Genomic DNA, 144179 nt, shown 5'->3' on the forward strand with positions numbered 1-144179 from the left:
TTATGGCTAAACAACATAATGTATTTAGCTGAAGGCAATATATCATATTAATTCAAATGTATAAAATATAAAGGTTTTGGTATTTAAAAACTAGTGGCTGTATGAGCTACTGACATTTTTACATTTGAACTTTGAAGGCATTCCTTAAACCTTAATCATCTTTATTCTACAATCAATTCTGACTATGTACGTACTCTATATTGAACATATTCGAGGTTGGCTACTGGACTAAAACATATCTTTTGTTTGTTTTCCCCAGATTGATCGTCATGAAGACATTCAATTTGTAGGTGTCATGACTTAATTCTGGGTGTCCGCCGTGTACCCACTCTCTTGGCCACTTGGCCTACAGCTATGTGCATTGTTACATGGCCACGATCTTTCTCTTCTCCTGCTTTCCATCTGTCAAATAGCTTAAACGGAGCATTTGCCACAGGTTGGCTTTGCATGTTTCTGGTTAATCTGGTCCTCTTTTGTTAAATTTGTCGAACTGCTGAACGAGTGATTTGAACGAATGAGGTGCGTGATTGATGCAGTGTATGAAGTTCTCTCTTGTCTGAAAGATGCCGAGAGTGTGTGAGAGACTTTGACTGACGTTAACCTGACCTTTCGACCAAGACAAGACTAACAGGTTGAGATTCTGTTCAGCAGTTCACGTTAAAGTAGATATGTTGTAAAGATAGCTTGTGAACACTAACATTTCCTTTTTTAGGTTCCGTCAACAAGTGGTGAGTCCATATTTTCTTCTTTGGGGAGCTACCTTGTTGGCCTCCATGTGTGGTAGGGTTTGCAGAGTAGGGAAATGTAGGTTTTGTTGTTTTTCATACCTTGTGGCCAAAGCACTTTCTCTCCAACTTTCGGACTTTCCGTCAAAGTAAGTAACACCAGGCCTACGGGCTCATCGCTCTTCCGGCCGCCGTGCCGATCTGTCGTGTCCTGGCCCTCTTGCTCATTTTAATGAAAATGTTTCTAAAAATAATGTAATTTGAGGGATAGTGATGGAGGACCAGATCTTAAATTAGGTTTGAGTAGATAGTTTAATGTAAAATAAATTAATGTTTTCCCTTGTACACTATGTCACAGGGTTTAGGCTTCTTGGCCACTGTGCCTTTTTTATTCTTATTTTCCATCGTGGCCATTAATCAACTGTTAGCCCTAGTACGCACAAATAAATCCTTGTGATCTACAAACATAGTCTGCCGTCCCGCAATACAAGTCGGCAATGACGGCCGTCTACCCTCACGGCCCATTTGTATTATTGGACTGGCTTTGCGCGTTTAGGGACTTTACATGCCAAGCGCATCCATGTTGGTAAGTAACTAACCCTAACCCTAACATACTTTCCTTTGTCAGCGCATCTAGAAGAGGAGCACCGACATCCGTGAATGTCCAACTTAATTAGATAGCGTTTTAGTTTAGTTAAAACTTGGTGGTAAGAGCAGTTTGTCTTTTTGCTTGGCTGCTGTGCCAATACTATACCTCCTCTGATCTTTTTCACAGCTGTCTATTGATTCTTCATGGCCATGAAATCTGTACTGTCATGACTGTATTTGCCAGTTTCTCATCTGTTTGTTTCCTACTATGTTTTCCTGGTTACTGGATGGAGTGTGAGTGATGACTAACTTGGACTGATGTTAATCTGACCTTTGAACCAAGACCAACACTCTTAATTGACTTTACTGGACTGACTTTGTCTGTCTCTCGTCTGTCTGTCCCTCTCCCTCACTTGTCTCTCTCTCCCTCACTTGTCTCTCTGGTCTCATGTCTGTCCTCCATCTGATTGTCTCATGTGTCCTGTTTGGCTGTCTGTCTTGTTTCTGTCTTATCGTCTTGTGTCTGTTTTGTCCTGTGTTTAGTCAGGGTCTCCACTTAAACGCCTGGTTGTAAAGTTGATTTAAGAGTTGATTATGAAGCTAAACTTTGATTTATATGCAAGTGTAGTCACATTAGATTTTAGGTGTTATCAGCCCATGGATAATGTTATGAAATACTTTAAGTCCGGCTCTTGTTGGCACACTTTTGTTGTCAGTTTTTTAGTTTTAAACTTGCACTGCCGTCAGCCTTTGTAGTCACTTACTGATAATACTAATAATTAATTTTATTTATAAAGCTGTTTACATTTCTCTTAAAAGAATCTCAAAGTGCAACTAAACTATAATCAATATTGATGCTGACTTGTCTCACTGTCGGGTTTATTTCCTTCTAAAGTCTGGGGTTGAACCTTTCTGTGTTCAGTCTTTTTGCGCGTTATGTTGGGAGGCCTCCCAGCAGGGATTTATGTTCCCCTGCAAAAGCATCCGTTACTCGTCTTAGGGATGCAGGCCTATCCTGCATAGTTTATTTCTAAAATGGGATTGTAGGGTTGCAGGTTTAGAGCGCGTTTCATTTCTTTAGAAGGACACAAGCCTGGCAGCGAGACAACTCAGATTATTTAACTGAAGGATATGCCAAATATCTTTTGCTATTACAAATTGTAATAAAACATTGTATTATGTGGGCTGAATTCCAGGAGTCATGTTTAGAGAATCAGACGGAATTAAGTGTACCCTCTTACTGCTCCAGGATTGAGCAGCTGCAGCTTCTAAAATTTGTTTTTCATTGATTTGTTTCTATGATTGACTTGGTGTCTGGAGCTTTTTGGTTAACCCTGATGTAAACACAAGTGGTCTATTGCCTCTTATTTGCACAGCTGGTGATGGGACTTTATGGCTTGCCCAACGTGGGGGTTTTAATGGAACATAGGGTTAACTTACTAGCTTGTAGAGTCATTAGGACAATGCTTAATTCTCATGTCTTGGTTGGTTGCAAGAGAAACTGCCATCTCCACTGTCGGTGTAGAACAGGAAAGGCAGGTATAGTTTAGGGAGGGCATCCATAGGTGGACCCTGACTGGATGTGAGGACCTGTCGCACTTGACCAGGTGAGCTACCTGAAAATTTTGTCTTTTTTTTTTTTTTTTTCTCTTGTGACTTATCAAATTCTGCCTTGTTTTGTAGAGATGATGAAGGCTGCCCCAGATGAGCCAACCCTTTTATGACGAGGGCTCTTTTCCACAGGATGTCTTCAGGTACGTTTTTTCAGATAGTACTCGAGTTGTTTAATCCATTTTTTTCTTGTGACTTATCAAATTCTGCCTCGCTTTGTAGAGATGATGAAGGCTGCAGCAGATTTCTGGATCGTGGGACTCCATGGTGGACACCACGACCTGGAGAAGTCTCATCCTGGATCGCTGCATTGAGGACTTCGCCCCAGATGAGCGAGACCCTTCTACGATGACGCCTCTTTTCCACAGCATGTCTTCAGGTATATTTTTTCAGATGGTTCTAAATTTGTTTAATCCATATTTACTTAATACTAAAGTGTGCCGACTCCCTTTTATTTATTTTTAGATATTGGACCAAACTGAACACATGACTCAATGGCTGCTACATCACTCTGCCCAACAGGACATGGACACTGAGATGTTTTTTTCCTTTTATTTCAATGGACTTTACCATCTAAAGCCAGAAACCCTGTGCAATTGAAGTCTTAAACTTTATGCACTGCCATCAGCCTTTGAAGTCGCTAACTAAATTGTAATTCAATGTTAATTGAATTACTGACTTGTCTCACTGTCGAGTTTATTTCCCTCTAAAGACTGGAGTTGAACCTTTCTGTGTTCATAGTCTTTTTGCGCGTTATGTTGGGAGGCCTCCCAGCAGGGGATTTATGTTCCCCTGCAAAACCATCCGTTGCTCGTCTTAGGGATGCAGGCCTATCCTGCATAGTTTATTTCTAAAATGGGATTGTAGGTTGCAGGATTAGAGCGCGTTTAGTTTCTTTAGGAGGACACAAACCTGGCAGAGAGACAACTCCGATTATTCAACTGAATGTTATGCCAAATGTTACAACTTTAACCTTTTGACATGACAAATTGAAATAAAACCTTTTTATTCTTATGGCTGAATTCCAGGAGTCATGTTTACAAAATCATACAGAATGTGTTAAAGTGTTGAGACTTTTGTGCAAGTAATCTCTTGTAGCTGGAGAGAGCAGCTACAAACTGAAAACAAATTTAAAAAAAATTACGAAAATTATTTGGTTTGAATGGTTTGTTTATAAGAAATTTAAAAATAAAATATCACAAGAAGCTGAAAAAACAGATTACTAAAGATTATCAAAATAGTTGGTGATTAAATTTGGTAAATGGTACAGCCCTGATTAGGAAATGACTAACAAAGTTATGTTGAAAATTGTTACCTCCTGAGATGTTAACCAGGGGATGAGGGGAGCAAATAAAATATTTCCCAGGAAAAAGGAAACGACATGGAGGTTGATCAATGTGTATAAAATAATATTTATTGAATGAAACTAAAGTTGTCCCAAACTGACAACACTGGTCAAACTAAACTCCACGGACCAGGTCAACGCCACTCTCTGGGGAGAATAAGCCACAGTTAATTAACTTACAAGAAAAAAACCGCACCTTGGGGTGAGAGAAACCAATAACTGTTAACAAAAAAACTGGAGTCTCGCTGGAGTTGCCATGGACGCTGGAGGCGCCCTGGTCGCTGGAGTCTCGCTGGAGGCGCCCTGGTCACTGGAGTCTCGCTGGAGGCGCCCTGGTCACTGGAGGTGCCGTGGTCGCTGGTTTCTCGTTGGAGGCGCCCTGGTCGCTGGAGTCTCACTGGAGTCTCGACCAATGACTTTTGTGCAAAAGCCACAGTGACGACTGCTGTGCATACAGTCAAGGTGGCATTTGTAGACACTGTACCCTAAAAGACAAAAGTGATTGGGAAGTTTCAAGAAACAAATCAATATATATATATTTATATATATATTTTTTAATCTTTCTGAGAGGTTCGAAGAACAATCATTATCACATTAACCCATTAAGGCCTGAAGCGCCTGGAAAAATGCCTCTAAAACCTGAGCTTCAATGCCTACTAAATGACTGATTTCTCAGCCTCTGTAGCAGATATAGCAACACATTTCTAAAGGTGTTTGATAGCTTACATGTGTGGCTTTCCTGTGAAATTGAAAAAAAATTAAAGTGAATAACTATTTTCAATTAAAAAAACGGTAAGAAAATAAAGTAATATCAGCACGGGTCAGTGCCTTGATTTAGTCCTGATAGAGTGTGAAGAACAAGAACGGCATGTCATGACTGTAACAGTCTGCTTCACATGTGAAGGTGATGGTGCTTACAGCACTGTGGCATCTGCAGGTAAATCCACTGTCACCCCTGGTGTGCGGTTGTAAACACTCTGTCGATTACGGTGGTATTTATCGTCATTATCGCCGACCTCGTCGTCTTCAAACATAATTATGTCTTAACCATAAATCGCGGTTAACTTGTTCAGCGCGTTCGAAGTTATCAGCGATGAAGAGAAACTCCTCAAAATCACTGCCTTCAGAAATCTCTCCATGTCTCTCTTGCTTGAGCGTGAATAAGAAAACCCTTAATTAAATAATAAAAACATTCAATAATTATTAGGCATTTAAAGATGTATATTATTACATTTCTGTATTTTGCCCTGTGACAACAATACAATACTTCCATAGATGTTGATCCATTTGAGACAGGTAAGTTTTCTTTGTATTTCAGATGACCTGTCATGAGCCAGTTTACATACCATACATACATCTCAGCATATTTGCATACCAAATCATACAGGGTTATAGGCTATAAGACAAAACATAATAAATCCCTGGGTGGGTGCGGGCGCCACCATTTGGCTAAACATCGACACTGAAGTCATCATAACTTAATCACGAGTTTTAATTTTCAAATGATTATTAATACTATTCTTGGAATTTTAAGCCATGTCTGTCTTGACTGCGGGTGATGGCGACCTCTGCTGGTGACATTAGATGCTCTTTATTTCGGCAGTGTAAACGTTTTCTACAATATCCATTCACACACTCAGCTAAAATAATAGTTATAGCCTATATGTCCTTCTCCCAAACAACCAGCTGTTATAGTTTAACCTTTCACAAAAATAAATGTACTACATTACAGTGTATAAAGAGAATGGTATATAATCTGTATGAAAATAAATTAGCAGGCTTTTGTTTTGAAGTTTTTACACTTCACTTCCGCTTCCGGTCTGTCAATTTATATGTATGTTTGTACGTCAGTCTCCGTCTCGAGAATTTATAAACGAAAAACAAAAAAGGGAATTAAAAAAAATTGAATACGAAAAAAGGGGCACTGTTTCCGTTTTTTCATATTTTGGCTCAATACGAAACAAGGAACTGATATTAAAACACTAGACACGCGTATAATATATTACTGAAAAATAATTACATTTTACTATAAAAAATATCAAAATCTAAAGTCTTACTCTACGCAGACCCTTTTGCTAAAGAGCAGCACTGCAGGGCCCCCTGTCGGCCGCAGGGTGAAGAGCTCACAGCAGAGACCGTGTTGACTTGATTCCGGGGGCCTGGCATCATGTAGTTATCCTGGCGGTTCTCTGGACATCTCGTTGTTGTGACACTCACCAGTAATTCATCTAATTTTCTAGACACGAGTCATTATTTTATTGACCAGGTTGTCAACACTGCTCGGTTATCGACAAATTATTCATTCAAATAAGTTACCAGCCGCACTGCTAAGTGCTGCTCTGTGTGTGTTCACTTAGCCTGTTAGCTCACAGTTCTCTTAGCGAAACCGAGTCTTCCAGCTAATGTCTCGTCTTTGAACGGCTGTCAACTCCATCAACGGGACCACGGGCATCTTCCCCCCCGGCCGTCTGATGGAAGGCTGAGGGGAATGATGCTCACATTCCTCCGCGTCCTCTTCACAGGTGAGCTAATAGCCGCTAGCATCGGTGTGAGGCAGGAGCTGCTAGGTACTGTAGCATGTGTGATTATGCAACAGGATAAATACAGTTAACTACATCATCATAATAGTGTCAGTCAGTCTCAAAACTTCTAATTAAGTTGACGTTACGATGTCTTATTGAAAACATTAATGTTGGGTATAAGAAACACTCTGTTTCTGAAGACCGATTGTCTTAAATTTGTGGATTTGTTTAGTTAAGTTTAGTACTGCTCAAATAGTGAACAAAGCAAAGAATCAACGATTTCCTGATCATCTAAATGTATTTATTGACAGATAAGGTCGGTATAACTTAAAGTATAGCAATGATTTGAAGAGCGTTTCATTTTGTGCGAACACTTTGTGGAACAGTTTGGATAATTGATATCAAAGGAAGCAGACCTAGTATACAGTTTAAGAAAATGCTTAAAACTACTATATTATGGAGTTGTTGAGTTTATTTTGGTCATATGGTACGATTTGGTCTAGTTTTGTATATAAAATCCTTGTGACCTGATTTTAAGTTAACTTTACAAAGAAAAATAAGAGTTTAGGAGTAAGGACTGTGTGTGCTTTGCCCTACTTTCTGAAAAAATATGTTTTGTTGCATAAGTGTTTCATTTGTTTTTGTTATGATGTTCTAAAGAAACATTCATTCATTCATTCACTCAGTTATCTGAATTACAGACTACTGTAAAGTGCCATTTTATTGTGAGACTATAACACTGAGTCAGCACTGTTTGTCAGTTATAACCAACTGTCAGAAGGAGACATTCACCGTTGCATTGTTGTGTTAGATAGGATTTATCTGGCTACTGTTAGGTCTTCCAGATATATAACAGCCAAATATACAACCGTAGCTTCTGTTGTTGACATTTTAATGCCTATGAATTAGTTTTTTTTGTTTTATCCCCCCCACAGGCCTGTTAGGTGTACTATGGGATAGAGCTAATGCCTTTGGTAAGTGCAGTATTAACTTAAACCAGCAGCATCAGCCAGTCACACACTTCCTGTCCTGAAGTAACCTTTCCCACTGATACACAGGTGGGATCAGACTAGTAGATGGGGAGAACAAGTGTTCTGGGAGAGTTGAGGTTCTCCACCGTGACGAGTGGGGCACAGTTTGTGACCATGGCTGGGACCTACGGGATGCTGACGTGGTCTGCTTACAGCTGGGATGTGGCTTAGCTGAAACTGCCTTTAATGGTGCAGCATTTGGTGTTGGCAAAGGAGAGATCTGGTTGCACCATGTCCAGTGCACTGGACAAGAGTCCAGTTTGACACGCTGTGCTATTGCCCTTCACAGTAATTCGTACTGCACCCACGAGAATGATGCAGGAGTGAAATGCTCAGGTGAGACTCTAGTATGATAAATGTAGTTAGTAGTAAGTATTTGGAATAGTGTATGTTAGGGGTGGGTCAAAATATTGATTTGGTGATATGTCGTCCTTCCTTGTGCAATACGATAATTGATATGCCTGGCCAAATATCTATATAATAATTAAGAAATTATGGCAGTCCCTGCCAGCTTCACTCACCGGGCGTTGCTACCTGATGTCTCCACATGGTGGCGCTGTTCAATTGAATGCGGGAAACTTGGCTGGAAGTTACCTTGCCAAGGACCAGGGAGTTTACAGCAGGAAAAAGGCATATAATCTACATTCAATACATAGACTGTGGACTTCTCTGTGTTGTGAATAAATAGAGAAATCCTGCACTTTTAACTCTTCACAGTTGTTTTGTTTTCTTCAGTTAGATATTGTGATGTATCGCTATATGGTTGTCTTACAATGTATTGATTATCACAGATAGCAATATTATTATTATTGTTATTCGCAATATATCGTGGACCATGTATCACTTATCTTATCGTATCAAGATTCCAAAGTGTGTTGCTCATTTTTGTTGATGAACTTATCTCACACTCCCAGGTACTCTTTTAAGACCCTCTCTCACCCTGCTGTCGCCTCACACTGTGTTCTCACCTGGGGAGACTGTTCGCTTTGCCTGCAGTGTTCTGCTGGGTCATCACTTAAGTGACTTCCACCTATACAAGCACGGAGTGTCCACACCCCTGGTTACACAGAGGGTAGAGCAGACCCACACCAGTGTGGAGCTCACACTGCCCGACATCGAGATATTCCACCAGGGCAGCTACAGCTGTCGTTACAGGATCAAAGGTCACTTCCCTTTTCAGCTGCTCAACTCTCCACCCAGCAACTCCATCAACATCACATTGGGTGAGTCATTGTTTGTTTTACAATTAAAAACAAATGATTTTACTGTGTGACTGCAACATTGGGACAGTATTTAGAATAGTGTGCCTGAACGCATGGTCACAGATTTGGAAAAACTTTTTTCACTCACAGGTGCTCTGCTGACACCCATCCTCACCCTGCTGTCTCCTCACACTGTGTTCTCACCTGGGGAGGCTGTTCGTTTTGGCTGCAATGTTCAGCTGGGTCACCACCTCAGTGACTTCCACCTGTACAAACACGGAGTGTCCACGCCACTGGTTACACAGAGGGCAGACCACACCCAGAGCAGAGTGGAGCTCACACTGTCCGATGTAGAGACTTTTCACCAGGGCAGCTACAGCTGTCGTTACAGGATCAAAGGTGGCTTATCTTCTGAGCTGCTCAGCTCTCCACCCAGCAACGCCATCAACATCACAGTGGGTGAGTCACAACCACCTCGTCTAATCCACAATAACCACTGCATATTTTGCTTTTGCACAACTTTGATTAGATATTATAACATATAAATTGTCAGCTCATCATCGAGCTCTGCAGGAGCCTGATAACGAGCTGTTCATCTGAATCATGTGTTGAAGCAGAGCAACATCTAAAACATGCAGGGCAGGGGTCCCTGAGGACCAGGTTTGGGAAACACTGCTCTAGTTTTTGGGTTTTCTACACTTGTGTTTATTTATTTGTTGAATTTCCCTTAAAGCCGAAATATATAACATTTGGCTTAAACTTGTCTTTATTATTGTATGGTGTAATGGTGATGGAGAACCAACACCATCCTTACTCATCACTCATGTTTTTCTCTGGGCCACCGGGACATTCCTTTTGTGGCAAACCTGCAGATAAATGTATGACTCAAAGAAACTGCAGTATTCACAACAATGAAGGGGTGTTAAAGATGACACCTGTGGTGAGGAAAACTACTCATGTCCTCACCAGTGTTTTGCTACTGTTGCATCTTTATGACTGTGAAGTTTTCTGTTGCCACTTTAAAAGTACGGTGGGTAATTTATTGGTGAAGTTGCAGCTTTCTATCCCCTCACCTCACCTGTCTCCATGCAGCCTTTAGTTGGCATCAAAACTCAAATGTTTCGTTATTGTTGTGGGTTATTATAACAGGGTTATAATCAATGTATCTAAAATGAAGGCCTTCAAATGTCTTAAATTCATTGAAAATGTTATATGCTGGTCTTAAATACATTACTCAAAGGTCTTACATTTTTCGGGGCAGGACTATTTAATGTTATATATTTTCTTCTTTTTCTTGTGGGACTTCAAGGAGATGTAGAGACTAAATGTACTGCATTTATTGTACCTGTCTGTCTTGAATGCGGGTGATGGCGACCTCTGCTGGTGACATTAATACATGTTGTGCTTGGGTTGTAATACAGCGGGATCCCCCAACTATCGCCTATATTTGTAGTGTTTCGGTCTTAAATTTAATTCAAGGTGGCATTAACAGGTCTTAAAAAGTCTTAAATTTGACTTGCTAAAACCTGCAGATACCCTGTATAAAAACATGGTGGTGTGAGTGAGTGCTCAGCTGTACACTTATAATCATAACATTGACATTTCTGCCAAAATAAAGATCATTTTGTCCATACTTGGGCTGAACAATGACATATTTTGACTATTTGAACTGCAATGTGCATTTTTAAGTTAAATTTCAGCTCAATATTTACTGTGTTATAGATTCAAAACAAGAAAATCAGCTCCGCATGAAATATCATCTAAATATTAACTCCTGTACTCTGCAAGCATGAAAATGTAATGATTTTAACACGCATTTACAGTTAAAAGTGGAAAAGATAAATTACATGAAGCCTTTGCAGTTTGCTGATTTCATTGTTATCTATTTGAAAATGATGAACTGTTCAGCTCTGATTAAATTGTGTTTTTCATTTGATCACAGTGGAACTCTTGACTCCCCAACACTGGTACAACACGTCATCGGATGCTCCGGCTGGTTCTGTCATGAAAGGCCACGGTTTTAACATCACCTGCTCCACCCAGCAACAGTATCCCGGAGGCTCCTTTCAGCTGCGCCTCATTCAGCCCAATGGCACAGTGCGTCAGTCGCTGCCTGCTCTAACCCCGTCTGTCACTTTCACCTTTCCCAACGCACAGAGCTCCAACGAGGGCTACTACTACTGTTTGTATCGGGTCCAACTGGGTGGACGCACTTTTGTCTCCAGAGAAAGCCAACCGCTGCCTATAGCCATCAGAGGTGAAACTGATTATATTACAGAGAAATACGTTTTCTGTATGGTGTGTGCTCAAAGTCTGAGTGCACAGGTTTTGTTTCCTCTTGTTTTACAAGTGTCTTTTAGCTTGACAGACTGAGCCTCATATGAAAACATATGTTGAATATATAACTTACTGGTGACTCTTCTGATCCTCAGATCCAGATCCACTACTGAGTCCAATGGTGATCAGCTGGCTTGTGTCTGGCCTGACATTTGTTGTCGCTGTCATTGTGATAATCATTGTGGCGAAGGTACTATGTAACAAGGAGAAGAATCCGTCTGAGCTTGAGCGAGAGACCAGAACCTGTAAGTTCCTCTCTTTCTGAATGAGGCTTATATATACTTCTGATATATGAGTATATGATTCCCAGAAACATCCTGTCTGTGTATATACACTTATACCTGTGCTCCTTTCTTTCTTTTTTTTACAGGTGTGGACAACACTTATGTTGCCTTATCAATTAACAAGCTATGACGGGGAACATGTGCATCAGAACAACTTGAGGTACTTAAGGTCAGAATTCTTACATTGTTAACATGATTATTTATAATTTTTTTGTATTTCTTTATTTATTTTTTCCTTGGCTCTGTGCAACAATGCAATTTATAGTTGTTATTTATTAACAAATACTTAAAGGTGCATTGTGTAATAAATCTAAAGCAACTGGCCATAAAATCCTTCTAATATGTCTCAGAGACTCAGGAATAACGTTCATATAACAAACTGAACTCACCATCAACAACAGTACAGCCAAAATATTTGCATTAAAAAAATCTTTTGCAGACTGCAAATCATGTTTGTTTTGAAATCATGTTTTGGCATGTGGTGCCACCTACCGCCATCTACCAGTTCGCAGTCAGTAGAATCTCAGCTGCCGAGCAACCACGGGTTGCCAGTTACGTCAAAAAACAAAACCTAAAAGACCTCGGTATTTTAATTTTAATTTAGTAACCGTTTTTGGCCACATTCTTACATATTGCACCTTTAATATCCATTATTTTTGCTTTATTCATAAACATTTACACACTCAAATCAGCTTTTTATAGGCTCAATATTTTACTTCCATTTTCTGTGTCTGTGTTGTTAATTGTGCATCATTTTGTGTTCTTTTTAAAACAGAATCATTGGCGAAAGGAAGGTCAGGAGGGTCAAACAGGGTCCTACGTTGATTTGGACAGCATGTAACAGAGAAACAAACGACTCGGCCGGTCGTTCACTGCACTTTCGACAAAGGAATGACACGGACCCAGTTGAGTACAGTCCGGATGAGGTAGTTTTCACTTCACACCAACATAGACCTATGACTGTACAACCATTTTCTTTCATGACAAACGTCAGGCCTTGTGTTCAAATGCATGTGATTCTCAAGGGTTGCATTATGGTGAGATGTAAATTAAAGGCCACAAAAGACTGACGAAGAGTGTAAACCAGTACAAAGGTTCAGGTCAGGGTTTCAATGTCACTCAGACTTGGCTACTGCCACGACCTCAGACGTGACAAGTGGGAAACTGCCTCTTAGAGCTAAATCGGGGGAAACTGTGACATGGGTTCCTCAGGTGTGTGCATAACATTTTGTATTTATTATCAGATAGAACTAATGACATACTCGGCTAGCTTATCATGTATTTACTTTCACAGATCAATGATCCTTAAGGATTAGGAAATGTTTTGGTATTTTAACTCTAACCCTCCTATTCATCATGTCATTAATGTGCACATTTCTGCTCTTTTAGAGTGAACATAGAAACTAGTCTCTTAAAATGCTGCTGTTGAAGCTTTTTTTTCCACAGATAGTTTTTTAGTAGCTATTACTGCATGTATTATATAATACAACATCAGATCAAACTACATAAAAGGCAACAGCTTTAATCAAAAATGCATTATACTTTATTTTTTATACCATCTGTGATCTAAACATTTCAAATTTGTTTTTGTTCCTGAATAAATGACACTTGTTTACTTACTGTGTACAAGCAAGCTCCTTTTTGTATTTAGAATTATGAAACAAAACAAACATATAATCAAACCACTGGCTGTAAATGCTGGGTTATGTCTTTGTTTTGTTTGTATATCATAATCAATTTGAGGGAAACAAAGCGTAAAAATTAAGTTGCCTCCCAATAAACCACTCCCAATAAACTATACAATATAATGAAACACTGAAGTAACATTAATGCTTATCCCAGTTGTTTCAATATAGCTGAGGCACTTGAAATACAGTCTGAAAATTGTCCTGTTTTTTTAATGTGTTTTTTTCCTGAAAACCCACAAAAAGAAGTACCCTAAAAAGTATGCGATAACCGTTTAGTCACACAGCTATATGCACTAATAGATATTCATATGAACTGACAATCGAACCGTTTATACAAACTATGGCACAACTTGTGGTTTTTAAGATATAAATACAGAAATAAACAATTTTCTTTCAATCTTGGCATCTAAAATTGATACAATGGTCCCTTGATGAGAAATTCAGTTATTGCATAACTTTTATGAATTGTATAAAGACAAAATGTTTGATTTTCTCTTTAGTTTGATCCACTGAGTTGCTGAAGCTCACCCCAAATCAAACGTTTGTGGTGCTTACTGCTCAGTGAACCAAACATTCACTTACTGACCCTAAATTACATCAACATTTGCAATAAATTTAGTTTTTCAACACATCAAGTTCAAAATATCGCTGAGTACATCGCCTCCTGCTATGAGTTTTCGATCATCATCAACTGCATCCACATGGTAAACTGACAGCTGACAGCTAGTGTATGAGAAAGGATTTTGTTTTTTTGTGTCATTATAGTCTGGTCATTCCTATATAATGAAGCTCAATGACTCAGATTATTTTACCTTTAAGCACAAGCAAGCTAATAAACCGCATTGAAAACACACAGATTGCATAAAACACAAATTCAGCAATGTCTAAAATAAAGGCATTAACCAAAATACAATCTTTGAGTTAAAATACACAAAGTATTTAAAGCCCTGTAAATGGGGCTTGAATAAAAGAGTGACTCATTCGATCCCTTCGAGGGATTCATTTGACTCCATGTTGGCAAAAACGACGTATAGGAAGACTGCCACGGCCAAGAAGAACACAAACTGAACCCACAGTGGGATGAGGCGAGGCTTTGCCTGTGGCGCCTTTGGAGCATCTTGACCAGATTTCATGGGCGTCGACGTCGAGGAGGAGTTTCTGTAAGAGGACGTCTTGTCGTACAAGTCGGGTCTGGAAAGGAGACAGAGGAATTATGCAACATCCATCCATCATCATCTACCGCTTTATCCTCCATGAGAGGGTCGCTGTGCCTATATTAGCTGACATAGGGCGATAGGACAGTTCCCCAGTCCATCGCAGGGCCACATATAGACAGACGACCACTCACTCACACTCTCACACCTACGGCCAATTCACCAAATCCCCAAATCTGCATGTTTTTGGATTGTGGGAGGAAACCGGAGAACATGCAAACTCCATGTAGAAAGGCCCTTGTTCCAACCGGGGCCTGAACCCGGGTTTTCTTGCTGCAAAGGCAAGAGCGCTAACCACTATGCCAACCATGTGGCCCCCCCATCTGTGTATGAAAACACTTACTCTTCAACAAATTCCCTTCCTCTGTATTCAGATCTTGGCCTTGCGTAGGTTGAGTATGACGTCCTGTAGAGTGGGGAAAAAAAAAGAAATAAACCCTCAGTAAATCAACCGGGGCTGACATTCAGTATATCTGTCTGGAACTTACTCCTGTTGAAGTTCCCTCTCATTCCAAATTGGTCTTGAGCTCATGTACGATCCACTAGACAAATAAGAGAGAGTCATGTTATTTAGCCTTATTTGTCTCTGCATGCTTACACACATGATAAAAACAGAAGAAAGGCACTCAGTGTTAAAACATAATACAAGTGCAAAGGTAAAAGAACTGACCTGTCTCTATAATCTCCTGCACCTTCACTTCTGACCTGCAACAATGGAATCAGAGACATCAGAACTGCATTGATGTAGAATATTGACAGCGCTTATCAACACCACAGCTTTAATGTATGAAAGCACCCTTACATAACTTTATAAGAAACTCCATCATGGCATGAGGTACACAAACTAGTAAACATACTACACTACAACAGCCAACATGGAATTTAGCTTCATGCTGGATCATCCACTTGTAAGATTCTTAGTTGGTATTTGCAAGTTTCCTATAAATTACAGTGACTGACATTCACACATGTACAGTATCTTCCTGTGACATGAGTATGTCTATTCACATCATGTATGTAAGCACTTACCGGTGTCCTGTAAACATAGGTGACTTCATCCTCTAGAACAGAAAACACAACAAATGTCATGCTAAATATCAAGGATTTGTACATTTTATGAACACCGTTACTGCACATTTACAATTCATTCCCTCACTAACTGATGCTTGAAATTTCAGGTTCAAGCAAATCTTCATTAATATATTTAAGTTGGGTCCGATTAGAAATCAATCAGCTGATACACATCCATTGGTATTTTTTATTGTGTATCCAAGTGTTTTATTGTAAACATTTTCACATTTAAGAACCTGAAATAAACTCAAACCAATGATTAAACTATCAAAATGTCGGCAATTCAGTTATTAATAATTAATTGAGCTGCAGCATGTGGATGAAAGACCAGATTAGATAAAGTTCATTGCCAGTTACCCTCTTCTCTGTAGTAGGTCTTGTCAGGTAGTGGCTCATACTTTTTCCCTTTGGCCATGGCCTCTTTCAGCTTCCTCTCGTACAGACTTCTGGTGGAGTCTGGGGGAGAAAAGATCATGTCTGAAGAACAGTGTAGAAGGACTGAAGTCACACAGGCAGGAAGAGGCCTGTACACTTTACTGGGATTAAGGTCTATTAAAAAAAACACACTGAGTAAACAATCGGAGCTTCTCACCGACCACAGGTCCGTGCTTTATCCCATATTCGTCCAACAGCTCGCTGATTTGCTGCGCGGTTTTCTGACTTAGCAAAGCCATTGTTTATACTCGAGTTACTAACTTTAACTGCGGGGTTTGGATACTTCTACTATCGTTTCAACTAAGCTATGCTTTCTGTTACCAAAAACAGACGACGACCGTGACTCCGCCCACAGAAAAATGAGCGGGAGCTCGTTTTGTGCCAGCGCGTAGCCCGGACCAGACCAGGGTACTGGATCCTCTCGTTTGCCTACGTCGACTACGTCGAATAGTGTCCAGTTTAATCCCCGCCTTCTTTTGTCGAGGTAGGTCTTAAAAACACTCGTACCTCCCCTCAAGTTCTACGTCATTTCCTGTTAACAAATTCTTCTCCTTCTTTCTTTCCTTTAAAATTGTGGTTCCTTTTGAGAAATGGAGCAGCGTCACCAACAGGCCTATATTAATATAGACTTTAGAAACCCTCTTTCCTTGTTTTATTCTTTAATTATATATGTATATATATGTATATATATGTATATATATGTATATATATATACATATATATATATATTATTAATAATATTTTATATTATTTTATGTATATATGTTATAACTCAACAAATAGGTGATTGTTTTTTTCCATTAAAAAAAACCCTAAACATTTAATTCAGGTAAACAAGAAGAACTTGTTTGAGTACACAGTTCACTTCATCAATCATCAAAGTCACAATTTCATCACAAAAACATTCGTCAGTAGTTCGTTTGGTTTCCTCCCAACAATGTCTTTGTTTGTTACCTGCATGAGTCACTGTGCTAAAGCTCCACCCGGTGTAGCTGTAGCACACCGGGTGGATGTGCATGTGTGCAACAAACTGCACACTCACAAAGGCAGTGGCGTGCACAGATATTTGGAAGGGCCGGGGTGACAATTAAAAGGGCACCTACTGCAAAAAAATGGAAAAGGCGCCACTAGTACACTTAAGGCAGGCATGTCTAAAGTGTGACCTGGGGACTGAATGTCATGTGGACCTTTATATGAACCTCCACACACTATTGTATAATCAAGCTAGTTTGTGTGTTTTGTATCAATGTTTGTGACCTTTTAAAGTGCTGTGTCTTTGAAGATAGGCAAAAAAAAGCCTTGATATGTTATTGATGTGTTAAGGTCTTATTTGTCACAGTACATAAAATTGTATATTGCACATCTACTGAGGATCAATGTGATTGTTTTATTTATTTATTTTTTAAACCCTGACTTGTGACTCAAGAGGGCGCTATAGTGTTTTTGTCCATTAAAGGGCTCAGTGAGACGATGAGGTGAAGGTAATTTGTGTTTTCAGTTCAAATCTGTCTTTGTTGTGACCGTTATTTTCTGGTTAGAGCTGCAACAATTGCTAAATTCATTTAAAATCAAACTAAATTAAAACTATTATATTTGATTAAACTGCAGTAGGGTTGCAAATGTGTGGACAACTCTTTCCAGAAACTCTCCATGGCAACTTTAGGAAACAATACAAATTGTAAAATTTCCATGGGAATGTATGGGAATTGATAAAGAAAATATTAAAAATATTTTACACCTGAAAAAACTGTCCAGCAGGAGGCAGAAGAGACGGCATCATAGTTGCTTATTAAACTTAAACACCATGGATCAAATATTTATCATCAAAACATACTTGACTTCATGTATAGGGGGCATCAACTTAAACAAATGGTAAAGCAAAAACGTTTATTTAAAAACAACAACATTGCATATCACAGTTCCTAATATCTAGCCTTTTGCACTATATATATTTTTTTAATATATATATATACATTAATATTGTCACTTTGCCTTGCTCTTTTACCATTTGTAAGCACATTAAGTTATACAGAACTTGTTTGAATGGCAAAATACTGGCTTTAGTGCTTATAGAAAGAAGCTTGGCTGAGCCACTCTGGTTGATCAGTGGCCAACCAGAACATCAGCAGTCCCATGGCTACCACCACACCCATCTTCAGCATCAACTTCAGCACGCTGAGACACTGTAGGAAGAAAAGCGGCAACAATTAACAACAATAAACGCACAAAGTAAATGTTGACGAACAGTACACACCTTGTGCTTCCTGTTACAGATTTGTGTGTCGCTGTGATCGTTCTCTGGCGAGCTCTCTGGCGGCTGTGTATTTGGAAGATCGCAACCCGGCGTTATTTGTGCGGTTTTGTCAGGCTCCTCGACTTCCTGCACAGACAAAGAATATAAACACTTGATCACATCTGCACATGTCAGAGTGTGTTCTCATTTGAGACCGTGTACTCTCACCTCAGATGTGTCTGCAGAGCTCAGGTCCTCCTCCTTGTCTGTGGAGCTGCTGAGTGAATCTACATCGCTGCTAAGCAAAGACAAGGAAAACACAGTTTTTGATTGGCTCTGCCAAACGATTGTTCAAGAAACAACGCTTCATGTCAACATGCTCACCTTTCAATTTCATAGTGGATGATCCGAGACAGTGATTCTGTACAAAAGTGGACTTTTGTCTGCCTCTCTAAAACATGCAGAAAATGGAAACTGATGAATCAGAAAGTTTGACAGTGTCCAAAGAAAAGTCTTGGTATCCATGTCATCTACACTCACCTTCTCTTTCATTCTCCCCTTCACTGTCGTCGTCAAACTGGTAGAAAGCATTGGCTATCTCCTGTTCATGTTCCCAACTCCTCTTCTCGTCAGGTCTATCATTTCCCAATGTTCCCAGCTCAGAGATCTCAAGTTCCCTGTTGAAGAAGAAGAAGCTGTCGTCCAAGGATCCACGGTAAGAAGGGCTTATGGCTTTGTTGTCACCTTTCTGCACCAGCGAGTAGCTGTTGATGTCGTCTGCAGGACACGGATCTGAACAAGTTGTCTCTGCTTCGTCTGCGTCTTCTGTGGTTAACAGCTTTTCAGACAAGAAGGAAGCAGTTTTTGACACATCCAAATCCCAGTCCACGCTGAAATCAACAGAGTCCTCCCTGTTGTTTTTCATGTCACCGTCATTAGAAATGCTCCACATGGAGAACGCTGGGGTCTCGTCGTTTTCAAGATCTTGTGGATAGTCGTTGTCTAAGAGTTCCTCATCTCTCCTCCTTGCCTGGACCTCATCATCAGTGGAGCTGTCGGAGTCTGCCTCGCCCGTTTCGCCTGCATCGTCGCTGCCATCCACAAATGCATCGGCCAACACGTTCTGAACAATCTCTGTTCCTCTCCCTTCATTTTCTCCAACTGCCACATGGAAACTCACAAGCGCATCAGCGTCCATCTCCAAATCTCTACTGTACAGATACCCGTCTCCCTGCTCGTCAGTGTCCTCATCTGCTCCCAGCCATGTTACAACCGCTGTGTTTGACCGGGAATGACTTTCTTGGTTTTTGAGTACGTCTTCTACATATTCGCACGAAGAAAAGTCTGAGGGATAATCTGCAAAACTTTCACCGGCCTCTTCATGCTCCTCGCCTGAGAATTCCTTCACTTTCTCGACATATTCCTCGCTGTCAACGTCAACAATGAGACCTTGCACTGACATTGCTGCAAACTCCAAACTTCCTGTCTCGCCTTCGTAGAGAATTTCAACCTGAGCAAGAACGTTTTCATCCCGTTCAACAGGATCCGGCGTGTCCTCTTTCTCGTCTTCATCCCTCTCTTGCTCACCCTCTTCAATCCCATCAGTATTTATCATCATCTCGTTGCTGTGTTCAGGGACTCTCCCAAAGCAGGACTCCTCCTCAATGCCCATGTTCTCACCGTGTTCCTTGTTTCTAAGTTGAGTGTTTTCAGCGTCCTCTGGTGCCACAGGTTGTTGTGCCTCAGCAGAGATCACGTCCTCTTTGTTGCCAGAGCAGAACTCAATGTCGAAAGACTCGCACATCCACAATTCTCCAGGTTTCACCGCTGTGGCCGTATCCTCTTCCTCATCTACTTCATCTTCTCCAGAGATAGAACCGTCTTGCTCTGAATCTCCATCTGAGCTTGTGTCGTCCTCCTCTTGTGTTTGAAAATCCTCTTGATCATTTTCTTCATCGGGCTGGTCTCTCCCAGGTTTCTCCACTGTGGCTTTATCATCTTCGTCATCTACTTCATCTTCTCCAGAGATAGAACCGTCTTGCTCTGAATCTCCATCTGAGCTTGTGTCGTCCTCCCCTCGTTTTTGAGAGTCCTCTTTATCATTTTCTTCATCAGGCTGGTCTTCAGCGACATTTTCAGTCATGTATGTATCTTTAGTTTCTATGCTGCACAGAACAGCAGCCTCAGCAGTTCCTTCCTGGTTGAGAGCTTTGTCTTCGTTTCCGCGAGAGACGTCTGTCTCGTCTCCCTCGCACTTTCCATCACAATTCTCAAAGTCTAAATCTGGAAAAGACGTCTCTGCAATAACATCATTTCGTTTCAATCGTTTCACAATTACAAAATCATACAAATAAATAAATGCTTACAATTGTTAAAAAAGTTTGTTTCTTACCCAGTGCATCGCTGAGGAGATCAGACAGACTTTTTTCCATCTTTGCAAATAAACAAATCAGACGATTACAACCAGGAGTTATATCAACACGAGAATCCTCTTCTCTCAGAAAGCGAGAGAGCGCAAACTAGACCTCATTTGTTGTTGCTGCAAGTGGCTTCCTGTCAAACAGCTGCTGCATATATTACACATTAAAGCTAAAAACACATTTGGCTAAATAGACAGTATGACAATATATATCGATGTTAATGTAAACCGACAATAACTGAGAATGACTTCTCTCTGAAAAGTGAAGTAACAACAGCTATGTTTTGTGTGAGAGCTCGGTCTTACCTTCAGGAGCTCGCAGAATGATGTTACCTTTGATGTGGTTTTGGTTTCATATGCAAGTGAACACGTAGTTCCGTCACACTGAGGCAGCTCATGTTTGGGTGTGCATTTGTCAGTCATCACAAAGGAATTGTACAGTGAATATATTCTATGTGCCACTTTGCTTTATTGTGACAGTTAAAATCATGTAAAGCTACAGTCATAATTTAAGTGGATTGCTAATGGTTTGTCCTAAGTGGTTCAGAGCTCATGGCGGAGGAGGTAGCGATGGTTGGGCTTCAGGTCGACTTCTACAGGAAAGTGATCACTCACCTCAAGAGCCTGTGGAGGATAGATGTTCATGTAAAGCAGTGGTCTCAAACTTGCGGCCCCCAAATCAATTGCATGTGGCCCACCACTTAATATCAACTTATAATGAGTTTAGAGCTGAAGCGATTAATCGATTAGTAAATTAACCGTCAACTATTTTGATAATCGATAATCAACTTGAAGCTTTTTTCATTATTAAAACAAGATTTTTGATCGTTTTAGCTTCGTAAATGTGAATATTTTCTTTGTTTCTTTGCTCCACATAACAAAGAAATCATCAAAACTGAATCCTTTTCTGACATTCTATGGACCAAACAATCAATTGATTAATCGAGAAATTGGATGGATAAATCGATTACGAAAATATTCATTAGTTCCAGCTCTAAATGAGTTATTTCTGTTTTGTATTACTGTAATAAATTTGCATCACAAATACGTTTATATAGTCAACATTTTTTTTCGTTCCATAACAAAACAATCACGTTTAATGTGAAATTATGTGAAATAATATTAATATTATTATTTCCATGTCTTTTTCTCAAAAAGTTGGCCTTTTTTTTTTTTTTACTTCACCGGTCAGTTTGAGACCCCTGATGTAAAGTCTCAAATTGAACGGATAAAAGGCAAAATCTACAAGGCAACAGGTTTACCTCCTCCTCTGTGAGATGGAAATTCTCTGTAAAGTTGAACGGCTGAGCTGAGCCTGGCTCTACACTGGAAATCATTTCACGTCCATGGACAATAATCCTGTTTGACAATGTGGAAAGACCATTGTGAGAAATAATGTTCGCTAACATTAGTTCTGCCTTTGTTTTTAGTCTGATTTTCAGTAGTCACTGGCTGACCTGTCGTAGGCGCAGTGCGTCTTCTTCCGGACGGTCGTGTCATGTTCATCTCCAATTAGCCACACAAACTTGGGGTCACTCCTCAAACGTATGCCTTTCCAGCCCCTGATGGTGACGTAGTTGCAGGCAGCGTTCAGGTCCCCCAGGATCATCACATTCTGCAAAAAAAAAACTCATCCATTTTGTATTTTAACAAAGGGATCCAGATACAGCTTCAAAAGAAAACATTAGATGACCTACATCTGTCTTCCACTTCTTGTAAACGTCTTTAAAGACCGTGTACAGCTCGTCCATCTCCTTCATGGCAGTTTTTGGACTGGTGTGCTGGCCAATCAAGACAAAATCCTTCACCACTGGGGGAAAAAAAGAAAATACATCAATTAGTATGTGATGGCATTAAAGGAAATGCATTTATTATGGTTGTCATACTCACGACGTGCTGTTCACATCCAACACAGGAGACAGACATGGCCATTGTTACTCCTGCACATTCATCCCTGCTTATATTTCTTTCATAATCCAGGTTTCTGACTGTCAGCACAAAAGTAGGTTTTGTTCTTAATTGGTGAAATCTGTTAATTCCACACAAACCGATGAACCTAGTTTGATTTTTGTCATTCTAAACTCTGCTGGTTTAACACAATAATGGTATCATTTATCCTATGATTCCTGGATAAATCATGGCTCCTCATGTCCAACCAGACGCCTTCTTCACACACAAAACGTCACAATTACGGTCAATTAAGTCATGTTATGCAAATAAAATAAAATAGAATTGAATATAATTTTCCTGTACAACTGAAATCTTACATGTTGTGGGAGAGTGAAAGCGAACAATGAAAGGCTCTCGAGAGAAAACGTCACTTTCATTTGTCCCTTTGTCCAGTTTAGGATACTGATAATGCTCTTTGACCTTCAACACATTGTTCCTGGGGATGAAAAAGGAGGAGACAAAGGATGTCACATTAAACCGTCCATAAACAGTAAAGATGATGATGAGGCATCTGCATAAACAGTTACCTGTAAACGTAGACGTACTGTTCCTTATAGGTTTTCTTCCCCAGCCTTTCACTCTCCACATAAGAGTACGAGTTGGATTTGTCAAATCTGTAGAAAACAACATGACATTAAAGTTCAGACAGTTCACCTTTCATTTTCACAATATTAAACCTGTAAAAGTACCTGTTAAGATCTTTAACCAAAGTTTGTATTGCTTCTCCTTTGGAATCTCGAACCTCCTGAATAAGACACAAGTCACACCGGGACAGGGTCTTGGGAGGACAAAAAAAGAACTTCTGTGTTACACTTTTGTTCGATTGCTGCTGTAATTGTCGTGCACTCACAGTATACAGCGTTACCTTCAGTAAAATCCCCATAACCTTCTTGTTGTTCGCCTTTGCTTCTCCAAAGCTCTGGATGTTGAAAGCGCAGATTTTGAATGACGACGCCACGGTCAACGCACACAAGCCCACAACAAGCAGCTGCAGAACCCCAGTCCTCATCTTGAGGATTGTCACTCTGCAATTAAAAAGAGAATTTAGCGAGATCCTCCATCCCTTTGTCACATTGAGAAAATATGTTACAAGAACTTTAAGCCACAGGTGCGTCCACCACAGCCTCTAACCTTCAGCCCCAGTTACACCAGACGATTGACCTCAGCCCAGCATGGATCCATCTCTTCAGTGAGCAGCGTTGTATTTTTGGGGAACATGCTACGGTGGATGTGCTGCGTCAGTGCCTGATGAGAATGGCACTTTATCTGGAACAGTTTAAAACCACAGCACGCTTCACAATAGCTCCATCCAGAGCTCCGGGTGTGTTTTGTCTCCATATGTTTGAGTGTAATCAGACAATAGACGGGGGGCTGTGTGTCATGCCTGTTATAGTTCTATGAACATTTTGGTAGAATATGCCACAGCTGGTAGATACCACACAGTGCCATCGCATCACTTCGTTTTAAGTGATTTCCCCGCTCCTTTAACAGCTAACAATACTGTGTCCTCTAAACGTCTGAAATGCACCTGATTCATTGTTTGTTGAGGCGAATGTCACATTTTCCAATCAAATATGGCAACTGAGTGCATTTAGACAATTAGTCATGGTCAAGACAGTCGGATACTTTTTAAACTGAGCATCAGAATAGGGAAAAGAGGTGATTTAAGTGAATTTGAATGTGGCATTTTAGAACTTCATAAACTGCTGATCAACTGAGACAGAGAATTTTCTGAAAAACACACCCAGTGATCAGCATTGCTTTGGGAGAAAATGCCATGTTGATGCCAGAGGTCAAAGGTCAATGACCAGGCTGCTTTGAAATAATAGATAGGGAACAGTTACAACGGCTAACTCAAAAAAATAACCACTTGTTACAGACAGAGTATGCAGAAGATCATCTCTGAGGTGTCCTGTTACCCTGATTAAGTGTCAGTGAGTGTATTTGTTTTTTTGTTTTTTTTTACTTCCTGTTGAACCTTGCGGTTATTTCTAGATGTAAATGTGAGTTACATTTGTGAGAGTATGTTTCTTATTATAAAACAGCTCTTTCATTGTTTCCTCAGTACCTCTTGATTTATATATCATTCTTAATTTGTATGTTTATATTGATATTTGCCTTTTTCGACTTGGTTATACACTGCAAATATGTCATATTGTTCTACCTTTAATGACTCATTGATGAGCTCTATTCTTTATTCTTTCAGAAGCCATTGACGCCATCAGCGCCCTGCGATGGACATCCAAGAATCACATCAACGATAATATACTATTTGTTTGTTTTTGCTATTTTTAATACTGCATGTGTATTTTGAGCAGCCTGCACACCAGGGTCCAGGGTTTACTCAGTCTATCGCCGTCTGTCAGCTGAGATTGGCACAGCTCCCCCTGCAACCGTCATGTGGAGGATAAAGCTGTGGAAGATTGATGGAATAAACGATGCCATACATAAAAGGTAAAGAAGGTCACTATTTATTTTACATAGTGTATGATATGACATTTTTTTTTTTTTTTAAATAATACAAATGGAAAAATGTCACGGCATATGCATCAACGCAGATGAAAAGTCCTTAAAAAGACAATAAGGTCGCGTGATAATTAAGTTCCAAAATACATCCAATAAAAACTCTATTTTAAAACAACAACAACATCAACTACAACAACATCATCATATTGGTCTAAAACAGCATGAGTTTTCAGGAGTGGCCATTTCCAAGAGGTAGTCTTGGACCCGTGTCTCTATATCAGAGTACAGGTCTTCCACTTGCTCCCTGAAGGGAGGATGCCACATCCACAACATGACGAGCCCTGCCACAGCGAGGAGGAGGAGGAGGAGGAGGAACACACAGACGGTCCCCCAGGAGCCACATGGCATCTGCACAGACAAGGAAAGACAGGGATTTATAATCATATTGTTTTAATGACTGATTATTATGTCTCTGTCTCATTAGGACTGGGTTTATGGGCTTCATGGAGGCTACAGAAAAGATCCTCAAGAGGACACTTATTTAATATAAGTAAGTACACACACACACACACTCACCAGTGCCTTGCGGCGGTGGCTGATTTGCCGGAGTTCTTCCCTGCACTGCGACAGTCGGGCCTGGCTGGACTGACACTCCTGCTCTACGGCATGCAGTTCTGTCTGCAGCTCCTCACACTGCACACACACACACACACACGTAAATTAGATTTGGCTGTAATACACTTTTATACACTATTGAGAATTCATGTCGCCGCTCTGAATCTAACAAATAGGTTTGGTTGAGTATACTGTGATATCCCAACCATACCTCTCTCTCCTTGAGCCGTAGTTTCTCCTGAGTGTGACGAAGCTGTTCTCCCATCTGAGAGTTCTTCCTCAGTTGCGTCTCGGTTTCCTCTGACGTCAGACGATCCTGCATCTCCTGGCTCTCGCGTTCACCATCTAGGAAACGGGGGAAACATGTTTTGTCGTTTGAGCATCAGAAAAAAAACGTACCCAGGACACAAAAACGCAGCTCTGATTTTCTCACCTCTAAGATTCTGGATTTCCTCCTTTGAAAGAAGGTTATCCTCCTCCAGCAGACTTATGTTGTACTGCAGCTCCGTGTTCACTTGTCTCAATGACACCACTTCATCCCTCAGCTCATCCTCTCTGGCTCTGAACAGCTGCACGACAGTCACACACACACACACATTTATCACCCACTACAAACTTCTCACCTTGCACATTGCCACGTTACTCTGCCCTAACCTCCACTTGGCTGAGTAGCTGCTGCAGCTGTTCACTGCTGAGGTGCTGGTTCTCCCTGAGTTGTTCACAGCTCAACTTCAGCTCCTCGTACAAGCTCTGCCACTTTAGTGCCGCTGCCTTTGCTGATATAAGCAGTTCCTGGTGAAAAATGCAAAAGTATATTCAATATTCAACTGCAAAACTATACTTTTTTTTATGGATGAGCAGAGCAAATATCACCATGAAAACTCAGTAACCTGCAGTGTCTCAGCCTTGCTGAGTGCCTCAGTTTTCTCCTGCGTGGCCCTCTGAAGAGCAACGAGTGCTTTCTCTTCGTATATCAGTTTCTGCTTCTCCATCTGTACCATCAGCTTCTTCACTCCATCTTTTGGAATCTTTTGCAAGGACACAATAGACTCAGTCAGACTGAATGTTTGGCTTGCCGCAGATAAAGAAACAGCGAGTGCCTGAGTGGGTTTCTTCTTCGCCAGCTGCTGTTCTTCTTACCTTCAGACAAACTTGCAGCTGTGCCTCCAGAGCCCTGATCTTGTTTCTCAGCAGGTCTTCACTGCAGCGAGCCTGTGTGGGTTAGAGAGGAAATGACTGACTTTTGCACTGGAACCTGCAGATAGAAGATGAATGGTTTTTGCGTGTTCTTGTGATCGCCTGCACTCACTCGTGCATGAAAGCTTGCAGCATCAGTGAGCTACAGACAGGGTCGTAATGTGCTGCAAGTGTACATTTTTACACAGTACTAAGAAAATTATTATTATTATCCTTTCCTTCGTTAGAGCTAGATAAGCCTTTAAAAAAAGTCTATTATCACATATAACAGTGACAGACTGTCACACCCTTCCTGTATAAGAATGACAGCTTACACTACACCTACACAGTATAGACTCGAGTGGAAGCAGGAAGCTCCAAACCACAGGCTGCGTATGTCTTCCTGAGGCAAAAGCAGCCTCTCGACACCACTGTCACATAGAAAAGTGCAGTGTAATATCAAAGGGATTAAACAGCAACACTCTATGACCCTTTATATATAAAAGAATGATGTTTGAGTTGACATACGGTCCATATTTTGTTGGAGGAGTTCATGAGGTCTGACATGCTCTCCTGGAGACCAGCCAGCTTCTTCTTCATGGCCTCCTCTCTCCACAGGGCCTCCTGATAGACAAACAACAACAACACTATCATAAATACCATTATGTCCCTGAGTGATGCTCACGATTGAACAAACGATGGCCCTAAAACGGTTGTCAACTGATGAAAAGTAAAGCCCATAATCTGTGTTCATTTATGGTTCTTCAGAGTTTTATTTTGCTGACTCTCCAGTGAGCAGCCGCTGCAGCTAAAACGATGTCATAAACAGCACAAAATGGCGAATGCAGTTGAGCAGTGACTCAATAAGAGAAGACAATCAATGACTTCATCTAAGATTGGCTGATATTAATATTAACGACTTGGGCTGATGTTGGGAACACATTTGGTTGATTTACCTGCAAGTACTCAGCTAGCTGCTGGACATCCTGATATTAGAAAAAGAAGAAGAAGACAGAAATAGTTACAGATAACCAGAGTTTGCAGTTCATATCAACAACCCCCCAGTGAATAAAGCCACAGATTTAAACTCACTGATTCCTTGACGGTGACGAGGCCAGACCTGTGCACGTCATGGGAATTTAGAACACAGATTTAGGACACCGAATTATATGGAAGTTTCAGGGAAATGTTAAAGTCTCACTCACACTGTCTGCACACCCGCGTCCCGGAGAGGGTTTTTTGGTGGAAGGTTTTTGGTTTGATTTGCAAACTTTTGGTGAAGGCTTTCTGTTTGAATTATTGTTGTGATGCTGGTCTTTTGAACTTGAAAGAGAAGAATAAGAAAGCTGGTGAAAGATTAAAGATAGTGGTAAACAGTCGCTGGTTAAAACACATTGTAATTGCCAAGACGTTTACCTTTAACACTGTTCTCTCTTTTCTTCGTGTGCCGGCTCGATTCCTTTATCTCTGGTGTGGAGGTAGATGCTTGTTTCTTTGAATGATCGTTCTCTTGCCTCACCGGTGTTACCGGCTCTGGCCATAATGAGGCCTGAGGAAGTGAGAGGAGATGAAGGGAAGATGCAGGTGTTATGCTCTCTGGAGCAGGACAGGGGAGGAAACATCTGGTGATACATTACATATAATGTGAAAGGATCTTTTATTTACCCATGTACTTGAGCTTGGAGCATCAGTTATGCTGCTGTTAGATGATACAATGGTCTTTTTATGTCCGTTAGAGGGAATTTTGTGTCTGTTTGTATTCGTCTGATATTTTAAACTATGATGTTTCATTGTCTTTGGTGACGTGTTCGTCCTTGTAGACTTTAAGCCACACAGCTCTGGGCTCACTGATCTCCTCCTCAGATATTCCAGCTGCCTTTTTTCTTTCAGGTCATTTTTGATCAGTTTTGTGTCAAACTCTATCCTGGGGCTGCGACACGAGGTCACATTGTTACGTCCTCGCATGTGTTCGCGTCTCTCCGCTCTCATCTCCACCCATTGGTCAAAGTCTTTCACTGGGGAGAGCTGGAGCTCAGCCAGGGCGTCCATCACAGCTTCACGGGCTGTTACAGTACCTCGAGCCTTCAAGGACAGCAGAGATATCATTTAAATGTTTATAATACAAAACAACAACATTAACAATGTGGTTGAATTTACTGATATCATTATATACTGTGTGTATGTGTATGTGTATATATATATATACAGTTCTGTGCAGACGTCTTAGACTAACATTAGGTTTGTTGTTTTGGCAGTGCTATAACGACTATAATTATTTCAATTTGATGTTACTGGAACACATCCAGAAAATATGCATGCAATTTATGTTGTTTAAAAAAAAAAAAAAAGAAGCATGATCTACCCTTACACTTGAACAGGTAAATCCTGTGTTTGTCCTACTATTTCATTTAAAGAAATATCTGCTGTAAAAAACGTCTATTACGCCAGGTTTATTCAAGACATGCTTGAGCATTACATACACATACACATACACATACACATACACATACACATACACATACACATACACATACACATACACATACACATACACATACACATACACATACACATTATTGCTTGAGTTAAACTCATTGACAGCTCGCTATAAGACCAGCTTCAAGTCGCATCACTTCATTCCAAATTCCAATGATCACATAATTTGACAAACAAAAAAACAACAGAGCTGGTGGTGCCTGAAACTTGTGACTTGGGGTCACTTAGAAATGTCCTTATTTTTGAAGGAAAAGCACTTTTTTTCAATGAATATAACATTAAATGAATCATAAATACACTCTTTACATTGTGGTAAACGACTACTCGAGCTGCAAATGTCTGGTTTTTAATGGAATGAAATGTACATAGGTGTATAGAGGCCCATTTCCAGTGTTCTAATGGTACATTGTGTTTGCTAATCGCGTTTGGATGATTAGAAAACATTTGTGCAATTATGTTAGCACAGCTTTATTTTGCAACTCTTTTGATGAATAAAAGTGTGACTTTTAATGGAAAACTGAAAAGAAAATTGTGTAGATGACCCCAAACTTTTGAATGTAGTGTGTGTAGAAATATATATATATATATATATATATATATATGAATGCGTGACCGCTCGGGTCTTTCTGACGCACAGTGAGCAAAATGAACATGGGAGTCTATGAGGAAGACAGGCTGACAGGTGGCACTGTGAGAAAAGGAATGTCTGACAGCAACAACAAGGACACTGTGTGGACATTTTGCCACAAAACAATGAATTGTGTGTAACACTTGTGTTGAAAGATGCCTTAGCTGAACGAGAAGAAAACGGAAAGTTGTAAAAAGGTTAATAGTGAGTGCCCATGCTGCTGCCTTAGGATGCATGTGTTCCATCAGCTTTTGCCTAACTTTGAACTGTCCTCTAAGTTTATTTCCCATGGGAGATGGTAGGAACATTATATAGAAATAAAGCTTTCTTTTTCGATTGTATGCTGTTCTAAAAAAGTTAAATATTTAAAAAATGAAAATCCAGAATATGTCAAACATTTAGTTGTATGCAGTACTCTCTCAGACCTTTTAAAACGACTGATTATTGATTACACTGAAAGAGTTTGGAATGGACTGCTCCTGTGCCATCGTTCGTGCTTGAAATGTGTATATGCATTAAATAAAAAGTAAAGTATAGGTTGCTCAGCAAGTGTTTGTAACACATGTGGGTGTGTTGGAGTTGAAGCAAGTGCACTAGTGGCTTTAAAACTTGCAATAAAAGTAGGACTAGTAAAGTAGTAGTAGCAGGAGTAAAGTAAAATAAAATACTATAATAAAAGGTCTATCCTGCAATGGCGGCTGTTTTCAGAAAGATTTTATCAGGGTGCCATATCACAGAGAGACAAGGCCCTGACAACAGTCGACTGAAGCAGTGGAGGGAAAATGTTGATAATGCAAGCCACAAATATAACATAAAAAAATGTACTTAATAAGAAGACATGGAAAGTCTTACCCACTACGCCATGTCACTCTGTAGTTAAAACTCATCATGAGGTGAAAGAGTTAGTTATCCATTTTGTCACTCTTCTGTAAGAAATAATGTCCCGGGGCTTTGTCTGCATTTCACATGTAGCTGCTGTTTCTGTAGAGCATAATTTTTTTTTTTACAGGAAGTAAAGAGAACCACAGCGTCATATGTTCCTCTATCTCAGCAGCCACTCACACCAAACTGATGCCACGCACGGCTGGGCCCCAAGATTACAGACAGACCCACTCTGTCCCTCCTGCATGTGTTCTGGATGGGATGGAGTTCAGCACCTGAGACACACACATACACCATGACCCTGGTTCAAAAACTGTGTGTGTGCATGCATAAGTGCACGTATGTGTGATTGTGTGTGTGCATGCATAAGTGCACACACGTGTGATTGTGTGTGTGAGTGTGTGTGTACGTTTGTGTGTGCAACAGGTTTGTCTGCTGGTGTAAATTGTTGTTTATGATTATGCCTGTTAGTTTAATTATTTTTGAAATTTCCACATATACAAATGAATGACTAAACAATGGATTTGTGAAATGATAGATAGATAGATAGATAGATAGATAGATAGATAGATAGATAGATAGATAGATAGATAGATAGATAGATAGATAGATAGATAGATAGATAGATAGATAGATAGATAGATAGATAGATAGATAGATAGATCAAATTATCTCAATTAACTCAGTTGCAGCGCCCACTCGCGGTCGCTTGCCCTTTACAACTGTGAAAACAGGGAGCTCCTCTGTACTCTCGCGATATTTCCGAGGGACTTCTCGTGTGTCCGCCATCCTCACGGCTTTTTGCAGAAGGGCACAGAGAGGCTGAAACAAGGCAGCCCAGTGGAGCAGGAACTTGGCACTTTCGTCCTTCAAACATGCTGTCCAGGCTCGTTTTTGTTTCAGGTATGCGCTCATGCAGCTCTTCGTTTAACGCAGGAGTCCATTCGGCTGTGGAATAGTCAAACAGTGTGACCGGTAGAAGTCACACTTTTAACTGAATGTGAAGGGTAAAGTGAAGGCCGCACAATGAATGAGAGGAATGCTAATGCTAGTTGTGTGTTTATAAGTGCGGCGTGTGTTCTAAAACTGCAGCCGTTTTAAAGACAGTGCTGTCTTTTTATAATTTCACCTGCTGACATCACGACAAGTCAAGCTTAGTTTGTTTGAGGTTGGTAAATGTAGCAAACAGAAGCTACGCTGGCTAACGTTAGCCCTACACGCTTGCTAATGTCACCTCATTGACAGCTAAGGGCAGCTTCACGTCTCCAGTGATAAAAACGGTGACTTCAGAATGTAAACGTGGTTAGTTTTTAATTAAATACTCTCACAAGCGGTTCGTTTTAAGCTCGACATTCATTTGCCGTTGTCTTGTTGGTATTTGCACTACCTACCCTGTTATGGTGAGTCTGCAATCATCAGTAAAGTTATAACCCGTTACTTTAATGTTAAGAAAAAGGTTATAATACGTATACAGATAATAAAGAGCATTCTCCGTTTACATGTGCTCGTTGATATTTGATATGCAAACATTTATGTCTTGTGTAAAAACGGATGTTTTATAATAGTTCGTTAGATTTGTCAGAATGTTTGACTTATTCCAACTCCCTCTCAGACATAAGATAATATTAAGTTTTGCATGTGGTGTTCTTGTTTTAGCGTGTTCAGAATAAAACGTATCAAGAGGATGGGCAACAAATTAAACATTAATGAACTTTGTGTTTTGTTGTCTGCAGCAAGTGCCCTGAAAAGCAGTGGCCCCCTTGGAGCTGGGTATGTGTTCAGCATGACGATAAACATTTAAGATTAGGAAAAAATAAATAAATCAGTGAGCACTGTATTTTTGAAAACTAACACTGTTTTCCCTCACAGTCTCGTCCAGGCGTCTCGCTCCCTGCACACGTCATCCCAGAGTCTGGCCCCATTGCCTGCTTTGCCAGAGAAGGGAGGCAAAGTCCGCCATGGCATCTTCCCAGAGGAGCTCTTCCAGCTCCTGTACCCCAAAACTGGCGTAACAGGTCTGTAGTCTTCCAATCATTTTAGGGCACTGAAATAATCTCTAATTGTCTTGAACATATTGACGGTAATGATGCTTTGAGGAACATTTGACACCACCCCATTATGCTACAGTGGAATGTTACATCGGTAACATTTGTAGCATGAAAACAATAGAGAAAAAAAACACATTCATCATAATGAAAATTTCCATGAAATTATTTAGATTATTTGGATTTTGAGTGACTTGCATGAGCAATAACAAATTATAGTGACTAGTGCTGATAAAGACAGAAAGTCTAAGACAAATTGCTGTGAATTTAGATACCTCTGCATTCCGGTGGTCACATTAAACATTGTGGTTGCATCAATTTTACTAGTAGCTAGTAGCTTCTTAGAATAATGGCCTTGCAGCTTTGTGAGTTAATGTGTAGTGTAAATAATGCTAGGTTACTCATGAGACACCAGAATGTCAACTGGTTATTAATGTTAAATTTAAAGGGGGGACAACAATGGAATTCTCTCCAAACGTTACAAGGACAGAGACGGCTGTGTTTGATCATTGTTGAACAATGATTATTGACTCATAATCGCCTTTTTCATCAGGACCTTACATGCTGGGCACTGGCCTCCTTGTCTACCTGCTTTCCAAGGAAATCTACGTCATCAACCATGAGACCCTTGTTGTCGCCTCAATGGGAGCCATCATTGTCTATGGTGTCAAGAAATTTGGTCCAAGTGTTGCAGCTTTTGCTGACAAACTCAATGAGGTAATGGGTTCTTTTAATAGATTTAACATATTAGATTTGGGGAAGACCTGGGAATTTACTTTGCACATTGTCTCTGAATAGTGAAGAAGTGCTCTGTAATCCTGATGTTTGTTTTATGACATCAGGACAAAGTGGCCAAGGCTCAGGAGGTGAAGGACCTTGCTATGTCCAGCCTGACTCAGGCCATTGAGGATGAGAAGAAGGAACAGTGGAGAGTAGAGGGAAGATCAGTGCTCTTCGATGCCAAGAGGGTGAGCAGCAGTGGTGTTTGCATTCCTTATTCTATAACATCTCCACTTTTTTTGCAATGCAGTTCTTCATATTTTTTACACAAGACAAAGCCCAGTTTCCACCAACTGGAAATGTTGTTCAGTTTGTTTTGTTAAGCTGTTATTTGTTTCTTTTGTAAATGTATTGCTATGGATTATTGTCGAAATCTGAAACAAGCTGTTCTTTGTTGCTTAAATTACAATCCAACAAAGAAGGAATTTAATAATTGAATTAAATAAGTATTTAGTTTCTCTGTATTGAATCGACTAACTCCACTCTTCAGAACAACGTGGCTATGCTGTTGGAGACCAACTACAGGGAGAGGATACACATGGTGACCAATGAGGTGAAGAGACGCATGGACTACCAGATCGCTCTGCAGCACCTCCACCGTCGTATGGAGCAGGAGCACATGGTCAGCTGGGTAGAGAAGAACGTCGTCGGAAGCATTACTCCCCAGCAGGTCAGTGTAGTTGTAGCTCATCCTTCATTCCATAAAGTCTCATTATGATCTTTTCTACAGATTTCGAAATAAAATAAAACATAGAAGAGTTAATGCACTGTAGGGCATGTCTAACATACCTATTTGCACGGTATTGCACTGAAGACAATGACGCATCATTCTGTGCATCATTATTGTTCATTTGTCTTTTGAATCACATATCATTTGCAGCTTTGTATGGTACCATATTACAAATTAGATTAGTACATTCTCAAGTGATAGTGGTTCAGACATGGTGGACGCAGCAGGACATGAGTGAGAGGCATTCACAACAGCTGGAGAATCTCTGGAGAATTCTTCAGAGTGATGTCAAATTGACCTCTGTGGACATTTGTATTCACATATACAGCCTCAACATACAATTTCCACACAATCGCTGGTGTTCAGTGCATGTCTGAAACAGCTTAAGTGTGACTCATTTACCCAATTCCATTGATTTCTGTATTAGATATGTATTAATGTCTTCTTACAAGAAGTCCAGTCGTCAGTGTTTTGCCGAGATACTATTTATCAAAGCAGTTAGGTTTGTCGTTGAGCTTTAAGACAGGCACTATAAACGGAGCCTGGCGACATGACTGTGTACAACCAATTATGCAGAATCTGACACATCTTTTTCAAATTGGAAAAGTTTTGTAAGAAGTAAAAGTCATTTATTCACAATAAATATAGGTGATATTTATTTAATAAATAGTGAGATTAATGATTAAATGCCCATAATAGTAAATTATTATTATTATTATATATTATTATTGCTCTTCAATACCATGGTATCACTTTACCCCACGGAGTGAAGTATTGTTTTTAGTGGCCCTGTGTCTGTTGTTGACTTGCACCTGCCAATACGACCAGTAGAGGGCGCCAGAGGCTTGTTGCTTGAATGGTGTGATGTTGTGCCATCACTGATTGCCTTGTACTTCCTGTTTTCCTGTTTTTGAACTTCTCATCATGTTTTTGTTTTGTTGTTTTTTTCCCCCCAGGAGAAAGAGAGCATCGCCAAGTGCATCACAGACCTGAAGTCTCTTGCTCTGGCCACTCAGGCCAAGGCTACAGTCTAAACTATCCAGTCTTCAGAGAAGGCTGTTTAAATCCCCCCCAACTCATTGTCCCAGGACGAGATGTTCACTTTTCTTTACAGTATAAACTATTTCTCTTTAAGATGATCTCTGTCAATAGAATGGGTGTGTACAGTATTTACACGTCATCTGATCATAAAATAAATGGTTCTGTAACTCGGCTTCGTCTGGAAGATTGTTTTTTCCACTTGAGTGTTTTTTTCTTTTGTACTTTAAACACGTAGGTTAGCATTTGCTATTATGATTTCTCAGTTATGTAACATTTTATATCCAGGATTAGATTGAAGTAGAAGTGCTCTGGCACTTAAGACCTTTGAACACTGAAGGAGATGTGAAGCATGTTTAAAACCTTTGGACTCATAATGAGCCACAGAATTGTTGCCTCCCTCTTGATCCGTCACACCCATGCGATGATCAAGTTGTTGCTCTTTGAACCTTATTCCTTTTGCGCAGGAAGTCAAGAGCAAGCATTTTCTATCATGAGGTGTTGGTAGAAAATCGGTTTGAGGGAAAGGAACTATGACATTGGAGCAGAGCTGACGCTGAAAGGTAATAGCTGTCGAGATGATTCATGTGATTTGATTAAAATGTTTAACATGGGATTAACATGGGTTGACGTTGACATAATTTAATTAAGAATTTATTCTGGCAGTTTTTATGTTTAATATTGAGCATAACATCTGGGGAACTGGGACAGTTTAATCAACCTCTTAATACACAAGGGATCGGCTAAAAATGTTTATGAAATTGCGTTCAGGAAGAAAAGTAATCATGACGGTTGTTGAAAACGGGTTAAAATAACCTCATTTGTTAGCAACAAATCAGTTATGAAGCACAATTATCTGAACTTTTAGCAAATAACAGTTATAATGGTCTAATGTAATTTCAATGACAAAAACATATGTGTAACTAACAGGTAGGCAGCTCACCTACTAATATTTGGATTGCATAACATCTTAAGTTTGCTATCTTGAACCACCCTACTGGCTACAACCCAACTCTGACTGAAGTAGATAATCCCTGAGATTGTAGAATACAGAATTGAAGAATTCTATTTGTGAAAGGATAACTGTGTTTTATTAAGATACACAGGCATGTGGCCTGAATCTGTAATTATTCAAACTGGATGTTAATATTCTCTCTGTGTGATGTTAACAGTGTATCTATGCAATAATATCACCTGGTTCAAGTGGAAACGAGTAAATTTTTCCTGCCACACTGTCAGGTTGAAAAAAACACAGCGTTCTATCCCAGCTGGTGTGAGCAATCTGAAGATTTAACTCTCCTGGAAAAGACTGGTTTGAAAATGTTTGGAAACGCTGCCCCCTTCTCCTACTCCCCAAGGTCAGTAACACTTCATTTTTTCACTTTCCGGTTCGCTGGTCTGGTTTTTATTCAATCATTTTAGTGCTATATTTAGATATTTACAACACTCCGCACATCTGTTCACACCCTTTTATAATAAAACACCACTGTGGTGTGGTAACTACAGCTCGTTTCATTTACGGAATGTTTTATCTCAGGGTTGCTGGGGCGGCCGGTGACGTGTACGGTTTAATCTCTTGTATCTCAAACACGCACAATTATACAAACTTGTACTTCTACCTTCATGTGGACACTCATTTGAAAAAGGCATTCCTTTTCTAAATGCTTAACCACCAGTTTCCTACATGTCTAACATTGATGTACTGTATATGCTGCTGTGTCTTGAGCTTGGATGCTTGAATGTCCTGCAGGATAAGTGCCTACCTGCCTAAATTCTAATCATCTAGCTGTGAAAACCAAATTGTAGATGGGCCCTGTGTGTCCAGTCTGATGAGTTATGTTTTGATCTTCTTCAGGGGGTTTTCACCAGAGGACTTCCCTCAACAGAGGCGTGCTTTCCCACCAGACGACCTGAAAGCTGCACCCCTGCAGAGAAACGGCCTGTCTAGACCCAGTGGAAAATTCATATACAGTATGATAAGATATAGGAAAAGAACACCTTGCACTCCGCTCTGAATTTTTATTTAATTTAACTGTTTTAATGAAACCATTCTTTACATTAGGGCAGAGGAAAGAGTACTCTGAGACGCTGAATAGACAGTCGGACAACCTGCACGTCAGAGTGGAGGTAAATGAGGAATCTGCGCTCTGGCATGAGATATACACTACCGTTCAAAAGTGTGGGGTCACTGAGAAATGTCCTTATTTTTAAATGAAAAGCGCTTTCTTTTCAATGAATATAACATTAAATGAATCAGGAATACACTCTATACATTGTTAATGTGGTAAACAACTATTTTAGCTGCAAACTTCTGGTTTTTAATGGAATATGTACATATGTGTATAGAGGCCCATTTCCAGCAACCATCTCTCCAGTGTTCTAATGGTACATTGTGTTTGCTAATCGCGTTAGAAGGCTATTGGATGATTAGAAAACCCTTGAAAACCCTTGAAAATCCATCCATCCATCATCTACCGCTTTATCCTCCACCGGAGGGTTGCGGGGGGTGCTGTGCCTATCTCAGCTGACATTGGACAGTTCGCCAGTCCATCTCAGGGCCACATATAGAGACAAACAACCATTCACTCACACTCTCACACCTACGGTCAATTTGGAGTGACCAATTTACCTAATCCCACCATTGAAAATCTATCCATCCATCCATCCATTATCTACCGCTTTATCCTCCACCAGAGGGTCGCGGGGGGTGCTGTGCCTATCTCAGCAGACATTGGGCGATAGGCGGGGTACACCCTGGACAGTTCGCCAGTCCATCTCAGGGCCACATATAGAGACAAGCAACCATTCACTCACACTCTCACACCTACGGTCAATTTGGAGTGACCAATTCACCTAATCCCACCATTGAAAATCTAATTTCTAATCTTGTCAATGTCTTGACTATATTTTCTATTCATTTTGCAACTCTTTGATGAATAAAAGTGTGACATTTAATGGAAAACGACAAAAAGATTGCGTAGGTGACCCCAAACTTTTGAACGGTCAACCATTAACTAACTGTTAATTCATGACTCCTACTCGGCAGCATCTATTCACTTGTGAGATTGACGGCCAGGTGATGAAGAAACTGGAGGACTGTGTGGCCAAGCTCAAGAGGCTGGACACCAAAGGTCGTCTGTGGCCACAGGAGATGATCATGGAGGTTCAGGGAGGATATCTCCTGCTCAACGACATCGAATCCAAGGTTGGAAGAAGAGTTATTTGTTTTCTTGCAAGAGCCTCATTTGTAATGTAGAATAAAAGGTTTGAGTGACAACGGGTATTTTATGTGGTCCAAGAATGTGCATTAATTTGCTGCAATAACAACCTCCAATCCTCTGAAGACCTTCGCTGTAGGGATTTGCTCCATTCCAGCCATGAAAGCTTTAGTGAATCTCTGTTGTTAATGTGCAATCATGCCTCACTTCTCCCAGTCCTTCCCAAAAGAGTTTGCGGTCAGGGATCTGGCAGGTTTTTTCACGTCACACTAACAATCACTTTCCTTCTGGGGCCTCGTCTTGTTGAAACAGGACAGAAAATAAATTAAAGAATAAAACTGGAAGTTGAATTAGGCTCTGATTAAGGAAACGGCTGCAGGCCAAGTTTGGCTGTGAGTGATGAATTAAGCAGAATCTTTCTAATTATGGTTTACTATAATTCAAAATGACAATGTAAACGTGTTATGTGAGGAATGTCTTCATTGCTTTATTTCTTATAACCTTGTATTTTCGTATATGACTTCTTTATGTCAATAGTTTCCACATCAATCGTCATTTCATTTGTCATATTCTCTTTTCATAACTGTTTCTTCTGTCAAATTCAAAGATCGAGCTGGAGTCGCTGCCTTTGAGTAACATCACACAGACCAAGGCGACGCTGGACAGCTGCTCCTACAACTCTCTGCTGATAATAACAGTGCAGGAGCACAAGAAACGCTTCCCCCAGGTCTACATGTTCCAGTGTGAGGAGATCAAGGTGAGTCAGCTGTGGCCTCCTGAGGAGGGAGGATGTGTTAGTCATGCTATACGACCTCTGAAATCATTAACACTCATTCTCTAGTGCCACTATCAGTATTTCATAACACCTTGGCTGCAGCTGCTTTGTAGTTAGATTCTTATCTGGTCTCTTTTGCCAGGCGGACGTCCTCAAGAGTGATCTGGATAAAGTGATCCAGAAGAAAGGTGGTGAAGTGGAACCTCGCCTGGACCAGTTGGACATCAGGTACCACCAGGTGTCATGTCTCTGAGTGCACTTCTAAAGTATGTGTAGAAACCAAAGGGCTGAATTGGTGAGCTGCCACGCGTCCATCGTTTCAGGAGTGATCCTGAAAATACCGTCGGACGACATTCTCCAGGAGGTTTCCAGCAGCCTGAGCCTCGTGCTGTTGAGCGAGAGATTATTCTGCCACCACCGGACCACCTACCACGCTCACAGTGGGATAACAGAGAGCCAGGTATATCATCATAGAAAAAGCAACATTTTTATAGATGTCAATAAACAACCCTCTACCCACCATTACGCAGCATTGTTTCAACGTTCTCATGCATAGCAGTCATATCAATATTTACCTACAAATATTTTTTTTAAGTCTCCTACTACTCGTCAGTGGATGAAATGATGCGCCGCCCTGATCCTCGTGACTTTCAGAGTAGCCCAGAGCCTTCTCCTTTGGTACTTGAGTTGCAGGCAAGCACGGTCAGTGATTTTATTTAACCTTTATTCAACCAGATAAAAGACCCATTGAGATCAAGATTTCGCAAGCGATGCTAAAACCTTCTACATCAGGGATCTCAAACTGAAATGACCTGGGGGCCAATGCACATCTATTGCCGTCAAGAGGGGGCCGGCCTACAGAACAAAAAGTTGGGGAAAAAAACAACCGTTCACACTATCACACATATACTTAATAATACTATTTATGATGCAAAATGAATGTATTCATATCAAAAACAGATATTTATTTTAAATTACATAAATAATAGTGTGGACAACTGTAATTAAAATTCGTACCAGGAGCCATTTCGGCCACTGCCATTCGTGGCTCGGGCCCTAACAAGTGTATTTATATATGTAATTGAATGTTGTATATGATACATTTAATAATGGGATAATTATGACCAAATATCTTATTATTACAGTTAAAAAAAACATTGCTAGGAAACACATATTATATTCTATCACCTCGCTGGCAGCTGTGCCTCAGCTACACACTATGTTTATAAGATGGTGAAGTCGTGGGCCATGTTTTTATTATAACATGATATTAAGTGGGGGGCCGCATGTAATCGATTGGGGGGCTGCATGCGGCCCCCGGGCCGCCAGTTTGAGACCCCTGTTCTGCATATGTATGGAGTATATTAGTAAGGAATAATCATGAACTCCCATTTATTCACCATTTTCCTGTGAAGGATATCATGCTCGTGTGGTCGTCATTGCAAAGGTTTTATTTCTCGATTTCCTTCCCATTCCACAGGACATTTTAAACCATGTCATAGGAGATGTCGAGATCTTCGTAGGCAAAGTTGCTGCACAAGGAAAAGCACTTCCATCACAAAAGGAAAAGAAGGAAAAGAAGAAAAAAGACAAGAAAAAAGACAAGAAAAAGGATACATGTAATGTCATTTATGTCATTCGTGTAGACAATAGCTCGTGTATAGATAATGATGAACATTGTATTTATTATGGTGTCATCTATCCTGCAGCATCATCTGATAATCTGCCGCCCTGGCAGGAATATATGTCCTGTCTCCAGAAAATCAAATATGGATTCAATCTGCTGGTGAACTCTTCTTCTGATGTTTATATGTCAACACAGATTATCTGTAGTGGTTTTAGGGAAATGTGTGATTACATACACAACCTCCTTATATTACAGGCTCAGCTGAACGGGGTGCTGCTCAACCCATCTGCTCAGGACTTCGTCCACATCTTCTTCACTTGTTTAAGCTTGGTGAGATTTTTCAGCATCAGGTTGAAAGTTCTTTCTGTTGTGGTTCGATATTCCTCTTCATCACAACATCTCTTGCCCCGTTTTTTCCACAGTTGGTGCCTCGGTATCCTGCAGACCTGCCAACCACAGTGATCTCGCCACAGCTGTCAGAGTCAGCCATGTGGCTGCTCAGTGACGTCGTCACCCCGGAGGAGGACCAACTGTGGAAGTCCCTGGGAGAGCCGTGGAACGTTCCCAGGTAGGACGACATTTGCAGCTCCACACAGCTTGTCCACAGCTTGTTTCTCTCTCGTATACAACACTCTGATGATAGTCCATGAAAACCTATAGGTAAACCTGCCCTAACACTCCCTAAAGTTAATGTTGCAGACATGGAATATGGAAATTATATGGAAATTACACTGTTTAAATTAATTTTCAGCTCATTTTTGTTTCAGCACAACAATATCATCGTAATTTGTTGATCTATAATCAACTAATAAAACCCATAAAGCAATTCAAAGAAAAGCGTATAATTGCCAGGTTGATTAATCCGTTTATTTATTTTTATAACATTTTATAATAATAATAATTATAATAACAATAACATTATGAAACAAGAATGTGTTTCCCCCTGTAACTTTCTTTTATTCTGTTAAATTAAGCTAAGCTAAGCTAAGCTAACCAGCTTCAGGCTGTAGCTTAGTGTTATAAATGAAGCAAACATGAGTGCTAATGTTTTCTTATCTCTTGGAAGTGAGATAATATTTTGTATTCTAATTATTTAATTTAAACAATATTTTAAAGATGACAAAACATATTTTAAATACCCAACCTTCTGTTAGTGTCTTTCATGTTTTTAGCCAAAATTCAAAAGAGACACTGAAGGATTATTTTTGGACGAATGGATATTGTTTTAAATGAGGTAGTAAGATTTTTAATTTTTTATCTATTTCACAGGTCTAGATGGGCACGCAATGATGTTCCACCTTACATTCCTCAGTTCTATGATGGCTGGCAGCCGCCTCCCCCCTCACACGTACCCCCAATGAGCCGGAGCAACAGCCCGCGTTACCCATCTGATGGACCAAACAGAAGCGTACAAGTAAAATCATACCCAGATTTCAGGGGTTTCATCTTTAGCCGCTTGCTTTTAAGATTGGTTTCTCATTTGACAGATTACAGTATGAGCATTATCACCCTGCTTGATATTTTGAAAGTATTTGGTAATACTACCACTTAAATTGAAAGGGATTTCCAAGTATGTCATACTAACAATAATGATTTAAAAAAATAAAAAATAAAAAAAACTTGCTAATTACTGTTTTCAAGTTATATAAATTATTTTATATTCATTCAGTTTCAACACAGTGTGTTTTATTACTGTTACAGTCTGCGAACAACAGTGCACGGACTTCACCACTAAACAGGTCAGTGTCATTCATTTACAGGCATATTTTCTTCTGGATTACAACAGGATTATTCTGGATTATTTCTTGAATTCCTGCTCAGTGGGCATTGATGTGTTCGTACTGTATGTGTGAAAGTGTATGTGTGTCTGCTGTGGTTTCAGCGTCAGTGAGCCGCCTCTGTCGATGCGTGTCATTTACACCTTCATGGCCAGAAACAGCCAAGAGCTGAGTGTAATGAAGGATGACGTGGTTCAGGTGAGATGAAATGATCTTTCAGCAGCTTTCCGTGATTGAAAACTTGCTTTTTAATATCATGGATGAACGTTAAAGGGGACATATTATGCAAAATCAACTTTTTGATCATTTAAATCCTTATATTTGGGACTCTTGGAGGACCTACCAGTCGCCAACGTGTGAAATAAGATGACTCACTCATGTTTTTGTGGTCCTCCTCAGTCCAAGTACAGGAGATAAAACATGCAATGTTGACTTCCACGCTCATTGGGACGTCACAATCATTGGGACGTCACAATTGTCTCGCGGAGCTCCGTTTTGTCCGTAAAACACGCGAGAGTGCTGGCGAGGGCAACGGTATCCGAAAACCGGAAGTCCGCGAAAAGTTCTATTCTTGGTTCCACAGTGCAGCACAGAGTCCTACACAAACTTCCAGCCTCAGAGGATTTATCTGTCCAATGAATAAATGTTATATATGACGGCAATATGCCTGCTAGAGCCGGCAAATGATCACTTTTACAAATGCTGTTAGCTCCCAGTAGCTTTTTAAGGTGGACCTAAAGACATACTACTGAACAGAGCGTTCTGAACAGATGTTTTGGCAGGGTGATTAAACTGCTGTATGTCACAGACATGTTCATTAGGACACCAGGGAACTAGGTTAACTTAAATAAGAAATAGGGTATAATATGTCCCCTTTAAATCTTCTGTATGTTCATACATGTTTCATACCACTGTGTCCTGTTAGGAAAATGTAAATTAACCAATGCCAGCCAGTGTCAATGTGCCCAAAATTTACAACCACTGGGTTTGGGATTAATTTTTTTTATAAGATTATAGGTTCATTTTTAAGAAAACAAAACAGAGGCTTAATTACTCCAGCAGAATAAAAAGGACAACGCATATTTTAGCCAAAATTATTATTATTGCCATAGAAATGTGTTTCCTGTTTTGTAATAAATTAATTATTGTCAGGATATACAATCGCTAGTTCATTCAAAGGCAATGGAAAACAAAAAACAATCATATATATATATATACAATGTGTGTATATATATATATATATATATATATATATATATATATGTATATTTTACAGGTGATTCAGAAATCCAAGCAGTGGTGGCTTGTTCGCAACAACCGGGGACAAGAAGGCAGCGTTCCTCAGAATGTTTTGGAGCCGATGAGGAACACCAGGCTCCCTGAAGACATGTTGGTGAGTTAAGTACAGGCTGCTCTGCTGGGTAATCTACGTATTTAGATAGACTTTTTTTAAAAATAGAAATCACTTATTATTCCCTGTACACACACAACAGGATTCTCGTGGTCCAGTGACTCTGGACACGTCCTCATCAGCTGCAGAAGTGAGAGCCTGGCTGCAGTACAAAGGTTTCTCAAAAATGTGAGTGACATGAGATCCACAGTGGGAGTGGGAATTTACTGTAAATATATAAGTGATGTTTTCATATTTTAGTGTGATATTTGACGTGTTTTATGCTTTTACACGAACAGCACCGTGTCCAGCCTCGGGGTGCTGACTGGTAAACTGCTTCTGGGATTGACCAAGGAGGAGATGAGGACCGTGTGTCCAGAGGAAGGAGGCAAGGTCTTCTTCCAACTTCAGGGAGTCAAGTCAGCCATTGCAGTAAGTAATCTGTCACACACACAAACTTGATTTTATATCTTCATCATTGAGGGTATTTTTGTGTGATCGAACCAAAAAAAAAACTTCAATCAACAAATGGGTCATGCAATCAAAATAGTGATATAAAACAAATTGATTACTCTAAATGAATGTAGTGAATATTCTGTCTAATGTACATCAGGGGGTTTCAATTTTACTTTGACAGGCTGAAAATGCACAAAATTATACATACATCCCTTTACTTAACCATCACAACATTTTTCTCCCAAAAAAATTGCCAAATTTTGGACAACATAGTATAACATTTTGGTCAAATTTTGGACCAAAAAATGTTTATTCAAATAATTTTTACATTTTGGTCGACATAGTGTAGTATGACGTTTTGGTCCAATTTTGGACTAAAGATTTTTTTACATAGTACCGTGTGACATTTTAGTCACAAAAAGAATTCTACAAATTTTCTTTCACATTTTGGACGACATAGTATAGTATGACGTTCAATTGTGGACCAAAGTTTTTTTTTTACGTTTTTGTCATGTTTTGGACCAAAACATTTTTCGCCAGAAAATGGTCAAATTTTGGACGACATAGTACAGTATGACATTTTTTTACATTTATTTATTTATTTATTTTTAATGTGTCATATTTTTTGGTCTTCAAAAAGATGTAAATGCATACATTATATATCATGTGTACATATATATATATATATATCCCACTGCAACACATCAGTACTGTTTTATCTTGTCTTCTACAGCTGGCCAGTACGTCAAACCTGTATGACGTCCGCTACTAACAACCAAACCTCACTGCTTCTATCTCCTGAATTTTCACGTGCAGATCAATGTCTTGAACAAATTTTGTCCTCATGTCATTTCTCTGTGGAGGCCTACTCATGAATTAAACACAACATAAAACATTTATCTAAGTAAAGTAAAGTGCTTTTAATGATTGAAACGTCCCTGTATATGTGTTATATATATTATGTGTCGTGAAGGTTCAGCTACAGTTAATTAACTGTGAGCGTGAGGTAATACTTTTGCATTTAGTTATTTAATTTTCCACTAAATACTGTTGCTCTCTTTATATAACTTAAAAAAACATTTAAGATTAAGCTGCATTAACTTATACCCATACTACTGTGTCATTAAAAACGTTGTTTTAATCGAGATTTCTTGAGCTGTAATGAGTTCACCATCAAATGTAAGAAAGTAATTAAGTATTTTAAATGAAATGACAAGTTCTGCTTACAAAACTGTGATTCATGTATATATTTTGTAAAGGATAACGTGATTATACGCCGTGATATAATTAGTACATAATAATTAAAAGCTAATAAAAAGACAAATTCAAGTATTGTATATTGCTTTACTAATAATGAGTTCACACACACACACACACACACACACACACACACACACACTGTAGACATCACTTTGTGTACGTTTTCTGTTTCACAAGACATTTATTCTTTTTCTGAGACGTGCAAACTGAACGGAGGCAAGTGCTCCAACAACATTTTTCCCCATCGTCGACACAAATACCAATAAATAATATTTAACGAACAGCACATTAGAATTGTCTGATAGCATGTGTTTTTCCTGCATGGGTGTTGCACAAGCATAGTTCTCAGTGCTTCATTCATGGCTTTGGCACACGTCGAGCTTGTGCAAGTGTAGGAAGAACTGAGAGCACAGATCGTCATGTACGCCATCACTCGGCGAGCAGTTACAGCAGAGACAAAGTCACAGAAGTATAATCAGACGCTTACAGGCTCGCCGCACACCGGAAAAACAAATATTGACGTGCTTTCATGCAACACCCATCACAATCACTGTGAATAAAAAACAACAAAAACGAAAGGACAGCAAGAATATTACAGGGAGAAAGGAGATTTGGAATGATGTGATCAGCAGAGATAATGAAGAGGTGGAGTTTTCTACCGGTATTAAATACAACATGAGGTATTTATCATGTGAATAATTACAGCATCAAAACAAAAACATATTGTTTCAAGTCTGTTTAGTTAGTAAATCAGGTCCCTTACTTACTAACTAGACAAATGTAAACCCAGGACTGTATGAATACTGAGATCACATGATAAAGTCTGCCCTACCTACTGCCCGACTCCAGTCTTTTGCAAGTTTAAATTAAGCAATTCCTTCAGGTTCCGGAATTATTATTATTAACTACTGAATTAAACTTTACTTTTGCTCGCTAAACGTAAAGTTTCAACATCAATGCACAGAAGACTTCAGCAGAATGCAAATAACACAGATCTAAATAAATGTAACCTTTCCACGGTTTCTATTAATTTATTCAATTTATTACCAGGATCTAAAAAAAAATATAGGAAATGTGTCGGGAAATTATACAAGGTTGTTCACTTTTATCTTCTAAAATGATTTATTCTCTAAATGAAAGCCTCCCCCACACTATAAGTATGTTTATTTTGTTGTGTTTTTATGTGAAGGATATAAACTCCCTGCGGTCACTAGATGCCTCAGTAAAGACGGCACAAATATGGCCTCAGTGTTTCCAGTGTTTGCTACAGCCCTGAACATTATAATAAGGCATTTTACCTTCAAAGTAGTTGACTTTTTTCTTCAGTCAGTGGATTAAATGTTTCCTTTTTAAAAAAAAAGAAATGTAGATGTTGTACAGAGACCGACTATAAAAGTGTTAACTTAAATTAAATTAAATTAAATTAAATTAAATTAAATTAAATAGGAGAAACATTGCAAAATCACCAAACTAAACAAAGAATGATTCAAAGAAACTAAAGGGTTCCGACTCCTCGGGTACACAGATTGTAGGTCCTCTCCCTTATAGCTACAGTAGCAACTCACACAGTCTCATAACACATCTCTTTTCAAAGGGGTGATATGTTTATGTGCAGATTTATACAAAGTCCTGATATGAAAACGGGGAATGTGATGAGATTTTTTTGATTTTTTTTGCTTGTGTTGCCGTGTACGTTCACTGCCCTGCGCGCTGCACAGCTCCCATACACAGACCGCCTTCCTCCACGATGGTCTCCAGCTCATCCGTGCGGATGGCCTGTGTGATCAAATTCAACTCCTCACACATAGTCTCGTAACGGTATGCCACGCGGATGTCGGGAACGTTGGTTTGTCTGATGTCGTTACCCTCCTGTCCCTCCATGTAGTACTTTGGGCCAAGCCAGTAGCTCTTTGCCTTAAAGAGGAAACGTCAGAGTGAAAATACACTGTGAGAAAGGAAGGGGCAAAGTAGATAATGTGTAATGTGCTGTAAATAAATCATATAATTGATACCTCATGAGAGAATCCGCTCATTAGCACACTGTTTCTGGCCAGTTCACACATGTCACAGGAGCTCAGCTTCCACACCTGAGCCGCAATGCTGTACTCCTCCATCAGGGGCTCCTACACCAAGCAAAACGGCTCATTTAGACTCATTTTTGGAAAGAATTTTAAAGGTTTATAAGCAGACATTGAATATACTACCCATACGTTTGCCTATAGAGGTGTGAAACTGTTTTGTGTAGTCTTAGAATAAACCTTTCATCTATAAGTTGGCCAAAGATGTGGAAGAATCACTCCACCCACATAAACCTGATGTATACACACAAATTAAAAAAGGAGGAGGAAGTGGTAAAGTGGGGAAGTAGAAAACGGGAGAGTTGTGAAAGAGTGAGTGTTTATATCCTTTCTGGTATGCGTAGGCCACCGTTGCTCCCAGACACGTGGAGAGTGGAGGAGTCGCTCTGCAATCTCACCATTAGATGTCACTAACTTTAATTTTTTTCAGTTTAAACAATTTTCCTCTCATTTTCGAGTGCGGTAAATTCATAACTTACGAAAATGTAGTGTGTTTCTGATTAAATCAAAAATAAGTTGTTTACAAAATCATGCACGCTGACCTTGGTGAAGTGAAACTGCAGAGGGTCGTCTGTGGACAGAGACACCACGAGGCCTCTGGACAGATACTCTGGCAGAGGGTTACGATGGTAGCTGAGGAATAGGCTGTTGTTACTGAGAGGAGACATGGCGATGCCGATCTGAGCTAAGTAGTACAGGTACTGCAGCACTGGAGCCTGGAGGGACATAAGGCGTAATGTTCTCAATAAGCAATATACCAAAATTTCATGACAAGCACTGAAAGAAGCATCATTATGACAACAATGCAGGTGCTCTCCATGAATTCACAAGCATGTGGAAGGTCAAACTGTCTGATGAGTGTGAAAAATGAAGTACATATTGCAATATTAAGGTCCCACCTTCCTGAGCAGCAGTCCATGGGAGATGCTCTCTGACAGCATGAACCCAGACACCAGGTGATGGATCGGCCCGGCCTCTCCACAGTGAGGACGCAGGACAAATGTGTTGAACTCCCGCTGCCTGGTAAGAAAAGACACATGTTTAAGTTGACATTAGCTCATTTAGAAGCTCATGTAAATTAATGTGCAAGTGTGTAGGCACGCACACACATGCAAATGCCTGTTTTGGAGGCTTCTGCTGAAATTTTGAAAAACGTCACAGTTCAAAGTTTGCTTGGCTTGTATTTTGTGCCTTTTACAAAATGATGGCTAGTCCTGGTTTTAAACAAAATATGCTATTTAAAATGAATCATAACTTTGACTCAACAACACATAAGAAGATGAAAAAACTGCATTTTGTAAATCCTGAGGATGTCCATATAAGAAGTTGTGTATTATTCCCACTACAATTTACCAAAGGTGCACCTGCGGGCGGCACAGATCTGTGCCGTGTGAGCACTTAGGGTTAAAGAGAGTGGGGTCATATAATTGCCCTGTAATTAGGTTATTTTTCATCACATATCAAAGTATGCGCATGGCATAAATACCAACAAAATACAATCAGGGACAATTGGCTTTAAACAAAAATCAGATATTAGTGATCAGCTGAACATAGGTGTGGTTACATACCTGCGCAGGTGATTCAGCACAGTCATGTTTGCATACATATAGTAGAGGTAGTAGGAATAGGGTGGGTTGTCCACCTCTGTCCAGTTGGCTGGCAGCGGACTGTCCAGGTTGAAGATATGTTGCTCTGGTTTTGACTCATCGTCCACACTGTCGAAACCCACCACCTGTACGAGGGACACAGAACAAACCCAATGAACCCTCAAGAGGATTGACTACAATGAATCTAAAGTCATGAGAAAGGAAGGGTTTCTTACGTGTTGAAGGAAGAGGTGCAGATGTGGGTGGCTGCCCGGATTGACTGTGACCTCAAACAGAGGCATGAAGATGTTCTCCAGCATCTCTTGGAAGTTACACAGTTGGTGCTTTGTGTGGTAGACGTCACTTTAAAGGCACAAGGAATGTGGAATAAGAAAGTGATGTGGTGCATAATAATGGATGCATTGACTGAACATTACATTTGTTTACTTCAATGGAGGAAGAAATTCCAATTTAAACGTCATAATTTCATAAACTGCTTGCATGTATAACCTGGTTAAAAAAAATGTGTTAAATCTTGAATATAAAACTTTATCATAAATCATTTTACATCTTCTGTTATCCAGTTAACAAAATAATTAATTAAGTTTTGTAGTAAATAATATTTGTTATACGGAGATAATGAACTAAATTAATCACAAGAAAACAATAAGTTGCATATAAATAAGTAAAATGCATGGCAGTTCTCGGCTTCTGTAGTGAGCATACAGTTTATAATAAATAATTAAAGGAACTCAAGGCAGGTTAAGTGTATTTGGTAAGAGACACTTAATAATAAATTACTTTAAACTTATTATATCGTCTTTCAAGACTTGAAACCTTTTAGGATTTATGTTCTTTGGCGCACAGGAAGATGTTTCCTGGTGCTGGAATAGAAACCAGTCCACCAAAGAAACCAGCATGCAGAGTGATTGTAATGGAAAAGCCAGTAGTGGTGCATTTAGTGACTTTTCGCTGTGTTACTTACAAGAGTCGTGGCACTTGAACAAGCCAGCGCACATTATCGGAGTAGACCTGGTGCGTGACGGCCCACGTGGCCAGTTTGTCCCACTCGTCCCTGGAGCGACCATATATTGACAACCTGAGCTCCACGTTCTGGTACTTGCTCTCCTCCAGGTCAGCCATTACCTCCTGAGAAGCAGTGACACAGACAGTCAGCAGAGGGCATCAGTTACCACTTACTTACACTTGTATGTAACAGTCATTCTGCAGTGGCACAGTCAAATACAGTATAATGCATTCACCTTAACGATGTGACCAAAGTATTTCCCTTCAATGTGGTTGTCTGTTTTGATGAAGATCTCTCTCAGGATGGACTCGCCAATGGGATTATATTTAGCGTTGAACTTATCAAAGCGATGGAAAGTGTTTCGGTCCTGCAGCAAAAGTTGAAATGCTACGTCACATTTTTAATTTGCTGAAACTGCCACCTAGTTGAATCACCGTTTGTCATTTTAACACAAAGCTCTAGTATATTATGGGCGTCACTCACTGCGTGCATGTCCAGTGTGTCCACACTCAGGTCAAAGGCCGTCAGGTTCATGGTTTCAAACACCTCCATGAGCGTCTGACCTTTCCCTCTCTCCACGTGAACTATCTCTTTAGGATACTTCTTCATGGCTCTTTTGATGAAGCGCAGCAGGTGCTTCTGATTCATGCAGGACGAGGCGTGGATATGTGTGTCAACCTGTACGGACAAACGGTTACGAAACACACATATTTGGAGCCTGGTTCTGGATTACAGCGAGTAATTGTGCTTGGTAAAAGTAGGGAACAGCTATCAGGTTCACCTTACGGATATTGTAAAAGTCTCGATGTGGGACTTTCTTCTGTGCCGCCAGCTCTTTCATCTCATTCAGTAGGATGTGCATCTGGAACTTGGAGCTCAGATACTGCAGGCGACGGTAGCAGAAGGATTTACTGTGGCAACAGGAACAAACAAATGGTTTGTTTTGTGTTTTCTTACTGGCATCTTATTTTTCTATGAAATTGCTCAACAGCAGACAAGAAAATGCCTGGTGAAATGCCAAATATGATATCTTGTATATCTACTTCAGGGAAGGACCTTGCTTCATTGTGCCACTGTGTTACTGCAGCAGCTCAAATGGACAAACAAGGCAAACAAGTATGTATTTTATATTTTGAAGCTGAAGCTTACGACACAAATGTAGAAGACTAACATCCTTTTTGCCACGAGCAGGCCACCATAGTTGGAAAGAGTTATGGAGGAGTCGTCTGATACAATCTGTTAACTAATTCTTACATATAGAAAGTTTAAATTTAACATGTATTGTATAAACATAATGTGTTTTCTCCAGTTTCATGTAGATTTGGGGATTAGGCAAACCTAAATTGCCTTTCACCCTATGTCAGCTAGGATTGGCACCAGCGCCCCTTATGTGGAGGATAAAGCGGTAGAAGATGAGTGAGTGCGTGCGTTTATAAACATAAACTCACACTGGGCCGTTGATAATGAGGGCCATCATGACGTTCATATCAGCGATGTATTCGTGCAGGTCTGGATATGGCAGGTCCAGCTCTGTGCGCCTGTTGGCAACATAAAAAAAAACCACTTGTAAGCTGAAAAATCTGCCGCCTACAAAGTTTGTGAGCTCCTTCCAAACTGAGGACTACAACACAAAGCATGTGTGGAACGAACGATTCATCACAAATATCTCACTTTTCCATAGTGCTCCTTGTTGTGTACACGTGCATGACTCCGTCCACCATCTTGCAGCCGTAACCAATGTCAGGTGGCATGTTGGACGTATCCTGGTTTTCATACGGGTGCGTTTCAGAGATGGGAGGGTGCACTGTGGCACCTGAGAGGGGACAGAATGTTGTCACTGTGTCACAGCTTTAAGTGAGGTGAAAGAAAATACTCATGCAATGACAGTCTGGTTTTAACAGCATCTACGTTTTTGACAGCATGTTCACGGTTGTGCAGCAGATGGATTGTGAAGTATGTGGGTGTTTCACGTCTTGATGTGAAAATACTGCACGTGACTTGGTCATGGAAAACCTCTTACCAGGGAAGCCATTTTTACATTACAAGTTAATATGGTGGTGATTATTTTTGATTATCCTGATTTATGTACTGTTCTCCGCTTGAGGTTTCTATCCTTTTTGGGAAGTTTTGTGATGTCATGCAGTATATAGCAGACTTGAGGACTGTGGGCTACATTTGGCCCGAAGATACAATTCTTACCGGCCTGCAAAATAATTTTATTGGTCTATTATATAGGTGGTAAATAACACACACCATTCATACTCCCATAATCCCATAATCCCATAATCCCATAATGCACTGGTCTAGATCTGTGAGCACTAACTCCCCCTCCCCCATTTCTTTAATGACACACTCGGTGGTCAGTACTTACTTATTTACGTACTTTTTATGCATTTTTTTTTTCCTGAAATCACACCAGTTTCGTCATATTTGAAATTATTATTTATTGGTTAAATGGTTTTAGTGTACAGTACCTGAAGATGGAAGTGTGTACATGTGTGCATACCTGGTGTGACTGTGTTCTCTAGGATCTCCTCCTCGTATGTATCCAGGAATAAGGGTCTCTCGCTCAGATCTTGCAAGTAGTGAGCGGTGGTTCTGTATAAGCTCTGCAGCGACAGACCCATGTACTTCTGTCTGATGAACAGAGCTTTCACCACACATTTGGCTGCATCCAGCAGATCTGTGAAGGGAACCTTGATGGAAGAGCAACGGGATAAGTGATTAAAGATGAGAGCTAAAGGAAAAACAATAGGACAGAGCTATACTTCCTGTGTGTTAGTTAATGCAGTGACCGATCTGAACTCACCCCACATTTCTCCTCTCCAGATATAGTGACCCTCTGGTACTCTTTCTCTGGGACCAGCTCTCGCTCCTGCAGCTCAGGAGATTGGATCTGCTCCTTCATAAATCTAATAAGAGATCAACAAATACATATTTATTACCTCCAACAAGAAGGTTATAATAGTTTTGGCTGTGTTTATCTGTTTGGGGGAAGCATAAGTTAAAAAAGGAAAGACTTTGATGAAATTTTATGTGGGATTTTGGTGGTTTCTCACATAGGTCTATATTACTGTATCGATTGGTACAAATACAGATCTTGGATCGTAAACAGGGCAAAAACTCACTCCAGGTCAGTGGCACTGTCCGTCTTCATGAAGTCCTGCTTGGCTCGCAGGAGGATGTCAGGCTCAAACCTGAAGACAGAGCACATTTTAGGACCATCAGAACAGAGTCTGATCACAAACACAGTCACATAGGTTTGTATGTTGACCACCTATCTCGTTCCTTTCTCTCACTCACTTGATATCCTGGCTAATCTGTCTCTCAAGGCGATGACGCTTCTCCTCCAGCTGTTCAATGGGGCTATCCTCGGGGAATTCATAGGGGGCGCTGCGCATCTCACTCTCTGCCAGGCTGCGAGTGAACAGCTCCTTCACAGATACACAAACAGGAAACAACATTAATAAAGCTACACACAGCAAATCTCTCTTTTTTTCGGTGAAGTTCTAACCTCGGCAATCTCCTTGTACTTTCCGTCCATGGATGTACGCAGGTCAATGGACTGTTTCAAGGCCACAGGGATACCAGGCAAGGAATGCTGGGAAGTTAGGAGGTGGCGGGGACCACGGAGATCAACTGTGGATAAAGAGCAGGAAAGAGAAGGAAGAAAACATCAAGTAAGGATGGAAAATATGCCCCTCAGCGTGAGTGGTTCAAGCCGTATAGCTGAAGACAAGCAAATTAGACAAAAGCCTAATGGTTCTCTGTGAAGAGACACAACTAATTTCCGTTAAAAAAGATGATGAATCACTTTTCATGAGATAAACTGCAGCTCAGTCAGTCTGGAGAGAGTATTTTTATGCCATCCTATCCTACATAAATACATTCTGCTGAAGCTTGTTGTTCCTGAGCTCAGTGGCTGTTTGTGCCTAGAGAAAATGGTCCTTTTAAAATTAAAACTTGGGATAAGGAGAAAAAGTTGAAGACAAACAGAAGCATTTGTTAGCGAGAAACAGAGCCAGAGATGTGAGACCATTTTATTCACTGCTGTGTTGTTTATATTAAGTGTTCTGTCTGCAATGATATCAATGTACACACCTGCTACTGAAATATTAATTATCCTGCTAAATATTTCATCTTGTGTGCGCTTGAGTGTCAATGTGGTCTATCAGTATTTATAGACCACACATACATAAGCTCACAGGTGTTCTGAATGATACCTGCAGTCTGACAGTGAAACAGCGAGGTCTCATTAACTGGGCCAATGATGACAAAAAGCTTCATTAAATGGTACAAAAGCACACAGAAAAACAAAAAGAGATTGTGTAACTATCTGCACGACCAAAACTCATACCATGTTTTACACCTTCTGCTTAACACTTTCCAATCAACACATCCCACTCTACACACAGGGGAAAAATGCTTGCACTGCAAGATAGCAATATGAAAACATACAGAACAAGAATATCAGACTAAAGTCATTCAGGCAATGACTTCTTATTCATCTGCCTCGTAAAATGAGGTGAATGTAAAGGCACAGTGTGTAGGATTAAGCAACATCTATCGGTGAAGTTGCTCTCACTTCACCCACCTCACGTGGAGAGGACCTGCTCATTGTACACTCTTTGCCAAATGGAAATACTATGTTACACACAAGACATTTAACCTTTTAACAAAACAAGGTTGAACCAGGATCTGTTTGTTTGTTTGATAAATAACTCTGCAATCTCTCCTTTTGTGATTGGAAGGGCATGTCTGTGTAAACTAATGGTCAGCTAAGATGTTATCTCTGCCGTCAGAGGGGCTTATCAATTTGTCGTGATAACAGTGGACGCCGACATGAAGGGCAAGAGGCGACCAGGAGCAAAGACATCATGCTGGGCCGGAGTAAACCGGCGTCGAGTCCAGCCCACTGGACCCTGGAGCTAATCCCCTAATGGCTGCTATATTCGGTAGCATCTATGATTATGTAACAACTCATCCCCCTGCAGTTGGAGAGAAAACCACTCAACCATGTCACTTAAGGCTTTTATGAAGTGAACAGGAGCAGCAGGACAACAACAATAACAACATGAGAAGTTGACATAAGCGTGTGTACAAGATATTTCTCCACACACTGGATGCCTGATATAAAAACAAAGACACACAATCCTGCACAGCCACCACTCCATATTTCCACTGAGCCTTAAAATGGGGCCAAAAAGTATCAGCTTGCCAAGGGACTTTAACCGCATGCATATTTCAGCAGCAATACAGCACACAGAGAGTCCTCGCACCCAGTATAACTCAAACAGAGGTCAGGAGGCATTCTGCACAACTTCTTCTATTACACTGATTACTATTTTTCTCACCTTTCTTACTCGTATATGTACCACCAGTGAGACATAAGCTTAAATACTGTTCTACTGTATAAACCAGGGTATGTGAATTTTGGCTGGAATGCATAAAAAAAATGAAAAACATAATTAAATAATAATTAGAGTCCACTCAACCCTGTGATCCTTGTGTGTAGGATAAAGCGTAAAGGTAGAACATTGAGTACCCTTATCTTTCGCTCCATCTTAATGTAATTTCTCTATACAAGTATATGTGAGGAAGAGGAGGATAATGATGAGAGCAAATTATCTTGTTGGGAAGAAATCTGCCTGTGAAAAGACCAGTTCCTGACCACTGTATTTTAACGTTGGTGATAATGATGGTGTTACTTCAAGAGCTCAATATCTTCTCTTCTCTCTCTGTTTCAGCCACCGGGCAGGGAATACATCATCTACTCCTGTCTACCTGCCACCACAGACTACGCACATTTGCATTTCAGCACACAACCAAAGGCAATACCTTGTAATCTCTGAGGAAAAAAGCCACAGGTGCTCAGGGAACCACACATATCATTCATACTGTCAATTAAACAAAATAAATTCTCACATTATGTGTGAAAGTGAGGATTTGTTTTAAATCAATTTAGAGACTGAGCAAAGAATAAGGCCACAAAACCATCAATCTAAATGAATACTAGTGTGACAGTTTTCAATCGTGTGTGCTCTAGATACAAGGATGACTTCTCAGCCCCAGTTTTTTTTGTGTCAGAATAGGTTGATTGAAAAAGTCTGCTTTCCTCAAGTAAGAGATCCACGTTACTGAGCTGATGCAAAATGCCAGGTCTGTCATGCTCCAGTCTTTTAGAAGAAAATGTTACACACACACACACACACACACACACACACACACACACACACACACACACACACACACACACACACACACACACACACACACACACACACACACACACACACACACACAAACACACACACACATAACCAAAATTACATTTGGCTTTTTTAAGATAAACTCACAAGCAGAGCAGGGAGAAATGAGCAGGTTCTGTCTCTAAATTTCCTCTCCTTCTCTTAAAGGATGCTTCACTCTCCAGGATCTCACGCTGGCTCTGCATCAAACAGCTGAAGTCACTCACAAAAGTCTAATCATGAGTCTTTGGTTCAGTCTTTGCAGCTGCTGCTACTGAATGACTGTTGCCAAGTTTTGGTAAGAAAATATGTTCCTTTGTTTCGTCCGCTGTTCTCAGTCTTGTCAGCTGCACCATCGAGAAAATAAATAGTAAAAATGTAAAGTTCCCTCCAGCCAGCCTGCTTGAAAACAATTAGACCCAACACTTACAGGTGTAGTCAGCACAAATGTTATCTGCTTGTCTTGTGCACAGTTGCACCTTTACTCTATCCTCAAAAAAACCCTGAGAAAGCTTGTTTTGTGGGTCAGTCAATCGACACACACACACACACCAACAGACAGATCGGCTCAGGGCTGTTACACAAAGCCATCAAGGGACAAACAAGAATACTGGGCCAGTGGGTGTGGGGGAGGAAGGAAGGGGGGAAGGTTAAAGGCTGAGTATTGTTTGTGCTTTTTTTTTTTGACGGGGATGGGGGTAGTGGAGCGTACCTGTCTCCTCTGAGCCTGCGTTAACCAGCAGCTACAGCAGGGCAGAGAGAGGAGAGAGGGTTGCCAAACAGCAAATGGCCCAGAATAGAGTGTGCTATCCTCCCAAGATGATGTAAAACAAGATGGGAGAGAAACAAGAAAAACACACTTCAAGCGTTCTGTCAATCAGACATACTACCAGAAACACTTTTCACATCAGCCACACAGTCATCTCCTCTATCCAATCATAGCCTGTCCCTGTCATACATACAAAGAGCTGGTCCAGCAGATCCATGAACTCGCCCTCACTTCGCAGTGTGTGACCCCCCCCTCTGCTCTGTCTGCCTCCTGGATTAGGCCAGCTGTCGCTGCACAAGCAGCCTCTGGAGCTGATCCTCCTCATTTAAATGCCTCTGACATCCATCTGGAATGTACCACAGGAGGTAGAGGAGGCGGGGGGGGAGGCCTTGTGTGTCGTCAGCAGATGTGCATCCTCCTGCTGCCGAGTTTCTCTGACAGCACCCCTCTATTCTACCGCGTTATCATCTGTGCTGTGTTTATGCTGAGGGGACCATGTGTTCACGATGTTTGTGTCGTGTGTGTGTGTGTGTGTGTGTGTGTGTGAGGGAGAGTGTTTGTGTGAGGGAATAAAATGGTGTCTCAGTGATCAGGTTGGTCATGTTGTGGTTTTTGCTCTGCCAGCTGAATAGTGGCAGTCTTGTGGTCGCTGACTCTCCAATAAATGAGACCCTGCCTCCATCTTCTCTCACATGAATGCAATTAAAGGCCCAGCACATTGTGCCTATTATGGATGCAGCAATGTGTGATGCAGTGTGTGTTCTTGTATGGACACACACACACACACACACACACACATATACACACACTCCCCATTATAAACAATGGGGAGTGGGAAAATAAGGACATTTTGGCTGGCAGGAATTTTTGAAGGTTAAGACCTGGTTTTAGGGTTAGGGTTTGAACTCGGTTTAGGTTAGGGTAAAGGTTAGGGCTAGGCACTTGGTTATGGTTAGGGGCTAGGGAATGTGTTGTCTATGAGTGACCTCACTATGAATGTGCAAACGTGTGTTGTGTGTTGACTGAAACAAAACATAAGTGAACTGATGCAACATTTTCACTGTGTGTAATCTACAGTACATTGTGCAATCATATCTGTCTTTATATAAAAACATATCCAAATTAGCTTTTGTTATGCAACAAATGATGCTGATTAAATGTTGTTGTTTTTTCAGCTATGACTTACATCACATAATTTGCTAATAAATTCAATTCTAGGTTTGTGGGAATTGTTTACACAGTCTATCTTATCTGCTCTTACTCAACACTGTCCAGTTGTCTCAAAACCTAAGCTTTCCTCACCATGAGATACTAAATCTAATTTATTTAAGAATGTGTGCTTTGCTGGTGTTGGGGAAGGCATTTTCTCACACTCCTCTGAGAAATGTGGGTGATGATGTTCATTTCAACAAATGTCATGACAAAAATAAACCCAAACCATATTTCAGTCTTTCTTGCACTGTATTACTGTATTTTGTTCAGAAACAAACATAATAATTGTATATTATTAAAGTAGGGCACTGTAGATTTTTAGCAGAACAGTAATAAAATATGTATTTGTAGAGTTTGCACAGTATAGTGCAACGGTATCATCCATTTGGGTCCCTCTGGTAACATACTGTATAAAAAAAATTGAATTGAATTTAATGTTGATATTTTTCGTCTGGCTTTTTAAATGGTTGATATTTCAGTGAGATTTATGTCTTATCACTTGGTGCAGATCAGATAATCAGTCAAAATGAAACCATGAGCTGAAAACATCCTGAACATAACAACATAATCTTCTGTATGGAAGTGTTTCTGCCTCTTGCCACTCTAATGGAAATCAAGGCTTTGAAATTGGATTTCTGTGGTTTAAAAGCTGGATAAGCACACACACACACAGCACTGCAGAGTTAAATGTAATTCAACTGCAAACAAATCGGCACTCTGCCCTTTTTTTCTTTTTCAAAGTACTCAAACCAAAATTGCTTCTAGGAAGAGCAATCAAAATATTCTGGCCCTGAGAGGAACACGGTAAACATAATTTGTTCACTCATTCATTCAGGCCATGGCTCCCTCTGATGGGCAAATGCAGCATCACGCTCAAATTACCACACACCACTTATGATGTAAGCATGAATATGTATCTTACATTTAGGACTGAATTAAACTCTGGATGTAAGAGAAGCATTATTCTACACAACCTGCAATCATCAATAAAACGTTTTAAGACATAAAGAACAAACACTGTGCACACAAACCGCCCCATAGCCATGGATTCAAGATAAACCAGCTCTAATACCAAGTCAACCCCAGAGTTAGACTTTTCCATGAATAGAAGCAGAACTATATGTAACGCCCTTTAGTTACATGCAGTCTAATCCCCATTTTTTTACAATGTTATACTACGGATCCCCGGACATGACATTGTAAAAAAAATTAAATAGTGGCCACAAAATAGTATGTTGTTGTCGTTCCTTGTTTTCGCCAGCAGGGTGCGCATTTTACACACAAGCGCTACTCACGGTCATAGTTCCTTTGTTTTTTCCCGGCTCGGCAGCTTACACCCCCCCCCCCCCCACCACCGATACCGATAAGAACAGATGAGCCGAAAGAGGGCAAGTGAATGTTAATAACTATAGTGGATGAAACATTATAATTTTTTTCTCTGAAAAGTATTTGCACATGTGAGAATATTTTTGCCAGACCTCGCCGGAGAGAAAACTCCTGTGAGTAGTCCTCATTAGTGCGTAGCATAGCATGCTAGCTTGTGCTGACCAGGGGTAATTACTCACTAATTTCATGAATATATCATTAGTATGTGCCGTTATGCCTCCGATAAAATGTTTTAAACCAACCGGAGGTATATAAGAGCGTGTTGAATTTGAGAATGTGGTTCATTTTGTGTTTCTGTGTGGATAATAGTCTGCTAATCAAACTAGCGCTATATGTTAGCAGTTCAACCTGTTACTGATATGACCTGTGCTATTGCTATATGCTAGCTTGTGCTACAAAGCTAAACCAGTTGGTTTTGATAGCTAAAACACATGCAGTTGTGCGCATTTGTGTTATTAAGAGACGTTAATCCAATGAATCATTCTTAAACACGATTGATATGTGATTTAATTCATACTTTGTGTGTACTATGTGGTGGTAAATGTTAAGAACATTTAAAAATATTCCATATACACACTATTTTGTGTGTGTGGGCTGTATAAAATACATTTTATAGCTGTAGATGATACATGTGAATGGTTCACATTCATTGATTTAAGATTGAGAAAAGAGAGGATAAATACTGTACAGTTGATTAAGATAAGATTTTTTTTTTTTGTATGAATCGATTCTGATGGCGAGCCAGAGCCCGGACCAGAGGAATGTGGAGCAGAGCACCGGCTTATGCATGGAGGGTGTGACGTGGGAGGCAGTGTCATTGAGCATCTGGAGAAACTACATCTATCACATCAGACAGATAAGAAACAAAATCACACTCCCCAGGTACATGAACAATTGCACAACTGATTTCGGACGACCTGGGGACAATGACTTATCTGGACAGTTGACTTTATTGGACTTTGCTTTGTTTTTTTTTACTTTGGGCCCGTTTTTTCTATTTTAATTGCACTTTGAACATTATTACTTTTGTTTGTGTAAATTTGTTTATTTTGTTCTGGGTGTCTGAGGGTCTTAAACGGTATTAAAAGTTGATAAATCAATTTTGGGAAAATCAAGGCTGCAATTTCATGAGGTATTAAATTTCGTCCATAGTTTGACTGCAAAAAGTATGCATGAATGTATTTCCCACATTTGTTTGAAACTACGATGCCCAGGCATGCGCGCCCTGCAAGATTGGCCGCGAGCGTACATGTGACGTTACAAATCTTGCGACAGCAAACAACTGGCGCAAAATAATATATGACATTGCACGAAATAAACACCAAAATCGAGTCAAAGCGTTACTTGTTGTTTAATAAACCTTGCCTTTGATTTTATTTATTCTTTCGAGCTTTTGTGCTCTTTAGATTTAGTTACAAACTAAAATTGTTTTGTAAGTTCAATATGTGTTGCTGAGTACAGCTTGAAATGGCGATAAGGTCTTTAAATATTTTGAGAAGGTCTTGAATAATATCCTGTTGTTGTTGTTTATTGTTAATTCTAAGTTGAAGACAGGTTGTTTTTTTAAATATATTGAGAAATATAAATTCAGTCATAGCTGAACAAATTTATTTGTTGAAGAGTGGCTTCCCGACAATAACTTATAATTTTGCTTGTCTATTTGACAACCATGGATGCTGGCGTGTAAACTGATAATATAGTAGTCATAAAAGTCATGAAAAACTAAAAATTACATGACTGTTATCTTACAACTGATTTATACCATATATTGTATATAGTATAAGCTATATGAATTAAAAGCAGCATACACTGTACCTTTCAAAAACACTCTCCACAGGTTAATGTGCTGCAAACCACCGGCATGAGGTTATTCTGTAATATAGTATAGTATATCTACTGACTGACCACATCATGATGAACAACAGAGGGTGGTCCCACCCTGGACCAGAGTCCACGAGAACTCTAACAAGCCAGATGCTCACATGAGTAACAGAAACACACACTGTACAGAGGATGAAGGAGTCACTACTGAGTGACAGATTATCAGATTACGGTGTGTTGCAGTTGGAGTCAATCATTAATAACAACCCCAGCTTTTACTTTTATTGACAGTGGGGAGTGACAGGGCTTAACATTTAACTTACAAGGTATGTCGCCTGTCATCATTTGTTTATGCAGTGATGATGTGTGACATAAGTGAAGGAGACAAGGACATGATGTGGGTGAAGCACAGTCTGTTCAAAGGTCCACATTGACTGTATCAGTGACAATTACCAAATGATCTGATTTGATGGAAATAACGTGTATAATAATAATATCTATATTATTATACACAGTATACTATTACTCTGATTTGTTTTTTTGGGGGGGTTTTATTATGCATTTTTATTCATTATATTTATTACTTCTTAATTAATACATGTATTTGCACGATTTTGTGATATTGTATATTTAAGTGATACTGTAATCTCACTCTGTAAACTTAGCCTGCCAAGTATTTAATATGCTCATTGTTTCTAGTTGATTCGTTTCTGTTTCTAAAATACAATCCTGAATATTCAAAGCACAAACATTTAAGTGATTCAACAAGCACAAAACAGCACAGCATAGGTAAACTGGTGAGGGGGTGGTGCCTTAATCTCAGAATTGTGTTTTCATAGGTGAAGTGATTCACCCACGACCATTTTCTGTCGAGTTAACTCCACACTCACTGCAACAATGTGCTAAATATGGACAACTCCATGCCTCAGCTCTTCACACAGTAACTGCACAGGGGAGCAAAAAGCAGTGTAACACACACACGCAGCAGTCTGAGTATATGTGACGATATAATATTGTTTGCGTAATCTCCAGAGAAAGCAAAGCAGTGAATCAGGATTATTGTTCAAAGGAATCAATAAGTTAAAGCTCCACCTGCATGCTATCAATTTAAAAAATGGTAAAGCAGACTAATAACTTGAGACTGTCTATAATTTATGATCCTGTTATGAGCAGCAGGAATAGTTTATTAAACTTTATTGTAGATACATTAAGAATCAAACCGACAATTATTCAAATGGAGGGCCAAACAGCAGAGTAGTGGACTTTTGCCATACAACATAAACACCAGGGTTTACCTGATCTGACTGAGGGCCTTTCTGTATGTTGTGAGTGTACATCTTCTCCCTGTCTGCACATGGATTGAATCTGTATTGTTCCTATACTGGTCAAATCACTGGATTGGAAATTGGACAGATACAAAAGTTAAATCCGATACAATCCAAGAATCCTATATATTGCATGCTTTAATATGCATGGACTAGACTAGAGAATAAACATCAGCAAATGCATTTTTAGCTTAGTCATGTTGGGCTGTTTATTACTTCTTTTTGGAAGAACAATATTTGATACACAGTAGGAGAATTGTGTCTTTGAAATGACTCGGCAGCTTCATAAATCATAACATGTCTGTATCGGACTAATATCATATCGGTAGATACTCGTGTTTGTGATATTGGAATCACATTGGACACAAAAAGTGACATTGTCCCATCTGGGTTCTCTGCTTCTTCCCACAGTCCAAAAACATGCAGATGTGTGAGTGTTGGATGTTGTCTCTGTGTGTTTGTCTTGTGTCATGTCAGCTCAGATTGTCTCCATCTCTCTGCGACACTTATGTGGAGGATAAAGTGGTAGACTTATTAAATTATCATCACCGTCATCGGCATCAATAATTCAGTAACTCCAGTGATCGTATACTGTATCTGCAACCTGTTTTCACATTACATTATCATGCCCCAAACTAGACTGAGGGCCCTTTTGAAGAAATAACAGAAGATGAGTCACATAAATGTCATCTTGGCTTAGTCGGATGTCTCCTCAAATGCTTTAACAACATTACATGCGAGTGCTTCTGCACAGACTCTCTAAATCAAATCATGGAGACATCCGAGCAGAATCTGCAGTGCAGTTTTTTATACATCTACAAAGAATAATACTCTCTGCAAAACATAGAAGCCTTTCAAAGCCTCATTATGTGCTAATACCAGTGTGAGGTTCCAGAGCAATTTCTGTAATAACAAGTGTCAGCTCCGATCACACACCACACACATCTTTAATGGAGGAAGGAGAATCATCAGACCTCCAGCTGTTTGTCGCTATTGTCTCAGATGAGCTCTGCGCTCATTTTAATGTCACAGTATGTCACTGTTGTGTCCAGCACATGAGACATTATGTAAACTAATGCATGAGAAAATAGGAATGCATTATGGGTGGAGATGATGTAAATAACTTAAAGATGTGAGTCAAGCGTCACACATCGTAGAAAATACACAAATCATTCTTTTAAATAAATTTGATTTAATTATATCAACAATTGAGTCTGGAAAATCTTGGAAGACATGATGTGCAGTAGGAGTAATCTCATTTTTCTTCTTGCTTGATGAAAGATAACAAAAATTTAATAGAAAAAGATATGGACTGAATGTGACATAAAATGATAAATGAGTACTGATACCTTATAGCAATGTGAAAATCATTGTCGCTGCGTAAAAGCATCACTGTTTGCATAATATTAATCTTTGTACATTTGTATGAAAATGTGTTGAGAGACATGAGAGATGACAGTGGATGAACATAGAGAAGGGAATTTAGGTGGGTCTACAGTCTTTGTAGTTCCGATGAAAGGCCGGTCAGTGTGTACATACATCAGAGGGGAGGCTGATCCTCTGTTTTCATTCAGCAGGGATCAAGTCCTGAGCTACCAACATACATATTCTCTCCAGGATACATGCAGGCATAGTATAGAAACCATCAGCATCACACTTATCTCAGCAACATGTCACTGTGTGCAAGGAAATATAAAAGTGCTGCGTGGGAAAAAAAATTGTATTTTCCACATTTTCTTCACCATCACATGCTGAAGGGTCAGAAATTCACGGAAGCGCAAGTAATCCTGTAAATAAGACATGTTAACGTATGAAGCAGCGGTTTTGCACCATTTCAGGAGCATGAACATGTGTGCACACGATGCTGGCAGATCCTTTAACTTGTGAATAATTATAGAGAAGGTGTTTATTATTTAAAAATAATAGTAGGAATAATAATAACTGAAATGATCCACAGCGAGCTTCCTCTGCTGCATCTCCTTAATCAACAGGTTCGCATTTGAGTAACTACTTACAGACCGAAAGTGATGGAACATTTGTCTTCTCTTCTCATTGAAATAGGAGATTGTCAACACATTTCATCTCCTGTCACCCTGGTTGTGCAGTCTCACTGACCTGTGTTGCTGGCTGTGTACTGCAGACTGCCTCGCTTCCTAAAGGGGGACTTGTTCTTGGCCCCGGTGGCCCCGGCTGCTCCGGCTGCTGTGGTCCCAGAGGGCAGGTTGGAGGACATGTTCCCAGGTTGTGTGGTTCAGCTTAGCTTTGGTGGGAAAAGGAAAGCTGAGTGATTCAGACCTGCAAAAATACAAAGTGTCAGAGAGCAGGACAAAAAGGACAAAAGAGACAAAGGGTGACAAAAAGGAAAGGACAGATGTGGATGCTGAGGGTTTTTTTTGACCGCAGTCAGCATGTGTGTGCTACGTGCCTGTGAGTAGGGGTTTCCAGACTGGTTGGTCGAGCGTGGGGCTGCAGAGCATCCCTCTGCAGCGAAACAAGCCCCGCCCCCTCCAAAAGACTGTAGTGCCTGAGCTGCAGCACTGATGGAGACTGAGCGAGGGGGGACGTGGTGGAGAGGCTCGGCTTCCCCCTGCTACACACTAACACACACACAGGGTACAGAACAGAGAGCGACACACAATTCTGCTGTTGCCATGACAACCACAAATCTGAGAGGGGGGGGGGATCAAGGAGCAGAAAAGTTACAGCAGAAACGAAACAGTAAAATGAGATGTCAAATGTTTAGAATACTTAAAACATCTCACATCTAAATCTACTGTGAAATCCTTATTGTCCACTAAATATGTGACACTTGGAAAACTCCCACATTTAGTATTTATTAGCAGAATGTGAACACTGTGTTTTACAGACAGTAATGTAGGCCGTAGCGGATTAAAATAGATTTTAAATAAGAAATCTGCATAGGCTATGAGTCTATATCTTTGCAATGCAATACAGGTCCTAAAAAAAACGCCATATGTAAATTATACCAAAGATGCTTTAAAACAAAGTATGTGATTTGTTAAACCTTTACTCACTATAGTAATTCTCTAATAATATGACTTTGATGCAATAGTAATTACGGAAATGGACATTTAATAGTTTTTTACTCAGACAAAACTGGATAACAGGTCATGATCAAACCCTAACATTTCACGGTTTTTCGTTGTATTGAGGGAGGGTCACTCTCTCTGCAGGTCATGTCAGAGGGACAGAAAAGGAGCATGTTCCACACATGGAAGAACGATAAACTGACTGTGAACAGATGCTCTTTAATGAAGTGCCACCTGACAGTGGTCTGTACATGTTACCATTGCCCTCTTGTGGTACTTATGAGGAAGTCGTGAACCTGACTGTCACTGCAGACATCATTAAAGAATCTCACAAACACAGCCATTACACACAAGAAAAAAAAGCACCACCACATATTATATAAATGACGATATGTATTAATGATGATTTGATGATCGTGAGCAGGATATTCATCCAGAAATAATATCTCAGACACCTCCTATTCATAGCCCGTCAAAACTGGCAAATGACAGTGAACTGTAGCTTATTCCTCTCTTGTAAGTCGCTTTGTATAAAAGAGTCTGCTAAATGCTTAAATGTAAATTAACTAAAAACCAAAAAGGTTAAACTCAACTTTGATGTTCCTCAAGGACATAATGAGTAAAGGCAGGAGAAATTCTAACTTATAATAAACAGTGAACTGCTAAAGCAGAACCGATGTCTTTATGTGATTAAATAAAACCTGTGACAGGATGGTAGATATTTTTGTTCAGATTTTGGGGGCTGGAGGGAGTAATAATAAAAAAATAAAAATACGAGCAGTCAAGTTCAATCACACTCCACTGCAAGAATCCAAGAATTTATAAAACTGGCCCAAAGTGTCCAGGTTCGTTTTTGTTTTCCTGTGCAGCTGACAGAATATGTCTCACCCATATATTTAAAAGAGTCTGCAAGGATTTTATTAGAGCAATAAACTTGTAAAAACTTCTAGATTATATATACTTTACTCTGAGACTCGGATGGACAAACGATATGGGACCTCCATCATATCGAAAAGGAACAATAACCAAATAATAAAAAAATGTCCAACAAAAGGACAATACTAATCCAGTATTATTGTTTATCAGCACCAGTCTAGTGGCAGTGAGAGTGAGTAGACACTGGACAGTGATAGAGAATTAAATATGTTGTGTGTTTAATTACAGGTGGTTTCATGCTGATTAGAGGCCACAGGCAGTTGAGTGGCAAAAAGCTTCTGCTGTATTAAACTAGTAATGAGTGGAAATGTCTCATGGACTGAATCAATGAAGAAATTCAGCTGAGGTCCACTCTGGTGTCCTCTGACTACTTTTCACTCATTACCTCTAAACGTAATCTGTCTGTGGTTAATCCCTCTTCAGCTGCAGGACAATGTATGACCTTGGACACATTACTTCCTCATATGGCAAAACTGCATACACTGTTAAAAGAGAATTTGGATTATATATGCTCAACTTCTTGGATATTTGGTTAAAAAAAATATGAATTTGACTTTAATAACATTCTCTTTGTGGTTAATCATCTAGCTTTTGATACACCAAACTCAGCTTTGCATTGCAATCTATTTCATATCATTAGTCAAAAATCCTTTGTCAGAAATACAGAGGATGTTCAGTTCAACAAAAATGGTTAACGTTAGCCTTATGGTATTAGAAGCTGTTTTGCGTAATAGGATTAGCGTCAGTATTACAACACTGTGTGTGCAAATGCAACAGTAGCTGTGGTGTCACTACGGTTTCTCCTTGCGTCATCTGTGGGAGTTCACTTATTTATTTTGCAGACTTGTGGAAAAGCTTGGAGACTAAACCACATGAGCTCATCAGTGGGAGGGGACCATCGTATAATTGAGCTTCCAGAGGATTTAGAAAGCTACACACACTCTGCGACACTTCACATATTCACCTGCATCAAACAGAAATTACCTTACTGTTTGTTTGTTACTCATCCACACTGTAGGGGGAATATAATTGATGCAACAGTGGTATTTGATTACTGATCTGCAGATTTGTAGACTTGTTCTGACTTGTTTGGATGTTTAAAGAGGGACAATAAGCTCTGACTCAAAGCAGGAAAAACAGCTCTATCTTGTGTTATTATGATGACGTTATGCGCACTCACCAAATATATAAACACAACTCTGTTCAATATGCTGACTGAAGTTTAAAGAGCATGATGATTGCACAGGTGTTCCTTAGACTGGTCACAGTAAAAGGCCACTCACCTTCTCGACAAGTATGACAGAGGCTTCCAGTTCCAGCTAATGTCCAGCAACTTCACCTAGCCATTGAAGAGGAGTTTATCAATGTTCCACATGCCATAATGAATATGAATCCTCCTATGTGAAGGAGATTGTTCAAACCTAATGAGGCAGATAGTGGTCATACCATATACTGACAGTTTCTGTGTCTTTAAGTGGCCTTTTATTGTGACGAGTCTAAGACTCACCTGTGAAATAATCATGTGCTTTAATCAGCATCTGGATATGTCTCACCTGCCAGGTGGAAGGATTCTTGTAGTTAATGTGTAGTGATTATTGGGTGATCCTAATTTAAAGGTCCCATATTATGCAAAATCATCTTTTTAATCATTTTAATACTTATATTTGGGACTCTGGAGGCCCTACCAGTTGGCAAAGTGTGAAAAAATGTTTTTATGGTCCTCTGTCTAAGTACAGGAGATAAAACACGCATTGTTGATTCCACACTCATTGGGACGCCACAAGACGCTAAATTCCTGGAATTGTTCGTCTCGTGGAGCTCCGCTTTGTCTGTAAAATTATGCGAGAATGCTGGCGAGGGCAACGGCATCCGAAAATCGGAAGTCCACGAAAAGTTCTGTTCTTGGCTCCACAGTGCAGCACAGAGTTCTACACAAACCTCCAGCCTCAGAGGATTTATCTGTCCAGTGAATACATGTAGAGCCTGCAAATGATCGCTTTTCCAAATGCTATTGAGGTTATTGAACTGCTGTGGTGCTTCATTCTTATGGTATTTTGACCGAAGCATGTCACAGACATGTTCATTAGGACACCAGGGAACTAGATTAACTTGGAGAAATAGGATATAATATGGGACCTTTTAAGCCATGTAAGAAATCACTCATGGAAAATGGGAGCAAAAAAAAATGTGTTGCATGTATATTATTGAAAAAAAAAAAATTTGTATAAAAACAGCATCAGCTCAAAAACTGATGTTGCTGCTGAAGCCTCAGTGAACCTCATCTTGACCTCTTCTGATAACACACTGGTGTATAATAGTGAGCTTCAAATTGTATTCCCACATTGTTTTCATGTTCATCCTTCACCAAAAAAAATAGTGTTAAGCCCATGCCTCTTGGGTTGATCTGAGGCTCTGCAGCTAATCTCGTCAACAGATCTGAGACTCGAGGACTGAGCACAGAGTGGAACTGCACCATCCACCACTAATGGGATTGGTCGCCATCACTATTAGCCTGCTTGGAAACATTCTGGGATTTAGATCTCGAGCGAGAACTCTGCCCCAGGCCATTAGCACTGCATGCTTAGAGCAGAGAGACTTCAGTTCAAATCTCAGAACTTGATCTCAGACAATCTGGCTAGTTGGAAACCCCCTTTTCCCCAAGCCCTGATCAATCTGTACCACATAAAACACACTCAAGTTATAAACATATCCCACCAGTACAGATGGATTAAGAAAAAAAAATCTAATGTATTAGTATAGGATGATGTACAGTCCAATTTATTGTTTTTACATGACTTTGAATTCAAATTTAATTTCACATCGGCAATTGAACAAAAAGATAAACAACAAAAAAGCTTAACTTATGCAGATGATGCAAACATGTTTTTAAACAAATATACATTTTGTAAACACTGGGTTTGCTTTGGACAAATTCACTGGATCAAATGAATATGAAACATACCGTTTACAACAATTCTGGCTGAATTAATACATTAAAATGCAGTATATCATGCAGGAGTTGGAAACAAACTCAGCTGAACTCCACCCAAGCACATATCCTGTATGTAACCTCCTGTCCTTCTACTGTACATCCACTGACTGATTGAGAAAATAAGTCTCTTAGATTCCACTATGTTGGCTGCCATTCAAGATTATACAGATAATGTGACCTGAGAAACACATTTAGGTCATTGTGTGATGAGACTCCACTGAACACCGCGGTGCAGTGACGGTAGCTTTATTTAGCAGACACCACACCACCTTGGATTTAAACGTCTTAACTATAAGACGTTTATGAGACCTTAATGCCTCCCTCCATGCTTCATCTATGTGACTGACACTGAAGTCAAGAGTCCAGCAGAAATGGAGACAGTAGATCAATGGACACTGGACAAAGAGACTGTCACGGTCCAGAAACACCTGCACTTAAACAATTTATCCTAATAAAGAAAGCTTTTATTATTTAATTATTATTATTTTTATTTAAATTATTTATTATTATTTAAAACGCATTTATGCTGCAAAGATACAATTGTGGAACTCTATGTTAACTAAAGTGAGAATATAAACTGAATGGACAGATCCTCATGAGGCCAAAATGCTCACCACAAACAAACGATGTACGGTATATAAACTGTAAAATCTGAGGCTACTTTTACAAAAAAATAAACATAAACCTACAGGATGTTTTTTGATGACAAAATACCATTTTCATGATTGTAGTAACTGCAAAACAAGGGTGTTGCTAAATTGCTAAAAGAAATGACTCACTGTGCCTGAGAGTGAGTGCATTATTTTCTCCTTTTCTTTACCTCCAATGCTATTGCCCTTTTTAGACTAATTGGATTGACTGGCCAATCAGGAAGAGGCAACTCCTAAGTCAGGGGCTTAAGCTGAGGATTTAAAGTATGGAACTTTGCCCAGTAGAGTCTACAAATTTGAATTGATCCTACAGAGGGTCCTCGTTGATCACCTCATCCAGAACGAAGACAACAAACCCAGGGAAGCTCAAGCACCTCCCTCCCAATCCCCTTCCGCTCGGAAATCGCCTTTCAGTACAATTAGTACTGCACCCAGTTTCTCTGCAACTACTCACAGACAGCCGTCAAAATTTCCATCATCGAGGATCTTGAGTTTGCGGAGGCAGAGATGGGTGCCGGAGCAAGTGCAGAGGACAAAAAGTCCAAGGAGTTGGAAAAACAACTCCAGGAAGATGCTGATAAGGACGCTAAAACAGTCAAGCTATTACTGCTTGGTAAGTGTACTAGGTAGCTGTTGCACAAAGTTTTTCCATTTAGTCCAATAGTTTAATACTTTATTATATAATCATTAATTTTTCAGTGACGTACAAACTCTGATGTTTAACTTTCTATCTGCAAACAACCAACAGGTGTATGTGATGGTTAAGATGCACAGGTGAAAAAAGATGACTCGGGTCTCACAGTTTTACTCACTTTTCATTGGTTATTGAAATGTTTTAATGATTATTTTACAGATCAATGAAAACATTCTCAGCCTCATAACCACTTTGACTTTGTTGACTTGTTTGCTTCATTTTCCTTAAATCTTGGACATGGATCATCTGAAGTGATGTTCTACTGTTTGGCCTCATCTCTTCACCCCTCAGTGAGATTTAAGATGCAGAATGGGGAGAGGATTTACAGGCTCTGCAGATGATTTGTTTCTGGATAAATACCATGCATTAGTTTATTAGAAAGACTGGAGGACAGTCTAAGCTTGTGCTAAAGTCAAAGGACATCAGTCAGAGTGAAGGAAGTGCAGCACAAGGAGAGACCAGAGAGATCAGTTAACCCTCACCAAGGATCGAAAAAACACTAACAATTCTAAGACTTTTATTACAGTTTATAACATTAAATAATACATTAATAATATCAATATACAAGTAAAAGTTTTAACTCAAGTAATACATTAGAATAGTTAACTTGTACAAAATGTAAATACTGCAGCTTGCCCATCCACAAGTTGCTTTTTAACCGTTGTGATGATACAAATCTTTTAGTAGCTGCAAACGTGAAGTAAATGGAAACATTGTTTGAATATTTGTCAAATGTAGTGAGCTTGAACCGCGGCACCAAACATGTTCTACATGTTAAAATTAAGAGTGACTTTTCCACTCTAATGGAAGGACACTGGTGCTTAAAAGATCATAGTCTTTGGTCTAAATGAATCACAGCACAGCAGCGCTGTGTCAATCCAATTAGCTAACCGGGTTAGTGCAGATCCACCTGGCAGGATCTCTGTTGATCCCTCAACATGCACATAAAGTAAAACAAAAGCGTAATATTGTATTGTTCTTTGCTGACTTTAGTTATATAAGTGACAAAAATGTGGTGGCATGGTAAAAGAAAATAATATATTCTTTTGCAAGAGTGATGCTTGCAATTCATTTAATTAATGTATCAATGGGTTTAATGTACAAATGGCTATTATTATTTACTGTGGTAAAATATTTTAACTACAGATTATTTTCTCCTGCAGTAACACAGTACGAATCAGTAAATAAATAAGTAGCTTCCTGTTCCTGTTTGTTCTAATATGGACTATGAAAGCAGATAGAACATTTGAGGCTGATTTGAAAATGTATCTCCTTGTACGTAGTTAAAGCCTTAAATGTAGTTTGGCACCAAATGACTACTCTGCAAGTGTTGAGTTAGTCCTCTACTGTTATCGTATTAACTGACATGATTCATTGTCTCAAGTGTTTACGTACTGCACATGGAAATCAGTTTTTAACGCAAACGTTGCAGTATCTCGTGTGATTAAACTGCACATTTATAGGTTTGCATTATTCGACTTTGAGAACTCGATACTAAGAAACAAAGCTGAAAGTGTCCGTTGTATCACCTGCAGGACAAACACAGATGCCCCATTTAAATCCCAGATTTAATGTCACTGCAAAGGCCTAAGCACTCGCTAGTGAACGAATAACTCACAGAGGTAATTATCACTTAGTCACTTAATGAAAACCAATTTTAATGCTGTCACAGTACCACCTTTATTGCTGCGTTTCAAAAGAGCAAAACAAACTTGATTAATATCTTACTAAAACAGCAGTTTCTCTTTGAAAGGGTCGAATGAGGCCACATATGAGTGAAGTCTTTGAATGGTCAGCGGTGTATCTGTAGGTGGAACAAGCAGCTGTGGTTGTGACGTGATAAATGAGAAAGCTTACAGTGCTGCGGCGAAAGAGCCTGATCATCCTGCAAGCCTTTCTTTAGCCACCACATCCAATGATGTCACTTAAATTGAACTGAATGTACATCACTGTGCACTGTAGCAAATCAGTTTTTAAAAGAGTGAGATATCCCTAAACGTTCACTGGTTGTTTGTGTAGAGGTCAGAGACATCAAAGAAAAAAAAACCTAGAGCTCAGCATCATTTGTTACAGCACAGTGTATTCGGTGTGTAAGAAAAGTGTAGATAATCTGACAGTAATTGCTTATATAATACCAACAACAGCATTATAGCAAAGCAAGAAAAGGGAGAGTTTTGTGCCAGGAGATTGTGTTTTTCCTCTTAGTGGAGCCTCTAGCCAATTTACTGTCATTTGTTAAAGTATCACAAGACATGAAAATTCACAGAACTTTATGATCTCCATAAGTTCACAGACCAGCTGAATCTTTAGCTCATAAACACAAATGAATGTGAACATTGTAATCTGCTCTCTTTATGCGACTGTTGCTCTCTGTGCTACCTTCAGCTGCAGCTCTCTGGACTTCAAACTGCTAATGTTTGTTTCACTTTTTCACATCTTGTATATGATCTGTGTTTATAGTCTATGTGTGTTTCATGATCATATACATATGTGATATTTTAAGATTAAGATTTAGACAAGACAATTTGTGTACTTCCTTGTCGCCAAGACTTGAATGTGATAATGATGATGAGTGCTACTTTTTAAAATATTGTATCATGAAAGCACATTCTGTAACTGTCTCTGCCACAGAGAGAAACAGCAGTTATGATGTTGGAGCTGAACTTGTTGTTTTCTCTTGCAGGTGCTGGTGAATCAGGAAAAAGCACCATTGTAAAACAAATGAAGTAAGTTGTAAAATATGTATTTTTTCTTCTTTTTTTTTTAAATACGTGTATATGCGTCATCGACTCCTCGTCACCAGTGAGGAATCAGAGAGCAGCTTAGACTTCATTTAATCTCATTGGTCAAGCCCAAAGCCAGCAGGCCAAAGCCTCGCTCATCAGGTGAAGCCTGTGAAGGTCAACAGTGCAAACACCAGCTTACGTCAGCACTTGTTTTATTTTGTTAAAGCTCAATTAGGTCAGAAACTCACCACATGGTGGCACTGTGAGACGTTTTGGAGAATCCAAACTAGGCATAATTACTACAATATTCCAGTACTTCTAGACAGTACAGCAAAATATGACAAACACGTTCTATTCTTCTACTTTGCACAGGATTCTGCATCAAGGTGGTTACACAAAAGAGGAACAACTGGAATTTAGAGCAATCATCTATGGCAACATCCTACAGTCTGCTCTGGCCATCATCAGAGGCATGGAGATGCTGGGCATTGGCTTTGGCGCTTCTTCTGGACAGGTTTAAAACAACAAATACAGACAAGATTAATAATATCAACAGACCTGTTATTGTTGGTCCTGATGGATCTTTGCTCTGCTTGCATGCAACCATAGGAAGACGCACAGAAGTTGCAGAACTTGTCAGACTCCATTGAGGAAGGCACAATGCCAACTGAGCTGGCTGATGTTATCAAGAAGCTGTGGAAAGACTCTGGTGTGCAGGCCGCCTTCGATAGAGCTGCTGAGTACCAGCTCAACGACTCTGCTGGATAGTGAGTCCACACTAGAACTGCTGTCACAGTTGGGGTTACATGTCAAACTAATGAGTCAGCCAAGTGTTCATAGATAAAGCATGATTGACTGTTTGCTCTGCCATCACCAGCTACCTCAATGAAATGGACCGAATCTGCAAGGCAGATTACCTCCCCACTGAGCAGGACGTGCTGAGATCTCGAGTCAAAACAACTGGTATCATCGAAGAACAGTTCGGCTGCAAAGAGTTGCACTTCAGGTAAGACACAGGAGACACCTGAACTAAAGTCCCGACAACTGCAAATACTAAGCGAGCCTTTTATGGCACTGTGACGTCCAGGAGAGGCTATCGAACTGAGTTTGTTCTCTCTGACTTTCCGTGGTCAACAGGATGTTTGACGTGGGTGGACAGAGATCAGAGAGAAAGAAGTGGATCCATTGTTTTGAGGGTGTGACCTGCATCATTTTCTGTGGCGCTCTCAGTGCATACGACATGGTGCTTGTAGAGGACGATGAAGTGGTGAGTTGCGAGCCAACGTTCTGCTATCTATTTAATAATGACTTATAATGTCAACTCACCCTGTTCAATTCTGACCCTACAGAACCGCATGCACGAGTCCCTCCATCTATTCAACAGTATCTGCAACCACAGATTCTTTGCACTGACCTCCATCGTGCTTTTCCTCAACAAGAAGGATCTGTTTGAGGAAAAGATCAAAAAAGTCCATCTGAGCATCTGCTTCCCAGATTATGATGGTAAGATCAACCAGTGCAGATCCATGTAGCAGCATGAGTGCAATGCTTGCTTTATGTAAATTAAGTAATTTAATTCAATGATGTTATTTGGCTCATCGTTCTTACACTCTTGATTTCTTTAAGGTTCCAACTCATATGAGGATGCCAGCAACTACATCAAGGCACAGTTCCTGGAGCTGAACATGAAGAAGGGTGTGAAAGAAATCTACTCCCACTTGACCTGTGCCACGGACACAAAGAACGTTGAGATTGTGTTCAACGCTGTGACAGACATCATCATCAAAGAAAACCTTAAAGACTGCGGTCTTTTCTAAGCAGCAGCAAATGATGAAAAGAGGTGAGCACACCACCAGCACAGTCAAAAGGTCTCGCAGGTTTGCTCTGCAATTTAAGTTGCACAATGACAATAAAGATCCTTTCCTAAATGTATGGAAGCCCATTTGCAGAAAAGAAGAAAAAGAGGTAAAACTTAGCCTTGCTAATAAAAATATCCTCAAAGTAAGTCGAAATTATGAGATAAAAAGTCATAATTGAGATTGAAAAGTCATAATTATTAGATTAAAGTCATAATTATGAGATAAAAAGTCGAAATTATGATATTTATTCAACTTTTTATGTCATTATTTTGAATTACTTTGAGGATATTTTTATTGTCGAGGCAACATTTTACCTCTATTTTTTTTCTCTGGTGGAAATGGGCTTCCATATAAATGAGATGTAGAAATAAATCAGTGCAGAGAAACATATCAGGCTGCAACCTCTGGCCATAACACAAGTGAACACAAACTAACTGAGAGACATTTTACCATTTAGAGACAGCTGAGGGTTCCAGAATCAAATAAGTTACTCAAAAAGCTGCAGAATAAGTTACTGAATACATGTAGACTACATGAGACTGTTTTACATGGAGGAGGGTTTATTAGCAGAAATTGAATCAAAAATGTATTGTTTGGTTTTTCAAGCCTTGCACTGATTTTAAATTTCATTGTAAATGTGACAATGACACATAAAGACCTATTTTATTCTACAGTCTGCAATGTCACCATTAGATGTCACTAATTCTTACAAAGTGGATGTTTAAATGTGAAGCCATGATTTACTCATGATTCAACATTTCTATCTGCTGCAGAACGTCCTTTCCTACCTTAACCCCCCAAATATCGTCATCAACTGAGAAGTGAACTGATGGAGCGTCGAGGATCCTCCATTTGCTGGTCCTTGACTGCTCCTCACCATCTCCATCACCAGCTCATCCCTGCAACACAGTGCACGTCCAGCTGGACTGAAACACCTATGAAGCCACTGTATCGTTGCTGTGGACATGCAGCTTTCTACAAGAAGTAAAGTATTTATTTAACACCAGAAGCTGCTGGTTTGACAGAATCCAGATGAAATAGTTGCTTGTTTGATCCTCATTGCTTTCTTTTGACTACTGTTTCGTGAGTTGAGATTTATTATTAAAATCCAAGCCGTAAAAATGAATAAAACAATAATAAAAGACGGGGAAATATTAATATTATGAATAGCAACATGCAACCTTGTTTTTGTTTTTGAGTACACTAGTCTCTGTGGTCTTGATGTTGTGCAAGTGCACAAAGAATTACGGTATTTTCCCCAGCATTTGCAAAATATCAAGATGACAAACAAAATTGTATCTACTTTAAATAGTGTTAATTTACTCAATTCACTCAACATTTAAATGTGATGAATTACTTTCAGGAGGTCAAACATGGTAGAGAAACTTTGTATATAAGAGTAGATAATTCATTATATTTTGAACGATAAACCTATGATTAAATACAGAAAGACTAGTGGGAAGATGCTTTATTATGACAATGGAATGAAAATCTACCAAGTTTTTCCTTTCTTATGAAAAGTAGAAGCATGAAATAAAGATGCATCAACTTCACTTCTCTGTGTCTCTGTCATTCAGAAAGTAATGCATATTAAATTAGAGTAACAGACCAGTCAGCATCAACTGACTGACTGCCCTCAGCTGTGACTCACTGGGAACAATGCTGCAGTTACATAAGTTCCCTGTTGTGGTCAGAGGGGAAACCAGCCTGAGTTGCATTAGCAACAAAATGACTGAGGGAGCAAAACAAATGAAAGCAGCGATTAATATGCAGGTTGAGAATTCCTGTAAAGTTGGTTTGAGACTGAGAGTGGAGCTGACATGATATCATGTAAGTCTAGTCTTAGTTTTTGTCTAATTTAAAGCTGCATATTCTTCTTCTTCTACCGCTTTAACCTCCACATGAGGATTGTGGAGAGCTGGAGATAATCCCAGCTGACATAGGGTGAAAGGTGGGGTCACACCCTGGACAGATCGCTAGTCCATTACAGGGCCACGTGAAGGCAAACCACCATCCACTCACACTCTCGCACCGACGATCACTTTACAGTGTCCAATCTGCCTAATCTGCATGTTTTATGTGAATGTGAGCACAGACACAGAACTGCTTTGCAGCCAAAAAACTAATACAATCACAATGTTGCTCCTGTCTGAGAGACATTTGCTACAAACGACAGAGAACAAAGCCAATTTGGAAATGCCTCTTTCAAAAAAAAATGCAACTTTACATTTGAGTTATGCAGGACGGGAATGACACGCAGTTGGTTTTGGTCTTTTCTCAGTTAATGAACAGAATCACCTGCACTAAGATGTCCCAACATGCACCACATACAGTAGATTCATTAGTATGAATGCATTTTTATAATCATTTGTATAATTAATAAACATTTGTGGGGTTGTGTACGACTGAGACAACAAGGTCCAGATGTGCTGCTTTAGTCTAGAATTACTCTTACTCTTATTTTTATACAGTAAATCTTCACACTGGCCAAAACCTGTAGTTATTGATTTCATCTTTCAAAGAGAACACAGGTGAAACAGCTTTGTGCCCTCATTTAATGATGTTTAAATAAACCGATACAACTGTAGAAATTCAAAGTGAGCCATACATTTAAATTCTTATGGCGACCAGGGGAGGCGAAACACAAAGTATGGTCCACTCGAGCACATCATCAACATCAACAGCAGCAGCAGCAGATTGCAGTATTTTGTGAGAGCTACAGCAAGAAAACACACATACACGGCAAGCTGTAACACTTTATGTTTAAGGTGTTTCTATGTCTTTACTGACACCACAGGAGTAAAGGATCACCTCCAGTGAGTGAAGTAAGTTCGTGAAAAAAGAACAAAATGGATTTGCAGTGATCAATTATATATATATAAAAAAATAAAAGGTCAAACAGAAAGTGGTTTAATTACAAATAAAGTTACCTAAGCAGACAGCAATGCTGCTACTGAGTTCATTAGCCTCTCGCTAACTACACCCAGACCCAAAATGATATGTTAAATACATGAAAACTACTCAAACACAAAGTCTTTAATTTATGGCATTCACACATTGAAAAAGTGAAAAACACTATGATTGCGGCTTAAAAAATAAACTATATTGAACGTAAATGTTCAATATCAGCCGGGTGAAACAAATTAGAGCTAAGAGAAGATGAAACACAAACAGGCCAATTGAAATGTTGAAGTTTGATAAACACACAGTCTCGTTCTCTCTCTTGGTCCATGTGCTGACGACAGACACGATAATATATAAATGCATCAGTGGAGCTTTACCTGCCAGCCCGTCACAGATTCATTTCACAATCCTCCGTGACTTATCAAGTCCTCCGTGTATGCTCTGCATTGTAAAATATATGAAGTCAAAAGTGATCACAGTAGCATGTCCCTATGTGGTTGAAATTACGTCAGCGTGGGCTGCATGACCATCAACTCTGTCTGTAGTAACATCTACATTCCTATTCGCTCCCTGCAATCAGGAAACACCAGAAAACCCCCTGATGTCCTGATCGTTCTCCTGACACCTGCAGAAGGGAGAAGAACAAGAATTATTATCAAGATCCAACAGTGTGAAAATACAGAGGCTTTCAGCTTTCTTCAGTTATTTAATAGGGCTTAGTTCACACATGCTAAATTAATATGTTGCAGGAAAACAAATCAAAGTAATGAAAGCTAAATTGAGTTTAGTTTAGTTTAACATTAGCTGCTGCATTACAGCAGCTTTTCTTACCCGGGTTCCACAAAAAACACTTGCAATGTCATCATATTGTACAACGGTCCAGAAAAAGAAGAAGTTAACAGTTCTATATTCACAGATAAGTTGTTGTTACTCTGTGTTTCAGTTCAAATTACACAAATGTTTAAAAATGTAAGAATTTTCTATCGATATCAAGAAAACGTGCTGGATGTTAAATATTAAAGGGGGGCATATTATATCCTATTTCTCCAAGTTAACCTAGTTCCCTGGTGTCCTAATGAACATGTCTGTGACATGCTTTGGTCAAAATACCATAAGGATGAAGCACCACAGCAGTTCAATCACCCTGCCAAAACAGCCCTGTTCAGAACGCTCTGTTTAGTAGTATCTCTTTAAATAAAAGTAAAATGAAATGACATCAGCCACAGAGGCTACTGGGAGCTAACAGCAGTTAGCATTTGGAAAAATGATCATTTGCAGACTCTAGCAGGCACATTGGCGTCATATATAACATGTATCCACTGGACAGATAAATCCTCTGAGGCTGGAAGTTTGTGTAGAACTCTGTGCTGCACTGTGGAGCCAAGAATAGAATTTTTCACGAACTTGTCCTCGCCAGCACTCTCATGTGTTTTACGAACAAAGCGGAGCTCCTCGAGACAACAATTCCAGGAATTTAGCATTGTGATGTCCCAATGAGTGCGGAAGTCAACATCGTGTGTTTTATCTCCTGTACTTAGACTGAGGAGGACCACAAAACTTGAGTGAGTCATCTTTTTCCACACTTTGCCGAATGATAGGGCCTCCAGAGTCCCAAATATAATAATAATTTAAATTATTAATACCTCCTACTTTCACTTGGCACGGAACTGTTGCATGTGTAACAACATTTGCTTCTCCAACTCGTTGAGGTTGTTTGTCTGGTGTGAATTGAACTTTTAATACAAACACAGCGGCTTGTTTAACACTCCTGTCAGCATACAGGTTTTTTTCCCTGCCCTTCCCATCACGTTGCACATTCTCAAACACAGCGTTAAGCAATTGCAGCCATATCATTATGTTTCCTGCACAATTTCTTCAGCACTTCCTGAGCGACTTCACCCTCGGCACAGGGCGTGCGAGGATACTCATGAACTTGGCAAAAAGGCAAAAAAAATGGACAGCATTGTAAGTGTCTGTGTTGACACGACTGAGATAATGCGAGAACGGGATCGTAGGATCACATGAGCTTGTCTTCTGTGTTTTTATTATATAAACATTGTTATTGTGATTGTTATTTTTATTGCAATCATAATTGGTTTACGAGGACCAAAGTCATCCCATGAGAAAGATCATTTTACAAACTTGACCTTTTGTCTCTCGGCTGATGTAACGAACAGATTGTTTTTGCTGACCTGCAGGGGCTGAAGCCTCAGTAGAGTCCAATCTCCCTCAGGTTAATCTTGATGATGACGTCAGTGACCGCGTCAAACACAAACTGCACATTCTTGGTGTCTGTGGCACAAGTGAAGTGTGTGTAGATCTCCTTTGTGTCCTTTCGTTTGTTCAAGTCTTCAAACTGGCACTGGATGTAAGACGCTGTGTCGACGTACGACTGTCCACCTACGGAGGAAAAGAAGTCGGTCATAACTCAGCGCATCGATAAACATCTTATTCTTAACTGTATGGTGTCGACGCACAAAAGTAAAACAAAGACAAGAATGTATCTGTGATCAGCTGTTGCTTGTTTCCAACTTCTACAAAAAACTGCTACTTAAAAAAATGATCTCATTTATATCAATGGTTCCTGGTTTTTATTGTGAAACATGGTGTTGCTTCAGGCTCCTTTTCTGTTGAAAAATGGGGAAATTCTGTGAGCGCCATTGTGTGAAAACACCGCTGACATGTTAAAGGTCTGTTCAGGATTTATACAACTGTCAAACCTTCAGCGTGGATTACAGCCAGGTTAATATATTCAACAAGCAGTTAAAATGACGGCACACTGAGCTGCATCTCGTTTACTTTGCAGTGCACACATTTGATTATAAACAGTCCGACTGTCCGGTGATGCAGTTCACATGTGATGGAACAGCGACGGGAAAACAAAGAGCCTTTGTCAAACTGGGGAAAAAAATGACTTTGATGCAGAAATCAAGTCCAGTAATCACATCGTTCCAGAGTTGCTCTCTCTGTAAACTAAACACCCAGCAAGCCACGACATTACCAGAGTACTCGGGGTAGCAGATCGTGAGCGGACTCCTGCCGATCTTCTCTTCAAACAAGTCCTTCTTGTTGAGGAAGAGGATGATGGAGGTGCGTGTGAACCACTTGTTGTTGCAGATGGAGTCGAAAAGCTTCATGCTCTCATGCATCCGGTTCTGAGGGGAAAAAAGAACGGATGTGAACTTCACCATCGTGGGCCTATTGTTTATTTATTTATTTTCACAGACAACATTATGACACATCATAGTAGGAACAACAACGCAAGTTCATGATGGAAAATGTGATGACTGACAACTAAAATCTATTCAGCTGCTGTGGTTTCAAAGTCAAGTGAGTGCTCTCCAAGGGTTTCTGCACAGTAATTCAAACACAGTAGACATATTATACCCTATATCTCCAAGTTGACCTAGTTCCCTGGTGTCCTAATGAACATGTCTGTGACATGCTTTGGTCAAAATACCATAAGGATGAAGCACCACAGCAGTTCAATCACCCTGTCAAAACAGACCTGTTCAGAACGCTCGGTTTTGAGTGCCTGTCTCTTTAAATGCAAATGAGACACAGGAAACTACGGCAGCTAACAGCAGTTAGCATTTGGAAAAGCCATCATTTGCCGACTCTAGCCGGCACACTGCCGTCATATATAAAATGTATCCACTGGACACGTAAATCCTCTGAGGCTGGAAGTTTGTGTAGAACTCTGTGCTGCACTGTGTAACCAAGAATAGCGCTCTTCAGGATACTATTGCCCTCGTCTGCACTCTCACGTTTTTAAGGAAAAAGCGGAGCTCCGCGAGACAACAATTCCAACTCTGATGCCACAATGAGCGCGGAAGTCAACATCGTGGGTTTTATCTCCTGTACTTAGACGGACCACAAAAACACGAGTGAGTCATCTTTTTTCTCTCTTTGCCTATTCATAGGGCCGCCAGAGTCCCAAATATAAGTATTAAAATGATTAAAAAGTTAATTTTGCATTATATGTCCCATTTAAAATATAATGACTGCGGTGTAAAATGCAACTGGCCATCCTTACACAACCGCCGTAATATTCACTGCTTGTCAAAAACACTCTTCTTTGTCTGCCATCCCCCCCCCCCCCCCCCCCCCCCCCCGAGTTCAGCTTTTAATAACTCTGTTATGGACATTTTTACTGACACAGTAAATAAGCTTCACCCCCGTTTGTCAGCTGCTAATATTTGTTGTCCATATGCTTGTATATCAGTGGTGAATGTGTGTGTAAATGTTTATGTACTGTTGTTTGTTTTAACTGTTATTTTTATTCCTTTTCAGGCCCTCCATCCCCTTCCCTCGAGAGGCTTTTTGCCTTTTTGCCAGGCCGCCTTTGTAAAGGAAGAAGTGGTCCTGAATGACTTGCCTGGTAAAATAAAGGTAAAATAAAATGATACATATATATATATATATATATATATATACATATATATATATATACATATATATATATAAAATAACTGTGCAGCTGTCGGTGTGTTACTGTATCTGTAACTGTATACTGTGTCCCCATAAAATAAAAAAAACAAAAATACATCAATAACGTTTGAACGCCTGTGCCTTTCCCACGAGTTTCCTGTACTCAGAGAGTTCACTTTACGCTAATGGTTTGGTTAAAACTAATGGAAGAGGATTCTTATCACCTGTTGTTGATGTCTTTGATATTGATGGGACAGTGATGCTGACACATTCCCAGTCATGGATGTACTGTATGGGGTCCGTACTGTGTTTTTTTTTGTTTTTAATCTTTGGGGACAACAGATGGAAACTAGCCTTTGGCTGTAATCTGGTGTGTTTACATTCTTCTAATGTTCATTCACATGCGCTCTGTCTTCCAAATAAACTATAAATAAATATAATAAAACAACAACGACGACCCACTCTCCACTGTACTTTTCAGGAGAAAACCCCCCCAAAAAAATCAGTTTTGTATTAAAAGGACACAGGAAAGTGAATCCATCATTTACCATTTCCTCGTCCTCAGCCAAGACGAGGTCGTAGTCGCTGAGCGCGACACAGAAAATGATTGAAGTGACTCCCTCAAAACAATGGATCCACTTCTTCCTCTCCGAGCGCTGACCTCCAACATCAAACATCCTGAAAGCACACGCACAGAATAGGGAATGTTCTCATTTTCATTTTTAATCTCATTTAAATTTCAGTGTTTTTTATGAGGAGTGTGCAAATCTAGGGCAAGAGCACACACACATACACACACACACACACACACACGGCATGCTGATGACCTCACTCTGTAATCTCATGTTTGTGTCTGCTGAGGCCCTCAGGTGAACTAAATCTAAACGGAACTTTTTGACTGACACACACAACACCACTTCCCTGATTACACATTTCCAGATCCTAAGCTGTTTTATTATGGGTCTGCACAGTCAGGCCCCGGGGAGGCTATTACAGTTAATGTTTGACCAATATTTATAAGTACAGGAGCGAAACAAAATAATGCATGAGAACTGAAGTAGTGCAATTACATTAGCTGCTGCGAAGGTGCGTTATATTGGAGCGCAGCGGTCGTGATAATCAGATTATTACATCTAATATGCGTTAAGTAACAGGGCTTCAAACATCTGCCAACAACACCTTTAACACAATCGAGAAATACTACACAATTGACAACTGTAACGTGCAGTCACATGATGTGCACTGAAGCTATCATACATTTTTCTTTATTACTGCTCGAATAGACTTGTTATGTTATATTATTGCTAAAAGAATAAGATGTTTTTGTCGTCTTACACAGGAACTGAGATAACTGGAAAAGCACTCGGAGAGTGTAGACCTCCAAGGCAGCTCAGCCCAAATGTCTGTCTGTCTGATAGCAACATAACTCGAAAAGTGACGGACGGATTTGGATGAAATTGTCTGCAATGGGACCAGGAACAAGTGATTCAATTTTGGGCGTGATCCTTGGGGCGGGGGGGGGGGGTTGCACTCTCTGAGTGCTTTTCTAGTTAATGATAGAGTTTCCTGACTCACGATGACACAAACCATGAGGGTGTGGGGCTGTGATGGGAGGGTGGAGGTGGGGTTTGATGTTATCATGTAAACAATTTCTATCACTGTGTTCATTTTATCATGACATTAAACGCTGACCACACACACACACACACACTGTGTAAGTGAAATTAGTTATTTTTTATGGCAGAAAAAAACTGTGGCTGTACTAACTTGAAGTAGAGATCTTTGAAGGTGAAGTGAGTTTCCACGATGCCGGTGGTCTTCACGCGAGTACGCAGCACGTCCTGCTGAGTGGGGACATAGTCCGGCTCTGAGATTCTGCCCAAGTCATTCAGGTAGCTGAAAGACAAGAGAATATATGCAGATGATCCCACAGCAAATACACAACTATTCTATACAGATAGTGTAAACTAGCTCTCTGCACATTGAGCCGTGTTGTTAACAGCCCAGAGTGGAAAATATCCAGGGGATTTCCAGACTTACAACAGCGTGAAAAGTGATGAGGTATATTGCAAAGAGACGAAATGCATTTAGACACTTCTGACTGGTGACGTGGAGGGCTCGTTCCTGCAGATGCATATCCCAGGACTCCACAGAATGATACTAAATATGGGCTGATATTTTGGTGGATGATAAACACTGGCTCCTTCTGGGTTGAGTAAAAACAGGCTAACTCCACTGGTTTCTCTCGTCTCATAGTATGGACAAAGTGCACAGAGAGCCACGACAGCTAAGCTGTTGTCAAAACAAAGAATTTGTCCTTCACACTAATATCAACACCGCAGAAACAGGAAAACCTTGGACTTTATCCACGTCTAATTGGTTTTCGCATATAGACTACACGGACTACTTTAAGATGTTTCTAAACAGCAGTGACCAAAACACTATCCAATTTTATCTTTTGTCTTTCGGTTTCTTTATTGTTCCAAAATAAAAAAAACCCAACATGAGCAGCACAACTAGCTGACACAGAGCGATGAAAGGCACGACAAGTATTTCCCCCTTTCTCGTTCTCGGGGAGAAATTACAGACAGGATGGAGGAACCGTGCTATTTGACAAAGATGTCACCTCCTTGTGACAACAAGAGACGCACTATTACAAGAAACTTGAAGACGGATGATGCAATTTCAAACTTCACCCAATATAACCAAAGGAGTTTCATTTCCCTTTGGGATTTTATTTGAAAGTTAAAATTCTTTTCTTCCATAAAATGGCACATGATTGATCAAGAAAACATCGGTGAAATTCTCTGAAACGACTCCTTTACTCTGATCTGTGCGACAAAAATGTAATTTTCTACTTTGCCCAAAAACCTGCTGCCTACATTACCCACAATGCAACATGTTGCTGGACTAACAAGTCCACGAGGGTAATCATGATTGAAATTTAATGATATCTGCTCACCTTTCCCAAAAGTGACGGTGGCCCACACATACCAGAAAGGATGTAAACACTTGCCAAAGTACATATAAAAGACAAATAATTAATGGGATAATATTCAATTTCTATAAATAAACCCTCCTAAATGTTATACACTGGACCTTTAAGTGAGGATCTGGTGAACTGACATCTTCCTGAATCCACACCCACAGACACAGATACAAACCTTCAGCCCAAACACACACACACACACACACTAATTGAAGTCATGTCACTTGAGGACAGTGACAGTTTTTTTGCCTGTACTGTATGCAGAGCACCTGTAAACAGAGTCTGAGCTCCAATCCGAGTCAAAATAAACCAGCCTATTAAATGTGCTGATGCCTTTCCTTCCACTCTGTCATCTGTAAACTGACTCATTTAATTAGCCTGTGGCTGTGAGGTCTGCGTGTGGAGAAGCGCTCACTATGCAGCGGAGTCGTTGAGCTGATACTCTCTGGAGCGATCCAAACAGGCCTGAACGCCACTGTCTGTCCACAGCCTCCGAATCACACTGGTCAGCTCTGCTGACATCACTCCTTCCTCCGCCGAGCTCGCCAGGGCAAACAGTTGACGGGCATCGTCCTGAAAAAAAACAAAAACACAAGTGCTTTTCATTGTACGTGTGTTTTGTGTTGACCAATGGGGTGAGGCTTTTACTGTAAACTCAGTGTGGCTGACTTACCCCCCGCGCAGCTTCCCCAAAATCTATCTTTAACCGGCCCATGGCCCTGATGATGGCCATGATGGACTGGATGGTGTTACTGTACACCACCACTTTGTACTGCTTGCACTCGTCTTCTGAGTAGCCATCCTCGTGAATGATTCTGACACACAAACACAGTCCAAATAAGCTTTTACACTCCAGATAAACATGTGACAAGTGTGTGGAAATTTGCTTTAACAAATGTGGGACAAATTACAGAAACGTTTTCTCTGCCATTAGTGCAGGAATTTGAGCTTCAGTGAGCATGCAGAATGTGGGAACCAGGGGAATCTATTCAGGTCCTGCCAGGCTCCAGCTGGCCTCTGTGGTCATTGTTTCACATGTTATGAAAAAGGGAGCTTCCTCCTCTGCCTGAGCGAAGCCAAAATGAGGCTCCAGCTCTGCTTCTACAGCATTTACACAACGATGAACCCTGTTTGTAATCACAACTCCTGTCACATTGTTGAACCCAGACAACAGGGATGCAACTGAAAACAGGGCCACAGTGAGCCGCTCTTTGAACGGGGGGGGGAGACAAAAACAAACAAAAAAATAATATGATTTATTGTTGCGTGCACGTTTTTTATGACCGTGTTACAAGGTCTATAACTTACTTCATCTGCTTTACGATTGTGCTTTTCCCAGATTCCCCAGCTCCTGAAAAAGGAGGACACTTTAGTTATATGAGGCATCATCATACAGTAGAATCTACAGCATCAACCACATTACGCCACAGTTGCACAGGTTTTCAGGTCAGCTTTTATTTTTTTATAATGCTTGAACTTAATCTCATTTAATCACAGAGTGTGCACTATGTTTATATGAAAACACTCCACAAAACAACTGCCTTGTGCTGAATTTCAAAAGCAGACATTTAAGTGGAGCCTGAGGAGCATATTCAGTCACAAGGTACTTGCTTGGGTAGAAGTGTGATGTGGCATTGGATTGTTTTATGAACAGGACGTAGTAAATTATACCTTTGTTCTTTGCTTGGCACTTCACACTCAAAAAAAAAAGAAAAAAAGTCGCAGTCGTGATGTCACCCATAAGAAATGTAACTCCAGCTTTGAAACCTTGAGATTTGCTGTGAGATTTTCCCTGTACTGAAAAAGTGTCCACTCACGTACAGAGAATGTGCTAATTAGAGCTGCAACAGACGATTATTTTCGTTATCGATCAATCTGTAGATTATTTCCTCGATTAATCGCTTGGTCCATAAAATGTCAGAAAGTGTTAAAAAAAATATTGATCAGTGTTTGTCAAACCCGGAAATGACGATGTTCTCCAATGTATTGTTATGTCCACAAACCAACATGATTCAGTCTTAATGATTTCTTTGTTATGTGGAGCAAAGAAACGAAGAAAACATTTACATTTAAGAAGCTAAAACGATCAGAAACCTTGTTTTTCATCATGAAAAAAAGCTTAAAAAAGGAATCGATTATCAAAATAGTTGTCGATTAATTTAATAATCGATTAACTGGTTCAGCTCTAGTGCTAATCCAAAATCAACATAGTTATATTTTTTTTATTGAAGAAGACCTTAAACTAGTGATTGACACCATCAACGTATCAAGAAAACTGACTTCATAAATCAAGTTTTCCCATTCAGCAGAGTTGCCCCCTGGTGGCCATTTAATATTTTCTTCTTTCTTTGTCGTTCTCAACCCAACAATCCACAACACAACATTCACTTAACAGGACGTGCAACATTTAAGTTCCGGCTAAATATTTCATCTCCACTTTGCTTGTTCGGTTGCGTCTCCATGTTGTATCATCGTGGTCGGAACAGTTAGATTGTTTATTTATCTACGCATCTGTACCTGTGCTTCTTTTTCTGAGAGGATGTTTTGCTCTAAACAGTCAAGTTAGACTCTTAGTCATATTGTCCTTGACACAAGAAAGCTCTACTGGTGCAAGACATGACATAACATGACAGGACTTGACACGAGAGGAATTTCAGTTGCTTGACACATTTTAAAAGTGTCACGTAACATGTTGGAGAGCACTCATGTGCCAGAGAAGATCAACTTTTTTGTTAAATATCCAGACTTTATCAGGTGATAACGACTATTTATGTGATAATTTGTGAAAATCGTCACCCTTATGAATTTGGGCCCGCAGTCGCACCAACATCCTGTCCCTGACCTTTACAGTATTTCTATGAGAGCATCAGCCAAACAGGAAACAGGTTGTCAAAGCTTCTGGCTGAGTCTGTTTTTCCACAGCAGAGACAAACCCAGGCATCACGCTGCTGTGGGAGTTCAAATGACAATAATCGATTCTCTATCTGATTTAAACTGAACTGTGCAGTGACGACGATCCTGTGACTAGATTCACCAACGCGTCAAAATGCACGGACGTGTTCTGTCTGTGGATCGGCTCAGAGAACCATATCTGAGATCAGGAAGATTCCTTAAGGTGTTTTAAGGTACAACTTAGAACTTAGTCATGGGCATCATCTGAAAGCTTTCTCAACTCTTTTGAATAAATACATACCTTGGACAATTATTAAGATTTACGACAGACAGCTGTAACGCTTCTCAAACACTGTTGAAAGTGACTAAACATGACCTAGTTTATTGTTTGCTTTATACATGCAACTTCACATTCAACTGCAAAGGAAACATTCAAACAGTCCAAGGACGGAGAAGCGTGAGAGAAGAAGCTGCATTTTTGTAAAAAAAAAAAAAAAAAAAATCACCAACATAAACACAATTAAAATCCTAGATTGACTAATTCCTTCGCCCGTGTCTCCATAATGTCATCTCTGTTGCATTGAGACGACATTGGCACTGAAGGATATCAACGCTCAGGGGAAGATCTATAAATACTGAGGGGCTAGTTTGAATTTGTTTTTTTGGCCAAGAGTTACAAATAACATTCCAATCACTCTATCGTACAGATACAGCATCATGTTTGAATAAGTGAGCTTCGTGGATGCTGCTCACTATGTTTTGTTGACATTGGACAGAAGAACCATCGCTTCATACTTCACAGTGGACCTTCTTTTAGTCTTAATGCTCTTAATGTTTCAGTCAAGAGTTTTGCAGACACAGTGCACGAGTTTACAAAGAAACAACAAATGGCACATAGGCAACATGATTCATTTTCTGTGGTGGGGTCACTTTGTTGACACAGTTTCACCTTTGACTCACTTTCAGAGCTGTGGTTTGATCAAAGAGGCATTAAAACATGTATGTGCGGTCGTATTTGTTTCCATAGACAGGCAGGCTGAGTCGACACTGGCAGTAGAGCCTTCTGTTTTCGGAATACAACAACAGTCATTTTCTGGCCTGCAATTTGAAATATGGATACCTGCTAACCAGGAACTAGTCTCACAGCAATGTTTGAAATAAAGGGCTAAATATATAAATATATACTGCCAGTGAAGAATCCTTAGCAGATGATTTTTTTTTTTTGCCAGTGAAGCTCAAAGTGAAGTCATGTTTTCATTTCCCAACAAGAATTAATTCCGTGCATTTTTAGGTTAAGCCGTCAGCAGCGAAATAGATTTTACGCCTGCTCACACAGACGGGGAGCAGAAGATACGCTGTGCAGATCCCCCGTCTTCACTTCTTCTTTTTTTCTTTTTCCTCCCTCAGTTCTCTCATTCAGTCATGGCATTTTGTCTTGGCTCGTTACGAAGCGTTTGTCCTGCTGCCAGTTCACAAACCAACTTTACACAGGAGTCAGACTCCAAAACCAAGCTTCATTTCACAGGAATCTCAAGTTCAAGTTTTTGGTTTAATGAAACACTGTTTGTGGTTAAACTGAAGACTGTTTTCAGTTGGAGGGGGAGGGAGGGGGGAGGGAGGGGGAGGATGAGCTCTCAGGCTTTGTGGTTCCGCATAAAGAACAACAGATGATCTTTTTTTTTGTTTTCCCCCCATAACTCTCTCTCACTCCAGCACAGACAGACAGGGAGTGGTGGGCACTGACTGGGAAAAAAATGGCCTCCCCCGTCCCCTCCCATTAACTCTGTGGTCAGGACTTGAAAATGAATGTTTCCATGAACAATGAGATTATGGCCTGCATTATGATGTGTCAGTGAAGTGACTCCTCACAGAGCAGGGTTTATCTCAAACCTCACTGACTGTGACTGCGTGGTGGTGGGGAAAACAGCAGTAGATACAGCAGTGTTTCACTCGTAAGTTTCATTCTAATCATTTAGAAACATTTTGGTAACATTTTAGATTAGGGAACATATTCTCCATTAACTAGGTGCTTACCAACATATACAAGTAGAATACTAGCCCTTTATTAGTCATCATTAAGCACATATTAACACCTTATTCTACATAACCTTATTCTACCTCTATTACGACATGAATTAAGATTTTTCCTGCATAAGGTGTTAATACATGCTTAATATTTACTAATAAAGCGCTAGTATGCTACTTATATGCATGTTAGAGTGCTTTCACACCTACAGCATTTGGTGCGTTTAGATTCTCTGCCCTAGCCCGAGCCCGACCCGGGCCCTTAATCAAGCATTTGTGTTTTTTCTCCCTCGTCGTGTTCGCGTGGTAAGTTAGAGCATGTCGTATTGTGTGAATGTGTAAAACCCTGCGGCCATGAATGCATCATTTAAAAACCAGGAAGCTTATCGTCATTAGCAACATAAGCATACATGGAAGCGGATCTCAGAGGCTCTGTTGTAAATTAGACTGTGGCAACAGGTACAACAAACTCTCACTGTGGGGAGGACATGGACGTAAGTGTACATTTATGGCTCACGTGTAAAAAAATTGTCTAATTACAGTTAATGTGTCGGCCAGGTTGGACTCGGACACAACGTGCACAGGCTCTGGTCGGGTCGGGCTTGATTTTTTGGGCCCAATCTAAGCTCGGGCCCAAAAATGAGTGTTGTGAGCACCAACACCAAATGCTGTGGTTTGGTTCGTTTGCATAGGTGTGAATGCAATCTCGGTCCTTTGGTGCGCACCAAATGAACCAGTCCGAGACCTGCCTGAAGGGGTGGTCTCGGACCGATTTATCCGTCCTACTTTGGTAAGGTTCCTCTGGTGTGAAAGCAACCAAACCAAATTGTACAAAACGGTCTAGTTTAATGCATTATGGGTATGAGATACGGGACAACCTCTCTCTGCCCAGCTTCAATCCCCACCGGGCGCGTTACGCTTGCGAGCCAGTCGTATTCACACAAGAAGCCGCGGCGTGCCCGGTGGAAACGCTCACATTGATTAGAGGTGCAGCGATCAGCTCCGGTGACCACTACGCTTACGTCCCACAGCAGTGACAAGCCCGGTGGAAATCAGGAGTTAGTCCAGTTCCGGTGGCGATGATCTTCACGGTCTATCTTGGTTCGTTTACAACTATGCATATGTGAAATCAAACCGTACTCACGTCTGTTTGCTACATTGGAAAATTTTTCTGCGGACCCAAAACAATCGAACTACAGGTGTGATAGCACCCTTAGTGAGCACCGAGTTAATGGTGAATATGTGTTCCCTAATCTAAAGTGTTACCAACATTTTAAGGGTATTCTATAATTCTACTTTGACAGATATGCAATGCAATAATAATTGATTATCACACAATCGCTGCACCGTGGACCATGTACTGCAGACCAACATGATCCTGTAACAACACCGACATGACTTTATGTAAATCTAGGTTTCATCCCACGGCTGAACGTAGTCTAAATTAAAGTATAATTCATCTTCCAAACAGCAAAACAATGTAATTCTGCTGTAACTCACCAATAAAACAGTGAGAATGTGTCTCATAAAAATCCACCTTAGAGTATATTGGTGACACCACAATGGTGTAGATTTAGTAAATTTACTTGCAAGACTTTGGGCCAATTCCAATTCTTATCTTAACCCTCAATCTTAACCCTCAAGCTCAACCCTTAATCTTAACTGGCCCTCAAAACCAAGTGTTTAGGGTTATTCTGTCACTTAGAAATGGGACACCCCTTAAATGCAGATAAGTCTTCAGACTGCGGGGGGCAGAATAACGCAAAAGCTGCGTCCAGTTTGTCAAAAAAGAAGAAGAACAAATTTACGGCAGGATTATTTATTACGATCCATTTGTCAGTCAAGTTATTAGGTCGTCAGTTAGTTATAAGATGATACTCATACAAATACCACAACCACGGACATATTCAGCTGACAGTTACCGCACACCACGGCTTATTGAAAAGTAAACGATAGCAAACGATCGCTTGTCCGCACCAGCAGGCTATTGACAAAAGATTGTAAAATAAAAATAAATGTTACGCAACAATGACGTAAGCAATCCATAATATGGGCCTACAAGCCTAATATCTATTAACAAAGAAAATACTTAATTTGTAGCGTACTCGTTTCGCTGCTTTCGGCGCCATCTTTGTCATGTCAAAACACGCAATGCATTCTGGATAGCCCTTGCTCCAAAGGGTGGTCTCGGAAAATCTCAATATTGAGGGCGATACAGCCCTTAAACTCGACCCTCAACTTAATTTTTCTGAGAATCGGGACAGCACTTTCGAGGTTGAGGGTTAAGATTGAGGGTTAAGCAAAGAATTGGAATTCACCCTTTGTGCTGCCATATCCTCAATAAATAATCCATAGTATTCATTCTAAAGAATAATTTTCTCACATGTACGCCTTTGTGTGACTGGTTCTTCCACTGTGAGGAAACATTATCTGTAAAAAAAAGTGGAAGTTATTCACGACGAGTTCAACGCAACATGACGATACATGTCGAGGCTCAGCCCTCTGCGTGCCATCAAAATTGATGTAATGATGCCACCCTTTCATTTAATGGCTGCATCTGCACTCAGGATCATCTCTTTGATTAAATGGTCGCTACTCAAATTAAACACAGTGACATATTTCAGGCAATCCGTGTTTATATAACATATTTAATAAGAGGACAAAATAAAACGTGTGGACCATCCACTCTTACATTCACACATACAGTCCATTTTAGAGCGTCATTATAGATGAAACCCACCGTGGATTTCCTATTCTTCATTTCTAATGTCATGACCAAGTATTTATTGTGTCGTATATAAAGAAAGCGATAACAAACAGAGAATCAGCACACACACACACACACACACACACACACACACACACACGGCTGTCTGTCTTCTACACCTCTGAAGAAAAGTGTCAATGCTGTGTACTCATGCTTGAATGTCTGTGTCCTGTTTTGAAAGATTAGATTTACATTAGCTCAAATTAGATTAGAGTAGATTACACTTTCCTAGGTCTCACGTCGGGGGAAATTCACTTGTTACCACAGCAAAAAAAAAAACACGGACACAGGGGGAGAGGGAGGGGGGGGGGTCGAGAGACAAGTGTCAAGAACAATGTGCAACTTTCACAATGGAAAGTAACTATGAATAAATTACAGTGGCAGAGCATTTATAGATTGTTATGGAGATACAGAGTGGATGTGATTTTTTTTGTTTTGTTTCTCGTTTTTTGTACAGACGGACAACTTTGTCTTGACAATAAAGGGGAAAGGCTCATTTAAATATTCCCTGTTAAGGGTTATAGTGTTAGTGTTGTAGCCTCGTAACAGTGTCAAACATGAATTTCTCTGTATTCTGTATGAGTGCTACATTTTTTTTTTTAATTTGCAATTAAACTGCAGCCTTTAAAATGTACTAGTCGTGTTGTTTTATATTATATACTCAATATAGAAGCAAAATGTCTATTTGCCTGTCTGAGTTGAATTGAGTTCTCTGGTTGGGGTTTCTTTCTTAGTGAGCTGTTGATACATGTCTTAAAGCTTCACTATCATGATTTATGTCCAGCATCCACTGTTGACCACTGACTGTAGATGCACTGATATCAGTGACCACACACCAACACTCCCCCACTTCTGCAGCACTTGAGCTCTTTATTGGTCCCTGGACCAGTTCTCATGAAATACTTTAATATAATGCCGTTTTCTATAGCTGCAAATCCAGCCAGTGTACCACTATAGTTCCCCAGCTGTTTTGGTTTACAAGCCCTTGTGACCATGTTGTGGTCATGGTGTCTGAGCAGTGGTTCTGTCTTTTAACTGTGTGAAGAACTTGAGGAAAAATAAGCCTTTGCAAGTTTGTTTTTCTTATTTCCTCGATCCACTCGATGACACAATGACCCCTTTGGATCTTTCTCAAGCCCCTTTGTGGGGAAACATATTTAGTATCTGCCGTCGCACAGTATATACACACTAGGAGAGGAGAAGCTGCTATGCCCACTGTCGTGTTGAGAGGCCATTATCCTTCAGTGTGTCCATTTGACCAAATCTCCACATTTTCAAGAAACAGTCTTGGATACTTCTCTTTTTGCTCCATTTTGTTATTCACATCTTCTGAGTAAAATGGACGTGTATCAGTTAGATCATGCTGAACACTAATATTTCCTGTTGGTTTAGTTTTTTGTTTTCTTTTAAGAATATTATCACCGAGGTGTGAGGATGGAGAAGTAAAACCGTGAAGTTTAGGGTCATAATCGCTTTAACAAAGAGCTCAAGGATGTTAATCTTGGGTCTGATCTGTGTGTGTATCCATGTACTTAGCCTGGTTTCTGTGTCACTCGTGAGAAAAAACCCTCATCATTTCTTGGTGGTTAAGTCCTTGGGTCTGATCAGGGTCAGTGTTGCCTGCATGAGTGACAACGTGTGTGTGTGTGTGTGTGTGTGTGTGTGTGTCCTGTGTGACATTTAGGTGATTAATGCACATCAACAAACGCTCACACCGGATCCACATTTCAACAATAGAAAGAAAAGCAACGGCAGCAAAGTGTCGGTACAGTTGGCCTCAGCCTCTCACCACCAACATCTGGTTTACTTCTGTACAGAAGATGAGCCACATCTGTGTTAAACCAAGAACAGCCCAGGGCAGCAGAGAATATCCATATTTATAAAAAGAAAGATTTTTCTATTTATTATTATTTAAATCCAGGCTTTGAACTGAGGTTTAATTTATTTACATTTGAGGTTTAAAATGTGACACATCATTTCACTCTAACCTGATTCCTATAGTTGTTTTATCCACTCTTACATTTGACCATTTTACTCTTCTTTCATATTCTTACTTTTAACTAAACCTTTAGTTATTGTGTTAGTTCTTTACTTATTGACTGTATTACCATTATATTACCATTATTATTATGTCCATTGGTTTCTTTTCGGTCATTAGTAAGAGTTTCTTTTAACAGATTTGAGTTACATGTGTATGAAAAGTGCTATAAGGATGAAGTGATTGGTTGAAGAAGAGTGTTTAAAGTGTTTTGAAGTCAAAAACTGCAGCTGAAGAGTGAAGTCACGTCATGATGCAACACATTAAGTACAGTAAATAATAAAAAATCCTACCGAGCAGAAGCAGCTTGACTTCTCTGGAGGTTTTATCTCTGTCCTCCCGCAGGTTTTTATCAATCATTTTACTCCTCTCCACTGCAGCCTTGTCCTCGGCGCTGATGGTGCAGCCCATGTTTGCTCTCACACTTCTTCTTCTTCTTCTTCTTCTTCTTCTTCTTCTTCTTCTCAGGGTTTTGGCTCACAGCAGTTCATGTGTTGCGAAGGGAAAACGTTTCCCAGCAGATACACAGAGAAAATGCGTGAGTGGGTGAGTGAATGAGTGAGTGGAGGCTCGTCCGTCTGTCCGTCCACGGTTGTCTGTCACTCCGCTAGTGGTTTAACTCCAAGGTTTAAGCAGGAAAAAAAATTATAAACACGAATTGACGTTTTAAAATCCCCTTTGCGCTACTTATCCAGAGTTTTTACGCACGGAAAATGTTAAAGTCGAACTGAAATGGAATAGTTGTTATTTTTTGTTTGTTTGTTTGTTTGTTTGTTTTTAAAAAGGAAAAATAGAAAAGCAGGCTCTTCATCCAGAGTTTTCAGAGTAGAACAATCCACAGGTTTTCCCCCTGAAGACTGAAAGGCGTAGCACAGTCGCGTATTCGACCAGCTGATCCAGCGGTGAGCCAAGAAAACTGCACGGAGGGCGAACTCATGCGCACAGCAGCAGCAGCAGCAGCAGCAGGGGCTGATGGGAAATGAAGTCCCGTTTAAACCACCTGAATGTCAGTGTGATGCGCTCTGCTATGGAGGACGAGACCTGACATATCAATAAATAAATAAATTCATTAATAAATACAGGAATAAATAAATGTAATGCATTTATTTATTTATGCATTTATTTATTTATTCCTGTATTTAATCATTTATTTATTGATATGTCAGGTTTTGTCCTCCATACTCTGTGGTTGTGTTGCATAAATATGCCTCAAAGTTGGTGCACACGACACGTCCCAGTCATAACTAGGAAGTCAATACATAATTTAAAGCAAAGAAAAAATAAACAAAATAAGTGAGGTCAAAAAAATACAAATAAATGAATAAGAACTTGGTAGAAAAGGACAAAGCACCAAGGGCCTTTTTGGACATTGCTTCATTATGGTAAACATGGATTAATATGAGTAGTTGTATTTTGTTGTTGTTGACACATAACTGCTCCACGCTTTTACTTGTATGTGTGTGTGAGTGTGTGTGTAGTAGCTTATTTTAAATACCTGCAGTCAGACATTTGCACCTGTGTTTTTTTTTTTGCACCAGCCATTTTGACTGTCAGGTGTTACTAATCACAATAAAAAACACATTCATCATTATTCATTTGATTATTTTCCCTCTGTGATCCTGAAACTGATGCTGAGCAAAGGCCTCGTTGTTCTCTCTGTATTTCAGGCCATTCACCTCCATGTCACACTGAGGCAGCTGTGTTGTATGGTGTGAGAGCACCCCCAATGGACGTACACGCGTACTGCATTTGCAGGCCCCCTGCAGGAGTTGATAAAGCCATCAGGGTCCACACCACTGTCACGTGACGGCACCATGCAGAGGTTGCACTTTTCTTCAGCCACGAGGCCAAACTAGGCACAGGTGAGCTAGCACTGTGATGCTAATGTTAGCAACACGAACAAACTCAGTGACGTGAACGTTTATACTGAACTATAGGTGTTTTCTTTCGCTGTACTGTCGTACTGCTCTCTCTTCTACACATTAACAGGTTTAATTCACACTTTATTCAACTAGGGCAGCAACTACTTTTAATATTTATAAACACATTTTTAACACAATTTAACAAGTGACTGTTGACCCAGTGTGGTGTCTTTAAATGGCCTTTGTTCCTTTATTACATTTTCCAGCCAAGTTGCTGAATAAACATTTAAATGTTTTGCTTTTTATATTAACATATTCAAATAAGGAATTATCAACACACATATGTATTGTTTCTTTCTTAATGGACTCAATGATTTCATGCTTCAGCAGTATAGTTTGAGTGCATTGTTTTTGTCATTTTGTACATCATGCACCTCAACAGTTTATTAGCTTAGTATAAGTATTAGCAAGGCTTAGTAAAGGTAGTATCAGAATTTTAAGGACATTTCTAGATTGCATGTTTAGTTTAACAGCTTATCTAAAAAAGCTGAAGTTCCTATAAGGTAATTTAAGAAACTGTGTTTGTGTTTTAGCTTTTACAGTAATGTATGTACGTGGAGTGGACATCTGGGATCAAAGAGCAGAACCAGACAGGCCCAGTAAGATTATATACAAAGAATTGTGTGTGATTCTACACACACCCCCTTTTATAAGAAGTATTTTATACCAAATGCAATACAGTTTTGTAATTATCAATTCAAAACCTTGCTCGTAATTATTGACCTCTATGTGTGTATATGATTTTATTTAATTGTGTGTATTGTTGTGTATTGTTTGTCTTTTTAACCACTTTGTGAAGTGACAATAAATATTATTTTTATTATTAGGTTTGTGACAGTTCTATGTGTCCTACAACTCTCTTTCTTATAGGTGCCTCATTAGTTAGTGGTGATGTATATTACCTATGGCAAATGTATATTCGAAATTAGAATTAGAATATTTAGAAATTGAAGTCCACATACCGTGTTACACTCATCTATAACTTTGCTCCATTTCCCAAACAGATCCACTTTGCTGCTTCTCCTGCCAAACCCTCCCTCCACGCTGTCATCATCTCAGGTTACCAAGGCAACAGCTGATTTCAGAAGAGCCAGGATTTGGAAGTGAGTGATATTTTCACATTATTGTGGTCATGTAGAAGCTTTTCTGTGCTGACGCTCTCAAGGTAAACATGCATTTGTTTTTGCCACTGCTCTGGTTGCTGCTGAAAGTGGCCTCTAAGACCATTTCTCGCTTTAGTTGATAAGAGACAATTATGAACACAACTGAATGAATGCACCATGCACCTACTGACCCTCCAGGCTGGGTAACGTGATGGTGGCATCTGTCCTTGAGCACTTTTCACTGGGTGTGTCGATGCCAAGCACAAAGGTCAGGCTGTTTGAAGCGTTTCTGTGCGCTGCGGGAGGCGATCTCCCCGCTCGACATGAAAGCTATGAGTCACTGTGTTGGATGGGGAGCAGCGCAGGAGAGCATAAGAAAATTAGGAGAATCATAAAAGTGATGCTGGGCCTCGCGTTGTGCAGGCTTGGCTGTTTGGTCGCTTGGTCGTTGCTGGTAAAGAAACAACCTATGGTTAGGGAAACTTTACTTCCAACAATATTTCAGACTTGAACTCTAGAAATACTGTATGTAAAATGTTACAGATGTTTGTGGTGTTTCTCTCAAGCCTTTTTGTGTCTGAAAATCAAACGGCGAAAATGGCTTGGATTTAGTTCATCTTTGCACGTGTTGGATCATTATTATTGTAATAACAGGTTTTTGTCAGTGAGTCAATTAAGTTTTATTATGACAGTGTCATTCATACACACACACACACACACAGAGTCCAACATCCTGTCTTACTCCGAATGTCACTCCTCTTTCATTCTGTTCATAGTGCTTCACTGCACCCCTGTGATGCTGCACCCCCTGGTGGCAACACACACACACACACACACACACACACACACACACCGGTTTGCACAGCTTTTCTTAGTAGGACTCTGCATTGGCTTCCATTCTTTTGGGCATCCTAAACAAAGCTTTATGCCTCAATCTGAACCCAACCACAATTAGGACCAGATTTTGGTGTCCACGAGGACAACTGGTGCTGATAAGGTCAGTGTTTATGTCAGAAAGTGTCCTAATGATTAAAAGATTAAAGATGTAACAAATACAAGTACACACACAAACACACACACACACACACACAGAGGCAGAAAAGAGGAGGTGGAAGCCAGCATATAGGAGAGAGAAATGTTTGATGTGCTTCATCACGTGATAGATGCAGTTATTGGTATGAAAATACCTGTTAACTTTGACAGACTACAACCACAACACAATCTCCTTGCTGTTTTTTTTTTGCTTTTTTTAAAAAATAATTCAACAGATAGGTAACCAGTACACTGGGGAGTCTTAACAAGGCAGTGAAACAAACCCCAATCATAACAAAGAATCCACACAGTCTTTTCAGCGTAGGTACAAAAAGAGATACAGCGAAGACAATGAACAAATTGATTGTATTAATAATGGCCGATGCACAAAACTGTATGTCCCTGAAGCTGGGAATATGGTCTGCAGTTCATTCACCTTCAGGGTAGCTCATCCCTCTGTCGTCGTCATCACCTGACGATAGCAGAAGTAGAGTTTAAAGCGTGTAATCTGATGGGTCAGGGCAAATGTGCTGCCATGGTAATGGAAATTCAACGGATTGAATAATACACTTAATGTAACGGGTTTTGTAATGACCCCCAGATTGTGTGAAATATCACAATTTATTTAAACATTGCAACACAAAGAATAGATTAATGTTCAATGAGGAATATGTTGTAGCTTATTATTACTGCCACTGCTAAAGAAAAACAGGCCCTGTAGGAAAATGTGGGATCATGGCAGTGATTTTGTTTTGTGCTCCTTGTTAAACATCTAAATATATTTGGATCCAACATTACTGCACCATTTCTTTTGACACAGGAGAAACACTTTAAGCAGGATGACATGACAAATCCAGCTATAAACGAAAAACAGTCAACATTATGCCTCTCCAACAAAGAGACCTCTTTTTTTTGTTCTGACTCCCAGCAAAACATGAACCTTGCCTGGGTGCCTTGTGTTGAGTGTCTTGTGATCATATCAACAGTCTTGTATGCGGCAGTCCAAAATAGATGAAGGCAAGGAAGAGCAAGAGTAAAACAAGAGACAAAAAAGCATTTAGTTACGAGATCTGTGCCCTGTAATTTTCTTTGGAACGTTTATTTGTCACCGCCAGCGTGACTTGTGCAAACTGTATTCCACCTGAGATCAGAGAAAGTGTCCACAATTGCCTTCCATGTGTGGCTAAAGGAGGCCAAAGGCAAAATCTTGCCATGTGTAAGCACTGTCACACCTGTGTGCTGTGTAGTCACAACAAGCCTGGTTGTTTATAGCACACACTCGGGAGCACTCACACTGCTCCTGTGTTTACCTGTAAACTGCACAGGCATCACGGGGGTTAAGGGGGCCGGTCTGAAAACGATCTGCATGGAGCCTTGGTTTCAACAAAGTGACAGTTTCAATGTCCTGTAGCTGTACTCCTAACACTCGCTGGTTTCATGGCACACACAATGAGCTAGTCTCAGTGCTCTCCTTTCAGCGAAAAGGGGGTTGAATCACAAGTTGAGCTGTGAGGTTTCGGTGAGGAAGTGATAATCACAAGACTAAGAACAGATAAATGTGATAATGATATTCCTGGAAAATGTTAAAAATACACTGATGTGTCAGTCGGTTTATTGGCAATACCACCAACAACACCAGCTGGGAGGTGATCCTGCTTCTATTCAGTGAATTTTTCACTTGAAGAGACGATGGGAGCTCTGAATATGTACTCCCTTATGCCGAAGATTTTTGCATTGGTTTCTTCGTGGTATGAGGATCAGATACATGACGGGAACAGAACGAGCAAAAACAATTACAACAATATAGTTTACTTTAACCACCTTCTCATTTTTCGATAATAAATCTGTTTTTTATGGTTAAATGAGACGTCAGTAATAACACATTGTGTGTGGTTCAAGAGTCAATGATTGTCAAGGGGCTTCAGTCAGGGCATATTTAGCACTCAAATAGGAAAAAAAAATGCACAAGGGCATACATGTTTGATGTGCCATGACATTGTATAGTGTTCATTATTGCCTTATGTCTGATAAAGAACCCTAATATTAGTGAATGAGTGATTCAACACAGGTAGACATATAAAAACTAAACTTGACATTTGCTTCAACACTTTTAATGGCTCATCGTTTTACATAAACTGTGAAAACTGTGTTGACCCTAAAGATTTTTGTTCTCTTGGAGTCCCAGCACTTTGTTCTATCTATTAGCTCTTTGTCACTTAACTGCACTGTGGTTAAACACATGGGTTTAGTATCCATCCTATGACATTACACAGAAAACAGCCTCACACTGTATAGCTCTATAGAAAACATGTCATGTAATGCTGCTGCATCGTGGTCACTGGGGATTTGAAGGAGATTATGCACACAATATATCCAGCTGTGTCCTTCTCTGAAAAGCCTCCAGACTCATAGCTTTCGTATAAGCTATACATGTAACTTTATATAACTTCCATTTCTTCAGAGAAGATACAGGATGTTGTGGTTAAAAGCGCTGTTTTAGTATGAACAAACGTGTTATTCAGCACATTTTGGAAAATGTTGAATAAAAATAAATATATTCTTTGATCACTGAATGGCAGAGGAGCTAGAGAGCTACACCTCTGGTACAGTTTTGCAGCAGTTTTCATTCTCTGACCCATGTAGATCATTGTTCAGATGTTGCTGTTGAATGAACTCTGAGGTCTCCTCAAGGATCTGCCCTGGGATATGGAAGTCAGCTGGCATGTTCTGCTGAACAGCTGAATCATAAATGGCCTCAGTCTCTGGCTCCTCTGGGCTGTCTCTGCTGTTAGAGTTGCAGGGCTCCAGATTGCATGCGGTGCCCTGAAGGAACTGCATAAAGTTCTCCTCAATCGAGGCCTCGCGGCTGGGCAGCTGCTCCCCTTCAGTTGGCCCAGCCCGCTTGAAGAAGCAGGCTAGGTGGCGGGTTAGCTCATCGCGAATCTGCCGGTTCAGGCAGCCGTAGAAGAAGGGGTTGGAGGTGAAGCAGAAATAGCCAATCCATGTGACCACATCCTCCATTTGGGCCAATGAGGTCGGAGATGTTGAAACCACAGCTGAATAGAGATGGAAGGAGAAATATGGCAGCCAGCAGCAGAGGAACTGGCCTCCCACTGCCACCAAAACAGCCGCAGCTTTCCCACCACCAAAGGTCCTCTGAGGCGTGGCACGGGCGCCACTTCCTCCGAGGCTGGCTTCCATGGTGGAGTAGCTGCTGTTGGACTCAGAGCGTTGTCGCGGCATGTCCATCCAGGTGGGAAGGGGGCCATGCTGCATGGCTGCTACTCGCGCCATCTTGAACATGTTACAGTAGACCACTAGAATGATCATCATGGGGCATAGGAAATAAATAAATGTAAAAAAGACCATGAAAAGTAAGCGTGTGGTCCTGCCACCCGTCCAGTGGAGGGAGCAGTGTCTCTGCCCAGGAATGAAGAGGGACGGAGTCCCCAGACTCTGGTTCCCTTGGAGCAGCCATCCCACAAGAGGTATCAAGGACATGACTATGGCTTTAATCCAGATTCCCACCACGACTGCTACCACCACCGCTACCGTCATCTTCACCTCGTGACGCATCGGATGGACAATGTAGTAGTAGCGCTCCACGTTTATGGCACAGATGGTGAGGATGGCAGCACTTATGAGACACACACTCAAGCAAAGGTAGCTCCGGCACAGCGCCTCGTCCACCAGGAGTCTGTCTGATACCATCCCCAGAGGCATCAACACCAGCGCTGCCAGCAGGTCCACCAGGCAGAGGTGGAACACGAACGTAAATTTACGTAGCTGTGGAGTTTTGGTGATGACAATGATCACGGCCAAGTTCCCTACCACTGCCAGCACGTCCATAATGAGCATAGCACATAGTGCCAAGGACTGATTCAGATTGATCTTACCCTGGATGCTTGTGATGGGCAAGCTCACGTTAGAGTTGTTTGGATACAGTAAGGCTGGAAATGTGTAGAGCCCGGAGAGAGAAGTGTTCCAGGAGGGGCTTGGTGTGATAGAATTCTCCATGAGAGGATGGCATAAGGAGGAGAGAGTCTGCTGAATTTCATGGGCCCATCGCCCATCCTCCCCTGTCGTAGGGTGTCGCTGAGAAGCTCAGGCGTTGGTTTCTTTCATCGCAGCAGGAGCTGCACAGGCTCTGGCCTCAGTAGACGTAGGGCTCTGCAGACGATTCACTGATTCCGAGGAGACATAGAAACTTTTAGTGATGGCGTCTCTCCAGTTTGACCTTCAGTTGAAAGTATCTGCGGGGGTAAAAGAGATAATCCTGTTGAAAAACAGATGTTTCTTTGTAAACAAACTTGGTAAAAGAGAGATAGCAAAATTATGTGTATTAATGTCATTAACTGAGGAGAAACCCTACTAAAGATTACATGTATTATATAATATAAAATGATCACTGCTGTAATACAAGTATTGTTGTCTGTAAATTATACAAGTTTGACAGGAAATCCCCTAAATCTGACTTATTTAATGTTTATATAAATACCAAATACTATATAATACTTTTCACCCATATACAGATGATACACAGAGATGTGGCACTCGTTTGCTTTGGCAATAACTGCTGCCAGACTCGATGCAGTCTGCACTCACTTGTAGCCAGGGTCATAATTTACTACATGTTTGACATCTGCATCTTCAGTTGTGTGTTTTCAGGGCAGCCGCAGCCCCAGGGAGAAGCTAAAAGCACAGAGTGGACCATATGTCCTCTTTAACAGAGTCAAGAAGCGAGCTGGAGGTGTGAACTAACCCGAGAAACACATTACTACATAGCTCCGTGTTTGGGAAAGATCAACAAACACATTGCTAATTATTTACTGTAAATCTGCATTTGTATGACTTTTTTTGATATTAGAAAACACATTTTGAAAAGTGCAATATAGACGTAGATTAATAAATAAAAAACAATGTTGCTCTGTATTGAATCCAGAGAAATGGTGGTAGAGCAACTTCAGCATTGTTTAAAAAAAAAAAAAAAAAAGTCTAGTCGAGAGCTCCTGTGCTATGTTTACTGTCATAATCTCACCTGGACACAACCCCACACACACCGTTAAAGCTGTGGAGCGAGCAGGAAGCCTTTGGTACATTTCCATATGCTACACACCTGCATGTGCAAGTTTTCCATTTCACAAGTGTGACTGGCTTCATCGCTGCAAACGCGCCTGTGCTTTTCCTAACCCGCGTACGTACGCACAGTGAGCATGACCGTCACGTGACACGCGCAGGCGTAAGTAGGTGGCCTTTGGCGAATAGGTCAAAGGGTTACAGTCACCTTCACCCCAATTAAATAATCTGTAAACGACATTTGAGCCGTGATGTAACAACAACAACTGTAGGCACGGCCCTCTGTAGATTCTTACTCTCATTCAAACATGGATTAGTTTTATTGCTCTCTGGTGTCCAGGTAAACACTCCAAGGACCAGCAAAACATTATGACCACGATTCTCTGAAGTGAAGTGGTTTAAATCTCGAGGGGGTTTTTAATCACACAAAATCCCATTTTGCAGTAAGACGGTGTATAATAGTCAATTATGTCAATTAGAATACAGATATAACCATTTAAAATAGTCAAAACATGATCCCATTTTGTGCTATCAAATCAATGAAAGTAGTAGGTTATATTCACACAGAGAATATAAGGTTGTGGCAGAATGACTGGAAACCGTACGATCCTATATGGTGTTTACTGCATGGAGAAAACTAGCCTGTTGTTCATTACAAAGCACTTTCACTCCAACCTCAGCAGCACACGAGTGACAACCAGGAGTTGGGGAAAGAGGAGCATGAAAGGAGGCGTCTGTTTGCAGAGATCTCGTCCTCACACATGGACACAGACACTGTGATGTGTGATATCACGGGGAAGCAGATTTTTACCCACCCTCCCGGCATCTTAACTTCCACTCCCCCGCATTAAAAAAAATACAAAAGCAAACAAAAACAACAAAACACGCATCCCTCACACACACACAAACACACACACAGACGCGCGTTCTCTAAGCGGGCAGGTGTGTGTGTGGAGATGTGTGTGTGTGTGTGTGTGTGTGTGTGTGTGTGATGATAAGTCGGTGACATACCTCAGTCTGGAGAGTGTTGCTGCCTCCTCTGCAGGTTCACAGTCTGCTGAAGGAAAGCCGACCTGTTTCTCTCTCATTCACACACACAGCAAACACACACTGACACACCACACGCATACACACACACGCACACATACCACGTCACAGAGAGAGAGAGAGAGAAAGAGGGAGGGGAGGGGAAAGAGAGTAGAGGGATGTGCCTGTGTCTCCTCCTCACCTGGCTCTTTTCATCTCGTCATCACGTTGACCGCCCCCCCCCCCCTCCCATCCCTTCAAAAACACAACACACACACACACACACCCTCCCTCTTCCTTTGCTCTCTTCCAGCCAGGTCTTCGATCCAGGTGGTGTTAGAGGTAGAGCAGGAGCAGGAGGGTGAGAGTGGACAGATTATATGTTCTGTCCTCCAGCTTGTGATGTGCAAAAGGTTGGGAGACACATACGCACACAGCGCACAGACATACAAACATCCAGCCTGTGCCCAGGGCAACTGCAGATCCGTGTAGAGCAGACAGGCAGGCGGCAAGCGGACACAGCCTGCTCCTCGTCTCCCTCCTCTCTCTCCACTGGGTCTTAGTGCTTGGTTCTGCTTCTTTTTTTTTCTTTTTCTTTCCACCTGCACAATCTGCCGTCACATCAGGTCCCAGAGCATTTTTGTCCAATTCTCTGTCTCCTTGTTCTCAGCTCGCCGAGACCTTCGCTCGTTGCTCAATCCGGCGAAAAACCCTCTCACGAGGATGGATTATTGATTTAAGGAGAAGAAAAGGGCCCTAGTGGTTAATGTTAATGAGCTGAGATTAACATTTCCAAAAGCCTGGTTCACACATCGTACAACAACTGTTTCTTGCCCTTAAGAATGAGCGAGATGAAGGAGCCACTGTATTATGCAGTTCAGATATTGCAAAGTACTTATTAAGCATAAGTGGCAGTCAAAAAGAAAGGTCTCGGAGGCACTCAGATGTAGAATAATATAAAAATCCTTAATAACAGAACGTTTATATGAAGAAACAAGGCGGTTTGACTCAACAGTCTTCATCAAGTCACACGGGATCCTTTATTAGTGCCACAATGGGGACATTTACAGTGTCACAGCACCATAGATAGTAAACTAAAGGTAATAAAGACTATAAAAGGTAAAAAATTACATTTTACCAGAGTGCATTTCATATGTACATATTATTTTTGTTCTTTTTCTATCAGGTTTTAGTGAATTAAATGTCTTTTTTTATCCTGAACAACACATAAGCAGACTACTATTATAAAGTCACTCTGTGTAACACTGGGGGAAAAAGAGTAGAGATTAAACAGATGACTGAAAACTGATCTGAAGTACTAAATTATTGGGGTTTTATAGTATTTTCTGAATTTAATTTTAGGCAAATCATGGGTAAAACGATACTTTTTGTTTTAAGTAACTTGGTTTTTGGATATAAAATTAGAGATTAGGGTAAAATTAGAATGTTTCTATTTTAGCTCATTAGCTTTCGGGTTTCTGGTCATTTACCCATAATCCTTTAGTAACAGTTTAGAATTCAACTTTTTTTCTTTTCCTCTCACTTCTGTATTTTATTTTTAACATGGAATCTGATCATCTGAAAATGAGTGGTCGCTCCCTCAGGAGCTGCTCCACACACGAGTGTGTGTGTGTGACATCGATCTGACATGCTGTGTATTTCCTGAGGAATTCATTCATCAGTGGAAGTGCAGCGCCACACACACACACACACTGATCAGTTCATGAGTCATTGCTTCTGTTCACTGATAAATCAATGGCTGCATTGAACATGTGTTGTTCTATTGAGCCAGGTACTGTAGTACTGTTAGTATCTACACAGGCATGAACCTCTGCGGTCGCTCATATGACGGGGAGTGAAGGCAGTGTCACATATTCATGTTTAGCCGTAGATTAAATGAAGGTGAATGAAGCACAAAATAATAACAAAGCTTGACGGTGTTTAGGTACAACAGCCGAGATGTGAAGATAAGGATACTACAAAGGTGTTTTAAAGACACTGAATATAAAAGGGTCTTTGTGTGTCTTGTGTGTGTGTGTGTGTGTGTGTGTGTGTGTGTGTGTGTGTGTGTGTGTGTGTGTGTGTGTGTGTGTGTGTGTGTGGGTGTGGGTGTGCGCGTGTGTGCGTGTGTGTGTGTACTTGCATTTGCTACTTCTTTAGGGCCTTTTCTGACATAAACACTGACTTTGTGTGGGCCAGTAGTCCTGGGGCCCAGAACTCGGTCCCGATGAGGCAGCGGAACCTAATTTTTGAGCTGGGTGAACTTGTGTGTGTGTGTGTGTGCGTTTGTACATAAAGATATATATCTATGTATATGTATATATAGATATATATATATAGAGAGAGAGATATAGATGTATATGTATGTGTATATATATATATATATATATGTGTATACATGTGTATATATATATCTATATATATAGATATATATATACATGTCCTGTGACTGTGCTCATGTCTTAGGTGTTGAATAATGACAGAAATAGCAGATACTTGCTCATACCCGCAACACCAATCACAGTGTAGGGGAATACAATGGTTTCCGTAGCAACCCTGACTTCAGCCTCCCTGCTTGCCTGGGTCTTCCTCACCCCCCTGCACCTCCTCCATCCTCATCACTCAATCCCCCAGCAAAAAAAATGAAATAAAATGAAACACACATGCTCTCACACACACACACACACACACACCAGACACATTAACAGGCATTTGAAGTGGTGTTTTAATGCGTTTTGCAACCATGTGGCGTGTTTTTTTTTTTTTTTCTTCCACTTGTTTAACTGAGCACAGGTGAGCTGGTTCACACTGTATTGCAGCTGCTGCTGGTTTTCTGTTGTGATCTCTTATAGAATCAGTAGGGGGAGCTCTCACATCTAACAAGTGACTGCATCACCTGAAATCTCAGAGGTGGACTTTAAAGCTGGTGTGTTATGATGTCCACTGATTCATACAATTCAGATTGTAGCTGCACATTTTGTGCACATTAGTGCACTCACTGCAGTCAAAAGGTCTTTTTTTTTTTTTTTCTCAACATCCAGTGGCAAATTCTCTCAGTTCTTCAGAAAAATGGTGTCTTAGGCCAATGTTAGACTGGAAAATGGGGCAAAGAAAAAAACTCCGTCAGTGCCTTTCAGTCTGATTTTTTGATGTAGGAAGTAGTGAAGCAGTGTGTGCACGCACACTCACACAGACACACAAATTCACTGTCCCGGCACATAATGTTCTGCCTGACGTCAAACCCTCAGGGATAACATGATCTGCAAAATCCTTTAGCTCTATTTCATACAGAGCCGAATTGTTTAACGTGGGGCTTCGCTGGTGTCATAAAGGAACCTGTGACTGAAGGGTTATGAGACTTTACATGTTTATAGTTTGTAGTATTTAAACACAATTCAAATCTATGGCTCTCAAAGTGATTACCCCACGTGAGCCGTACACCAAATGAACCAAAATATTCTCATAGATAATATAAAAGAGGGACTTCAATAGAAATGTTTGATTTTGAAACAGAAGTCCAATGTTCTGTGGCCTTTTTGTGGTTAAATTCAATGAATTGCACTGTTTGCAGGACAGTTTTAGTGATAGCTGTAAAGTGTGGACTTGACTGAAAACTGTTAACAATTCATTATTTTATTACTAATAAATTTGCCTCCTGTGAAATGTCCGTAGCTGAATTTGGCAGGCCCGTTTACGCCAATTTATTTTAGTATCAGTCGTCACAGTGGTACTTTGGAGAGCTCAGTATTTTTCCTTGGTGATACTTGGTATGAAAAGATTTTTGGAGAACCACTAGTTTAGATCGTTATAGTTCACCCCTGTTGTTGTGCCTGGTTGTGAGTACATTTATAAACCAGAAAAGAACAAACATGTGCAGTTATGATGCATAACTGCACAAACTGTGTTTGATGTAGATAACATTTTGCGTAAAATCATTTCTAACAGTATACAAATATATTTACAATAATAATTTCGAACAGTTGGTATTTGTCCAATGGCAGTCGCGTAATTACTGCAATGCAAAATGCACTTGTGCAAACGTGTCGTCTGTGAGATGCTCGGTGTTAAAGGGTTAAGAAAAGGGACAATGCATATTAATAAACATATATAAAATATAAATATGCCAGGTTATAGACCTGTAATTTCTGCTTGTAGACCCTGGAACTAATAGCAGAGACAATAAAATAAATGAGGTCATTAAAATGTGACCAAGATAAAACACTCATTTACCTCAATAATAACAAGAAATCTATTGCAAGTTGACTAATCAGCTATTCATATAATAACAATAATCTCGATATTTGAATGCAGATATGATACTCATTCCATCTTTAAACAAATAAAGATGATAGATGGAGTTTGGTTCAGTTTGCTGAGAGTCCTGAGACAACCTGGCCTTTGTGCACAGCCAGAGAAAACCTGTTATGGTGACTGGTTTGTGCCTTTTGAGACACATTTTAACACTCTCTGTCTGTTCTAGACGGGCCATTGTCTTCCTCTGCACTCGCTGAGTAGTCACTGGTGAGTGTAGCAGCATTCTGGTCAGAGGTGTCATCACACTGACCCTCAGAACAGGAGGTAAGAAAGAAGATAGAATATCCTCGTGTTGTGGCTCCTATGGCCCTGCTGTCATATGGTAAACCATATTGTATTTGTGTCTTTTTTACTCGATGTACACTTTGTAAAATTCTAAATGACTGGCTGGGATAAATGCAACACACAAGTGCCTGTAGCCCACAGATGCTTGATGACTTTCACACTTTTTTATTGTGAGAAATTCTCGCCTTCCCTTTAACTTAGTGTTTTTTATTCACTCACCAACTGTGAGTCATTTCATATTTTATTCATTTCAGTGCAACGGCTTAAGGAAATAGACTTTGGTGGTGAAATCAGCCTATAAGTAAAATACTTTTCAGAGAGGAGACAGTGCCCATGAATAAGAATATTCAGCTGGTTAGGGTTAGGGTTAGTACCTGGCTGTTGGAGCAGTGCAGTGACATGTCCTTGGTCGACTCACAGATAGCCTACAGGGGATTTGCTGCTTTACACTGCAGCAAATGACCTCCATCTGTTCCAAGGACAAGCTGTTCTCTTTAAAGATGGATGCACTGTATTTGCCAAGAAATACAGGACACACTTGATATCCAACAGCACTGTTAAAACTTCCATCTGATATATGGGATCATTCTCTACTCAGTGTGCCCGTTAAAGGGCAGTTTAACCCATTTATGTCCCTCTACTCAGAGACAAGTGGTCAAACAGTAAAGAGTGCTGTTGGGCTTTTTTTTATTTTTTGAAGGAAGTGACTTTGACGTTGACTTTTTTTGTCAATTTTATTTCTTCTTTTCAATCCCAACTTCCTCTCTTGTTGTGGGAATGAGACATGTATCTCCACTGATGATCGAATCATGCATTTTAGTAAACCTGCATATTTTTTGGGTGAAGTAGCCCTTTAATGTTATTTCGTCCATCCCTCAACATACACCAGGTGAATAAAGACTAAGCTTTCTCACTTCTAGTGTACCCCTTCCTGCACCAGATGTTTTTTCCATTCAAGCTTCTGTAGAAGCACAGTGGCACAACATGGCAGCTAAAGCACTAATACATTAGTACACTCAACAAAAATATAAACGCACAAAGAAAAACTCAGTTATTGTTATATGACAAAACAGAGTAACTATCCAAAAATAACAGTACAACTTTATCAATTTAATAATTAGGATCAATTTCAAAATAAAAGTCCTATGGCAGGAAGAACATAATGGGGGTCGATGATCCAAGTTCACAAACTTCAATAACGTGTGTGTCCACCATTAGCATCACGCACAGAGCGGTAAACCATCGACGCATGGACATCACCAGGTTGTCGATCGTGGAATGATGCACATTCAGTTGTGTTGCCACAGCTGTAACGCTCAACCCAGCACTCAGCATGCCAATGGCACGCTCCATCATGATTTGTGACATCTGTGGCATATTGACAAGTGACAAAAGTCCACATTTTGGTGTGCCCTTTTATTGACCAGACCATAAGGAGTGTCTGTGTACTGGTCACGCATATTGACCACCACTCTGCCATGCTCCATGACTCATGAGTTGAAATACTTAATCTGAGATTGTAGTCAATAGAAGTGGCCAAGTGACACTGGACTACTGGGTTTGAGCAAAACAAATCATTCCATAAACAAATGCATCAAGAATCTGAGCAAATGTCATGACTTTCTATTTTTGTTCACCAATTCAAGTTTGTGTGTTTATATTTTTTTGAGTATAGTTATTCTAAAGGTGATAGAAACCTAACCATTTTTAATTTAAAGTGATACAAAGTTTATATTCATTTTCTGCCAATAAACCTTCCTGGACCTTCAAATGAATAAAAATGGGACAATGAGGATCCAAACACGGTTGCAAAAATGTCCAAAAAGAGGCTTTAATAAAGCAAACTATCGCAAAGGGAAAAAAGTAAGACACAAACCGTACACGGTTTTATGTTCACTGGCTGCAGTGACGACACACATGAATATTGTTCTCTAAGTACTTATTTTTATTGGAAATCAAAGATGTTATCTCATTTACTGATGCATGATTCCCTATCAATGTATTTTGTAGTTCAGTTGCTTGAAAGCGTAGCACATGACTGACCTTCACGCGGAGGCAGAAGTTCATTATGTAGCTGTTGGCGTTCTTCACCTATAACAGCCCTTTGTGAAAAGAGTCATATAAACAGGATGCCTTTATAGCTGCAGTGTCATTTTTTATTTATTGAAACCAAACAGTGCAGCCAGTCAGTTGAATAATCTCCATATCATCAGGCAGAACAAGGAATAAGGCCGTCATATTCTTCAGCTCATACTTTAGATTTGTTTTTTTGAGTATTATTTGTGTTATTGCAGGAGTGGGTGGTAATCTGTATTCTTTTTCAGGAAACAGGTGCATCACCATTCCATAAAACTAAGTAAATCCTTTTCCATCGTGGGGGTCATTGGTGCCAATCTCAGCTGACATAGGGTGAACGGTAGGACAGATTGGCAGTCTATCACAGGGACACATGGAGGCAAACAACCATCCACTCTGGAAATACATGAAATAAAAAAAAAAAAAGGTTTTCACCCACAGTCATGTGAACAGAATGTACAGAGTTGATGTTTTGCGTCTGGACTCTGACCTTGTTCAGGCTCAGCCTACAGAGAGTGTAGTGTTTTTCAAACCTGAGGGCTTAAAGGCAGCACAGCTCAGATTTTCTACATGTTTAGTAAACCCTCAGCAGATGCGTCGCAGTGTTATCACTGTAGCATTTGCAGCACGTCTATTTCAGCAGCATCAAAGCAGAGGGGGGGGATTCACAAATCTAACGTGCCCTTAAACTCTTGTTTCTGCTGACCTCCAGTGGAAAGTGGCAGTGATGACCTGTGACATCACAGTTGGCCGTGGTTACTGGTGACTGACGACAACTCTCAAACTTGTAGCTTCAATGAACCTGTGAAGTCTGTCCAACACCTCCTTCTGTCAGCCTGAACTGCACAATATTTGATTTCTAAAATGTTATTATCATCAATGAGCTTGTGATTCTCTTGATTGTGGCACATATACACATCAATTCATCTGAAATTATATTATTTAATTAATCATATTGAATTCTATTTCCTTTGCAACTACTTTTCCTGTGGAAAAAGTCAAGAAAACAACTTGAATTAACCCAATTTTCCACTTATTTTGATTTAAAAACATTTTTTTTTAATTGTATGACCACTTCTTTTCGTACAAGGCCATTAAAATATATAAAAGTCTGCGTACTGTAGTTCTCTGTGGTTAGACAGCTGGTGAAAGGACATTACTCACTGTAACTGCCCAAATGAACATGGGGTGACAGAAATAGTCATGCCATACATATTCATGAGAAAATTACAAATGCTAGAGGTCTGCTAAAGTGAAATATTGATGCAGCAACTTTCCTTTTCTTTATTGCAGTTTTGTCCGTTTTTCTCGTTCAGGCACAGGATTTAAATGTGATTCTGTCAGTGGCTCAGGACACCTCTGAATGTTCTGTCCACTTGCACATCTTCTGTCATTATAGCCAAAGAGAGAGCTGTGTTCTGCAGGCAGGAGGAGGACGAGGAGAGAGGGGGATGTTGTGAAATCAATACAGATGCTGTTCAGTAAAATAATGTAAAGCAGCTGTCAGCATTCAAGAGAGTGACAAACTGACAGTCCTTCAACCGCTAAAATAAACCTAAAACTTTAAAATTTGCCACAGCAGCACATGCACAAGTTTAATTGTCACTAACCCTAACTTAAGGAGAAACCTTTATATTTACCTTTTCAACTTCAATGTTCAATCAATGCTCCTCTGATGTCTGTTCCGATCCAATCCAAAGGTTTTTTCTGTGCTGTACTTCGCAAGAGTATGTAAAATAGACAGGATAAAAGCAATAAAACACAGAAAAATATCAAATATATCCAATCCAACTTTATTTATAAAGCACTTTAAAAACAACAACAGTTGGAACAAAATGCTGTACATCAGAGATAAATAAATAAAACAAATAAAACGTGTGACCTATTAGACCGAAGAACAAACAACATAACATACAATAAAACAATAAAATACTGTAGAAAATATACACAAAAATGGATTTTAAGATGCATTTTAAAAGTGGACAGTGAATATACATATATAAAAAAAACTATAATACTCTTATACATACTCTAAGGAGAAGTGTGTTTTTTAGTCGAGATTTAAAAACTGGCAGTGGGGAAGTAAATTTAATCCGTCTCCACAGTGTTTTAATCTCACTCCAGGTGACACAAGATGGGGACCTTTTTCTGCAGACCTCTGATCATGACATTGAATTGAATTGAAGATCACTGGGGTATGACCCTTTAAGGCTTTAGAAGTAAAAAAAAAAGAAAAAAAGCAGGATTTTAAAATTGATTCCAAAATAAATGTCTGTTGATTGTCATGAAAGTATCTGTGTGATATTAATTTTTTCATCAAACATATACACACACACACACCAGCCCTCTTTTATTCTACAGACATATAATCATTCTAATAATAACTTAATCATTAGGAAAACAATCAAAACCGAGCAGTCATCTCCCTCGTCAATCACCACAGTGAGAATGGCTGTTTTCTTCACATTTTTGACAGTCATCATTCATGTGGCTCCATTTCAAAAATATCCACTGACGCATTAAAGGCCGACCTCGACACAAAGCCTGTCAATTCAAGTCTGTGCTAATTATAGTGAACAAATGAAGCAAAGGTTATACAATACTTGGAAGCTGTAAAATAATCAAATCTATTGAGAAGAGGAAAACCCGACGTCTTCTTCTGACAACATCCTTCCCTCTGTGTGTGTGTGTGTGTGCTGCACACAGCCCTGTGACACTGAAACACGATGGAATCATCTTAATGACCCTGCATTAAAGCCAGTTTCGCAGAAAATGTCCGCTCACTAGACACAGCAGCGGAGGGGCTGTGATTAATACAGACAACGGCAGGAGAAGACGAGCAGAGCCATTTAAAACCCTTAAAGCTCGACACAAGGCTTTCCCTAAAGCGGCAGATTATTATTACAGACACCAAACAAATCTGTTTAATTTACAGCAGCACTCTCCTCTCCTCTCCCTCCCATGATCCACTGATGATACCAGGCTCTTTCTCTTAATTCTGGGTTTTTTGGGGGGGGTTGTCGTGTTAGCGGGACTCCCCCTGGACCACGCACAGCCATTTTAATGACACAGAGGGACTGGCACGAAATGTAATGTCACCAGTGTAGCAGCAGCAGTGTGGCTTTGTGTGTGTGTGTGTGAGTCATCCAGTGAATCACAAAATGAAAGCAAAGTGAATTTAATAAGTGGAGGAAATAATAATACTGTAAGTGGATGTCGATTATGTAGTTACAAGTGAAGGAAGCAGCATCAAGTCCTGTATTCAAAACTTCACTTAAAGCTCCCATGGACCGGATGTTCCAATTAACGCTGTTTTTCTGGTGTGTATCTGCGCCATTACCTTGTTTAAGAAGCTCTAAAGTTTCGAAACAAACCGTTCAGCCACTGCTGAGAACGCTGGGTTTTATGTATTTTCGGGCTCTGCACGCGCTCAGAAAAAGCCTGGAATCGTGACGTAAGGATCCTGTCTCCTGAACAGCGGATCCTCCTGCTCCGGGCACATCCGGTTGTATATATTGAACCGCAGAAGAAGAAGAACATCCGTTGTGGAGGTGTTTCACAGTGTCTTCTGACTCTGGGTCAAAGTCATAAAAGGGACTGCGGCGGGGAGTCGTGATGAAGCCATTTTTAAACAATGTTTTGATAATGAGTAGCAGTACATCCACCGTTCCAGCGGGGGAGCTGCACTTCTGAGAGCTGGTGTGCTGAATATGTCACTTCCAGGTATTGGCCAATCACAAGAGAGTTCGGAAAGCTCTCGTTGGCTGGCCAATTACAACACAGTCTGTCTTCTGGGGGTGAGATTTCAGTCTTAAACTGCGTGACTGATGAGAGCTTCAGTGAGGAGAGATTTTGATCGCCTGGTTTGCAACTAGGAGGTTTTTGACCATAGAAACAAGTTAATGTATGTAAGTAGACCTCCATAACTCATATATATGTGCGATAGGACCACTCAATGGGAGCTTTATAGCTGCCCTGATATATCTGCTTTTATTATTATTATTATAATATTCATGTTGTATTTCTGAACTCTATGGTGGCTTAAATGGACCACAGAGGCAGTTTGAGAAATGTGAGTATCTGAGAGGCCAGGTATATGTACTACATACAGACTTTAATTTGTACTGTACTAATCGTATTTCCTTCTTGAGTTGGTGGAGAACAAAATGAAGCAAGAAATATAACCCATACCGAAAGGGTAACACTTTAGATTAGGGAACACATATTCACCATTAACTAGGTGCTTACTGACATATATAAGTAGCATACTACCCCCTTTATTAGTAATCATTAAGGACGTATTAATAACTTATTCTACATAACCTTATTCAACCTCTATTACAAAATGAGTTAAGATTTTTCCTGCATAAGGTGTTAATACGTGCTTATTATTTACTAATAAAAGGCTAGTATGCTACTTATATGCACGTTAGTAAGCACCTAGTTAATGGTGGATATGTGATCCCTAATCTAAAGTGTTACCAATGAAGGGTGGCTTTCCTTTAGCTGGATGTGCACATAAGCAACTGCTTTGGTACGATGTTTACTCTGACCAATCTGCTTCTCCTCCTGCTAATATAAAGCGGCAGAGATCCCATCGCTACTCACTCTGCTATACAACAACGTAGTATTAGTGTTACTCCTGTAATGTTGTGAAACTGACAGACGATCACACCCACGGCACACGGTGATTGGCCAGCTGTTCACTTGTTGTTGTCTTTTGTGTTTGATCTGCAGCTAAAACACTTTAGAGGTAAAGCGAATGGGACGATATCCTGAGCTGCACCACAGTGAGCTCTCTCTCCTCGTGTGCTCAATCCCAGATTATACAGTACCTCAGCGCAGTGTCCAGTGCACAGAGGTGAGAGTCCTGCAGCAGAGCAGCCCACAAACCCCGCTCCTGAATAATAGATAGATCCTCCAGCAGCAAAGAAACCCGCTCGTTCCTCTCTTCATCACACACACACACACAGCCGTTATATAATGACCACAAACACTGGAGCTGCTGTTGCAGTGGATTTTTTTCTTTTGCCCGCAGTGCATCATCATGCTATGGCGCAAACAACATGCTGACAGCACAAGAATGAGGATTTATTATCTCACTAATATTGGGGTCACTGCAGTGTGGTGTGCACCTTATGCAACAAGTCACATTTTGTTTTGGAGGCCACTGTGAAGGCCAGAGTTCAGGAATTGGAAAATAGCAACACAATGATGTATTGAAGAGGCGTAGTGTACCCTTAGTCCCAAACACACTGCACTTGTGGAAAAATAGAGAATTGATGCCCCGGTATCTGACCGTGTTTTCACCTCCACTCCATTATTCACAGCCTAAGACTGAATAAATAAAGACACACACAGAGTAAACATCGCTGATCTAATGATGCAACCAGACACTTGTCTTAAAGGAGGACACTCTGCCCAACTCGCTCTCTCACACTCACGCTGCCACCCTCCTCCCCTCCTCCTCCTCCTCCTACAATCAATGATCTCCCCTCTCAGCTCTGCATCTCAGATTTGTCTGTCTCTCTGAGGAATAGCCACTCACATCTCAATTACTGGCCTCTCCTGTATCATGTAGCCCTCAGCCCATGTGTAACGCTGTGTTTCTATATTTACCCTACCGATCAAAGGTTTGGGGTCACCTATATAATTTTTGTGTGTTTTCCATTAAAACTCACACTTTTATTCATCAAAAGAGTAGCAAAATGAGGAGAATATAGTCAAGACATTGGTTTTCAAGGGTTTTCTAATCATCCAATAGCTTTCTAACGCCAACACTGGAGAGATGGTTGCTGGAAATAGGCCTCTATACACCTATGTACATATTCCATTAAAAACCAGACATTTGCAGCTAGAATAGTCTGTTATTTCTGATTCATATAATATTATTTTCCTTGAACAAAATACACAACGGTAGTGTAGTTTTTGAAGAAAAACGTTCCAAACGTTAAGCACAATTCCTTGCTGCTGTTGTAGTGTTGTGTAATGCTGTATATTCTATGAATATTTTTTTTTTGCTAACACTTGAAATAGTATATTCATTTTGTAATGGGTGGGTTATATTAGGTCAGCAAATACCCAGTGTGGGCCCTTAGGCAACGCCCTTAATGCTACTTGCCTTTCTCAGATGTGAGAATTGATCAATGTAAGTCGCTTTGGATAAAAGCGTCAACTAAATGACACGTAATGTAATATTATGGTAATATGATATTATTTAATGCGGCAGTGTTAAGCCACTTAAACTTAAACCGCAGTGAAAGATCCTTCACCATGACAGCCCCAAACATCCATAATCATAAATATAATAAAGCAGGTCCATTAAAAAAATACTCAGAGAGCACCACTGACACAGCTTCCAAACTAATCATTGTAAACCAAAGACTGCCGTGACATGTCTTCACTGTGAGTGTCACAAAGCTTGGCCTGAGGAACCCTGAGTCAGAAATTGCAGTTTTAAAATTGGGGACCTTTGTGTTTTTGCCCAAGAGGGAGAAGTCAGGTTTATATTTTGCTCTATGGTTCTCCTCTCAGTCAGACAGATCCACTTTAGTTTCTTTAAGTCGCTGTGCTTTGGTATCGTCACATCTAATGAAAGTAGACAAACCGTGTGTGAACTGGAGAGCAAGTTGAAGAGGCACTTTTTTAAAGGAGTTGAACACACTCTCCACTCTAGGGTGTCATGTCATCCACTCTAAAAGTGAATCATCCACAGTGCACTCCAAATGTAAAATTCTGTAACTGTGAAAAATCTGCAAAGGCCATGAAAGAGCTGCATTGACTGATGAAAGTGTCTCACTTTTTGAAGTTTGAAATGAAGATTCTAGATAATAAACCTTCAGTTAAGTCTCTTTACCAATGTTCAGATATTCTCGACCTTTATTGGCTCTCGTCTCCAACAAAAACAAACATATCCCACCTGTTTTGGCCAAGTTAAACTGGCTCCCTGTGTATTTTAGAATTCATTTTGTTATTTGTCCTCATGGCATGGCACCTTATCTTACAGACCAGATTGGTTTTTATTTTTTATTGTGCATGTGTGGCTTATTTGTATTTATATTGTTTGTGCAGCACTTTTAAATGAGCTATATGTTCTTCTCTGCATGCTTTTCCCTTAGACTCATTGCAGTGCATCCAAAAATACTGATTCCATTCTCTCTTTTTCCCCTCTAGGGCACAATCACTGCCGTTTGACTGGAGAGCTGTGGAGAAGACCCTCGTCACCCTGGCTTGGTGTGACACTGGCCACAGACGCAGGCACTTAAAACAAAGTGAAAAGTAAGATTCTCAGGACACACGGCCTGCAGGTCAGTGCTTTAAAGCTGTATGTATCCACTGCACAGATAAATCCTCTGAGGCTGGAAGTTTGTGTAGAACTCTGGAGCCAAGAATAGAGCTTTGCAGACTTCCGGTTTTTGGATACCGTTGCCCTCGCCAGCACTCTCGCATGTTTTACGGACAAAGCGGAGCTCAGCGAGACAACATTTCATCTCCTGTACTTAAACTGAGGAGGACCACAAACACATGAGTGAGTCATCTTTTTTCACACTTTGCCGACTGATGGGGCCTCCAGAGTCCCAAATATAAGGATTTAAATGATTTAAAAAGTTGATTTTGCATAATATGCCCCCTTTAAATTTTTTAAATCATCAGACTTGGGAAATGTAGGTTTATTGCAACCTAAAATTGTTTTGTAAGTAAAGTATGTGTTGCTGATTACAGCTTGAAGTGGAAGTCCTCTTTGCCACGTAATGGTCCGACTGCTGCTGCCTCACCTGCTGCACCTCTGTCAGGGACCTATGAGGAGAAAACGTAGATGCACATGTGGGCTGGCAGCCGATGAACACGATGTGCTTCGGGCTAAAACTGCAGCTGTCATTTCTCAGCAGCAGCAGCAAACGAATCCTCATCATGTTCAACAAGGCGTGTTTTAATGTTTCTGACAGAGGAAGCCAAACATTATAAAGGCAGTGAGTCACCGACTCCTCTGCCTCGTCTCGGTGACCTCGCCTTATTGGCTGAGTGCAGGGGCACAGATCGTATTGAAAAGACAGGGGATTATCGTTGTTTTCCCCCATAGTTAATTAGTCGAGAATCATCTCTTCCCTTTGTCAACAACCACACTGCATCTTCACCCTGAAGAATGGATTAAAAGGAATTAGTGGCACCGACTGGAAAATGCCTCGTCTCTCATTGGCATAGAGGATTTGTGTCCCTCTCTCATTCTCTCTGTCAATAAACAACATCAAAAAGTGTGTCCTTCATTTGTTTGCAGATGTAATATTTCCTAGGTGACGCTTTCTAAACATCCGTAATGGGGTCCTTGTCTTGACAGTTTCACCTGACAGTGTTAATTATGCCCATTTATTCCAGCAAAGCTTGTAACTGCATTAGTGACAGCTTTAATTAGTGAGAGAAAACAATGTGTGCTCAGCCTCCTGATTACAGCCATTGTTAACGCTCTCTCAGTGCCTCAGTGTGGGCCGACACCTGCAGCCCTTTACCCACAGAGCAGTGGCCTCTGTCATCCCCGAGCACGTGAAGCTGTTGCTCGGAGATGGACAAACGAACAGCACGGTGTCGAGATTGCGGTCGCCGTCGCTTTTATTCAGGCCTGTGGCGTCCGTGTGGGCATTTTGCCATGAGATTATTTAAGCTCCGTGACCTCGTTCAAATCAAACACACAACCAAATGTGTTGCCATGGAAACCAAGACTAGTCCAGACATGGGCTAAACAAAGATTATGGTCTCTCTCTCTCTCTCTCTCTCTCTCTCTCTCTCTCTCTCTCTCTCTCTCTCTCTCTCTCTCTCTCTCTCTCTCTCGAGATTGCTCCTACATCAGAATGTCCCCGAGGCAAGCGATACTGTGAGAGCAGCGACTTGACTCACTGACTTACGCTTACTTGTGTCAGACATGCTGTCAGATGTGTTGTGTAAGCTCTCCTGATGTTTATCTGCATGATAAGATGTAAAACACACACACACTGTGAAGTCCATTTACATGGGGAAAGCTGTCATGAATGTATCCAGGTGTGTGTAGACAAACATCTGGAGTTTCCTATAAACAATTCCCTGTTTTACATTTCAATTAGGGACCGATTATCGGCACTGATATTCGGTATTTTGACGCAAATCGGCATGGCCCATAAGAGATCTATTTATTTATTTATTTATGTAAATTATTATTAACATTATTATTTATTTAACAGATGCTGCTGACCCTGGGAACTCCCTGCACTTTTTGTCTTTGTTTGAACTTAAAACAAAGCTAAGTGAAAGATAAAACAACATTTCAGTTATATTGAAATTTTAGGGAGCTATTTATTTGTTTTACGTTTTCATTTAACTTTATAAACATATGCTGAAAGGCATTTAAATGTGAAAGTTAAGTGTCAAATTTTGACTATCGGTATTGGTCCTAGTCTATCTCTAATTTCAATTTCTTTGATCAGCAATAATCTGTGTTTCTATACCGATACAACTGTCAATCGGGCTGCATTAAGAGTCTCACAGTGAGTTCCAGCTCATTGTTTTTTCTATCTGCCTTGTAATTTGACTTGCTTTGCCCAGTTTGCAATGAAAATCCTCTACAGACACCGGTAATAACTAGTGAATATATTGGCACATACAGTATAATCCTTCAGATTGGATGTTGGAATTGGACACAAGCATGTCTCTAGCTGCAGGTGAATGTTAATGATGTCCCTGAACTACTGGACATGTAAATAAACCACCACTGTTTGGCCAAACAATCATTACAGGTTAAAACAACAACAACAAAATAACTAAGAATAATCAGGCAAACACAAACCTGTGTATGTTGTGCAAACCAGTCGGCCTAGAGTGTGTGTGTGTGTGTGTGTGTGTGTGTGTTAGCGTGTGTGTGTCTGTGTGTGTGTGTGTGTGTGTGTTTACTGTGCCAACAGAGACACCAGGTGGAGCACAGAGAGAGTCTGCTGTGTGTAAACATCATTTCCATTTGTTGTGATTGGGCGTCATACAGATGTTGCTGCCGATCGGACTGATAATGGTTGGTAGTAGCTTCCAAATTGCTGAGTGTGTTGTAACTCTATACATTGCCATGCATTTTGTGAATTGTCTTCCTGGCTTGTGCTGTTTACAAGAGATTTAACAATGCTAATGATGGATAAGTGGTCAGGGAGTCAGGATTTGTGTCTGCTTCTGACTGAAAAACAAGTTTAACAAATAAATATTTCAAATCTAGAAACGCCTTCTTATCAGGTGCATGGATGAGAACAAGAGATGGCAAGGCCACATGTACCACGTAGCCAAAACAGTCAACCAAAGGCCGCAGGCAGTTGCCAAGCAACGCTATCCCTATCACAGCAGGAAGTGGAGTCAAATAGCACATAAATCACTTTCAGCTCAATCTCACAAGAGTCAGTGTGCTACGATGCTCTGGTCAGACAGAGGTTTCACAGGATGTTGTTCAGTCACACTGATTCATACCTGGATTTCCCTGGGATTTTACTCGAGGCCTAGTTAGACAGACACATCTCCAGGTACATGCATGTCACACAATTCTGAGAACTAATGTCATATCATGTGTTCATTTGTGTCCCCTGTTACATATTAAGCCTGAGCTACTGCAGCTACTGTGTATGAGGAGGGTGTTTTTTAGTCTGAGCCACTTCATTTTTCTTGCTTAATGTATATTTGAAAGGACTTAAATTCTGTTTCATTCTGTTTCAACTATGTGTTTTTGCCAAACTTTTCAAAACAACTCCAGCTCCAACTGAGTTAATACTCGGCCATGCTTGTCGTGCCCAGAGTCTGCTAAATGGGTGAACTCTCAGTGAGCAGTACGTCAACAAAGGCTATAGTTTCCACTCTGGCTTTGCTGTTTCTGACGTGATTAACTACAGTTCTGACTTATCAGAGTTTCCAGGTTGCACCAATAATGAAATAATTCTAATTTCAGGGTGGAGATAATCACTTGGAGCTGATTTAACCCAGTACATATGACATGTATGAAGATACTATGATGCAGATGGTAAATTAATACCAAATTATTGCTCCCTCATGCATTGTTCTCCATTTGTTCTTTCGGTTCCTATTGTTTTCTGATGTTATTGATCTCCCCCAATGTTTTCGCCAGAGTTCATTTGTTTGTCTGTCTGTGTTAGCAATGTAACTCGAAAAGTCACAGACGGATTTAGATTACATTTTCACAATTTTCCCGCCATGGGACCAGGATGCATGATTAGGCTAAGTCTCGTTTTTGTAAATAGATTTTAGCCTCAGTGTGATTAAATAAAATGACGATGGGAATAGATGAATAATTAGAGGAGGGCTGTCGTACTCGATAACAGCAGGGGGTTGAAATTAAAAAATGTCCGAGGGTCGATGAGCGCAAATAATATCAGATTCAGAATAAAGCAGGCTCATAGATTAAATAAAAAAAGAAATCAGAGATCACATTTGAAATGAAGATGTTAAGATGCGTTTGTTACTTTTTCATTAAATAAAATGAATTGATTTACCCAAGCAATAGCCTCAGAAGGGTAGAACCATTTCAAAGTTATATACACATCTTTGATGTGTGGTATAAGTATTATTATAAGTATTTTTAGTATTATAATATTAATATAATATACTTGTATACTATAAGTGTGTCAATGGAGGAGCAGGAAAGACCTAACATATGATCTCGTGGGCCGGATGTGGCCCTGCAGGCCTTGAGTTTGATGTGATGTAGAGGCACTGTATAAATATGTGTGAATGGATAAATGTGACTCCTATTGTAAAGTGCTTTGGTCTCCATTTACAATGTAAAATGACTCCGTGTCATGCTCTTTGATGCCATAATCTTCGTTTAATAAATGATTGTGAGTAGGACACTTGGCGCTAGTGATGGAGCGTGTTATTGGCAGTGTTCATGGCTCACAGGGCTCACAGATCTGTGATTAGAGGAAAACTTGAACAGTTTTCAAACCACGTGGGTGGATTCACATGAGTGGGAAAAAAAAGGACAAGGTTTTCCCCGCTCAGTGGGTACTCGCAGACGGACCTATTCAGAATCATAAACAAGAGTCTGCCCAGTGAGCAAAGACGGCGATATGAGAGGGAAGAATTGTTGGAAAGCAGCACGGTTTGGCAGCCTGAAGCACTCGTCCACAAAAAAAAAAATAGCGCCTTGATGTAAATATTAAAACCTGGACATGACACCAAGAGCTAATCAGTGAGTAAGAACCCTCGTAAACGATGCAATTTACAGACTGGTTTATGTCTCTTCACCTTCTAAATGACAACCGTGCAGCCAATCACTGCTGAGTGGAGACAGTTGGACGCACACAGACAACACCATGACTCATGGCTCAGAGATGTTACTGCAGTGATGAGGCACGGTAGGAAACTTTGTATTTTGTTGAACAAAAATAATAATCACTGTTTCCAATTTCATCATTCTTATTTCTATAATTTTTCTGAAATTTGCCAGTTTTTTTTTTTTAGGGAATTAAACCAACAAACACCATGTTACTCATTGTACGTTCAAGGATAATCAACCACAGACAGTCCAGATTAAGACTATATATATATATGTATGTGTATACAGTATGTGTGTGTATATGTATGTGTGTGTGTATACATATATATGTGTGTGTGTATATATATATATGTATACATATATAAATATATGTGTATACATATAATGACATATATATATATATGTTTGTATGTCAATATATGTATACATATATAATATGTGTATACATGTATACACATATATATATATATATGGTATGTATATATGTATACACATATATATTAACACACCGAACTCTACATAAAAAGAACACAGCTCATAACGCATGCAATAAGGTAATCAACATTATGTGCAATCATTTATTTACTTATATTTATGTTTATATACAGTATATATATATATCATTTATTTCTGAAGGCATACGTTTAGTGTGTGAGATGTTATTTATATCTTTGTATCTGTACATCTTTATTATAATTAGTAGTACTTGTAGATTTGTGCCATTGTAACCAGTGGGCTTTTTTGTTATTATAGGGATGGAGATGGGATCCGGTATCAGTCGGATACTGGCCACAATCACTGGATCGGATATCGGACAGATTGAAATGTAAAATCTGATACAACCCAAACATCGCATGATTGTTGTTGAGAATGCATTAAACATTTAGAAGAATATTTTTTTTACTTTCACTTATAGGGTATATTTTGTTACCAGTACTTGTAGTTGAGTCGTGTCTGGGCTGTTTATTTCTTCTTTTTGGGAGATATTTGCTACACGGTTGGAGAATGATATCTTTAAAATGACGACTCTGCACAAATGTGTTGCTTCATAGTTCATAAATGTGACTGTATAGGACTAATATTGGTATGGCAGATACTCGATTTTGTGATATCGGTATCGGACACAAAAAAAGTGGTATGTCCCATCTCTATTTGTTATGTCCTTTATTTGGAAACAACATCCAGATGTGTGCCAATTTGACCTATACAGTAAAGATGTTGTTACCCAGGGAAAGATCATTGTTAGGCTTATTGTAAAAGACCTATGGATAATATTTTACGACAACGTGGGTTTTCAGTGCGTCTCCGCTGCGCATCTTTGGTGCGGCTGCTCTCGGTAAAACACCGCCTTGTGGATGAGAGCGCAATTACTTCTCCCTAAAACGACACACACACACGCACACACACTACAGCAGCAGCATCATCATAAGCAGCATCAGCAGCATCACTGCACGGAGACAGCAGCAGGCCTTTAGCCACCGCCGTCTGCCTCATTCTTAATTATCTCCATGGCTGCTGATGAGATGCGGCAGGAGCTGAAGATGCTCACTATATTAACTGCAAGGATCGGACGCTTGGTCGTCTGTAAACGGAGCAATATGAAGTCAGACAGAGCTTCCTAAAGCATCGCTAGTTAATACGTGTAATATTTTCTGTATTATTATTTCATTTTTTTTGCACCGGGTACTGGATTTGACGAGGATCTCCAGTGCGCGCCCTCCACCCTGCTGCTGCTGCTGCTGTTGTTGTTGTCCTCCTCATCTTCATCTTCATCATCAGCAGCAAACACACTCGGTCAGACGGACACCATCTGTACACAGCAACACTGTAAACAGTAGAAGAGGGACTGTTTTTTTGTTGTTGTTGTTTTTTGTAATGAAAGACGCAGTCGAAGGTAGGTGGTGGTTTGTGTCTCGCTCCATCTCTCGGATCACGCTTCCACCTCGTGCACGTTTGTTTTGCAGCAGAATGGTGCAGTGCAACGTTTGCTCAGCTCTTCCGCAAATGGACAGGGACAGAAGAGAAAATAATGTTTTTCATGGTTTCACGTTTTGGTTTTTGATTGATATGGTTGTTTTTGTTGTGTTTTTGTGTGTGTGTCAGAGAGAGAGAGAGGCAGGGCAATAGGGGAGAAAAGGAAAATCAATGCGTGCCTTCCAGGCGTGAGAATGATGCACATGAGTTGTGTGCATGCGTATATGTTTTATAGGATGATGCGCATGGTGCCAAGCAGCAGAGGAGTCAGTGCCTGTGAACTACAGTGTGCATGTAAGGAAGTGTGTGATGCTGCTGCTGCTGCATGTTCTCATGGGTGCAGAGGTGACAGAGAGAGAGAGAGTATTGTGCTGAATGCACAATACAAGTGCTTTGTCTGATATAAACAGTCATAGATGATTAAGAGAACATTGATCACTATGAACACAAGTATTCTTAGTCAAATAATATTATATCATTATATCATATTGACTGCTGTGCAATCTGTCAGCATGAATTGTTGCTGATGTCAATCCCTGGATTAAAATAATAATAGATAGAAGAAGAAGAATCTCTATTTATATAGGACTTCTCAAATCAAAGTTAAATCTAAGTGCTTCGCAAATAAGAATACATAAAGACATGGTGACAAATTAATAAAATACTAACTAAAACATGAGCACAATGAACAAATAATAACAGACTCCACCTGTTGTAGTTTTACTGGCAGGGAGTTTCAGAGTCGAGGCTCAGAATCTGGATGTCAAAGTACTTAATGCAGCTCTTTGTGAACATCTGCACCACCTGTTGTGTTAATGCATTTTTCTCCATTTTGATATGTAGCAATTATAATTCTTACCTCTCTTGTCTCTGTTTTTTCCCCCCTAGCTTTCAATGAGCAATGCCTAGGAGGCCACCCGTTACTCTTCAATGCTGTTTTCTGAGAATGGAGCTGTAGTAAACCTCTGAAGGATTTAGATAAACTGCTAGCATGTTGCAGCCTTCCAGCAGAACAGGTGACTGCCTGTTGGAAACATTACCTCAACAGAGTAAGCATCCGAAATGGGTCCTCCTCCTGGCCGTCTGCATAGCTGTCCTCTGTCTTCCAGGGGCAGCAGCAACGAACTTAAACTGCCACAAGACGTGCATCTGCGCCTCAAACATAGTGAGCTGCTCAAAGATGAACCTGACCACTGTCCCCGCTCTCATACCCAACTACACTGGCGTGCTGGATCTCAGCTATAATGAGATAATACGGCTGAGATCTGAGTGGACCTCAATCGTTCTCCCAAAGCTCCATCATCTCCTCCTCAGTCACAATGGTCTCTTCTTCTTGTCTTCAGAGGCGTTCATAAACGTGAAGAACCTACGCTACTTGGACCTGTCCTCCAACAGCTTGCGGCAGTTGGATGAGTTAATCTTTGAGCCTTTGGCCAAACTGGAGGTTCTCCTGCTCTACCACAACCTCATTTCACAGATTGACCGCTCGGCCTTTGTTGGCGTGATCAACCTCCAGAAGCTCTACCTTAGTCAGAACCAAATCTCCCGCTTTCCACTAGAGCTGGTCAAGGAAAAGTCCAGTTTTGAGAGACTTAGCCTCCTGGACGTGTCCTCCAACAAGATCAAGTTGTTGCCCATTGACGAGCTTGAGGCACTGCCTGCTTGGTTAAAAAATGGCCTCTACTTCCACAATAACCCTGTGCCCTGTCACTGTGATCTCTACACACTCTTAGCCCATTGGTACCTTCGAAAACTCAACTCTGCGGTGGACTTCAAAGATGACTACACGTGTATTCTGCCTGGTCTGCAAAAAACACCAGTCGCTGTTTTTGATCTGAGTGGTGAAATTATGAACTGCAGCACATTCAAGGAGGCAGCTCAAGAGGCTTATCTGGAGCAAAAACTGCCACTGCGCTGTGACACCAAACACAGAGACATGTCAAAGACCTGGACCCTGCCTGGCAATGTGCCAGTGATGCCGAAAAGCAACCAGACAGCCGAAGTCCTGTCGGATGGAAGTTTGCAGATAAGTTCAGTGAGGTCTGAGGACTCTGGGACTTACACTTGCTTTGCAATGAGCGAGGCCTTAAATGAGACGATCTACGTGGTTCTGAAGGTTCACAACTTCACCATGCACGGGAACGGAGAGACCTTGAACACGGCATACACCACCTTAGTTGGCTGCCTGACCAGCGTAGTGCTGGTGTTAATGTACCTTTACCTGACACCATGCCGCTGTTTCTGCTGCCCCAGCAAAGGTAAGACTCGTGGAGAGGACAGCATCCACTCCTCTATGCTCAGTGTGACACCGACCCACGAGGACCCAGCACTCAAAGCTGAGCTGAACAAGCACGTGGCATTCATAGATTCAAAGGACTTGCAGGGCCAGAATGGAAAGCTGAACCCCAACGGGAATGAGGACGATGACGATGGTCTGGATGCAGAGGCTGGCTCTCTAATGAAGGGGAAGAGGAAGAAGTCAGTAGCAGAGTCCATTAGCTCAGTCTTTTCAGACACTCCCATGGTGGTCTGAGAGGAGACAATGGATTCCACAAGACTGGATGCATAATGGTGCAATGTGAGCCATGTTTTAGTTCATGTAAACTGTGACTGACCAAGTGGGAGGAAAACGGACTAAGGATGTTCGCCTGCAGTTGCTGGCCAATGAAAAATTAGGATTTCAAAGGGAGTAAAAGATTAACTGACTTGACAATAAGCCAGACTTTTTCCAGCAGTTTAATCTGTAGCACTTAATATACTGTGAATGAATGGCAGTGTGCACGGACACAGAAACTACTCAAGTCTTAAGGACAGAGGATGGATACAGTATATTGATGATTTTAGCACTCAGGAAGTGATAGATTACATAATGAAGAGGGGGGGGGGCACATACGACACATGCACAGATTGATTTGAAAAAACAAAATCGCTCACATAAAATAGACATTGAAACCATGGCTGGCTCATAGTTATATTTTAAACAGGAACTACTGTTGAAGAGATCACATCTTACACTCTTAGAAAGTAGAACCATATAAGGTTCTTCAGCTTGTCCTCATAGGAGAACCCTTTTTTGGCTCCAGGTAGAACCTTTTTATAAAGGTTCCACCAAGAACCCTATTAAAACCCTTTATTCAGGAAAGGGGTTTTAAAGGGTTTTCTGGATCAAAATGGTTCTTACTGGAACCCTTAGTGTTACCAAGAACCCTTGAAAAACCCTTTCTTCGGAAAAGGGTTTTTCAGAAGCAAATGGTTCCAGGTAGAACCTCAGCCCTTGTAGAAGGACCATTTTGGAACCCGTATTTCTAAGAGTGTATGTAAACATGTCTCTATCAACACAGGGAGACACTTCCAGGTCACACTTACCGTGTTCTGAACTGGAGACGTACATGGATTCATCCACGTAGGCTTCAAAAGGGGCCAACACAGACATAGGTGGATGACCTTTGCACCCACATGGACACAGAAAGTATGACCTGGAAAGTGCTGTCACTGGACTATGGTTACGCCTGTAATTAACCTTTGGGACATCTACATAGAAACAGCATGTCATAAACCAACATTATACGAGGCCGTCGGACTATGACTGAGATGTAGGAAATCAGTAGAAGAAGAAGCGGCGACTCACATATATTACAGAGCCAATACTTAGATTTTAATTCATCAGACTGATCCTTATAAGTATTCACATTCATATATGAAAAGTGAGAGAGGAATATACTTTTCCATTGCTATATTAAGAATTTGTTTATATGTATGACTAGTATAAAATCATTAACCAGCTTGTAAGCATAATATTAGCCTCTTAGTGACTGAATATCTATGGTATAATCCCGAATTAACTACTGAAGCCTCACACAACACAGTTCTGGTACCATGGTCCTCACAAGCACAGACAGACTCCTCTTAGTCCCAAGTTATAGCATTTATGTCTCTGTCACACTAGCGAGGTTAAAAAAACCAAGTCCATGCTAAACGCTGCCAGCCTTAGTTCATTTAATACTTTTCTCGGTGTAAAATATACACCTTATATAATATCCTGATTTGTTTTAATGTACATTGCTAAAAAGAAAAAAAAAAGAAAAAAACACGAGCCTCTGTGGATTATGTTGTAGATTTGATTGCGTTTTGCTGAAATGAACAATTTACACTGATTTAAAAATGTAGCGTGGTTGGTAGGAAAATGATGTTTGTAGTATTAGCAGGCAACATTAGAGCCATTTAATAAGAGCCCCACAGGGTTCCTTTTGAAGAGAAACAACAATAATTTGACAGTTTGTAGCCGACTGCAGGAAACCTCCTGTGTCACGGGAGACTCTCCTCAGAGATTCCCTTCCTCTTAATGGTTATGAATTTATCTATTGTGAACTGAATTTACCACACCTGTTGTATGCTGTGCATATTTCATTAACGCGCTTTTTTTTCAAAAGGAGCCTGTGTGTTTTAGCGTAAACAAGAACGAGTGTTTGGATTAAGTTGTTTGGCGTTTGTGTCAGAGTACAACAGGGAAAGCCCCCCATGTAAATGGTAATTGCATCTTTAGAATGGGATGCAGGCTTCCCTCTGATTTCCATGTCTTTGTCTCTCTGAGCATTAGAGGATAGGTGTGTTATGGTGAGTCGCAGCAACTCAAAGCCATTCTCTGTGGCTGGTTATGTTTGCTGTGTTTGTGTACCGTTCTCATTATGGGGCTGCCCTTACGTAAGTTCAAAAGCAAACATTCACCTCGGCAATGAATGTGACGCCCTTTAAGAAGTCCGTATTTTTTTTTATCGGGGGGGGAAACACCTGGTGCTCCCATTAAGCATTCGCTTTCCCATCACATGGTATGGTTGGACAGTGTCAAATTATAGTTTTCCAGAAACCACAATATACAGTACGCGTGTGATTCACACACACACACACACACACACACACTGCACGGCAATAACAAATTGAGCTCGGAAATGGTGAGAGATGTAAATGTTTTTTTTCGGAGCAGTAGATGAAATTTTGGCGGAATATTTACAGTTGCAGTGTGCACCACAGCGTCTCCTGTGTGGGTGAGAAAAGGAAGTCACACTCGGTGTGTGTGTGTGTGTGTGAATCATTCCACTCGCTCACACACAGGAATACCAGGTGGAGAAATATAGAGCAGCAGAAAATACCACAGGATGCTCTTAAAAGACACAGAGACAGACGCAGCGAGAGAGGTTCAGCACTTACACTCGCTGAAGTGCGTGCCCCATTTTAAATGAACCAGGCTCCATGTTATGCTCCTCTGGCTTTGAGCACGTAGCCTCTGTAGCCGGTCTTTGTTTGCTGGGTTCAGTCTACGTTTGATTTCAGGGCCTTAGGAGGAGCTGGGAAATGTTCAATTCACAGAATCTGTGTATTCAGATATTATGGCTGTTGAATAGCACACATTAAACCGCCAGACCATCATATCATGTGTTTGCCCCAAAGTAACCCAGTGTCAATCCAGTTAAATTTGCCATGGGTAATAGGTGGTCTTCTGTGGATTGTCACTGAAATTACAAGTTGCATTTATGTACAGAGAAAAGCAGAGCTACTGCTGTTGACGATAGAGAAGGAAAAAAAGAGTGGTTTGTTCCCTTCAAAGCAATTCTGCCTATTATCTCTTTCTCTATATATACAGTATATATGTATTAAGACTCACTTTCCTGTGTTCAGTATTGATTACCCGTGTACTGCTATGTTCTACCAGTGTACTGACTGTATTCTTGTGTAATCTGATGTTGTTGATCACTTTGCATTTTTGTCTGCTACTGTTTGCTGTTTTCGACATTCAAGTCTTGACATAAATGTTTATTTTTTATGAGGGGTGGGGTTTAGTTTTCTAACGAAAGAGGATTATTTTACACTTAACTCAGCTAAGGAAGAATATGGTCGGAGTGAAAATGCATTTTTGACGGTTGCCGGTCGTGAAATCAGTGAGTACGAGGCCGTGGGACGTCCTGTCAGGTTTTGACTTAGGTTGTAAAAGCCATAACAAATTTAAGGAGAGAGCCTGATGCCTGAAGTTTTCAGGTGTAGATGCTACTATACTAGCAGTAACTTTTTTTTCTGTATCAATAAATAATAAGATAAATAAATAAGAAAAACAAACAACAAGAGAATCTGCCAACGCACAGGGATGAATTCCTGAAACATGGATTTCGAATGGGTTTGAAAATACAGAGGGAGAATAAATCTTCTCAGGACTATCTCATTTTAAAGTTCGAATATAACAATTCTAAAAGTTTTCATATTTGCAGCAACAATAAGATTCTAAATGTTTGATAATGGACGTCAGTGCAGATCACAGGCCTTTTTTTCTCTTTTTGCTATTTGCAGTTATAGCACTTTATGGTCAGTGAGAGAAGGGAGAGGCCCTTCACTGCACATCGACCTCCATTCATCCACATATGTAGTAGCAATTACAGGAACATCCTTAAGATGCTGGAGCTAAAAGCTCTCTGCTTTCACTATGTGCTACTACAAATGTCCCCGGGATGAGAATGGAGCTTTTAACACCATTAAAAGCATGACGTTTATTGACCACTGCTTCGGGGACGAGCTGTTTGGTAGTCGCCATAAAACCTTGAAAGGCCTCACAGCTAATGGAATGGCTTTGCATGGTACATTTAAGAGCTTCTCTGAATTGAGAATAGGTGCAACCTCGTAGAAATTTAAGAATAATGATATTTCATTTGGCTCAATAAACGATCAAGATTTGAACCTTGTGCTGCGTCCATTTTTACCGCCGTTTCTCACTGTACAGGAAATAAAAATTACAACAAAATGTTCCTGTTGTTTCTGAATAATCGTAAAGATTATTTCTGAAAAGTTATCACAAGAACAAATGATGCTTTGCACTGTCATAATGGACATATGGTTTATGGGGAAAAGACTTGAGACAGAACAATATTAAAGATTTGAGCAGAAACTTACTTTCATGCTTCCTGCAGGATTTAAAGGTGCATTATGTAATAAATCTAAAGCAACTGGCCATAAAATTCTCCTAATATGTCACAGAGACTCAGGAATAATGTTCATATAACAAACTGAACTCACCAACAACAACAGTACAGACAAAATATTTGCATAAAAAAAAATATTTTGCAGACTGCAAATCATGTCTATGTTTTGAAATCATGTTTTGGCATGTGGCGCCACCTACCGCCGTCTACCAATCATTGCAGTTAGTAGAGTCTCAGCTGCCGAGCAACCACGGGTTGCCAGTTACGTCAGAAAACGAAACCTAAAAGACCTCGGTATTTTGAATTTGAATGTAGTAACTGTTTTTGGCCACATATGGCACCTTTTACTGATAATAGTGATGGATGGGTTTTATTAGCATCACATGACCAGAATAGATCCACATACAGTGCTGTGCAAAGGTCTTTGATCATTGGCATTTGGATTGGAAAGATGGTCTTATACAGTCAAGGCCATAAATATTGGGACATCGACACAATTTTTTGGCTGTATACACCACTACAATGGATTTGAAATGAACTGTATGTTAGCAAGATATCTCTCGATATGAGAGAGTAGGATAAACAGTTCAGGTTTAGCTGAGCCAGGGTCATCTCAAGTCACACTAAATACTTGACACTTTAAACTGTAGAAGCGTTTTTTTTGTTATTGAACACTGCATACATTTGCCACCCCTATTTGCTGAATGTGTTTCAATAAAGTGACTAAGACTAAGATAATTGTACTGCATGATCATTGTAGCGTTGCTAAAACAACAAATCTAGAGCTGAAACAGTACATCGATGACTAAATTAAAGGTGCATTATGTAATGAATCTAAAGCAACTGCCCGCAAAATCCTCCTAATATGTCACAGAGACTCAAGAATAATGTTCATATAACATAATGAACTCACCAAAGACAAAATATTCGCATTAGAAAAAATCTTTTACAGATCGCAAATCATGTTTTGGCATGTGGCGCCACCTACTGCCGTAGTAGAGTCTCAGCTGCCAAGCAACCACGGGTTGCCAGTTACATCTGAGCTACAATGGCGGAGAAAACGAAACCTAAAAGACCTCGGTATTTTGAATTTGAGTGTAGTAACTGTTTTTGGCCACATTCTTACATATGGTGCCTTTAATTGTCAACTATTTTGAGAATCAATTAATCGATCTGAAGCTTTTTTTTCAGCTTCTTAAATGTGAATATTTTCTTCGTTTCTTTGCTCCACAACAAAGAAATCATTAAAACTGAATCATTTTGGTTTGTGGACAAAACAAGACATTCAAGAACATCATCATTTCCAGGTTTGACCAAACGATTAGTCGCGAAAATAACAGTCAGATTAATCGATTACGAAAATAGTTAGTTGCAGCTCTAAACAAATCCAATGGTGGCCTTCTCATGTAACATGGTGGAAAAAGCGCTGCTAACACTGATGACTCAACGCCATCTAGTGGTTAAAATGATGTAGTGCACTATTCCTTTGTACAGATCATGTCATGTGTGAGTAAAACCAGTGAGTGTGAATCATTGAGAAGTGTAAACTCAATTTTCCAGCAAGGTTTGCTCTGCTTTAAATGCCCACATGAAACTTCTGTTGTAGAAATCATAATTTGAAACACATTTTATTACATTTATGGAAGAACTTGGCACATCAAAATAAAGACAAATCTGCTCAAAATGTCAAGAATTATTAAAAAAAAAAAATCCCTGAAGAAGTTGTTAATTCAAATTTAACATTTAGTATTAGATCTAAGTTTCATAGTGTGGGTGCGAGTACAACAACACCACTGCAATATGACAGAAGACAGGACCATGAGGCTTCAATGATTTCTATTTTAGCAGCATATTTTGAGGTATTTTATGCTCTTAAACCGATATCTTCAGGGGTTAGCTATAGGCAAACAGACATGCTTTAATTAGGTTGAATTAGGCGTAATTCTGGGGTTGTTTATAGCTAATCCCCGACAGATACTATGACCTGGATGACTGACAAACCTCTGCAGACATCTTACAAAGACAGTTAACTGAGGCATACTGTATAGTCACATAGAAAATGATTCAGCAAAATTAAACATAGAGTAATATTCAGACCAACACTCCCTGATATCTGTGCATTCAAATGTGAAGACATAAATAAATGTGGACAAACAGATTGATACACTTCCACACATTCAAAAACAGACATTGTTTTCAGGCTTAAAAAGGACAAGAACTAAAAAAAAATACACTACTGGACTGGTAAACAGATTATTGTAGGAAGAGCAAGTGAGTCTGTCCACTCTTTAGGAGTTGGAACCTTAGTCCCAAGAAAGCTCATCCCCAGTATTTTCTCCCTTCTAGGTGAGGAGGCTGGGGCGAGATGGAGAAGACAAGCGCTTACACTTGGAGGTTCTGGGTAATGAGGTGCCGTCAGCCAGAGACTCGTTGCTTCCTTTGCGCTTTTGAGGACGTTGGGACCTCACTCTCAGGCAGGGGGAGTGGTCCTTTATTGCAGGTGAAGGGGAACGCTTCTCCAAAAGTGACAGGTGTCTCTCTGAAGGCTGAAGTGGCAGAGGAGGACATGGCTTCTTTCTGCGTGACAATGCACCGCTGGCTGGTCCTCGACAGGAAGGGTTTTGTTGTTGTCCCTTCTCATGAAGAGGGGAGTCCCTGATGTATCTGGAGGATTTCTCCTCACCGTTGTGTGGAGGCCTGGTGGCTTTCTGCGCTGCACTTTCCTCTTGCATAACGACGACCTCCTGCAGCTGAGCTTTGCTGGGTCGTCTCACGGTGTTGCGACATCGACCATGCTTAAGGCTTGAAGAGGAGGTGGAAGGTGGTTTGATAGACTGAGTGTTGTGCTTACTGTTTTTGGTTTCCAGTTGCCCCAGTGAGGTAGACTCACACATGAGGTAGCCAACGGACTGGAAGGGTCTCGCTGACTTTCTGACAGTTGCTGGTGTGACATGACAAGACCTGAGACCTGATGAAGCTTGAGGTATTTTCCTGAAAAGTAATAAAAGGATTAGTACATCATTGCATTTCCTATTAAAGAAATAAGAGACGTGCATGTACATGTGCATGTAGCCCAATTTAAATACACAGGTTTGTCTGCTGTAGTGGTTTTTGAATTGGATGCTAGCCTAGCTCCCTACACCTCCCCCAGCTCACAGACCAACCATTTCTTCAGCTTGCCAAATACAAACAGGTGCCATATCTGCAGGTTATGAAGCGATGATACTAACTTCCACACGTGTGCGTTGATATGATGCTCCAACATCGTGCTGAGGGCAAACCGGAGGTGATGCAAACGCCGGTCAAAGGTGAAGATGCTGCAACCCAGCGTACGACATCCGAAAGTGCACACCTGCACAACACAGACATTCTGTTAAACACACACACACACTCCAGTGTACATTGGAGAGGATTCCATTTTGACAGAATCAGATCAGACAAGACAAAATGATTTTTGTCCTATTTTAATTAGGCTTCTATACGCTTTGCTTCTCCACTCACCCCGAGAGGTTTAGGGTGCCAGGGTGAGGCAGGCAGGTGTGTGGTTTCCTCTTGCTCATCATCTTCACTTTCCTCACTCGACAGCAGGCTCTGGTTGAAAGGATAGGGAGGCTGGATTTCCACTTCCACAGTGCCGTCACCTCCCTCTTCTGGAAAGTTTTCTGGATCCCTGGACATGCTTTAAAATAAAACAACAGAACAAATGAAAATGATGACCTTCCCCTCATGAGGTAAATAACATTACCTTTGATAAAAAAAATTGCTCTTGTTACCCAATAATGTGGCAGTTGTATCTCGTGTGCTGAGTTTTGTTCTCTTCAAAAGCTTCCAAATGTTGCTCTTTGTCTTCTAACTTCACATCTTGACCCACAGAGGCGATTCTCTGCTCCACTGCCAAGTCATCAGGAGTCTTATTCTCCCCCAGTGTTTTCTGTTGCTGGTGGACGGCATCAGTCTGTTTAATAAGAACATCCCAAATGATTAAACTTTCCATGTTAGTGCGTCAAATAAAACATTAAATACGTACGCTCAATTATTATGTCGCTAGCAGTTAATAACAGCTTACATTGCATATGAGCCCTCGGCTGCTGGGCTTCCTTTTTGGATTCAGAGTTCTGCTGTGTTTATTCAGGTCACATTCTTTCTCTATGGGAAGAAAGCAAACACAGTCGTCAGCGAGTAACAGCAGAACAAAGTCAGTCAACATGATTCATGATAGTGAAGAGGTTATAGAGCTGAATAGACTCAACAAAGGCAACAATTCTGCTATCTTCAGTTATAATACACACTATGAAAATACTGCTGTGTGCCTTTTGAAATATAATGAACAGAAATTGATTAGAAAATACAATAGAGGAGGTATGAAAAAAAAGACTTACTTTCTGTGTTTTTCTGTGTTCGGCTATAGGTTCTTGTTCCACCAGGAGGAGCGTGAGGCTCATGTGTTTGTCCTGAGTGCCACGCAGGAACTCTGGGACGAGGCATTGATGCGGAGTGGTGTGGGAGGGGAGGTTTCTCCTGAGGGAACTTCTCCTCTGAAGGCAAACTGAAGAGGTGGTTGGAGAAGCAGAATTGACTTCAGAGACCCATGCAGTAAGCAAAGACATCGAAAAACACAGTTTGAACTTGGATGAGACTGCACAGCATACTCACTGAGCTCTGGTCCACACAAATCAACTATTTAAAGGCGTTATGTGCAATACATGTATTGCACTATCGTTCAAAAGTTTGGGGTCACCTATATAATTTTTTGTGTGTTTTCCATTAAAAGTCACCCTTTTATTCATCAAGATAGTTGCAAAATCAATAGAAAATATAGTCAAGACATTCACAAGATTAGAAATAATGAAATAATTTTGCTTCAAAGAACCAGCAAAACTGTTTTCAGCTGTGCTAACATCATTGCACAAGGGTTTTCACGGGTTTTCTAATCATCCAATAGCCTTCTAACGTGATTAGCTAACACAATGTGCCATAGAACACTGGAGAGATGGTTGCTGGAAATGGGCCTCTATACACCTACGTACATATTCCATTAAAAACCAGACGTTTGCTGCTAGAATAGACGTTTACCCATGTAAAGAGTGTATTTCTGATTCATTTAATGTTATATTCATTGGAAAAAATGAAGGAAGTGACCCCAAACTTTTGAACAGTAGTGTATATTAGGACATAAAATGACAAATGATGTCATCAGAGATCAAGGAAACGTGTTCAAATCAAATATTGATATAATAATAATAATATACCACTGATAACACTTGTGCAGCAAGTATTGAGTAATTGTTGAATACAATGATAAAGGAGTGTGTAGCAGTTGAGAAATGTGCGACGCCAGCTGGTGCCCTGCATATGTGTAAGTGTATGAACAGTGTGAGATTGCAGTAACAAAGTAAGACCCTAAAGGTCACCACTGCACATATTTAAGCGATTAAATTAATGTGTGGTGTAAAACACCTCCTTGGAAGATATTGCAGAGGATACGGAAACACAAATCCGCATCACATTAATCATACTTCACAGTCCCCATGTTGCTATGTCGTGAACAATCTTAAACAGTACCTCTGGGCCTTACTCGGCCGGTGCTGGTGGACAGATGATGCTGCTGTGGATGTAGCACCATCCTCATGATGTCTGCCGTCCTTCTGTCTTTCTCTGGGCAGGGAAACGTTTGAAGGAGGCTGACCAGGACGAGGTCGCTGCTGGGGAGCCACGGCCGATTGCTGGCCGCACATCTTCACGAGCGGACCGTGTCGCCGCTCACAGTGCTTCTCAAAGGCTTCTGGCTTCACCACCTGGCCACAGTGACTGCACACCACCAAATAAATATCATCCTGTGCAGGACAGTGGCCGTATATGTGCATATCTGTAGAGGGGAAAAAAAACGAAAAACAGAAAATGTATGTTTGTGCTTTGTGAATCTACAGGAAAATATTGACAACGACAAAATGACGGAGTGTTCACCTTCTTTCCTGAGGGCCATGGTCTCACAGAGGTTCTTCCCATATTTGCTGCCGTCTTCAGGTTCAGACCCAGCTGCATGCGAGACAAAACCCCTCAGCATTAGACGTAAGGATGGAGCATTTTGCAGACACCTGAGTAGCTTTGCTAAAATACAAACAGGTATGTCCACATTTTGTTTAGAAGGATTTCAAACAGGAACTTTAAAGAACTCATTCGGAACCCTGTGGTCCACGCCTGGATTAGGAGGTGCAACTTGGTCCAGTCATTTTGAAGCAATTCAAACAAAGCTTTCAATATCAGAACATAATGGTATATTCCTCCATCGTCAAGGACACATTTGGACACTTTCAAGGAGATAATGTGATTTGTCGATTGGTCTCTTTCATGATGTACATAATAATGACATGGACCATGTGTAAAAACACTGACTAAACAAATACAACAGTGTGATTAAACCAAAGTGTCTAAAGACTAAATATACATATTAGAAAGTGAGTCTGGACTTAAATCAGCCAGAACAAGTGGACAAATCCAGGTTTAGTCTGTTATTTGGGGTTTTCACAGTGGAACTGTGAACAATTCCTCTGTGAACAAAGTGTTTTTGTGTGACAGTAGACGATTGTTTAACGCTAAAGGTGAATTCACCTGAACACATGTCAGCCGCCACCGAGACGTATTTACGTAGCTAACGTTTTACCACAACACTAAAAGAAATGCGTCAAAGAAACAATAACTTAAACGTGTGTAAAGTTAACTTTAGCGACAGTGTGGACAAGTCGGACAATCCACCCTGCGCTAGGACCCAGCGGGTCTTTTGTTTGGGTTACGCTTTAAGTCGCTCTCGGTGTCTGTGTTAACGACAAAATAAACCGCGGGACACGGACATAAAGACACGATGTTCGCCACAGATGCGGGGAGGGAGCGACTCTTCTCACCGTCAGATGGTACAGTGTTCACCCGTTCAATCCAGCAACTCCAGTTTAATCCGACAAAATCGTCGAGATTGGGATTTCGCCGACTCAAAGCGGCCATTGCTCCTCTGCCGCGTTCACGAGGACACAGCCTCAGTTCACGCGCAGCACTCCCGCGTGTCAAGGCAGCTCGCGGCCGCGTGGTGGCGGTGTTGTGCGCACACACACACCTGGACCATAGGCCACACATGGAGGCTACATACAAACAAACGTGACAATGACTATATAATGTAGAATATATTATCTATCTATAAATCCATACAGTTTAATTTTCTCCTGAAACTGAGTCAACATTCGAAAAAAAACAAGGACATCATCGAAGGAGAAAACAACAGCTGCATTGTTACACCTTGATGGAACCTTATTGAAGCAAATAATTAATATGTACAGTAGATTTGCATATGAAAACCTGTGTATTTTTGTGTGATTGACGTTTTTGGAGTATTTTGAAAATACAAGAATACAGTACACAGCGTTGCTGCTGTATTTTGTAGTTTATTTAGATATATTTATTAGTTTGGTATTATTATTATTATTATGTTTAGGAACATGTACATTTCACCAATCACACCTTGTTTAAATACTTTGTTGTGTACTTTAAACATAGGACATTTTAGCAGTTACAGTTAACTACTAAAGATGCATAAAGCCTGAAACACTGATAACCTTCACAGACATGGTCACATACAGATATAGGTAACGGCATCCTTATAAGGAAATTATATTCAGGACACATTTTTGTCATTATTAATTTGGCAAATAAAATTATTATTATTAGTTTTTTGTTTTTTTTAATCTCCTGCACTCTTTACATTTTAAAGCCAATGAATCCAGCACTTCAATTTGTATGTACTGTCTTATTTTACTCCCCGGTCTTATTAACTTAAGTGAATTTAGCACTTTAGCATAAGAAAGTTGTGCACAATTGCATACGTTTAAATAACGAATAAATGCATTAAGACATGGAGGATTAGAATCTTATGTAGACATGTATACATCTTAATCAGATTGTCATGTCCTGTTGGGGTGTTCACAGCAGTGGATGTGATGTTGGCATGAGTTATAGAGGAGCAGAGGAGCAATGTGTGCCATCTAGTGAGAGTCCAACAGCATTGCATTTGACCTGACCTTGCTACCTGAAAGCCATGGCACAAATAATGAACCTTTTACAGAATATCAGGTCTTCAGTGTGTGTGTGTGTGTGTGTGTGTGTGTGTGTGTGTGTGTGTGTGTGTGTGTGTGTGTGTGATGCCTGAGAAACAATCTGGTAAATAACCAAAACAGACACATAACAAATCCAGTTCTTGCTTTTAATGAGACACTGCATTTAATGTCCACACAGTTGATTCACCGATTATGATACAAGCATCTGTCTCAGTTATGCGACATGTTTTAATATCATAGCAAAAGGACAAGGAGCAAAAAACTGCAACAAGTAAGGCTTGTATCAAATATAAAAAAAAAATGACAGTAACAAGAAAAACAGCTTGCCTTCCCTTGTAACAATGCAGAAGCAGGAGCCAGGCAAATGCACGATTAAGAAAATAGGCAGTTCCTCTGCTGATGGTACCCAACTAACTTAAGAAAAAGCTAAAAGTAAAAAAATTTTTTTTTGAATTTTTGAAGAAAAAAAAGAGTCACAAATTGTACCTATTAAGTGTAACAATTTTAAATATATATATATAACAAAAGAAGAGCGAACATCCTCTAAAGAGATATATGTATGACAATCAGCATAAGCACTACTTTACTATAACGACTTAAGACAAAATGTAACTACATTGACCCATTACAAAAACTCTCATATCGGCAACAGAATTTATTTTTCAATATAAAGAATATTAATTGCAACTTTTAATTATTTATGCCTGTATTATGTTTAAGGATTAGACTAAAGTTTGTATTAAGAGTAATCTCACTTACATTAGTTCACATTCATTAGATTATTTGTTATTCTGACACTCAATAATAACCCTGATGTTTTTTTTTGTTGTTTGTTTGTTTTTTTAAAAGAAAGAAGTAACAAATGTGATGCAACACACCATTCAGACAAATCTCTATTACCATATGAAATAAGGACCATTCGTTTTAAATGATTCAAAACCATGCACACATAATATACTTCAAGTTACTGTGGCCATTACAGTCTGAACACATTTAAAACAGCTGTAAATATGACACAATACTTTACAAAAATGAGCAGTTATTATTATTATTTTTAGAAATGTGTACCTTGTATTCTACAGTTTTTCCAATTATTATTATTATTATTATTATTATTAATAATAACAATTAGTACCAAAATGACTCATTCAAGAAAGCTACTTTTGAGATGAGGCTGCTCAGCAGTTACGTTGGCCTAACGCCCCCCTCCACACCTGCAGGCTGGCTGGCTGATTTGTGGAAATCCGTTTCCTTATAAATGAACCAGCAGTTGCCTCCCCACAGGATGAGGTTAAGGAAACCAAAAATCTGCCAAAGAAGAACACACGAGTCAAAAATCGCGGGCTTTAGATTTATGCACAACTTTAAGCTCATTTGCAGGGGGAAAACGAATGGATTCAAACTCACCACTGAGCCGTTGAGTCTGCCCATGTGAGGCATCGCACCTGGAGTGCACTTGTTGTTGGAATCCTTGCAAACGTCAAGGAGAGTGATGATGGTTATAGGACTGGTGGCAAACTTCACATCCGACAAGCCTTTAGCCCAAGCAGAGGATGATGCCAGCCACAGGAAGGCAAAGGCGGCAGTCACCAACAGGTCCT

General features: G+C 40.3%; 12 protein-coding genes and 1 long non-coding RNA gene across 13 annotated transcripts in view; 5 read left to right on the forward strand and 8 right to left on the reverse strand.

The window, feature by feature from the left end:
* The first annotated feature begins 11495 nt into the window (after positions 1-11495).
* Positions 11496-13157, forward strand: LOC310932380. Its single transcript, XR_014592936.1, has 3 exons — positions 11496-11606; positions 11732-11805; positions 12421-13157. It is a non-coding gene; the product is annotated as an uncharacterized lncRNA (long non-coding RNA).
* Positions 13158-13285: 128 nt separating this feature from the next.
* LOC310931408 (uncharacterized protein) lies at positions 13286-16363 on the reverse strand. The gene is made up of 7 exons (XM_083894545.1): positions 16211-16363; positions 15976-16074; positions 15577-15608; positions 15218-15252; positions 15036-15089; positions 14891-14953; positions 13286-14524 (listed from the first exon to the last, which is right to left on the reverse strand). The coding sequence occupies exons 1-7, from the start codon at positions 16290-16292 to the stop codon at positions 14311-14313; spliced, it is 579 nt and encodes a 192-aa protein (XP_083750671.1). The 5' UTR covers positions 16293-16363; the 3' UTR covers positions 13286-14310.
* Positions 16364-21248: 4885 nt separating this feature from the next.
* Positions 21249-23664, reverse strand: dnase1l1l (deoxyribonuclease I-like 1-like; the record flags this gene model as incomplete). The annotated part of the gene is made up of 8 exons (XM_083895479.1): positions 21249-21329; positions 21968-22064; positions 22163-22320; positions 22403-22515; positions 22973-23091; positions 23183-23269; positions 23345-23433; positions 23521-23664. The coding sequence occupies 8 exons, from the start codon at positions 23662-23664 to the stop codon at positions 21249-21251; spliced, it is 888 nt and encodes a 295-aa protein (XP_083751605.1).
* A 1658-nt stretch (positions 23665-25322) lies between these two features.
* Positions 25323-28961, reverse strand: traf3ip3 (TRAF3 interacting protein 3; the record flags this gene model as incomplete). The annotated part of the gene is made up of 13 exons (XM_083895480.1): positions 25323-25529; positions 25698-25814; positions 25948-26081; positions 26170-26305; positions 26391-26528; positions 26627-26764; positions 26877-26948; positions 27441-27536; positions 27869-27898; positions 28005-28032; positions 28118-28235; positions 28329-28461; positions 28578-28961. The coding sequence occupies 13 exons, from the start codon at positions 28959-28961 to the stop codon at positions 25323-25325; spliced, it is 1731 nt and encodes a 576-aa protein (XP_083751606.1).
* A 2745-nt stretch (positions 28962-31706) lies between these two features.
* Positions 31707-35686, forward strand: atp5pb (ATP synthase peripheral stalk-membrane subunit b). The gene is made up of 7 exons (XM_083895724.1): positions 31707-31821; positions 32652-32688; positions 32788-32933; positions 33517-33680; positions 33806-33931; positions 34234-34413; positions 35430-35686. The coding sequence occupies exons 1-7, from the start codon at positions 31794-31796 to the stop codon at positions 35505-35507; spliced, it is 759 nt and encodes a 252-aa protein (XP_083751850.1). The 5' UTR covers positions 31707-31793; the 3' UTR covers positions 35508-35686.
* A 1145-nt stretch (positions 35687-36831) lies between these two features.
* Positions 36832-45527, forward strand: eps8l3b (EPS8 signaling adaptor L3b; the record flags this gene model as incomplete). Its single annotated transcript, XM_083895481.1, has 17 exons — positions 36832-36869; positions 37367-37482; positions 37574-37638; positions 38558-38716; positions 39337-39486; positions 39647-39732; positions 39828-39964; positions 41214-41290; positions 41387-41461; positions 41554-41699; positions 42401-42545; positions 42833-42870; positions 43014-43107; positions 44186-44302; positions 44403-44488; positions 44599-44731; positions 45489-45527. 17 exons carry the CDS (start codon positions 36832-36834, stop codon positions 45525-45527), a joined length of 1701 nt encoding a protein of 566 aa, XP_083751607.1.
* Positions 45528-47710: 2183 nt separating this feature from the next.
* On the reverse strand, positions 47711-54265 carry ampd2b (adenosine monophosphate deaminase 2b; the record flags this gene model as incomplete). The annotated part of the gene is made up of 17 exons (XM_083894561.1): positions 54221-54265; positions 54010-54140; positions 53835-53903; positions 53516-53618; positions 53213-53402; positions 52378-52519; positions 52155-52244; positions 51488-51617; positions 51190-51384; positions 50942-51073; positions 50665-50828; positions 49916-50042; positions 49658-49825; positions 48993-49109; positions 48636-48809; positions 48028-48138; positions 47711-47929 (listed from the first exon to the last, which is right to left on the reverse strand). Exons 1-17 carry the CDS (start codon positions 54248-54250, stop codon positions 47711-47713), a joined length of 2292 nt encoding a protein of 763 aa, XP_083750687.1. The 5' UTR covers positions 54251-54265.
* A 17337-nt stretch (positions 54266-71602) lies between these two features.
* Positions 71603-76332, forward strand: gnat2 (guanine nucleotide binding protein (G protein), alpha transducing activity polypeptide 2; the record flags this gene model as incomplete). Its single annotated transcript, XM_083895260.1, has 8 exons — positions 71603-71708; positions 74473-74515; positions 74888-75029; positions 75125-75282; positions 75393-75521; positions 75653-75782; positions 75865-76018; positions 76142-76332. The coding sequence occupies 8 exons, from the start codon at positions 71603-71605 to the stop codon at positions 76330-76332; spliced, it is 1053 nt and encodes a 350-aa protein (XP_083751386.1).
* Positions 76333-79001: 2669 nt separating this feature from the next.
* On the reverse strand, positions 79002-97168 carry gnai3 (guanine nucleotide binding protein (G protein), alpha inhibiting activity polypeptide 3). The gene is made up of 9 exons (XM_083894883.1): positions 96714-97168; positions 88007-88049; positions 87372-87513; positions 87114-87271; positions 85477-85605; positions 84258-84387; positions 82280-82433; positions 81471-81678; positions 79002-79903 (listed from the first exon to the last, which is right to left on the reverse strand). Exons 1-8 carry the CDS (start codon positions 96829-96831, stop codon positions 81488-81490), a joined length of 1065 nt encoding a protein of 354 aa, XP_083751009.1. The 5' UTR covers positions 96832-97168; the 3' UTR covers positions 79002-79903; positions 81471-81487.
* A 5901-nt stretch (positions 97169-103069) lies between these two features.
* gpr61 (G protein-coupled receptor 61) lies at positions 103070-104550 on the reverse strand (the record flags this gene model as incomplete). Its single annotated transcript, XM_083895482.1, is given in 2 exon segments — positions 103070-104494; positions 104497-104550. Coding segments are annotated over 2 exon segments (1479 nt in total).
* A 23958-nt stretch (positions 104551-128508) lies between these two features.
* On the forward strand, positions 128509-130050 carry amigo1 (adhesion molecule with Ig-like domain 1; the record flags this gene model as incomplete). Its single annotated transcript, XM_083894591.1, has 1 exon — positions 128509-130050. One exon carries the CDS (start codon positions 128509-128511, stop codon positions 130048-130050), a length of 1542 nt encoding a protein of 513 aa, XP_083750717.1.
* A 6771-nt stretch (positions 130051-136821) lies between these two features.
* On the reverse strand, positions 136822-138157 carry atxn7l2b (ataxin 7-like 2b; the record flags this gene model as incomplete). The annotated part of the gene is made up of 3 exons (XM_083895483.1): positions 136822-137470; positions 137710-137831; positions 137981-138157. The coding sequence occupies 3 exons, from the start codon at positions 138155-138157 to the stop codon at positions 136822-136824; spliced, it is 948 nt and encodes a 315-aa protein (XP_083751609.1).
* A 4553-nt stretch (positions 138158-142710) lies between these two features.
* Positions 142711-144179, reverse strand: part of sypl2b (synaptophysin-like 2b) — a 4505-nt gene continuing 3036 nt past the window's right edge. Inside the window, exons 5-6 of the mRNA XM_083894699.1 lie at positions 143986-144177; positions 142711-143886 (exon numbers count right to left, since the gene is read on the reverse strand). Coding sequence (XP_083750825.1) covers positions 143764-143886; positions 143986-144177 — 315 coding nt within the window. The 3' untranslated portion in view covers positions 142711-143763. The remainder of the gene's footprint in view (positions 143887-143985; positions 144178-144179) is intronic.

The sequence above is a fragment of the Microchirus variegatus genome (genome assembly GCF_963457635.1).
Source record: "Microchirus variegatus genome assembly, chromosome: 9".
NCBI lineage: Eukaryota > Metazoa > Chordata > Actinopteri > Pleuronectiformes > Soleidae > Microchirus > Microchirus variegatus.

Bases quoted from the DNA above. Each gene is read 5' to 3' on its own strand.
- LOC310931408 (XM_083894545.1), bottom strand. From the start codon at position 16,292: ATGGCTTTGCTAAGTCAGAAAACCGCGCAGCAAATCAGCGAGCTGTTG. The intron at 15,253-15,576 runs GTAAGTGCTTAC...CCATTGTTGCAG, and splicing joins CCTATGTTTACAGGACACCG to GTCAGAAGTGAAGGTGCAGG. The intron at 14,525-14,890 runs GTAAGTGTTTTC...TCTCCTTTCCAG, and splicing joins GGAAGGGAATTTGTTGAAGA to ACCCGACTTGTACGACAAGA.
- atp5pb (XM_083895724.1), top strand. From the start codon at position 31,794: ATGCTGTCCAGGCTCGTTTTTGTTTCAG. The intron at 31,822-32,651 runs GTATGCGCTCAT...TGTTGTCTGCAG, and splicing joins CAGGCTCGTTTTTGTTTCAG to CAAGTGCCCTGAAAAGCAGT. The intron at 32,689-32,787 runs GTATGTGTTCAG...TTTCCCTCACAG, and splicing joins AGTGGCCCCCTTGGAGCTGG to TCTCGTCCAGGCGTCTCGCT.
- gnai3 (XM_083894883.1), bottom strand. From the start codon at position 96,831: ATGGGCTGCACCATCAGCGCCGAGGACAAGGCTGCAGTGGAGAGGAGT. The intron at 85,606-87,113 runs GTGAGCGCTTCT...CTTGTCTTTCAG, and splicing joins CTCAACGACTCCGCTGCATA to CTACCTGAATGACTTGGGCA. The intron at 81,679-82,279 runs GTAATGTCGTGG...TTTCCTCCGTAG, and splicing joins CTGCTACCCCGAGTACTCTG to GTGGACAGTCGTACGTCGAC.